The sequence below is a fragment of the Centropristis striata genome, chromosome 9 (genome assembly GCF_030273125.1).
Source record: "Centropristis striata isolate RG_2023a ecotype Rhode Island chromosome 9, C.striata_1.0, whole genome shotgun sequence".
Classification (NCBI taxonomy): Eukaryota; Metazoa; Chordata; class Actinopteri; order Perciformes; family Serranidae; genus Centropristis; species Centropristis striata.
In genome coordinates this window covers 21,889,495-22,011,390 of record NC_081525.1, presented here as the reverse complement: position 1 = coordinate 22,011,390, position 121,896 = coordinate 21,889,495, and the positions used below count along the sequence as shown (strand labels likewise).

Sequence of the window (121,896 nt, the reverse complement as noted above, 5' to 3'; positions counted from 1 at the left end):
ACTTATATTTCATAAGTATCATTTAGGGCAACATTTTTTCATAAAATTTCTTTCAAGCACACCCTGATGATGTTCCCACACCTTTATACCCCCATACACCCACCTACACTGTTGTAGGACCCACCATAGAGATGTTACTTTTTCACTTTTCCTTTTAAGATTGATCCTACTGGGATGTGGGAATCAAACTGCTTTTCTTACCTTTAGTCTACCTAATCTAAAATAGAGTTGTCAGTAGGAAACTGTATGTGGTCATGCAATTCAGTTTTAGACTAACTTCTGAGCTAATTTGATCCCAACATTTTATATGACTTTTAAGAGTTTCAAAAAAAGTACAGAACCATTTGTGGATAAAATGCTCCATTTATTTGTTTGTCAACGTATTTATTATTTACACATTTGCATCCACCTTAATCCTCCACAGACTTTATTAATTACGCTTTGTTCAAGGTAACATAACTTAAGAATATGATGACTGTGTTTTCTGTGTATTCTGACTCTGGCCTATTGTAGCTGCCAGTCCACCGAACCACCACTGAATGAACTCAAATAATAGTATGATAAACATACAGTCACAAACACACCTTTTTAAAACATAAATACTTCTTTAGACTGAGTTGTGGTTGACCAAATAGTTCTCTGAGAGTATAACTTACTGTGGTACAGTAATGTGAACAAAAAAAAACAAAAAGGATATAAATAAACAAACAGTATGCTGTCAATATATACACAGGAAATGTAAAAACTCACTGATGACTCATTCTTTGTTGCAGCACCAATGATAGGTTTCCCCTGAAGAACCTACCACATAGCAGGAAAAGCTACAAAAATATGTAGTGTATCAAAAAATGGTTCATAAATTAGAAATGACCAAATCAACATAAGTACTTAGACACATAACAAATCTTGATGTAACCGGTACATACAACACAAAGGCAAAAAAAAAAAAAAGACTAACTTGACATTAGCAACTATTCTAGAAAGCAAATGAGCAGGTAGAGGTAGAGCACCATCTGTCAAGATGTACGGGTCCGACTGGGCAGGACCGGAAACAAAATATAATGAAAACAATTTCAAATATAGCCTTTGATTGGAAAATGAAATATTTAAAGCAGTCACACATTATCCACATGCTATTGCACTCGTAAAAAAAAAACCTTTTAGTTAGACAGTGCTCCTATGTAGAGGCCTGGCACGCTCCTTCGGGTTAGGCCTCTGCTTAGGATGGTCTGGGTGTGTTTGGGGGTGAGGGGTGAGGGGGAGGTGTGAGTTTTGTGGTTTGGATAGGCTGCTGCTTAGTGAGACCCTCCCCTGTGATCAGGGACTGATACGGGTCCATATACAGCCAAAATAAGCACCATTTGACTAACAATTATCAACAAAACATACTTTATACAATTATTGATAAATATTGGTATACACTGTTCTCCTTTGGCCTTCTAGGCCGTGATGTTCCACAGAGAGTTCTTCCATGAAGGTCTGCCTTCGATTGGACATTTGTTGTTCTGACAGGTCCCGTTAACAGTTTCCAACACAACAAACTCTCACAGACACATGCTCTTTGGTAGGCAGCCATTTTTTCTAACAGCCTTGCATTTTAGTAGTTCATGTAACTATGTTATAGGACGGTGTTGGTGTCAGAGGAAGCAGACCGGACTGATTTCTAAATGCTGCTGACTATTTGGCTGTAATGTGGGAAACTCCTGTATGTCTACGATAGGTAGCTGACGACTGTCCTGAGTATGGAAGAAGAAGCGTGATTGGTGCCAGCTGCCATCTTGGATCTGAAAGAGAAAAAAAGAAACATCACTTGCCATAAAATATGAGGACAAACATTCAAAGCTTCATTTAAAAACCTGAATGGAAGCTTTGAATTTAAAAAAAAAAAGGCAAAACATTGAGACAGAATATGCTTGGAATTGTATTGCTGAGTCAATTCTCTGTCTTGCTCATTACCTTGCACTCGTCTTGTAGCACATGTGGTTCAAGTAGTGTGTCTTTCTCAAACATCTGTTTGTTCCAGCCACGAAACCGAAGTGTAGTGTTCTCTTCTGGTAAGGATGCGGTGGAGCTGAAGCTGTCTGTGGTGCCGTAGGGAGGATCATGTCGGCAGTGGAGTGTGATGCTGTGACTGGCCTCGGTACTCAGTAAATGGAGAAACTTCATTTGGACTTTCCCAACACCAAACTCCATCTGTGGTGGAAAACAGGAACAGAAGTGTGATGAGACTGTTATCATAACCACAAAACTTACAATTCAGATGTTTGAAAAAGACTGAAGCAACCTCTGACAATGTCAAAGCAAAAGACAATGTAGAGGATTGTTGTGGTTATAAAATGAATCTACAGGTGCATCTCAATACATTAGAATACTCAATACATCACAATATCATTACTACTGGAAAAGTCCATTTCCAGTAGTTCAAGTCAAATAGCCCCAACCAAGTATCAGTGCTTATAGATGGACATGCTTTTCAGAGGCCAACATTTCTATATTAAACATACTTTAAAAAGTTGGTCTTTTGTAATATTCAATTTTTTTGAGACACTGAATTTTAGGTCTTCAGTATATGTAAGCCATAACCATTATAATTAGAATAAATTAAATAAATGAAAACATGAAATGTTTCATTTTGTGTGCAATTGATCTATATAATGTGTTATTTCCACTTTTGAATTGAATTACTGACATAAATAAACTTTTCTATGATATTCTAATTTATTGAGATGCACCTGTATCTTGATGTGGAAGGCAATAGCCAGATTTCCATCCACATACACTGCAATGTTTAACCAAATTTCAAGGAAAGTCTGCAAAAGAAAGTGCATTTAAATGTTTGTTTCCATCCACTACAGTTAACCAATATCGAGAAATGGTTCAAGATATGCAGTTGATGTCACCACTCCCCATCAAAAAACCATTATAACATTGGAGAAGAAGAGGTTGCAAAAAGATGCATAAAACTTGAATTATGACACTTTGTTTTGTTTAGTGTAATAATGTGAGGAAAGTTACATCAGAGTTGTGTGGAGAAAAAAAAACATTTCTCTATATTTCAAATTTAATTTTTAAAAAACATTTCCAGGCTTTATTATACATGAATACAAAAAATTGTGTAAAAACCAGCAGATGAAAAGCACCTACTCTGAAAAAAGTACAAACCTGCGACCAGCATCCAAAACATAACCACTATGTCTTTTTATTTAGGCCTCAGTGAAGTAAACAAACATTTCATATCGCACATTGATAGATTGTTTACATATTCATGTTGTTTAGTGTTACCTTATTGGAGGCCAGTGGATGTAAGCAGGTCTGCCCTCCTGCAGTGAAGTTGCAGAAAACCTTGAAGGTATCAGAAGTACAGCCCATGTTTGGATCAATCCAGAACCAACCTGAATGTGGACAGAGGGAGCAAGACACTTATTTTATAAAAGATATGTCCAAATATCTTCCGATGCCTCAAATCCTGCCACCCCATCATTTCAGTCAGTGGCGGACTCAGACTGTTAGAAAGGCAGGGGCGAAAAAATAAAAAGGGCACATTCTGCACAACATGGGGCCCCACCAGCACGCAAAAAGTTATGATGAAATATTAGCATTAAGTTAAAAGGAGATCCAGATCAAAGTAATTACTGATATGGTACTGACAATTAAAAGTATCGAACTAAACCATCTAGGTGGGTCCGGGGGCATGCCCCCCCGGGAGAAAATTTGTACATTTTTAAGTAAAATGCATCTATTCTGTAGCCTGGCTAACACCAGACTATTCTCAAATGAGGTCTAGTCTGGCAACGAGCAATGGATTTCTCCGTAGAGGAGGTGTGGTTTACGATCCTCCAGAGCCGTTTATTGGACGCTTAGAATGTCTATCAAAAGCGTCTGTAGGTAGCTCTTAGCCAATCAGATCAGTTATACCAGATGACGTAGTAGAGCAACAGAAATGGATGTTTGTTGTGTGTGTGTCTGTGAGAGAGTGTTGTTTGCTGCTTTGCTTCTCCAGTTCTCGCTTTCTGCAAGATTATTTATTTTCACGCTTTATTCCCCCTCATGTCATTCAGCCACACACATCCACTGATTTTATGGGAAATAATCAAGCTGCTGCGGGCCTCTCGGCGGCTCCGCTGTCCGCGGTAGCGGGGCTATTAGCCGCTAGCGGCTATTAGCTATTAGCCGCTAGCGGCGCTAATAGCCCCGCTACCATAACGCCGGTGATCTCAGCGGAGCTGGCGAGAGACCTTTCGCCTTTCAACTTTCGCTCTAAACTATTTAAAACACCATCTACAGCTAAAGAGAGTTTCGCGTCTGCAGCAGCCATGTTGGATCCGGAAAACTACAAGCTTCCAAGTGCCGAGTAGTACGCGTCATCGTCTTGCCGTCCCTCCCCGCTCTGTGATTGGATCCCTAAAACAGGGCTAAGAATCCTTCCTGGTTTCCAGACTGGATGGAGGTTCGAAATTAAATTCGAGCGCGCAAGGCAGTCTGGGTATACCCAGGCTATCTATTCTGTGCACTTAGAGAGCTAAATGAGAGCAAACACCTCACATAACATTATTCACAGTTGGGTGATACCGTATTAAAGAATCTCTAGAGGGCACATCATCATAATTTATTGTATAAAGGGGCACCCTAGAGGGCAAACAGGAAACAGGAAAAATGGCACTAGAAGGGCACTAGAAGGGCACTCATTAAGGCACGTTATCAAATTTTCTTGCACTAGAGGGATCATCATCATTATTTATTATATGAAGGGGCACCCTAGAGGGCACCAAATCATTTTTTGCATGTGTAAAGGGCAGCCAATAAGGCACTTCCTCTCATTTTCACCACTCTAGAGGGCACTTTAGCGCACTTTTTTTTAACCATGGAGGCATGAGGGGGGGCAGGTACATGAGACTCTCACCATCTCCGAGCTTGTGATGACAGTCGAGCAGATCTTTACAGACGCGAGCCGGGTTCTCCCGTGTGCCCAGAGGCTGTTTGATGCTCTCAATCACACTGCTCAGGTAACGGAGAGTCTTAAGTATCTCCGTGTTCTGGTCTGGCAAGCTCATCTCTGCGTTTTGGAAACTCTGGTTAAGAACGGGAAACACAAAACAGTCAAATTCCTAAATGATAAATCATGTGAATTCTTTACAGGAACACTGAATAACAATTTGAAACTATTTTCCATGTATTCATCCGTCTGCTCAGCAGTTATCTGCCATCCATGTAACAATGAACCCCTTCACCTCATACTCAGCGTATTTGTGTCTCACCTCGGTCCTAAGGGCAGCTTGTGAGTCAGACAGATCGTAGACTGCTGAGTCATCATATATCAGCCTCTGTGGATTCAAAATCAACATATTGAGTTCATTGAAAACATAACACATTGAGTGCTCTGTTCATTATTTAACTGAAAGATTTTAATCCGTAGGGCTCTTTGCCGGTTATAGAAAACATGACAGTTTCAATACACGTCTGGTTTACAGAGAAAACTTTAATAGAATATGAATACACGTTAATACCAGAGGAAAGCAGTAAAATAAGTCTTGCATCAATAAACCCTGACATTCTTGATTTCAGTAGGGGGAAGAATAACACATTCTGCTTCGCATAAACACCACAGTTATCACATAATGTGTGTAAACAAAAAAGGCATTTGATATAGTTGTTTTTCTGGCTTCTTGGAATTGTCTGAACAGGAAAAGGTCATTCAGATAGCAGAAAGCTACACTTTATCCACGAGTTATGACAGATAAGAGATGTTTCTATCACAGTGCCAGAAAAGGCTGATCATTGATCTCCACCTCCAACACTACAGAACAAAAGTATTCGTTTTGCATGTCTTATCACTGACATGAAGGATTTATTGGCTAATCTATAATTTAGCAAATACGCAAACATAAAATGCTTGCCCTGGATCTATCACATCCTGGCTCTCCTCTGCGGTCTTTTCTCCAGTTCTCTGAAAAGTCTATTAAAGCGTTGACAGTCACAAAGCTTCAGCTTCTGGAACGAAGCAGATGTAACAGGGTTTCTTCCCACTTAAGACATATAACGGGGTAAGTATACATCTGTGCTAGCTGATCCTGTCTACCTGTCTACTTGAGTGACATGAAGCACTTACTGTTGGACCTGGAGCACCAGGAGGTCCCTAAGGTGGGAAGAAAGAAGAAGACAAAGTGAGTGACACAGTGAAATTGGAGCTCATTGTGGTTGTGGTCAGTTCACTTTCTGGTAAACCATGTCTGACACATTATACGGAGATGTTGTGATGTTTTTTGTGCAACCATATAACTGCCTTGTCTGGAGTGACCATATAATATAGAGTGAAATCAGCATGTGTAGTATGAAGCTGGAATGTGACGTTAACCCTTACTCTAGGTCCTGGAGTTCCCTGTGGTCCTTGAGGCCCCTGAAAGTTAAGAAAGAAAATCAGTGTAAACATGGCTAAAATAATGCTTTAATAATGATTTCCATTCTTCTTATTTGCACTGGCAACCTCAAGACTTTATTGTAGCAGTCCATGTGAATGCTTCTACACCCTAAATGAACATTACAAGCTGAAAGCTTTAAAAAAAAAAAGAAAAGTGAATAAAAATAAAAATAACACATATTGGGTAATTAAAGTGCAGCACCAGGGAACAACTGCAGACTCTTGATTCATTTTTCTCTGTGATGCTGTGATAAGTTTTGCTCTGGTCCAGACATCTGCCAATCTGTCAACTCTGCAGAGTTGACTGATTTGTCTGGCATTGTGACATAAAACATAAATCCCGGTGGGCCAGTGGACCATGAAAATCCATAAAGTTTCTACCCTGTCTGTCTCTGATCTGAACTGACCCTAACTGAGTGCCTGTCAGTAGAGTAAGAGCAGGGTGTTTCTGCAGACCGGAGACGTTGTAGAGGATGGGCTGACTGTCAATAAATGACTTGTTTCACTTTCAGATTAGATTCAATTTGGTCCGATAACCTCTGAAAAGGGGCTTCACGGTGGTATAGTGGCTAGCACTCTCGCCTCACAGCAAGGGTCGCTGGTTCGACTTCGGCCTTCAGCTATTCTGTGTGGAGTTTGCATGTTTTCCCCGTGTCAGCGTGGGTTCTCACCGGGTTCTCTGGCTTCCTCCGACAGTCCAAAAACATGCACTTAGGCTTAATTGGTGACACTTAATTGTCCGTAGGTGTGAATGAGAGTGTGATTATCTGTCTCTATGTGTCCTGTGATAGTCTGGCGACCTGTCCAGGGTGTACCCCGCCCCTGGTCCAATGTCAGCTGGGATCAGCTCTATCCCCCCGTTACAAGAATGCGGATTAAGTGGTTAAGTATAATGAATGAATGAACATCTGGAAAGTTTACAAGAGCTTTACAATTTAATTATCTTATCAAAATTTGACTGAGCAAAGGGCTAAACCAGAAGTTAGCTGCTTGGCCGACGGAAGTCTCTGTGAATTATTTTAAAACTACCCCCCAGCCCCCTCTTTCCCATGGAAATCGGTTAGAGTGGCGGCAATGTGAGACTGAAGATGGAAACAGTGTAACAAGTTGACAATTCTGTCTGATATCAGGCAAGTGATGAATAGCAGCAGGATTTGGACTTTGTATCATGCTACTGCCCCCTGTGGCTGCCTGTTCTATAGCAGCTACCTGGGCAGCTGTACTGAGGTGGTGTCAGCTTGCTCATGCCCATTTATGTGAGACTATGCACATATATAACCACTGTGTTCGCAGTCTGTTTGTGTGTGTGTGGTAGTGTAAATTTCAGATGCATTCAGGCTTAACTGAGAGTAATACTACAGTTTACATTAGAGTGGGAGCGGGGATATAGTAGTGAATGTGTGGATTGCACTGTGGTTTGCCATGCTAATATTTTGACAAGGCATTTCCTCAACAGTGTTTACACAAGAGGGTCTGAGAGTACTGTCAGGCCCCACAGTGAGCTGCAGGAGACACTGAAATCAGCTACTTTCATTATGACCCAGCATACTATACTTTAAACAGCCTTCGTCATCTACAGTGGGCCTTTTTTTTTCATCTACAGTCTGCTTTAAGGTGGCCCAGCAATGTTTTTTTCTGCATGGAATTTTCAACTCCGACACTTGAGTAAAGCATAATCTTGATATAATCACATGGTTTGTTAGCATGTAATCATACACATTATAAGTCATTATCACCTGATCAGTTTGATAGACTTTGTGTTTGGTAACTGGTTTGAATCAGATCTTACCATTTCGCCACTGTTTCCTTTTGGACCCCTTGATCCCTATGAAAAAGATGCATGACAACATGAAAACATATACAGCATTGTATCCCACTATGCCAGTTAATAGACTGCAAAAATATCTCTCACTAATCTCTCATTACTTCGATTGTGGCAATATCAATATTCTTCTCAGGTCTACAGAATTCACTGATCATTGTGTTTTTATTGCCTTGTCATTATACAATTATAGTTTTACACAGACAGACAGACAGACAGACAGACAGACAGACAGACACACACACACACACACACACACACACACACACACACACAGAAACCTACGGGTTTTCCCATTGGGCCCATCATTCCTTCAGGGCCAACCGGTCCAGTGAATCCCTGAAACAAACAACATGGTTGAGAATTAAAAAAAAAAAAAATTCTGAATTTAAATTATCTTAAACAGCGAGACTGCTGAAAAGGTGTTTACAATGTACCCCCATGACTGTGTGTACGCTACAGAGGAGTTGAGGAGATCTGTATATGTATTTCATAATCTTGTATTCCACTACTGGGGTTTGAATCTCAGCAGTAAAGACCGCTCTGTGGTGTGTGTAATGTTTTGATTTTTGTTAAACTTACCAGAGTGCCCATTGGGCCTTTCGGGCCAGGGAAGCCTTTAAATCCCAAATCACCGTTCGGCCCCTGTTTGAAGGAAAAATAAGTATTTTCAATCCCTGTGTTTCATTATACAGGGGCAATACTACTACTACTATAAGACTTTTATCTTCTTATGTTTTCACATACACACTAACTGTTGGTTAGCTAGTCAGTCTCTTACCATTGGCCCTGGAAAGCCCTGCAAGCCAACCATTCCCAGATCTCCAGATTCACCCTGCAAGCAGAAAGAACAATCACACAAAAAAATCAATTTCATAAGATACAGTGTGAGTGTGTGTAAGTACGTACAGTATGCAAGCTCCAGACACAGTAGAAACACAGTAAGTTGGCCTTTTAAAAATGTCAATTTCAAAAGAACTGGGCACTCACAAGGCTTTATGTCTAGATGTACAGTAGCCCCAGCCCACATTCACACACACCCCTAGAAACACACACCGTGGGGTTTGGTGATTCTACCCTATTCTGTGTCCGAGCACTGTCTATCATCCAGGGTGGCAGACACAATGTTTGTATAGCCAGTCATCCACATCCTCTAGACAGCTCTACTTTCGGGCCAGCCACTCTGACCGAGAAACTCTATTCACTAAAAAGTGTAAAGGGATCTGACCCAAGGGTCTCAATATGCTCTCTGTTTCACAAGCATCAATGGAGAAAACTAGTGGAGGGAGGGGAGAGTGAGGGACGCAGTGTTGTTTCTTTTTTCTTCTTCTTTGAAGAGTTACATAAGTGAAGTGGAGCACCACTTTTTCAGGTCTCTGGAGGGTGAAGATCTTACATAACTTGGCCTTACCAGGCGGAATGTTTCCATTCCTGGTCTCGCCCAGATAATTTGTTACTCTACTCAGGCTGGAAGAGTGTCAGACACGCACATTGACTACCCAACCCCTGGAGCTATACTTAGAGAGGGAATGTATTTAAGTTTATAAGCCCTAGGGATGGTATCAATTTAATATAAGCAGTGAAGTGACCTACACTGGGTCACATCAATAGGTAGAATGGTGCCTCTGTCATTCCCACTCTGTGCCCAGAATGCCTGTTCTTGCACTATATAACTTTGGGGAGCAGCTACAAACTACCACTAGAAGTGGTTTTGCGGCACTGACACACCACAAGCTATGTCACTGATTTTGGTGAAACTGGGTCATATTCTAATTATTTCCCTCTGATGTCCTCTGGCTGCTCTGTCTTGACTATCAGTGATTTACAGATTTTCCTCATGGACAGAAAGCTTCACTTGTCGCTAAAGTAACCACTTACTGCAGCTAACTGCAGCTAGTTAGCTGCTTTAACCAGGGCTGGGAGGCTGGAGCACTGGAGAAGTCTACACTGCTAGTACTGGGGCTTTGGACCACTGGGAGGAGGTTTTTAGGGCTGGGGCGGGGGGAAACGCTTCTGGGGAGCATCGCTGGTGTAATGCCAGAAACGTAGCCAGGTGAGCGGGCAACGGCTATAGACATTAACGTGAATCCTATTTTGGATAGGGTTTTTTGTCGCTTAAATCACAAACGCCTGTGTATACACTCACTGGTAGTCCTTTGGGTCCCAGGTCACCTTTCCTGCCCTGGTCGCCTGAAGCCCCCTCCATTCCTTTGAGTCCAGAGGCTCCCCTGTCCCCTGGCAGTCCCAGTTCTCCCTGAACCGAAAAAAGGTCAGAAATGAAAAAAAAAAGTGAGTACAACTTCAGATTTTTTTTCTCACCTTTAGAATAGTTTAGGTCAATGTTTCTTATTGTTTTCACCTTCTGACCAGGCAGTCCTCTTTCTCCAGGTGGTCCAGGAAGTCCAATCTCTCCCCTGGGACCTGGACGTCCAGCAGGTCCCTCTGGTCCCACCAAGCCTCTGTGACCCTGAATGCACACCAAAGTTGGTGTTAACATTTTCTAAAATAAAATTCAAGCTCAAATAATAAAAACACATTTTTATTAAATATAAATATAAATACAAATATATATATATATATATATATATATATATATATATATATATATATATATATATATATATATATATTGTATTCTCCTTCCCTGCCTTTGCTGGTCTTGGTTCTATTTCTTTGAACATTACAGCAGGGGAAAAGTGTGAAACCCTGCATTGTGTGTTTCTTGAACTGAAAAGTTGCTCTTAAACAGCAGACAAACTTCTCAAGCTGGAGCTTCCTTGAAAACACCAGCAGGGAAAGTTTTATTAGTCAGTGGCGGGGTATGTCAAACATTGGCCAATAAAAAAACAGCCAGTTAAGCCGTGTAATATAAAATGACAATCGATTCATTGCAGTTACTTACAGTTACAATTCTTTTGAATGTTTATTGTAATATATCCAAACACATTTCTTAATTCATTGTACAGCTGTAAACCACAGCACTGAAGTCTGCTGGTCTCTACTGGTTATAATATTTCTCGACAGTGTGCTCCTAAAGTGTACCCATAAAACTGACTGGCTGTCACTGAGTTGCTTTCTCACACCACAGACCACAGCGGTTTCCTGCTCCATCAGCAGCGTGGCGAGGCAGAAGGGAGCAAGTGATATTAGAATAACAGATTGAGTGGGTTGTCGCCTTGCCTCACATATAGCTTCTGTTCCTCGATCACTATGAGGAGAGCCCAACCTGCAGGTGCTGGGAAGCTCTTGCATGAGAAAAAGCATCAGCTTAATGAGATCAGTCAGAGACTTAATTAAGACAGACCCCTCCAACGTTGACACCACAGTCTTGGCTTTCTCAGTCTTGTATCAGAACTCCTGTACAGGATGTCCAATTTCTAGTACTGCCCAAGCATGTGCAAACAACACTACGGATGCTCACTGATACACATGCTATCATTTAACTAAGGGAAGTGAATACAAAAAAGTAACCAACAAAGTTTCCTGATGTTATCAAATGTCCGTGCTTCTTCTATTGAATGGCTGATCCAAAACTAGGAGCCTTAAGCAAAAACACCTGTCTGTTTCCTGAGTTGCTGGTGAAAGCTTGCCAGTTAGATTTCAGAGGATGACCGCTACTGCATGTCTTTCTTGTTGCTCACTGTTACACTTTCCAATAAAGCTGAAATGCTCCAAGTCATTGCTTTGAAAAAAATACCTCCCCTTTAACTGTGTGAATGCATCCAACTGGCAATGCGAATAGAAATAAATATGCAGCAGATAACGATGAAAATATTGAATGAGAAGATAATTGAAAATCATTGTGGGAAGAATGATGAACAAGGACAAACAGGATGAGGACTATTCTGCAGGGGCTCTGCAGCCTGCCAGCAGAGGCAGAGGGACGCCATATCACACTATCTTTCCCACTGTGAGGCCACGTAGTGTGAAAATAGAGTTTTCTGTGGACTTCTCCTGCTGTGACAGCCCTGGGAGAAGAGCTCTCGACTACTGAAGCAGACTGTCGGCTCAAGAAAGCCTGCTATCTAAAAAAAAAAGCTCACATTTAAGAAACGGTCTCTGTGACTAAAAACAAGCATACATTTAAAATTTACAGAATGTTTTTTTCCCCAGTTTATACAAGAGTATTTTGTGTGATTTAGGAGCTGCAGAATTATGAGTCTGCAGTTGAGAAACTGTATCAAAGTGAAAAACAATAGGGGCCAAAATTAGACTTACTAGACATTTAGGCAACAATATTATGTAAATGAAAGCCAGACCAAAAGACTTGGCTTTCTCACTGTTGGCAAAAAAGGACAAAGACATTCATGCGTGAAATCCCAATCCACTCTGGCTGCACACTTATTTGGATAAACTCGCTGCTTCGTAACCAGAAGGAGCCAACCAAATCAAACAAGGCATTTAATGATTAGTCAATCTCAGCCTTATGTCTCAGTCTTAAATCTACCGATGGTTGCAGCTAAAGGGAAATCAGTCAAATGAAATCCCTGTGCTAAGGGGACAATGTGGCACAAGTTCGCATGAATGGGAAGCAAGGTCTATATGGTGTCCCTTGACAAACTCGGTAGCAAGGTGATTAATCTGTCTGCAGCTGTATTTCACCTCTCTTGCTTGGACTGCTGTTAAATTCACACATTAGTCGTGTGCTATATTTAGTCAATCAATAGAACAATGGAGATTTACCATGCTTCTTGAGGGAATGGGGCAAAAGACAAGAGAAATCTGCAATGGCAAGGCCTTGACAAGGTAAAGATGAGGGTGTATCATTGGCTTCTTGAATTCTCATAATGCTGACCACAAGTCTGCTATAGAGATTTAGCACTAAGTACAGTAAAGGAAAGTTCAGTTATGTAAGTAAATCTTCTGACTCCTTCTGTGACCTACATCTATGGTGCTGAGCAAGGATGTTTTGAGACATAGCATATAACTGGGTTCCTGTGTACGTGAGTTTAGCCACATAGCAAGCTTTCAATTTTCAAAAGTCCATGTTTTTTTGGGTAATCATTGTTATGTCAATGGTGTTTTTCTAAGAAGGAGGAAGGGTGGTGTTTGATTTAAATGAAGATAATAGAGAAAAGGATGCCTTTCAATTACTCACTACTTTCTTCTCATTCCTTTTTACTTTTTAATAAATCCAAAAAGGTACAGAACTAAGAGCATTACTGAGAATACTGTCATTAATTACCTGTCGTCCTTTTTTCCCTGGAAATCCTTGTAAGCCAGTCAGTCCTGGAGGACCATCCGGCCCCGGGTAACCCATCATTCCTGTGAGTCCAGGAAAACCATTTGGCCCCTGGAAAATTCCCAACAATGGGAAATGTCACTTATAGGCATCATGTCAGTATTTTTTTTTTATCATACCAGGTTTCTGCGCCCTATTTCTTCCTCTGAAATCTCCATTCTCCAAAACATACTTGCCAGGACTATTTCCTTTTTCCAGCTCCCAGTTATAGACCGATAAAGTTTATGAATAAAAAATATTTAAAGGAAATACAATTATGTTGCTGCTTACATTCTATGGTAAACACTCCCACATTCTATCACATTCAATGGGTGACAAAAGATGTTTAAGTTACACAATCTTTATATCGCTATTGCCTTCTTTCTACTTTTTAATGCAGCAGTGGTAACTAATGTGTAAACATGCAACATGGTGTGTTGATGCCAAGCCAAATCATCATCCCACAGCTAGTCACAGTGTAAAGTGCTCTTAATTGTCATACTGCTGCTGTCTCCCTCTCAGCTATGCATTCAGTTGAGGTGATGTGATACTCACCTCGATGCCAGGAGCTCCAGTCAGCCCTCTGGCTCCCTTCTTTCCTGCTGAGCCCTGGATAAACACACACATGCAGAAAAAAACATACATGAGCATTCACAAAAACATGAAAGTTATCTCACTCGCCCCTCGAGCAGAAGTTTTAAAGACCATGTCTAATACGTGTCTTATGGAGAAGTTCAGAATTGTTTCTATACGTAAGCCCAGACAGTCCAATAAAAATACATAACTCTTAAATGTATATTTAACACCTCAAATGACATTAGGTGAAACCACATTGAGGTGTTATATGAGTGAATATATGGTGTAAAAGAACACAGGAAACCTGCTTTATTAGAAACAGCACATTCTAGAGTACACTGTCATGCTTAATAACATAAATTTATTAACTTACACTGTACATAGAATCATACACTTCCCTTTCAAACTATAATTTTGCTTTTCACATTTTCTCCTTAAAACAGTGAGTTATGTACAGTATGTACAGTTCTAGGAAGATATCCCTTAAGGGATGTTTTACCGAAGCTGTTAATTTGAAACAGAAAAACAGCAGATCCTAAACGTTTCCAGTGTTTCCGGGCAGAATTTTAAGTTTTCAGTGGTTCTACACAGATGGGTCTATATGTTGCATGACGACCTTGCTCAAACTCAGTTCAAACACAAGTCAAGCTGATTTTTTTTTTTGACAAAAATACTCCCATACTATACGGACATGGTTACATAATCACTCTTACATACAAGCTGTTTCACATGTGGAAGAAAGTCAGTGTTATCTGGTAACCTGTGAAGTCTTCACAACTAAAGTAGTCATGTAATCAGAAGCCGGTGACAAGGTTTGAGGACTCAAAAGAACTTGATGTGTACAGGCATGCCAATTGGTAAGGGGTGACAAAGGTGACAACAAATATTTTCAAAATCCTTACTCTTCACATCTGCACTGTGCCAGAAACCATATTAACGCCTTGTCTGTGGTTTTGTGGCTGTTACGGTGGCAGCTTTGTTTTGGGTTTTTCCACACAGCAGGTCACAGACCAAATGGTCTGGGCTCACACTGTACCAAGACTCTTGAATTGTGTGGCTCCATTTTTATTAGTGCTCCCTGCCATTGTTAGAAGTTGATGCCCAAAAATCACACGTGCATCCACAGCATCATCAACAACAAAAAAATCTAGTCTGCACAAATCACATAGGTTATATATTATGGATTCAAAAAAGGGAATTTTGCTGAAAGATTACACAGCTAGCTGCCCAAATCCAAGTGTGTTTTTTATTTAATAAAGAACAAAATAAGAAAACCTCTGGTTAACATAAGGAAAAAAGTGTAAAAAGTATTCAGGGTGGCTACGAAGCTTTCTGCTTTTCTACCACCTGGATTGAATATGAGGAGGTAAACAGATTTGTTTTCTCCTTTACTTAAATTCCACCACAGATGCAATGAAATCATCAACCACAGAAGCCATAGAGTCTTTGTACTAACATGCTCATCTGGTAACAGGTGAAAAATAAAAAATTGTGCTTTGGCCAAATTTCTGTGTTTGTTCTTTCATTCTGGCAGAAAAGGTAAGGATTTTCCTTCATCCACAGTGTTGTTTATTAAAAAGCCCAACCAAACCCAACCCTGCTGATAGGCTGATCAAGTCTATGTTAATGGCTTTGTTGACAACTATTCAGTACAGAAAGAGAAGCCTGGTATTAGAAAAAGTTCTGATGCAAAAAATGTCCATCTTATTTACAGCAGCTTATTTACATTTTCCCAGCTTTAATCCTGCATCAATTTATTTCTCATTAAATGTCAAATATATGTCCAAAAACCAGTATCTGAGTATTTTTTTTACATCAGAATCCCATAATTTCTCTTCCTGTTAAACCAAGGTAAATTGGTTTCAAATATTTGTTGACTCATCCTGCACTCAGGAGCTTTTAAATAAGTTAATCAAATCTGGGAAATACATCACAATACACAAACTAAGGATACTTTAACTTCCTTTTCACAGAGACTTTAATGACTTATCATACCTTCACTTTATGCTTGAGAGAAATGATGTACATGGATATAGTTTGATTTTCCTGCTATGCAAATTTGCATGGACTCACCGGAGCTCCAATCTCTCCTTTTGGGCCTGATTCTCCAGACAGGCCTGGTGATCCCTGAACGAAGACAGGCAAACACAAAAAACAATAATACTAAGATGTTAAATGTATCCATACTCTGTTTACACAATAACATGTTGATATAATGGCATTAAAATGGTTAAAATTTTCAGAAAAACTACATAAATGGGGATAAATTGTCAAATTCCATAACTGAATGAATGGAATTACACTTTATGTACACTGTTTCTTAATCTGAGGGTGTAATTATACTTAATGATTATGCCCTACTCTTGTGTCACCCATAGATAAAACATACTTACATATTTCACATATTTAGCCCCACTACCGGTAAGGCTCCAAGAACAGCATAATAGTCAGTATGCTGCTTTGTTTTTTCTAATACTTTCAATCTTATTACACCACTGTTAAGGCCCATAGTTAATGTGCTCCGCCATGAGCACATAATTACTGGTATAGTGATTTGAATGCACTTAAAAAAATATGTAAAAGCTTACCGGTGGCCCTTGTGGTCCAACAGCTCCACGAGATCCAATGGTACCAATATGGCCCTGCAACACATTTGTATATATAATACATTTTCCCTCTGATTCTCAATCTTTATCAGTGCTGAGATGTTTAGGAGATCTGACATATACTGTACATGTCACCCTCCCATTCTTAACTAGAGGATGAACATCAAACCCAAAGCCGTTTCTTTTGTATTTTTTTATGGGCACCATTTCCACATACAGTGAAGAAAATATGGTGAATATCAGGTGGCTCTTACTAAAGAGGATCAATAAAGTCTGCCCTCAAATGGATAACAATGAAAGCCATGTGGCCTACAGGGGTATTCAGTGTAAGTCTAGGGAATGATAACACAACTGCCAAAGTAACTATTTGTTTTTATGACTATGAACTCGGATTGGAGCTGGAAATGGGTGGAGGATTATCTCTTACAAGTCTTAGCAGAACTGCACAGTTACACAACTGTTTTTGCAACAGTATGGGTCATATTATGAAATACGGTACTTACTGACTAAAATCTACAGAGACAAATTGCATTAAAAGTACCTCTACTGTCATCCAGCATACAAGTAAGATAATAAGTCTCTCTGTATAAGAGGAATATAATCAAGGCATTGAGAGGGTCAAGCCAAATTTGACAGATTAATTTTATAGAATACAGAGATAGCAAATTAACGGTAAGAAGACATCAAAACAGTGTATGTTTATCATCAGCTAAATCAACAGTTTTTGTACTGACCTGTTCAAAATGTTGCAGTTTGAGTGCACGATTTGGCAAAAATATCGAATTGCAATTATTTTTGACTGACTATGCAATCGCAATGTGATTCAGAATATTGTAGAGAATTGTCATTTTGGGGCTTAACTCTCATTTTCATTTAGAAGTCTGTAGAGTGTGATATTGTGCCTCCTGCGATTTAGATATTGCACTGATCCATAATGTGATTTCAATCAATTTTCAATTAATTGTGCAACCCTATGTTGTAGTTATGGACCTGATTTGTAGATCCAATCACAGCCTAACATAAACACTAACTGTTCAAATAAAGCAACTGTGTGTGTACTTTGTGAGACCTTGAGAGCAAAAGAATCCTGAGCCTGAGCAGTATGAAGTGACAAAAACACCAGATTTCCGCAGCCTTAAAGCTGGGAATGTGCTAATCCTCTCCAACATGTGTGGTCTGCCCTTATAGCACCTGAGCAAAGCATTGTTCAATGGAGCCAAAAGAGTATGAACAACAATCAAGTGTGCACGCACATCAAGTGGTGACTGTGTGATATGTCTGATGTTGATTTAATGGTTTTATCTACCTGATATCCTTCATCCCCTGGCTCTCCACGCTCTCCTCGTTCTCCGGGGGGCCCCTGTGTAGACACAGATGTACAATCATGAACACACATACTGTACGTGCATGCCTTCATTTATACCCACAAAGCCTCAATTGAGTGGAGCAGCTACTTAAAAACAGAGTCTTTTCTCAGGCCAACACACATATAGATGTGACCTATGAGTCGGGATCTTTACTGGAGTCAAATGGAAAGGCCTAATTTCACCTTGAACCTTACTTTCTGCCAGTGATGGTCGGAGCTGCAGCAAGACACAGGCTCCCATTGTATTGCTTATGCTATGTACTGTCATACTGTGCCAACTTGATAATCCAATACTACTCACATGGTAGACTGCTATCTATACCTGTGTAGACAATTGTAAGGCCTGTCTCAGTGGTCACGTCTGCTGCTGGGAAATGTGTCTCAAAGTGCATAAGAGTCATGGTACTGTATAGCTGTGAGCTTTCCCAAGCGGCTAAGAGTCTTGAATAAATCCTGATCCTCTTTTGATATTAGTCTAAGAATGACTTTGTTTTTTGCAGAATCTTTGAGGTAATCTAGGGTGAGTAATGGACCCCACTGAGACTCCTGTCTAGTTTTGTATGCACATAAATTAAGTTTGTTTTAGTTACAACAATAGAACATTTGTGTTCAGTGTCCTGATGAGAAATCATTTCTCATTATGGTTAAATATAAGACCACAGACAGAGCTAAGCTTAAGCTTTACCCTGAAGTGTATAAAACCTTTGTCAAACATTTTTATCTTGTTCGTACTTAGCCTGCAATGAATAGAAAACCTCTGAGCCACACAGGTTGATAATCAGGGTCGATATGCATATGAGTTTAGGAATAGAAACACTGATAGATTATTGTCAGCCTGGAGGGTAAAAGAAAGTTTGTGTATTTGGTGCTAAAATCAGGAGCTGATCAGGATTAACTTTTACTTCCAGTGTCAATCCGGTATTTAAATGACTTGGACTAAACAGAGTGAGAAGTGTTAGAGATCAGAAAGGAGAGTTTAAAGGAAAGCAAGACCTACTGGTTCACCTAAGGGCCCTGGTAGTCCTGGGGTCTTATTGTCTTCGCCTGGATAACCCTGGAATGTAGCAAACACACACACACACACACACACACACACACACACACACACACACATACATATACGCATACAAACATAAGATTTTGCAACAACACAGTATGTTGAAGTGAACTTAAAACCCCATACACTAAAATAATATAATTTCAAGCGCTAGTCCAGGTATCATATTACCTTTTCACCTTTGGGCCCTGGTGGTCCGATGGGCCCAGGCTTGCCAGGGTGACCCTAAAAAAAAGAAAAGCTGATTAATGTAGCTTACAAAGCCGTCATACTTTTACTGGCTACGACATGTTTCTTGGAGAAACATGAGTTCCGCTGTCAGCATATTAATCAGAAGTGTTTAATATAAACACAGCTCTCTGTAGAGAAGCTCTGACATACTGTCACTTACAGATTTGGATTTTTGGCACGTACTCAGAAATCACTCAGCAACCTAAGTGTGACTGAGTCTGAGAGTCTTCATACACACCCATACACATTCATTAGAAGGGACCAGATGAACTTGAGGTGCCCTGTTCAAGTTATGCAACCTAAACCCACTGATGTTGGCATTGACCAGGCTGTGGAGTTGCCTGGAAAATGTATCTTGTAGGCTTCATTATGTTCAATTCAATCTCTTGTCTTTGTGGGTATTTATGTTTTTTTTTTTATAACTGGTATTTTGTATTCATTGGGTAATTATCATTAACAAGGAATGGGAAATGATGAGGTGCCCACCACCAGACTCAAACCCATGTCTCCAGCACATGCTCGGCTTACAGCACAAGGCTACCAAGCTCAATTGAAAACAGCTATGTTGAGTTGAGATCTTTATCTTATGTATGGAGTTCCTCAAATCTGGATTACGCTGGATAAAACTAAAAACACTACTTTTATCTCATCATGTTCTAGATTGTAGGGAAATCCCAGATTTTCTATGAAAGTTATCTAGATAACGTATTAATCCTCCTCTGCAAGATAGCCCCCCCAGTGAGTGTATAGTGTGTGCATAGTGGGATGTGCTGAGCCAAAACACAAGAGCAGTGGGGGTCTACTAAACTTTCCGGTAAGATCTGTGCTGTATGTATGTGTACATTGGCAAATGGTTCTCTTATGAACACAGATTGGAGATACTCACTGTGTATCCTGCCAGTCCTGGTTGCCCTTCTATCCCCATGACTCCAGGCTGACCCTGAAAGCAATGCAGAAAATTTACAAAAAAGTAAGACAGTGAATCAGTCTTAGCTGTGTTTGTTTTTGCCTTTTTTGTTTTGCTGGTTCGGCTATATAAAACCTTGGCCTCAAACAAACACAAATGTGAAGTGAATCCTGTGCCCAGAGTTATTTTATGATGGGGATATAAATCTTTTCTCCACAGCTATCACAACACAATCTTAGTGGTTCTGCTGAGAAGAGAGCTGCCTTTCCATGTAAAGAAGAAAAGAACTGATGCCTTCTCGTGGCTTTTCCCTGTCTTTTCTTGTTCTCTCTCTCATCCTGGAACATTTGATGTTTTGCTCTTAGAAAACAGGAATAAAAAAGTATTTCTTCTGGTGCATTAAACATAATGCACTAAATCACATGTCCTGTGTGATCCTTTGCATTAAATTGTCTGCTTCCAGCTGCACAACAACACACATTAGCTTTTCTGATAAAGTCTCCTTATCTCACTTAATAACATGATCACATGTCTTGTCCTACACATTGTTGAACGACCAAACCAACATTCACCGGGAAAATGTTTCAGTTTGCAGCCTTGACAGCTAATTAGCTGCTCAGCTGCAGCACATTCAACAGCTTGTAATGTCAAATGTCACTTCAATCTGGTAAAATGCTAGTGTGGTCTTTTCTATTCTATACAATAACAACATGCTGTCAAAACATGACATGTATGCTACAACCAAGTTTGTTTACATTTCCTCTAGTCTTCCTGCTAGAGGTCAGCCTGTCAGCTGCTGTCAATCAAACACTGACCCGCCCCTCCAGTCAGAGATGAAAAAAACCCATTTGGTAACGCTTTATATTAAGGTCCTTGTAATAACCATTAATTAACAAGTAATAAGGCCCTTGTAAGTCCTTACAAGACGCTTATTAACATTATTGTGTGTTTATAAGCTTATATAAGTGTTAATAATGGCATTACAAACACCCATGACCCACCCATTATGTCTTTGCCATGCCTTTACTAATCTTATTTTATTTGCTTATTGATATTAAAATATACTTTATTGCTCATCTATTATAAGTTAACTATAAGTTAACTATGCTTTTTGCAACTACTGGATCTAAAGTGAGAACAATGCCTTATTACTTGTTAATTAAGGTTATTAAAGACCTTATTATAAAGCGTTACCGACCATTTCTTATATTTTTCCCCCCACTTAATAAAATAAAAAAAACAATTAATACACTGACATTATTTTGACTACATAAAGGAATGACTAAACATGGACTTCCATTGTACTGAAGTCTGTACAAAGTTTCAGTCTGATTCTGAGACAGGACTAAGTGAGAGGGAAGATAGGAAGAAGGGGAACTAACTGGTGTGCCTCGAGTTCCCCTGGCACCTTTCAGCCCCGGCTCGCCTGGCTGGCCAATGTCTCCTCGTGTGCCAATCTCACCAACAAGACCTGGAGGACCTCTCTCTCCCTGGAGAGAGACAGAATATCATTGAGGGGAAACAAATAGTGCACAAATCACTGATAAAATGCCAGTTTGGAGACCATCCTTTAAAATTAAAGTAAAAAACAATAGCCAGAAGGGGGCCATTCTGTGGAACTGTCCTTCAGCAAGAAAACTGATTCATACTAGCACAAAAGGCTATTTGTCTTTAACATTACTGCTTGTTTTCTTTTCAAGTTGAATCAAGTTGTCAGAACTCCAGTCAACATCTTTACATTTGACCCAAATGATAGCTCAGGCAGCTGCAACAAGATGACCCAGTAGGTTTATGGAACCACTTGAACCCCTACAGGCCTTAAACTGTGTCCTCTTACTTCCTGCTGTTTCACCGTGGGGAAACATACTGTAGAGGAAACGAAGAGGTGGGTATGGTAGCTATACCTTCTTTCCATTCCGTCCTCTGTTCCCTTGGGGCCCCAGTTTTCCTTCTGGCCCCTGTAGCAAAACACACATTAAATTATTACCACCAACATTAAAAAAACATTCTATAATCAATTAAAAACTGAACCTGATGATTTATAAACAATTACATTGTCAGTGTGCGATTTTCTGTGCAACGGTTAACAGCTTGTAGTCCACAATGTCCAGGACTTGACCATAACGGTTGCAACAGAGACATTAACAACAATTGCTTGGCCTTTGGTTGTTATCAGTGGCATAAATACATACCTAATATTTGTTGTATTGGTGACATTTAAAATTTGCTGTTACAGTCAGAACTGGAACCCAACAACACAGCATGTGAGCTTGCCTCACGTGCTTCAGTGTGTTAACACGTGCAACTTCATTACAAAGAATGGCAACCATATTTTCAGTTTCGGCAACCAAAAGCTAATGCCGGGTTGCAACTTTGGAAACCATGTTTAAAAGTTAATGTTGAGCCCTGATGTCCTTCAGAACTTTTAACAGATTTGTCTGTTTGCACGGTTGAAACCCGGGCAATGTTGCTTTCTCACAGAGCTCTGTATATGTGCCCTGAAGCTGCTGTCTCCTTCCTGACATCCGTGACCTTTCTGCCCTTAAGCACCAATAGATAAATCTGGATGATCTGTATCTCAAACAAACAAGCACTCAGAGAAGACTTTGACTGACATCTATCAGGCAGTGGTAAACATCCCAGTCTATGACATTGTGCATTTTACTGCCGCAGTGGTAAAAAGGCTTTGTTGAAGAGAAGGCTGACCCCTACTGGGATACAAGGGCATTATTTGGTTAAGAGCACTTTTGTAATCTGCTCCTTAAATTACAGGTATTTAAAACTGAGTGTGTAATTTGTTTTGCCATCATTCCATCAAGCTTTCACATAATCAACTGTAAAAATATCTGTCTACCAAACTTGTTATATACGTAGATATAGTAGTGTGAAAGTGTGTCTTTTCTGTGTCAAACAGAATATGAATACTGGCAGTAATATCTTGTTATTGTCCAATAAGGTTGTTTTAGTACAATTATCGGTTCTGGCCGTTTAAAAAATGAAAATAAACTTACACGAAAGCCCTGTTTCCCAGGCCCTCCAGGTATTCCTAATGGCCCTGGGTCTCCTTCTATTCCTTTGTCCCCTGGCTCTCCGATTGGCCCAGGCTCACCAGGCTCACCCTGACAGAGTAACAGACACAGAGAAAGAAAGAGAGGCAGACAACCAGGGAAAATAGAGTTAAAGACTGTTCAGTTATAATTTAACAAGTTTCATATTACCAACAGAGAGAGGTCAATAGGTCAGACAACATGTGGAGCTCAGAAGCTGACAAGAGGCTTTTATTTTCATTTTCTTTATTATTCTTTTCATCCCTTTTGAATCAAGTGTGAAATTCAATTGATTGCTATTCTTAGTGTACTGTAGTAATATTCAGTTTATGACTTGTATTAACTTTTTAAAACCCTGAACTATTCTCTTTGATAACTTAAGACAAGCAGTCTACTGAAGCTCCACGTTATTGTTGTCATATGGAGGACCCTGCTAGAAACAAATCCATAACACATTTTGGCTACATTCTTGATTTTGTTAGAAAGGAGTAAAGTTAAGTCAATGTTTACCTTGGCTCCATCTTTTCCTTGAGGGCCATCTTCACCAGGGGGACCAGGACTGCCCTACAGACACAACATCATTTATAAAAAAAAACATCTCACTGTTGTAAAAAGTGACAAACTAACTGTGAGAACTGTGAAATTATTTCATAAGTGATAGCAGATTCTATGTGTATAGAATCCTGAGTAACAGATGCAGTTTCTGGAAAGAGCTGTTGCTGCTGATGTTAGCATCTCAAATCCTGGGCCAATTAAAGTGAAACCATCTGCATAGCTAGATATCACTAAAAGTACATAAGAAAATATTTTCTATCAATGTCATGCCAGACTGAAAAGCTGTGTTTCACTGCCCTCTGTGGCTCAAAGTTTCAAGGCAGTTTCACCTCTGACCGCAGACAACATCACTGATGGGTGGAGTTGGATGTGGTCAGAAGCATGCGGTGTTGCACCTTTAAACACACTGAAAAATTCTGTCACTGTGTCCTGAAAAACACCTGTACATATCTGCATCAAGGTGAAAGGTGAGGAGGCGTTACGGGACGTTAAGTAATTCTTTAAGTTCTGTGACAAATAAAAGGTACATTAAGTGGATTTTTTAAAAATGTAACTCTCAGGAGATTATTAAAAGAGGTACATCATGAAGAAATTAAATATGAACGATGAGGAGTGACTCAACTTCCTTGACTCGAGTGGCATATTTAGTCATACTATGATACTCTGTCCTTGGAACACTTGTCTTTAAGAGACTCAGATTTCTTTTGTAAACCAAAAAAAGAGACTTTGGGACAGAATGGACAGTTTTCACGCATCATCTTATTTCTTTCATTTTCCTTCATCCTTTAAGCTGAAGTAAGTCAAAAAATGCACTGTGGCTTTTATGTTTGAGCAACCTTGTTAAAGAATGTTGAATGTAATTCTGTGGACAGAACAGTAAGATGAGACTCAGGCTGTCCAAGTGCTATATATATCGTCCGTCAGACAAAAACATTCTTGCTTTCTTCAGGCCAGGGGATTAGACATCCTCATCAAAATGAGGGGGAGTAAATATACGACAGGGTTAGATTTACCCAAACACAAGGAAGGAAGGGATTAGTGGGCTGTTTGCAGTTACTCACTCTCATTCCCTCCTGTCCCTGCTCCCCTTCAGCTCCTGGAGGCCCAACATCACCCTGCAGGGACACAAAACACAACACGGGGCTGTCTGGAGGTCAAAACACACTCATATGTGTACGCACACTCCCAGACTCACACCTACCACTGATACTAGCTGAGGCCTAGTTAAACTTGACAATCAGCTGTTGTTTTGCCGAAGGCCACGGTTATGTCAAGTACAAACTGACTGGGCGAGGTCATGGCTCTAACATTGCTGCAGGGTGGTAGAGACTGAAGCTCCATGTGACAAATGTTTTGTAAGATGCAGGAGTGGAGGGATGGTTGCAAAAATCGTGGCAAGTTCGTACTGACCTTTGACCCCGGCTCTCCAATGGCACCCGGTTCGCCCTCTGCACCAGGCCCACCCTAAAAGGTTAGCAACAAAGGGCATGAGTCATGTTTAATTTGTACTGTACATACATAGCAATGTCAACTATAAAACCCAAACACCATTAATAATTAACTGATTAAACAGTAATGAATGTTTAATGAAAAGTACTTCAGGTCCTTGCTCTCCATCGGGCCCAGCCTCTCCAGAAGGTCCTTTGGGTCCCTGCAAGAAAATAAACCATCAGAAGATGACTTCAGGACACCAGTTTAATAATACAATAATATAATTACTGGATTTACTATATACAGCAAATGAGGGAATAAAACACCATTACAACACAATATACAAGTCTAGTATATGATTGCAAAACAAACACATACAGCTGAATGTTTAAGTTCGTACAGTAGGGAAATCTGAGAACTGAGAATGCCTGGAGTAAATCTGAAGACCGGCCAAAGGCAAGATGAGACCCATAACATAAACCGTGCCTCTAGTGTTGTTGGAACTTCCAACCCTAATAAATATTTGTATCTGATTGTTTGACATTCTTGATGTCCCTGAGGGGTCGGCTGATTTCCAGGAAAATCCAGAACTTGAAGTCTAACCCAAGAAGGGAAGCACAAGGTACGGTGTTTAAAGGTGCGAAGAACACACAGAGAGGAAGCAAAGACGAATCTAATTAACTCCTTCTGTTCAGAGCTTCTTAAGTGTTCATTAAAAAATTCAGACCCAGCTCGTTTAATTCTCACGAAACTTTTGAAAATAAAACAATGATTCATTATAGATTCCAGACAAAGCTTTTCGCACAACTTGTGGTTTGTTTCCTGAAACAACCACATCAAGGTAACAGACAGTGTACTTACTGGTTCACCGTGGGGACCCCTCTCCCCGGTGCTGCCTGGAATACCTGGTTTGCCCTGGAAACACATACAGTGAACAAAGTGTAGCTTCTGTCATTCATTTGTGTAATCACAGAAAACAAGCATGAAAAAGCTTGGCGTTGGCCACAGTCCTCATCTCATCATCAACATCCTCAACATCATTAGCAACAAAACCACAAACGATGATGACTGAGTCTAATATTTCAGTGCCTGCAGACATGACACAGGAACTCTTTGATGTTCTACAAATGGATTGTCTTTCCTGCAACGTCAGGTCTCTTTGTAGTCCAAACATTGTGTTGCCAAGTTTAGACAAGACACCCTAATTTGAAACAGTGTTTAGTCAAACATTGATTGAGGGCGACATTATCATTACATCGTTGTGCCAAGCATTAAAATGAACATGCCAAAGTTTGATGAGAGAACAAAGAATTCAGTAGCATTAACCAATCTCTTGCTTAACACTACAACCTCACAAACCTCACACACAGCCTCACAACCTCATGACAGTTAACACTCAAATAACTTTTGCTTCTATTCACTAAGTAGATATGACTCAAAGGAAAAAAAAATATCTCAAATGTCTCAAGCTGTGTAAATAAAGTCGAACCAACTAAACAAAAAGGGTTAATAGAGTTAGTAGAGTCACATATTTTGTGAAGAGCCAGGGGGAGCAATTGTTAAATGTTAAATGAGATAACATTCAAGATTGTATAGACACAAGGAGATTTACGGAAACTATGGATAATACAGTGCTTTGTAACAACACCCACAATCACTAACAACTGCACAAACTACAAAATTACACTCAGCACTGAACTTAATGGGCTCTGACATCACAGATAACAGGATGATTTAAGGAAAAAAACAATCACTCAGTGGTTTGTAATTATAGCAGATAGAAATGGTGAGGCATGATAGATTTTGAGGGAGATTTTATCAGACACAAGATGGCGCTATGAGTCCAGCGATGAATAAAGGAACTTCTGCCCCCCTCTACTGTATCTACTGGAGAGTAGGACACAGTGTGTTTGTCAAAGCAGTGAGGTTGATGATAGTGTGCAAGTCCTCAGCAGCTTGATTCAACATCAAGCAGCGTGTCCTTAGAAGGACAGGTCACAACTAGTCCCAAGTATGTGTTGCTGTGTCCAGATGTCTATATGTGAGAGTGAGAGCACAGGCCTGCACGTGTCTATATGTGTATTTGTGTGTCTGTTTCAGAGTAATTACAAACAACCCTGAAATGTCAAATGTTAAGCCAACACATGATTAGAGAAAGTGGAAAGCAGCTCATTTATCAGTGGAAAATAACGCAAGCCAAACAGCTCATTGAGCGTCATGAGTCCAACACCGATTAAGCATGCAGGTGAGAGGGCTTTTCTGCGACTGGGGATCATCCTTTGTAAGTCCTGCCATAAATGGATGAAACAAACTTCCATATATGAAACATCCTGTGGATATAATGGTCATCACTTGACTATTAGGCAGCCCACACGGATCTGCTTTTGAATCTGTTTTTGATCCGTTTTTGTTTGCATGTTTCTACCATCTGTGGAACATCAGTTATTTCATCCTTTCGCAGTTCAAACGCTTATAAAAACTACCATCCATCATTTTTGGGACGGTAAAAAAACTATAAAAAACAAGAGTCTGTTGTCAAAATGGTGCTTCAAAGCTGCCAAACGTCTGTCTGTTGTGTGGCACTAAAACAAGACACTATAGTCAGCGTGTGTCGTCAGCTGCTGAAAAGAAAAAAACTTCCCCTCTGCAGTTGTTAAAGTCTCTTCCAATGTGGAGCCTGACCAATACATCAGCTGGCTGATACCATAAATATGGATATGGATATCAACACACATGTCAGCAGATAACTAACATGATATTGCAGTGCATAAATGCATTCCAGTGCATAAAAACGATATGTTTCTGGACATTTAGAAACAGTTTTGCCATGATATAATTTGTCCACCAGAGAGCACTGGGTTTATTTCTTGCAATACAATGTCCTGCTCCTTACATACTGTATATTGGTCGCAATTCTTTCAATAAAAAGGTATGAAAACAGCTGATCAGTGCGCAAAGCATATAAGTGTGCTTAGGTGTAGGAACATGGAAGTGGATAGCAACAAAATCGGTGGACATATTGTAAATATAGCGTAAACTAATTTTTTAAAGGTGGGCCTTTGTTTAGGATGTTAAACTATGTTTTGTGTTAGTCCCCATCTGCAGCAATACATTAATTTGTTTGGAGCACTTCTGCTTCTCCAAACTGGGAACTTGCAGACCATCATCTACTGCAGGTATAACTTTGACTGTAGGTAAGTACCTCACACATCCCCACTTCAAAAAATCCAAACTATCCCTATAAATTCTTGAAGAAAGTTTATGGATTGGTAAAGAACTGCAACAAACTTGAGCTTCTGAGCTTTGATTACTCACAATGAAAAAACCTTACCCTCTTCCATTTTATAATGCCTTATCATATTTCTGTGGGTATTTTGGTGGAGGTAATATAAAAGCAGTGTAGCATATTACGGTAACGCTTTATAATAAGGTCCTTAATAACAATTATTTAACAAGTAAAAAGGCATTGTTCTCGCTTTCGATCCGGTAGTTGCAAAAAGCATAGTTAACTTATAGTTAACTTATAATAGATGAGCAATAAAGTATATTTTAACATCAATAAGCAAACAAAATAAGATTAATAAAGGCATGGCAAAGACATAATGGGTGGGTCATGGGTGTTTGTAATGCCATTATCAGCACTTATATAAGCTTATAAACACACAATAATGTTAATAAGCATCTTGTAAGGACTTACAAGGGCCATATTACTTGTTAATTAATGGTTATTACAAGGATCTTAATATAAAGCGTTACTCATATTACTCTGCACCGACAGTAATATAGTAAACTTATTCCTTTCAAAAGAGTGTAACTGGCCTAACACTGGTCATACGCTCTGTACCCACCATTCACTACTCAGCGGTCAAAAAGAAACTGTTTTTACATTTATACATTACAAGTGTTTTAAATACTAAATATTTTGGCAAAAATGCATTCGTCTTCAAGAATTCAAGGTAATACGCCCACACACACACAACATATGACTGAGGGGAAATACATGCACGTGTTTTGATTATGAGCCTGGAAACACAGCTCAGCTTCTTCTTTTAACTGTGGCAACTTCCTCTTGGGTGACTTTATAGGTGCGCACTCTTTAAGTCATAATTATATATCTAACAGGTGAAAGGAGGATGTGGAAATGTTTTACAAGTCTGCGTTTTCTGCTGTAGCCATAATGATGCTTCTCACAAGGTGAAGAGGATAATTAAAGCTCTGAAAAAGACATTCAGCAGTCAGCATTCAGGTAAATATTACTTACATTCTTCCCAGGAGGGCCTCTCTCTCCGGGACTGCCTGCCTTGCCCTTCAAGAGAGAAATCATTATTTGAATGATTAATGTGTTGTTTCGGTGAACCCAACTGATTCAATTTATTTTGAGTAAAACATTGGCAACATATTAATCTTCCATGTATTATGACTTGATGATTATGTGTGTGCTAGTTTTTACGATTATATGCGACTCCACACATTTCCCTGCACTTTAATTGTCTATAAATGTAATGGCTCTGACATTAACTTGTTTTATGGAAATTAATGAGTGCAGATCCATGACAGTTTTACTGATTTTGATCAGTTGGTAAATTTAAACCACTGTCACATTACATATCATTTAAAGTACAATGATAAAAATGGTAAGATTCCCTTATTGGATTAGGTTTTTGTTTGCTTTCTTGGGATAAGTGAGCAATATTGTCTCCGAGAGGCAAAAATGATGGCCAAATCGATCCTTTCATAATCCATTGTAAAATATAAACATTAATGCAACAATGACACATCAGAGCCCCGATGAAAAAATATTAGTATCACTTCTACATCAGTGATGATGGATGTAAATTACAAATATCCTTTTCCATCAACTGCATCAAACCTAAATCAATAGCAACTAAGGAGGCATCACATACAAACACACAAGCACATGTATACTTGTACATTTTTAGAAAATTGGAGATTACGTTAAAAATCTCTTTTTAAGTCATTTTTTTTACAAGGCATCTTAGGTGAATCTGACACTGAACAGCATATCACTCTGCTATTTCAGTTACATACAAAGTATATGGTCATCCTGCTAGTCCTCAGCAGACTTACAGTAGTTCAGGTTTCCTGTCTACATGCTGGCAGAGATGCATACTGTAATAACTGCACTTGGGTATAACCTGATACAGAGACGAAAAGACAAAGGCCCACTCTGCAAATAAAAACTGATTAAAGGCTCACAAAGCTTTTACAGAGGCCCAAGGGTTATACTAGATGTGGTAATGTCTTTTCCATGAGGTGAATGTGCATCTTCAAAAGGGATGTGCACGTTAGCCTAGATGCTTCAGGATGATGCCTTTTTATGATAATGATTCTTGGCTTTGGATGAACAAGAGTAAATATAAATTTACCTTGTCATTTCTTAAAAGCCCGAAGCCTTCATCCAGACATGTGTTACACATAAAACATTAACAGCATCATAACCATTCAGCAGGTACCTTTTAATAATATGGGTATAAACTTTGTAGTATGTTATTTACTCTCATTTGCTCTTCCCGTCTTTCTCTTCCACATGCTCGTATCAGACAGAAGAAAATCATAAAGGCATTACTTACTATGAATCCTGGCTCTCCTTTTCGTCCAATATCACCCCTTTCACCCTGCAAAGAAAAAGTATGACACATTTTGGAAGGTCATTAGCAAATGAAATGAACAAATATGATAAATAATTCTAAAAAATCTGCATTTTTAGGTTGAGCAGATATTTCCATCTTTATTGTATCGTTGTATTGTATCCTTTGGATCCCCATTAGTCTTCATAGAGATGAAGACTATTCTTCCTGGGGTCCACATTAAATCAAACAATTATTACACAATTACAGCATTTGCACAGATAATAACATGAAGTCATTCATCCTAACATGATTATAATGTATATTAACATGATTATAATATATATTAAGTAGTACAAGACATGATTATACTCTCCAATACTGTGGCTAATATACAGGAGAATGGATATATATTCTGCAAAAACATTATATTTTTTTAACTTCACACACACACACATGCTGATGTTTCCTACAGGGTGGTACACATGTTTACCTTGGTGCCCTCAGGGCCTGGTTCTCCCAGCGGGCCATCTGGACCCCGGGGCCCCTATGCGATAGGAACATGAGGCACCTTTGAACATCACTCAACAAACAATGAGCAGCACAAGAAAACATTTAAAGCATCAAAGCATCATGCGCATGTTTACATATATACAGAGAATGCTGAAATAGCACCAACAACAAAGTAATTAGTCTGTTTTCTTTATCTTCTTGGGGGGTTTTCCGCCCTGATGCATACCACTCCCACAAACATTCCAGGGGTTTCCAAGCATTGAAGCACCACCACACAGGTAGGCTGACAGATACAAATCTGTAAATATAACACAAGGCCCTCCCCTTCTCTCCTGTCCACTCTTTCAAGATTTTTCCGCTTTCAGTCTATCTCTTGTTTCCATCTCGTCTCCCCTCTTTTATATCTCTACCTTTGATGGCTCCCTATCAGTTCCTATTTTGTTTGAGTCTCTTGTTTTCAGTCAAACTCCCCAATCCCTCTCAGGTCACTCTGCTCCCTTTAAGCTTCTGGGCGGACAAACCCAGCTTTATCTCTCTCTGTCTTTGTTCTTTCCTATAGTTCATCTCTCTCCCCAAGCTTGGTCTAAAATAACTGAGGCATTTTGCTAAGTGACCAGAGCTACTGTTACTTGTTGTCTGTCCCTTTTAATGTTTCACTGATTGTTTTAATGAGTTGTGTGATACAATAGGTTGTGATAAATTTAACAATGTGTGCATACAGACATAAAATGCATTATTACACAACTGTCTATGGGAACAACTTCGGTGCATTTCACTGTGAGCGATCATTAAAATGGGGAAGAGGAATCAAGAGACTGATTAGATAAAAGCAAAAAAAAAAACATTATTCAGGGGAGGCACTGACTTTTTTCCCACAACGACAAAAATCTTTAGAATGAGTGCAAGTGTGAGCCAACTAGGGCAGGTGCATATCAGGTAATTCAGCTCCAGGATATGGCTTGTTCTTTTTATAGCTCAGAGGATAAAATTATGAGGATGAATGATAGGTTGCGCAGCGGTTTCCTTTTGCTTCCTTAATGCTGCATTCTGCGGTTAATCTCTTAATTAACATAACACAGTGTTGAGAAATAATCGGTAAATAAAAACAATAGCTGGCGGGGGGACATGTGACTTTGGTTCGAATAATTAGCTTTCGCAATTTTCACTCATCCATGATGGATCAAATGCCTTGACAAAGGAGATGAACTACAGATGAGGAGGAGGGAGGCTTTGAGGCTAACTATATCTTACCTCAGCGAGACAGGAAATGCAACCACACACTGACACGTGTATGGATTACAGTAAACAACACAAGCCATGGCATGTTAAGTACTACCATGTGTTTTGCTTGGCAAAATGTCCAACTGGAGGGAAACAAGTAAGCAGAGGATAAAAGGAAATCAATTATGGATGAGTGGTGAAGTGTGAGAAGTAGCTAGTAGTAGGTATCATTCATTTGGCTTGTGAGCTTTCCTCATCCATTTTCTTTTATGAGCTGAAACTGACTCTCATTTAATTGGAGTTTAGCAAACCAGTTCAGGGAACATTTAAAGCCTATTAAAGCAAAACTTTGACCCATGATGTGCTAGTGCTTGGCGTTGCAAACCTTAGAGCTCTGTACTATCACACGATACGTAAACTTCCAAAATGATTAACCTGTTGTATTTGTCCTGCTGATGTTCACCTGCTATCTATTAATTCTATACCAAACACAATCAGAGAGATTTTAGGCGTCCATGAACATAATCGGATTATTGCAATTTGCAGACCTACCAAGTTGGCATGAGACCCATTTTATTTATGTCCCATCATTTAAGGTGCTCTTGAATAAAAATGATTAAATTTTGCTTCCAAAGACAACACAAACAAGCAGTTAGATAGCTCTATTAACTGTAACCAATTTAAGGTGATCATGTCAAGATGAAATCTTCTTTGTTTGTCCCATCTGGTAGACTGTATGATTGGATGACCCTCAGTTGCTGCTAATGTGAGATCTAGGTTGAAATTGTGGAAGGCTGTAAAGAAGCCCAACCACAATTAAAATCACAAATCTAGCTTTGCGTCGTCACCTGAAGGTGTCATTCTCCTCTCAGCCACACGATGTCTCACCAGTATTACCACACCATATCCACCTTGATAACTGATTTAACCTTCGGTTTGTGGGAATGGAGCTGCGATGTGAAACAGACAACTAAGCACCAGATTAGTGAAGTTTTCAAAGGTTGTTGAGATCAAGTAAGCTCCCATACTGGTACAACTAGCGCCCCAAAGGTAAAGGCAGCTCTTACCCTCCTGCCCTTTGTCCCAGCGGTTCCTGGACTGCCCCTCTGCCCCTGTGGACCCTATGAGAAAAAAAAAGAGTCACACAAGAAGGACCGCAGGGGGGGGGGGAGAGAGAGAGAGAGAGAGAGAGAGAGAGAGAGAGAGAGAGAGAGAGAGAGAGAGAGAGAGAGAGAGAGAGGCAGTCATAGCAATTAAGGAAGGTTTTCATAGTGTTTTATAGTTATACACACTATAAAATACGGTCAGAATATTTACACAAACTAAATAGGGCAAAACCTCTCGATGAGTCTTTCAGCCCACATTAACTCTGGTGCTAATGGATGCAGGAGAACTACTGAACAATCCCCCGGTTAAGACATACTGTTTATACAGGTCTCGACTAAATCATGGAAAACAGAAAAACGGATCAAATCACCCCCTTAAATTTTATGTGTTTACAAAACCAGGAGCATGTTCATCCTACTAACTTTAAGGATCCCAGTTAATCTTGTTATTTAGGCGTTTATAATATCCAGCCAAGACACTGAGTAGAGAAGATGAGAGTCAATGCATCCAAGCTTCTCAGTCCATTAAGCACTAACGTGTTTATGACTCAATCCAAAATGCAGAGAGAGTAAACAAAAAAAAAGAAAACCTCAGAAAATGATTTTTATGATCATGAAAACAGTCACTGTTTGGTATCGAACTTACAGGTGCACCTTGCATGCCGATTTCCCCTGGACTTCCTGGCAACCCTGGATAGCCCTTACACCAAAACAGAAATAACAAACTTTATTGAAAGGAAGACAAGAAACCATGTCACTGTTTAATGACAGCTTTGTACCATCATACACATTGTTTAATCTAAGCTGCATTAGCACTTTAGGATTTTAACAATGACTTGTGTGGAGCAAAGGCACAGCAGTGCAAGATTGTGCAATAAAAAGTAATTACATCTGTAACTGGAAAGGCCTGGGACTGTTCTGTGTGTGTTTCCTATTATGTTGTCTAAGATTAGGCTCCGGACCTGAAAAAAAGACACAGCCTGGTGCTGTGGTTCTCATCACAGCACTTCCCAACACCCATCCTCTTTCTATAATAATCTATTAGAAATAACGATAAACAAAGTCAGTAAAGACAAAAGTGGCTGAGATCTGCCAGGAAACACTAATTCCAGCAAATCACTTTTAAACAGAAACAGAACCTCATGAGATGATCATTGTAATCTGTGGCTATACAGCCCAAAGACAAACTGCCACTCCTCGCTAATGTGGCTTCGTTATAGCACATAATGGTTCACACGAATCACTATAAGTCCTTACGTAAGTCACACAGCTCTCTTTTTCTCTCTTAGTCAAACATACTAGCATTGATTCAATCAACGAACTATTCAGCCAGGCAGCCACCAAATTAGTCATCCTCTCTTCCAGCCAGCCAGTCAGTCAGCCTGCTAGCCAGTCTGCCAGCCAGCTAGGTCAGGACTGGGGCCCAAAGCCACAGACATGGAGTTAATCCAAGGCCCCAGGACAGTGAGGGATGCAGGCCAGCCTCTCTCATGCAGCGGTACAGGAGACAGTGGAGACAATGCTGTACTGAACAGCAGCTTTTCTTCTCTGAGGAATTAACACTGTCAAAGTCATTTTCATGCAAACCAATTTCCACTGTAGTGTGTGGGCTAATGTTGTCAAATGAACCTGTTATTAACTTACAAATACTCAAACATTTATCAAACCCAAACTGAACATATTGTGTCGATTTGGGAAAGACAAAAAACACAAACAGTCACTTTTTTGTGCAACTGTCTCCATAGCAATTTCAAAGAGAAGATATAGATATCGTTTTAGTCTGTCCTGGGCTTGACATGGGGGTGTGTAGGGATCGTTTTCTTCAGCATTAGAGAACTCATTTAGTCCCAAGAATACATATATGTTAAAGGAGCACCATCATGAGTGGTCATTCTGTCACAAATGAGACAAATCTGTGCTGCTGGAGCCCTTCACTATCACAATAGAACTAAAAGTCATCATTGAGAATTTTAAGTTTCACAATGTTACCAAGTGTTTAAAACTACCATTGTACGACTGTTTCACAACAGTAAAAAGAATGGTCATGTATATCATTTTGGGAGTCATTGACAAACGACCTATTATGTAATTTACTATGACAAGTTGGATACACTGAGCACTGTGCAGAGGGTTTAGGACTGCAAAGAGACATCATAGATAGAGAACACCAGAGGGTATTTCAACAGATCCAAATCCAGTGTCTACAATGTCTCGTCACTGGATTTGGTAGTGATATGTAGTAGGTAGGAGTATAGGAGTATATCCCTATCGTCAGCATTACTGTGGGAAAACCAATTTGACACAGCTGAATTGTGCAAAGAATTGTATCAACAAAAGTTACAAGATCGAGGCGTCTGGAACCTTTTAGGCCAAGTGAGTCGGCTTTCATTTCCATGAAATAAACCTTGCAGCTAAGAAACGTCTGCCAAATCTTACAGCCAAAATTGCTTAGTGGTTCAGTTTTATATTCATCATCCTTAGACATTAGTTTACTGCACAGTGAATTCAAGCTCTGGTAGACTGTTGTAGCTTTGCTAATTTCTTGGCAATCTTTTTTCAATATATACACTATGTATCTTGGGTTTACCAACTCTCAGACAAGAAGCAGAGCTCTGCAGTATATCCTGAGTGACTGTACTTACCCTTGGCCCCTTTTCCCCGACTGGACCCGTTGGACCCGCTGGCCCTCGGTCGCCCTGGGGAAAAACAGTCAGACAGAAAGTGAGCTGATCATTAAACTATGACCTGAACCCCAACACAGCTTCACATATACCTTTCCTAATAAAGAACCACGAAACTGGATAACAGCTTCAGGTTAGATTGACAGCTGGTTGAGGGGAGGTTAACGCCAGCAGGAACTTTGAAACCCAGTTGGTGGTACAGTGTGTTAAACGCAAAGGTAACTCCGGGTGAGCAGTAAAGCTGCCTAGGTCTTGACTTTAACCCCTTCAACACTAGTGTCAGTGACACTTTAATCCTCCTTGAACTGTGTAACATTCATGACTGTACAAGTACACTTCCAGTTCTTGTTGCACTTCTTCAAACTGTGAGCAGAATAGTTTTAAGGCTCTGTATTGGAAAGTAAAGTCTAAACCAGAGGATGGTATTGAATTAAATATGTATATAATGTGAAAGGAATTTGTGGGCTGTCAGGGTATGGCTGGTGCTGACAGACTGAACCAGGAGAAGGATTTTGCATAAGAGGGGGTGGAGGACAAGACAGAGTCTGACAAGCAGACGGCTTCCCGTCATTTGAACATGTTCTGACACACAAGGGGCTTCTGGATAGGAAGGAAAGAGGAACAGGTTGAGAGAGGGAACAATGGAGAAAACAGACTTTTTTTTTTGAGGACTGTCAATAATCAACACCAAGGCTGCTGGTAAAAGCATTTGACTTGAGTGGGAAGGCTGCATAGCTGCTTGAAATATTTTATGTCAAGCTGAGAGGCAATTGGAGCCGAACATGGAGAAAGCCTCAGGGCCTCTCCAGATTGCATCATGAGTATTTTTACATGATTTACACCTGTGTGGTGCAATCACATGGAACATATATATATATAAATATATGCATATATATATGTTAGTCTAATGACACCTATCAGAAACAAATGAACTTTCAGGTTTCTGTCATACAGTGACAGGCCAATTTGTCAACGAGGTTATTTCAAGAGAAAGTGAGAACTTGCCATGAAATTGCTTGCTTTAGCAGGGGGCGGAGGGGTAAGAGGCAGTAACGGTGACATGGCTTTGACTATATTGTTATTGATGTGGATGTGAGAGTGTTGAGTATTTATCTAACCATGTGCCTCAAGCCACGACTGCTTAACACAGCCCAAATTACAGGGGTCTGCCACTGACGAGCAAACAGCTGATGCTGACTGACAGACTAATGATAGAGAAACACACTCCTTACCTTTTCACCTGGAACTCCCATCACCCCAGCTATCCCAATCAGGCCTGGTGGACCCTGGAGAGGAGAGGAGAGGAGAGGAGAGGAGAGGAGAGGAGAGGAGAGGAGAGGAGAGGATAAACATGCTACATAAGCAAAGACAAGGAAGACTTCAAGAGAAACCTGCAGGTTGACCACCAAAGTGCATGGCACTTCTTAATTAAATGTAATTTAATTTTAAAGTATGATTTATGCATGAAATATTTCAATCAGTTCTTCTAGTATGAAAAGCAGCTTTACATCTTGACTTTTACTAAAAATACAACTTTCTTGATTAAAAGGAATCCTTCAATATTAGGGTTCTTACAATGTGTAAGGTCAATTTATGCTTCAGTAAAAAGTAAGACAGAGAAACAATACAAGAACAGATGACACCAATTTTGGTCAGTAACCATAGCATACCATTACTGATTAAAAATACGTTTTTACAATCCATATGGAATTGATTATAAATTATTATTCAACAAACAGCTACTAAAACTACAAAGGTTGGAGCGGTGACTTTCTGAAGCTTTTGTAAATCCTGGAACTAACTTTGTTGGCTGGCATGAAGCAAGAAAACATATTTCTTGGGTATAATATCAGTGATTGGGAATTACTAGGGGCATTGCAGTAACACAGCATGGAGTAACTCAATACATATGGCACAATAAAGTCACACGAACTGCTTAGTAAAGGAGTCCTCATGGGGAAAACACCAGCTAATGTAAATATGAAAGTTATCAGAGGGGCTTAACCACTTCCAGATCAGTCGTCTGGGACAGGGCCTGTGGTTTGGACCAGTGCCAACCTCTTCGCTGGATCATCTGGAGCTCCAGACCAAGACTTATGGGTAGACATTCACACAGAATGGGCAACTGTACTTTTTGAAACTCTGTGATTGTGTTCATTTTTTATTTAAAGAGGTTAAACAAAACGTAGCATTAAAATAGGAAATATATGAAGATTGGACAATTAACCAAATAACATGCACTTACCACAAACCAAAGCCACAATAGTGCAAGTTTGCAGCACCACAACATTTGCACTAAGCCACTGGGACAGTGCAAGCTCCCACAACATCTGAACCAAACTGAATTATAGTGTTACTGTAATAATTCATAAAACTGCCCAAAAGCAGACCATGGTCTCACTTCTGGCCAACCACAAAAGCCAGCGTGGTCAGACTGCGGCTCTCTCTGACTGTAAAGGCCGATTTCAATCACTGCACTTCCTCCTTGCAGAATAATACATTCACATAGTTAAAAGGTAATAAAATTGGAAATGAATGCTGTTCTTACTGCTGTCGCATAATCATATAATGTAAATTCTTGTTATCTAGTTCTATTCCATCGTTTTTTATATCCCTCTGTCAACAAGAGGGATAGCAAGAGTGAGAGAGTGGGAGACAAAAGGAACATAACAGACTGACAAAGTGAGTGTTACAAAGTGAAAGACAAGAAACAGACCACTAAGATAAACAAAATAAGATTTTGTTCCATTTGCTACTCCGTACCTCAGCTAGAAAGACTGACAAAGTGTTATCCATGTATCATCACCTACAGAGAATTATCCTGTTGGATGCAAGTCAAACAGTTGAGGGAAGGATTAGTAGTAGAGTGTCTGTGAGGGGATGCAGCCTGCAGGCATGGGAACAGGAGCTCAAAATTGACCTCAAATCCCTTAATTGGGACATGAAGTGGGACAATGTGGTACCCGGTATCATTTAACAGAAGGAAATGGTTTTAAAGGGGTTTCCATGTGACATGGCCTTGACGTGGGAGCTTTTACAGCACTGTTTGAAGGCGATCTGGTTTCTCAGACACAGCCTGGGTTACAAAAGTACTGGTATAACCATTAACCTAACAGTTAGGGAAGAAATACAGCCCAAGTCACTTACTGTGAAGAGTTTTAAAGTTCTCCCTCACATGTCACTCTTTCTCTGCGCACCTAAGTACCCACTGAGTCAGTGACTTAAAAATCAAAGTAGAGATTGACATGTGGACTACATTTCAAAGAACACATATGGTTGCCTTTGGTAATTGAGGACTGTTACATGTTTTATTAGCTGCGGACTGGAGGGTGACTTAAAATGGAACGCTCAACAGTCAATCTAAATTGGTTAAAATACACTAGACTGTAAAAAGCTCCAGTAAAATTTCACTTGTAACTGTTTATGGGGGGCCTCATGGTGATGCAGGGGTACTTGGTGAAGACAGACGGCCAGCGACCTCCTTGCATCGACCCTGGGTTAACCTGCACAAGCCAACAACAGTCCTCCTGAGTTTCTTACTCATCTAATTTATTTGGAAATTGATGTAATGGCATTCATTAGAGCCTCCATATGTTTTAGAAGTTTTTTTCCTCTGCTCAGCCCCATGGCTCTTCCTTGGCTTCAAAGGACCCTCTACTCAGTAAGTGCTTAATCCCTCTCATATGTGCACTGCAGCAACACAGTCCAACATGGCCCGCTTGGTTGCCTCCACTATGCACAGAATGCAAATATTAACATTAAGGGGCCTCTGGGAAGGACAGACATACTTTGGATGTTCGCAGCAGTTGTGTGCTTTAACAAAGGGGAAACATGTCCCGACAATTCTCTAGAGTATTTCCTAGTCGGTATAAAGAAATAAGTGAAGCATGAAACAGAAAGACAGATATATGAAACTGTGATTTTTGCAGTTAATTTGAAACAACTCAACACAGATGTTTGGGACACTTGCAAAGCCACTTGATGGATAAGGACCAAGATCTTTTCGGAACATTTTCTTTCGGTTATTATACCTTCACAACATTCACAAAAAGTATAATTCTTGGGCAACAACAGATGTCAAACACACTTTGGCAGGCTTTGAGCCATAAACAAATGTGCAACTCAAATGAGGTGACTTCAACAGAGGCTCTCTGATTGGTGTTCCTTCTGTTCTACTGGGGTTTTCTGCCAATTTCATGATGAGAAGACTATTTGGTGGAGGGAAAGGATCCAAATTTCTCTCAACATTGAAAGTGGGTCAGGAAAATAGTCATCAGAAGATGCTCCTGTAACTTCCTCCACAGTTGGCTCACTGGAGGATTTAATTCACTTAACTGTGGAACATGTACATTAATCTTGAAGCAAACTATTAACACATTGAAGGGCAGGATCTCAAGCTATACAAAAGCTACAGCACAGACTCCACAATTACACTCTTAAATAGGGACTTAATGAGATGCTACTAATCGACAGCAGGATGGCTGTTAATTAATATCAGACCTGTTTTTTAAAAGCCGATGCAACTTACTTGTGGTCCATTTTTTCCAACATTTCCCATGTCGCCTTTTTCTCCCTGCAAGCAGAAAACATCAAACAGTGTGCTGGTTAGCTTCCTGTAATAAAAGATCTCTGTCACCATTCTGCTCTGCTACTGGCACAGGAATCAGGATATTATATGTGGAAAAAGGAACACACACAGACTGGAACTGTGAATAATTTGGTAATACTTCTCATTGAGGTTTGCCAATATGAACTCTATGATAATGACCCTGGAAGAAATCATTTTCTCTCCTAATTAAGAGCATGTTTACAACACAGTAAGACAAGGCAATAAATGGGGCACAAACATGGAAACAATGGCCTTCAGAGGTAAGCACTGGACAATCATTTAGACCCATAAAGTCTTGAAACACATGATGCCATGATCATGGCACTACATTTGTGGTGGGTACAAAAGCCAATTATAGACAATAAAAAAGGGAGAGGGCCAAGTCTGGATTGAATTGTGGTTTGCTGAAGAAAAAAACTGTCAGTTAAATAATCTAAACTGAGAGCCAAGCCATAGGACTGTCACAGGCAAATTCACAAAAGGATTGTGTGTGACAAATACAGCAAAAAGAAAAACGTGCAATTCTAAAAGCGCCTGCAAAGGGGGAAATCCACCCCTAAATGTGCTGCCAAGCAAATACTGTAGTGTCCCAGTGGTCCTCTATATCCAAGTATTTAATTTAGGTAATAAGTACATTTGGTTGCCCCCTTCTCTTGGCAAAGTTACTGTAATTTCACAAAGATCAGTGCTAATAGGCACACTGACATTTTTGGAAATTTCTTCACAGTTGGTGAGGCATTTGCAAGTCTATAATTACATTTCCAGGCTACAATAGTGTAGTGGTTAACACTTTCACAGCAAGAGGTTAGGGGGTTCCAATCAGTTGGCTCTTCTGTGTGAGTTTATAAGTTCTTCCCGTGTCAGTGTGGGTTCTCTCCCAAAGACATGCAGCTTAGGTTATACTGGTCACTCTAAATTGCCCGTAGGAGTGACTAAGAGTGTGAATGGTTGTCTGTCTCTATGGGTCTGCCCCATGATGTTCTGGGTGAGGGTGTAGCCCACCTCTCACTCAAAGTCAGCTGTAATCGCTTCCCGCCCCTGCAACCCGAGTTCGTAGAGTAGACTCACCTCTAAACCCTCTGGGCCAGGTTCGCCTATGTAGCCTTTCCTTCCAGATCTCCCCTACAAAGACAGATAGACAGACAGACAGACAGTCACACACACACACACACACACACACACACACACACACAAATGTCATGATCAAACGATAGCGGAGCTCATAATGTGTTTATCACATCTCATCCCAGCTGTTTCCTGATAAAACATCTAAGCGAATTGTTTCATTCAAACCACCTGCAGAAGTGAAAAAAACTTTGAGTGCGTGTGTCTCCTTGTGTATTTGTGTTTATGTGTGTGAACTTAGTGTTCTTACAGTGGGGCCAGCGCTGCCAGGTGGGCCGAGTGGTCCTTCATCACCCTGCAGAAACACAGTATAGTTCATCATACACAAATATTTGCAAACACAAACACACACACAAACACAAACTCATAGTCCAACAGACAAGTAAATACAGCTGGCACACCAAACAACATGAACAAATGCACACGCAGCAATGACAATTCCATTTGCATGACTTCTAACTCTCAACATTAAATGTTTCAACTTCTCACTTTCGCCCTTCACTGTACTCCCCCAGCTTCTGAAAACAAATCTATGCCACTGTCTACAGCTACATATCTACATAAATGTAATCCACTTTTGTACTCAAGTACAGCGCTGAGCAAATATTTCCAGCCCTTTGCATTCAGGTATCAAACAGATTTGTGCCTGTACTGTATCTGACAGAGGTGCTGTGATCCCATACCAGGAAAGTGTTTGACAGGAGAGTACATTGGCCAACTACACTTTTGTAAGCGGTTGCCAGGTCAATGCTCTAACACTCAGCACAATAGAAAAGTGTGTGTGTGTGTGTTGTACACCTTCCAAATGCTTCTGTTCCTTTTTTCCAGGGCTGGAAAACTTTCAGATCTGTTTTTATAAGCACCCAGTGATGAATCATGACTTCACCCAATGGAACATGCCCCGAGAGATAATGGCAGAGAAAGAAACTCCCACTAAGATCTAAGCTGTAACTATTTGAGATATGACTAGATGCTAAATGAGAAGTACTGTGTTAGTTCATCTTGCCTCAGACTAATGATCCAATGGAAATTTCTTGATGAGCCATATTTTCCACTTTTCTGTATCAGTGAGAAAAGGACAGAGAAGACATGTGGACTCAAGTTGGGTGTTGAACTGTCTCACCTGTGTTCCTTGTGGCCCCTGTGGGCCTTGAGGCCCTCTAGCACCCTGCAAACCCTGCAACACACACAGCCCAGCATGGATTCACTAAGATGAATTAAATGGATGGATGGAGAGATAGAGTGAGAGAGATGCTCTTGTACCTTCGGCCCAGGTGGACCGTTGGGCCCTGGTATTCCAATGTCCCCAGGAAATCCCTTGCAAAAACAGGAGAAACAAATTATTACTATTTCACCTGTCATGAGTCACATGACTAATTGGTTGAGTTTGATCATCCAACACATTAAATTAACTCATTGCATCTCTGTGTACATTACAGGAGGGGCAGGATTATAGTGAATTTAAAATGGCATGTATAAATCAATTCTTTACATGTTGTTGATTGCAGCTCAATGAATGCTTTCTGCATAAATCTGTATCAGACAGACGTAGGGGTGGGGCCTTTCTTGAGTGGTTTATAGAAAACTGATGTAAAGAAAGTGATGGATTGCTACTGAGCTGATACAGGCTGAATACCTTCAGGCACGCCTGCCATGACACATACGCTCATTTTGTAAAATATGGCCTAGCTGCGGCCTTTGTGACCTATGGCCATGTTGCACTGTTGTCTTTGACATTTTCCATGCTTTCCATATACTTTGAAGCATCAACAATGACTTCAATGACAAAGGGTGAGGTATTCTACACCCGAAGCACAGACCTGTCAAGGGAAATGCCAGAACGAGGACAGTAAGGAACAAAAAATGTATGTTGTTTTAGTGCAATAGATGACTTGATTGATGTCTCCATTGGTGAAAAGTCAAATTCTGTGCAGTTGGTCTGTTTGATCATATTTAATATACAAGGAGATTTTTTTAAAGTAACAATGGCAAGTGAAGGAAAGGTCATAAAATGATTGAAACAAGACATCATCCTGTTCAGTCGTTATGTTAATTGTTTTTACCCAACAACATCACCGGCAAAAGAGGAAAGGTCATGTAATCGCGACTATGTAATATATTGTGTAGTGCTAAAAGAAAGCTTGGAAAGTGTCCCAAATTTCAAAAGTTCATTATCTGGGGAGCATGAGTGTGCTCATCATTAAAATCCATTGTAATCTGCAAGATTGTCATATTTCTTCTATATAAGGAGGATAATGGAGGTGCAAGAGGAAAAGTCAGATGATCACCAAAAACCAATACAAGTCATTCTCTGTGAATCATAAACATCTATAGCATTTCCATGGTCATCTTGCCATTGTTTTCGAGACACCATGTCATTGATCAAAATGATGATCCTGCAAAATCATAATAGGAACAAACACTCTGTCAAGAAAAACTATCAAGATATCTGTCTCTAATTTAGGGCTCCAACCAATTTTCATTAGACATCAATCTGCTGAAAAATGTTCAAATTAATTGTTTGGTCTATTAACTATGAGAAAAAAGGTCAAAGGTGATGCCATCAAATGTCTCTTTGGACAGTAGGTTAAATACTTGCCAGAAGTGTAATGGATGCAAAGCTATTAGCTACTTTGCCGAGCTCAGTGTTGGAGCTCTGGCCGGTTACAAAACAAGCTGGCAGGGTCATGAAACTACAAGGTTTTACCCCACAAAACTATGTATACACTTAAGGTCACCCATTCCACCACAAAATAATGGTCCTCATACATATCAGAAAACAACTTCACTTTTATTGAAGTATAGTTTTATTGAAAAGCCAGTAAAAACAAACAGTAGTAATATTACTACGTGCTGTCATTGTATTTGTCTGTCATTGTGGCTTTTGTGTGGAATGGGTGACCTTTTAGTGTACACATAGTTTTGTGTAGTAAAACCTTTACATTTCGTGACCCTGCCAGCTTGCCAGTACTATTTTTTCCATGATTAGAACCAGCCAGAACTCCGACACTGGAGCTCAGCAAGTCAGCTAATACCTTTACATGCTCTACACTACTGGCAAGTATTTCATACAACTTAATGTCCAAAATCCTGAACTATTCCTTTAACCTGGAACCGTAACAATTATGTAGTAAAAATACATTTTTTTTTTTAACAAAAAAACAATTATCCAAATAATTGCTGATATGCATATCCTACCTCTGGTCCTGGAGGCCCAGGTGATCCTTGTGCCCCCATCTCACCAATTTTACCCTGTTTAATATAAAGAAAACATACCTTAATTATAATGTGTTCCTCATGTCACATTTAGGTTTGTATTCTGTTTACATTTCCTCATAATGAAATTGACCATGTGGATCTGTTGTTATAGCCATTTGGTATGATGCTTATTTACACTGGTGGGTGTAGAACAAACAACAAACTAAGCACTGATCATTCACAACATGATGCTGCATGTGCGCTTGTTATCAGGCATCAAGGCTCAACTCAGGTCACTCGCTCAGTCATTTAACACTTAACCCCTAATGCTAAATGGTCTAATCTCTGTCTCTCTACTTCAACGCTTTTTTGCTTAGTCTATGCCGTTTGAGCATGGTTTGCAGCTGCATTTACAAATCTATGGACAAGAAAGGTTTTTAATTTTTTTTGCTGTTGAATATTTTATTCAAAAGCAAACGAAAGCCATTCACGTAACACTGAATTGATTAAGCTCGGATAAACTTTCCCATTACATGGTAGTAAACCAAGTCTTTTTGTTCTGCTTATATTAACACTGAGTGAATGAGGTTATTCCGATCTTTCAGAAGACTGCGGTAACTTGAACGGCAACAGTTGATGCTATATAGAAACTGGGTGCTCTGGAACCAGACGGCATCTGGACTTGTTTAGAATGCACCCTGAATAGAGAAAGACATTAATTCCACTTCTTTCTACCCTTATTGAAGCTCACTGCCAGTACTAGAAGTGTTGTGTATGTGACCAAGTTGGCTTTGGTTTACAAGCTAACAAAAATAGATTCCAGACCTCATTGTGGTACACTGTGTTTACTTGGCTTTGTCTATAAAAGCTGCACAAAACCTGCATTAAAATGACATGCATGCACACACACCACACACATACACACACAAATATACAAAACACAAAAATGCACGAATAAATATACATTCAGTAATGTCTACACATGCATCCTTGGCTGCACAACACACTCACACGGACATACCGGTGGTCCTGGTTTCCCTCTTGGCCCAGTGGGACCAGGCCCTCCAGCAACACCCTGAAAAGAAAGAGACATAACACTCTGAACTGGACCTACAAAACCTTTTTGTGTATTTGTGTGTTTGGTGTCATCCATTGCCATATGAGTGCATGCCGAGATGTATGTGTGCATGCGTGTGTATGTACAAACCATTATTCACATTGGACAAGCATAGGCCTAATGTGGTGACCTCATATGATTAATGCATGAATAAACGTGCATTTATTCAAACACAATGTATTTCTGTTTTGTGGAAATGGTTTGTTTCATCTTTTGCTCATTTAGCAAAAACTAATGTTTCTCTATGCTCAGAAGGTATGCATATGTGCTTCATTTCAAATCTTGCTTTTGTGATTGAAGAAGTGATGGAAGACGTACCTTATCGCCCTGGTACCCCATCTCTCCTGGTTCGCCCATTTGTCCCACTTCACCCTGAATTTCACAGTATCATACAGAGATATAACACAACACTACTCTACCACAGTGATCACAATACGACCTTAGATAAGAGATATTCACCTGTACATACTGTATGACTAAACAGTACTAACTAACTAACAGTATGCAGCAACTCTCACAAACAAGGTAGGTTGCTACTAAAATTCAGCTTGAATATCATAAAACGATATGGCAACACAGTGGACAACCAACACACATTGTGGAGCACTATCAGTATAAAAGGGATCTTATGAGTGAGATTGTATGAGGTACTTCTTCAGTGTATTATCGATAATAGATGGCAGTCGGCACACCCCCGGTTTGAAGAAGCAGCAAAACGGATTTTAGCCACCTACAAAAATCAATCAGTGTATGCTTGATTTAGAATATGTTTACTGCTTTGCCTCATGAACAGACAGCCTTTTCAATCAGGGAACTGGTGCAGTTATCTGTGGTCTGCTCAAAGCCACCTGACTCCTTTCACAAAAACAGTCATTTTACCTTGCAGGACACAGGAGTCTCTGGTCTACCACTGCCTCGATCTAACAAATCGTTTTGATAATAATAAAACACACAAAAACAACCAATCAAGTCAGCAGTAGACCAGCTACTCATGTGTTCTGTGAGGTAAAAATTGCTGGTTTTGTGAATGGTGGTTTTGAAGAGAGCATAGATATCGGCTTGAATTCCTCCCGCAAAAACCTAAACAAGGCTATCTAAAGGCAAGGTAAAGTGTTGAAAATATCATAGTATAGCTTAAGCTTCAGCTGATTTTATTTAGATGGGCCTCTTTTTGTTGCTAAAAATAAGTTTTGCTGCTGCCCCCGTTCCACAGCAGTACGTTGCTTAGCCTCCTTGCCAATTCACCCGCCATTAATGTACGTAATACACTAACTATGAATAAGTACCTCCTACAACAAGTATGAACTATCCCTTTAACAAAGAACGACAAACATGCCCTGTCTAAAATCATGATATTGAATATTGAGTTCGTATTAGTGGTTGCGTTAACCAAATGTTAACAGGATCACTTGTAATATGTAGAATTATGTGAGCTGGGCTACTGACACATTATACACAGATACACTGCAATAATATAAATATTTAGATCACCTTATCACCTTTCAATCCAGGCAGGCCGAGTCGTCCTGCTGGGCCCTGCCACAGGGAGAGGAAAGAAGGGAGGGATATTGTTTGTAAGAAACGAGTGACTTCAATGACAGATTTCGTTGTGAAGCAGGGTTTTGCAAATGAAGTGAAGCCAGGAGGAGATGGCTGATGGATGAAAAAGCTGATATTGCGGCAAACGTTTTAAAACTTATTTTTCTTTGTCCTTATATAATTTGACATGCCAGAAAGTATATATGGTAGTTATATATTTATGATGTGAAAATACAGTTCAGATTCCAACGGTTTAATTTGATGCACTTTTGATAGTATCTTCCTAAAATTTAGAGCATTTGCAGTCGCCAATGTCTAACTTACCTGAGGTCCCACCAGACCAGGCAGTCCTCTCAATCCCTCAGGCCCTGGGTCCCCCTGTGGAAAGAAGGTACACATTGGGATTTATGTATCACAAACATACAGACACAAACTTCTGATACCATGGTTGTTGCCTGACCCTGAATTACATTTTTCACGCAATATGTTCATCAGACATCTTGAGCGGGACGTTATTTCAACATGATTTTTGTCACAACCTTACAACACAACTAAGCTGTGTTGACAGTGTATGTAGTTGTTTTGTATGGGTCTGGGATTGGCCCTGCTCACCACCGCCAGCCCACAACATCCACTCTAATTGACAGAGGCGAGGTGAGAATGGCCAGAATGTGTGGCTGGACCGAGAAAAAAAACCCTTTACAAGCAGGAAGGTGGTTGGCTGGCCACTAATGGGCTGGTTTTTATTGTGACTTTAAAAACCATGTCAGTTACGATTATGGTGTGGTGACACTGTGAGTGTATGTGTGTGTGTGTGTGTGTGTGTGTCTGTGTCTGTAATGAATGCACATACACATATGTACCATTAAAACAGACACATGCAAACACATTAAACTAAATACAGCCTCTGTACCTGTGTATAAACATATATACGCAGGCTCAATGGAGAAGGGAGTTAAGGTGAAGAGATGTCAGAATTTGTTCTAAGACAGTGAGGAGAGGATAGTATCTACTATGTCTACATAATACAAAGACTACTAGGAATGTTTAATTTGTTATCTCTATAGTTTCATTGTTGTAGACCCAATGTGATTTTTACATTCTCCAGTTGTAAAGATGAGTCGCTTATACACCGAGTATAAATGTTTGTAACATTTTAAACTTTAATTTCATATTTTGCTAAGCCTCAATAACAGTGGCTAGTCTTGAGTTTTCCTCGCTGAGCCAGCAGTAGACTACAAATCCACCCAAAAAGTCTTGGAGGAAAATAGAGAATTTAATAATACATGGACAGATTTGTTTGTTTTCACTGCCAACGCTGCTGTCTTAATGGTATGCGTAATCTGTGGTGAGAAATTAGATACAATAAAAACAGTAATATAACATTTATGTAATATGACATTTCCAGAGCAAGTACATTTTGTTTGTTGTAAAGTATCTGGCTGAGGATGAGAGAAAGAAAGCAATTCTGGAACTGCAAGAGAAAGCAGAGCAGAGCAGCGAAGGAGATGATAAGTTGTGGAAAGCTGTTCACATCTTCAGCATCTATTCTCAGACAAAAACAAAACTAAGCAAGTTCAGAAAGTTAAAGATATGGCACTCACTGCAAAGACAGTCAGAAATCCAATCTGTAATGTCAATAGGCTAATCTGACTTTGTAGGATGTGTTACCTCCAATATAATGTTTTGCGGCTCCAGAAAGTTTTTTTACTCGCAGATAATGGCTCTTTTGATAGTAAAAATTGCCAAACCCTGCTCTATCCAAACAATCAATCTGTCAGTCTGGTCAGTATGCAAAAAAAGTATAAGTAAGAGGCAAGTGAGAGCACATGGATTAATCATATGTCATCAAGGACATGTGGCTTAAACTAGGAGTCCATCTGGACCCTGTAATGCTGGTGTTTGATGCTGGGGCTCCACTGTGGTACTGCAGCAGGACAGACACAAATCACATGCGCTCTATCAAACGTGGCTTTCAACAGATAACACATGAAAAATGACATAATGAAATGAGGAGATAAGCCGAGAAAACTCCATAAGTCCAGCTGAAGTGATCTGGTACATCAACATCCCACACTGCTGTCAAGATGTAGCTGGACTGCCAGGTGGTTAGAGATCATCCAAACCACTATCTCCCAGACACACTGAAGACAAGTGATTAAAGATTTGATGAAAAACAGATTTTAGCATCCTGTATCTCTTGTTTCAACTACTTTAGCCTATGAAACACTAAATGCTGTTTTGATGTTATGCACTAAAAATAATACAAAAATGATCAAAAACTGGTTAAAGAAAAGATGTAAAGCAGCAACAGACACACATGCCCGTGTACACACTCAAACACACACACATAAAAAAGCCTATCAATTTTTCCACTACACTTGTTTTTCATTCTGGCTGTGAAAGAGTGTCTGTCTGCATCACATTTTGTTGAGTCACACACTGGCAAAGACATCAATTGCATACCAGAACGAACACTTGCTGCTATGTTTCTGCTCTCCTTTCTGATTACTTAACTAAAGTTCTAACTTTTAAATGAGCGAGCACAACTGGAGCCACAAGGGCGTGATCGACACTGGGAAAATGAGTTTTAGATGTCAAATCAAAGTTCTTTGTGAGAGCTATCCTGTTTCAAAATCACTCAGCTGGAAAGTTGACTAAATATGAATTACATCAAAGACGGGATTAAGGAGGTGTAAGTATTTTGGCTCTCTTGTATGATTACTCAAAAGTACTTACAGGAAATAATTTGTTCATATGAAGACAAGTACGCACTACATCAGCTTTAATTATTAATAATTCATTTCTTCTAATTAACTCTTTTGTTTTTGGGAGGTGTTCGGTCATTTTTGTTGATTAAATAAAATAGTAGTTTGTTAGTAGAACTAGGAGTTGCAGTTTTTAACAAAAATAATAACATTTTGAAGCATTTTGGAGTTTTTCAATATTGAGTTACAGTATAATATATATATATATATATATATATATATATTTATTTATTTAATACATATTAATAAAAACTTTATCAATGGCACATTTAAAAAATACTGTTGAAAAAGTGATACACAGAAAAGCAATAACAGAAAGTTAAACAGTGCGGTGCAACAGAATTAGGGTAAAATTAAGAAGACAAAGACACAAAAACAGTGGAAAGAAGACAAATGAAACACTTAAGACATCAGGGGGGGAAAAAACACAAAAAAAGTAAATAAAAGAGTATAGAGGCAATATATTTTGTTTTTGTTAATTTAGAGCGTGTGTGTGTGTGTGTGTGTGTGTGTGTGTGTGTGCGCGCGCACATGGTTGGTGTGTTGGGTCTGAGACGTGGAGGGAACTCTCTCTCTCTAGTTAATCTGGAGTGACAATGATTTGCTTTTGTAAATGTTACTACCAAGTTTAACAGCGACATGCAGTGCCATGACCCATTACATAAGCTGGGTCATATTAGTCTGCAACTCTGAAATGACACACTAAATAAAACTGAAATATCACATGTAGCGGAGAATTCAGCTATGTTTACTTCAAAGCTGTGGTATTCTCTATACTGTGATTGCTCTGCATGTGTAACCTCATCTGTGATTATTCCCTTGCTTATGTCAAAAACTAAATAAAGATGTGTGTCTGCATGTTTCATGTCTGTAGTTAAGATGACTTACAGCCAGTAACTGAGGTGAAGGTGAAGGAAACCCCATCCTTCCAGATGTGTCTAGTGCACACTGAGTGACCTCTCAAGAACCCTCATAAATCCCCACGCTATGAGGACAGACACCCAGTGGAAATGAAGCTTGAAATGATGGCACAGGGATGGTGCCTTTTGTATGTTTTTTCTGACATGAACAGGGGGATATTTTAGAGCCTCTCTGAACTCAGACTTTTCAACTGTTGTACATTCTGCAGTAAAAAGAAAGCATGCTCTCTAATCGGACTGTGAAAGTCTAGATTATGTCTCACTGATTTAATAAGATGGAGCCTCCCAAGTGGTTGTGCTTTTAACCCTTTGGCACTGAGACACTGGAGTTTTTTTAAATCTCCAATATATTACCATTGGATGTGCACCGCTCATACTGCATGTCAAATCTCCATGTTTATACATTTACATTTACATTTAGTCATTTAGCAGACGCTTTTATCCAAAGCGACTTACAGGAAGAGTAAAAGCAAACAATCAAGGTATAGTGCAATAAGAGCTATTAGTGTATCAATAAGTGCTAGTGACAATTCTTTGAGGAGTAGAATTATCATATGGTGCTAGGAGAGAAGATGCTCTCTGAAGAGCTGGGTCTTCAGGAGTTTTTCAAAGGTAGAGAGGGACGCCCCTGCTCTGGTTGGAACTGGTAGTGTGTTCCACCAGCGGGGAACAAGAAATGCAAAGAGTCTGGATTGCCTTGGACCAACGGGGGGCAGAGCCAGGCGCGTTCATTGGAAGAGCGCAACAGTCGTGAGGTAGCATATGTCTGAATCAGGGCCTTCAGGTAGGTAGGAGCAGTACCGGAGACAACTTTGTAGGCCAGTGTTAGAGATTTGAATTTGAATTTATAGTAGAGATTTGAATTTGAATTTATAGTACCTTCACTGTATCCAACTATGAACAACTATGGTCAGAGTGCATGTCAATTTCTATACATGCAGGAAAAAGTTTATGTTTAGATGTTGAGGATGCATGACATGCAGCCAAAACATTTAACTCTGAATCCCGCCCTACGGTCTCCATGGATAACTTAGATTTCAGTGGTGGCTTTCATCAACAGTAAGATACGCTGCCGCAATGACAAACAAGGACTACAGCAACTCTAGATTCATGATGTCAAAGAGGACAACATGAAAATTCACATTCATCCCTGCTGGAGAAACACAGCACATCCAATCAACATCAATCCTCCAAACCCCAATCTAACCACGAGAGACTGACAAGTAGAAAGAAAGATGACAGATAAACAATCTTGGAAACAAGGAGAGACAGATGTAGAACTGTGAACAAAGTGCCTATTAGCCTTGGGAAAAGTAACACATTAATAAAAATGATAAAATTGCAAAACTGATACTCACCCTCAGACCAGGAAAGCCGCTGATGCCGACCCCACCAACAGGCCCCTGTGAAACATCACAGCAACATCCTAAGTACACAGGACAGGACACTTACAGTATCACACATTCCTCATTCCTAAGGCTACATTGGAAACACTCTAAGTGTTACTTTATGTTTTCATGTGCAAACAAGTGAGATGACAAAGCATCCCAGCATATCCATGTCTGTTTCCAAAATAAATTAACCAAGGCTGCACAGTAATTTGTATAATTGACCACCGATTACTATTAATCCTCCTGCACACTCTCAAACTGAATATTAGAGACCTATTGATAAGGGTTCACACCATAATAGGCCAATTATCTTTCCATCCTTTGTGATGCCAAATTGTTATTTTTCTTATTTTTTAATTAATTTAGACAGAAGTGGTCACAAAAAAGGCATAACATACACAAAAAACTAAAACTAAAAGACTGAATGACTATCAACAGGCCAGTATTGTGCACCTGTACACACTGTGACTGATGGAAGAGGACAGGTAACACGCAGGGGTACCCAGACTTTAAAGATGAAGGAGAGAAAGATGAAATAACAAGCAAAGGTAAATTAAAAATGAGGGATACAAAAAGCAGATGGCTGAATTCACCAGGAGGCAAAGAGTTCCTACCTCATCGCCGTCAGGACCGGGAGGCCCCCTCTCTCCCGCATCACCCACCACACCCTACAGGGGAAGTAAATCCATGCTCAATTTAAGAAGGCCAGGGCAACCCCTGCCTATTTTACCCTTCACTTGACAGTACATAGACTAGCACTTTCATACAGGGGAATAAACAGTGGTGCATTTAGCTTCATCTACTTTCTTGCTGATTATATACTTTATTTCTTTGTTTTCTGTTATCCAGGGCAACTAACCTTTACTTTATACGTATCATTTAAAATGCATTTTACCCAAGTGGTTGATCAAGATCAAATTTGTATTGACATGGCTTGAAAATAATGCTTATTTAATGAAGCAAGATAAGCCAGTGTATTGGAGAGCTTGTGGACGGGCTTACAACAGCCCTGAGGCCACAGACTTTGATCCAGCTAGCCAGACATCACTTAGTGTTCCAGAAAAAAACCCTTTGGATGAAACAGACACTGGGCTGACTGCCCGCTTGGCAACTCCAACAGAGAAGCTAAGGCTTGTTTTTAAAACATTAACTTTTCACAGTGTGAGGGCCCAGCCTTGACATTCCATTTGTCTCTATCTTAATCTCAAATTTTTTCAATGCCACCCGGGAACAAACTTGGCATTGCAGGGCATATGCCAAAATACATGCCATAAAGCATTTATAATGTGATCTGCCACACCTTGTTAAATCTTCGACATTAGTTATTCCGCTCTTTTTCTCTCTCTGCACTGTTTTACCAGTGGCCCTCACGTTCCTCCTGCTTTGGCACTTTTAAAACAGATGCAAGATGCAGGTGCAACAATTAACTGTGAAGTACTGATTTTTTTAAGAGGACATACTGTTTACATTATCAGACAGATATTATTGCATTTTTACAATCTCCCCAATTTTCCAAACGAGACAACACATAAACTATGACTGCACTGTGTCTGCAAGCAACTGTGAGCTATGGCAGGAATTAAATGAAATTATTACATGTCTTCCTTTGGGGCCAGGTTTTCCAACAGGACCAGGAATGCCCTAGAAAAAGAGAAACAAGAGGATAAGTAACTCAAATCTGACACATGACACTGTGCTGCTCAAAGGGAACTAATCAAAATTAAGAGATTTTTACAAGTTACAGAAAAGTGAAATGTATTTTTCATTCATATATCTGAATAGAATGTTGGAAACCCACCCTCCTCTACTATAATGAAAATTTAATTGAAATTGAGAGATTCTTAACATGGTTTACTGTGAGACAGAATTCAAAAAATGTTTTGTCACACTGAAATAATAGCTCCCTTGGTACAAACAAAGCTGATGTGCAGAAAGCCACAACAGAGGAATGGAGATCAGGATTTCCCAAGTATAAAGGGGAGGAGTGATGTCATTCATGCATGGCCTAAATGGAAAATATCAATTTTCCTCACCTTTTTTTCTGTAACTTAATCATTTTAAAGCCAAATATGACAGATATAAAGAACTGCTGCCAGGCACACTTTACTTTTACCCAATATCTTACAAAAAGGACAGAAAAATGAATAAATTACTAAATAACACCTTCTGACATACATCTGTAAATAGTAAGTAGCTCAACATATCAAATATTCAAAGCGCTAAAACAAAATATCTCATGAAAGCTTGCATCTATCAAACCTCTGTCAGGGAGGTAATAAGTATCAGACAAGGGAGGGGAAAACAAATGCAGTGGGAAGGCATGCCTAGAAATAAATGTGGATAGCACTGGGAATGAAAAATGTGTCCAAGCACACAGGAATAGAGATAAAAAGATCTTGACATTATGGGCTTTTAACAAACATCACTCACTTTCTCCCCCTCTGGTCCTGGTGGCCCAGCAACCCCAGGAGGTCCAATGAAACCCTGGAAATCAGCAATATTTCATATCAAAATATTTTCTGAACATTTCAGCAACACATCTTTCAGCATAGTGGTACAGTAGCTCAACACAATACATACTTTTTAGAATAAACATAAGCATAAGAATAAGCATACACCGATTACAGAACTTGCCCACACGTCATCTTTTTTTTGGTATTGTTTTGATGTTTATTTTTTGTTTCAATAAAAATAAAACCCATTTAATTCCTATTCATGTATCAGTGCCCATGGTGTAAAAGGGGGCTCATATTCTTATGGTAGGTCCTTTCTATATATATTCTCTGGATATCTGTGACGCTGAGGTATCCTGTAGGAAATTCTGTAGGAATATTTGGTGCAACTGGTCAGTCTGCTTGAGTCACTCTGTCCATACAAACTCTCTTCACATTCTTTGTTCAAGTGTCCTGTTGAGATTAATTGCATACAAGCAAAAATTAAATGCATTTCCTCTCCCAAAAACAATTTGCAAAATGATTTATTATATTTTAAATCCAGCATTGTCGAAATCTATGTTTACTTTCTAGCTGTCTTCTTCCCTGCACTTGCTTGCACTTTGCTGCATATCTTGTTGTGTTACCATTACCTGTCAATCATTGTGATCATGTGAAACCATTGTGGATCACGTCACTGGCATGCATGTTTGTGTGTCGTCAATTCTGCTCATCATTTCTAAATGTACCCTGAAATACACTGGCTGTACTGTCATTCTGGACATGAAGACTACGTTATTTCCAGGCAGAAATACCTTGGCTCGATTCGAGTATTTATGTCAGTTCGCATAGGATGTAGTCAGTATGTATGAGTATTTTGTGCAAGACGGTCTGGTTTTTTTTTACTTAGACACTCATTTTCACATCTTATCAGCCTACTGCCTGTCTCCGAGGCTCTTTTCACACTGCCTGCCTGTCTGACATATTAATCCCAGCTATCCTCTTTCTCTGGGCTGCAATGCTCCACTTAAGTCCCATCTCTCACTAGCTAGTTTCACCCCCTTCCGTCTGCTCTCACATTTTTTCACATCTGTTTGTATTCCATCCTCTTTCTTCTTCTGTCAACCTGTATTGGGGCATTCCTCCTTGCTGAGGAATGAACCATAGTAAGATGAACCAGTCAGCCTTTATGGACACAACCCAGAGCCCGGACCAGCCCCCACAAGCAGTCTCACATCCGACAGTACGTCAGAAATACAACTCAGATTCTAAGCAGTCTCTCTGGAGCATGGCTGTGGGTCTGACACCGTCCTAATCCTTTCAGGAAATGAAGTGTTCAATCCAGCGCTGCTAAGGAAAAGAGAGCAGAATGAGAGCGAAGAGCTACTTATACTTACTCGGACACCTTTAGGCCCTGGGTTACCTTGTGGCCCAGCTGGACCCTGCAAAATGGAAAGACTCAGGTGAGGTGGACCTATTGTAACAGTACATGCATGATTAGTGATTTCACACGATGAGGGAAACAGACACATTAGACTCTGAATGGCCTGATAAGAGAAATACAGCAAGCTTGACTGACAGACAGCTAAAAGTAAACATGTTTTAAGTTGCAATTTATATTTTCTTCGACCACTCTGCTGGCAGTGCACACAGTTTAGGTCCTCATACTTCACAGACATCAGGAACTCAATTGCATTAATTCATGCATTTTATTGTCATCTACTTCTTTCAGTAAATTGTAGTGGAAATAGCAGTTGTTTAATGCATAATTCCAAATCCTAAATGGGTAAGAAACATGCATAGGAAATTATCATTATTATCATTGATGTGCATTTTTTTGTAGAGTTCTTGGTCGAGAAACGAAAAATATAAGAGGATCAATGGAGGAACTGGAAGCATATTTTTGTATTTTTCACTGCACCTGCCTGCCAGGGTAACCTGCAGCCCCGGCTTCCCCAGGAGGTCCTGGTATGCCCTTCAGCAGAGAGAGAGAGAGAGAGAGAGAGAGAGAGAGAGAGAGAGAGAGAGAGAGAGAGAATGAATGAACGGTGAATAGGGAGATTAGATGGATGGATAAAGTGAAAGAGGAGACACACAGACTTCTACCAGCATTGCCAACCGAGGAATAAAACGAGCACTGTTCAAGCTGGACAGCCTGCACCAAGACAACGCTGTCTATTAACTGTAACTTTCTGCGCCCTCCCATCCACCCCTCCTCACTGGCTCACCCTACTGCTTTTTCAGCCCACTGTAAAAATTACACTTTGCACCTTAAACGTGCAGCTGATGCTCAATGCTCCAAACAATCATAGGTTGCTGTAACCCAAAGGTCTGCACAGGTGCAATCAGTGACGTGTGTATGTTGTTATTCCTAAAATTTCTATGCTTAGCCTTTAAATGAGGAAGGGATGAGAGTCTGCGTAATAGTACTTACAACTGCTGAGATTAGTAAAGTAAAACGATTTCTCTTGCCCCCCCAAACACACACACACACACACACACACACTAAATTAACAACAACAAATTGTATTACCCATATACCCTTGTTTTTCCCCTGATTACTTAAGAGTTTCATTTGTCCTCTTTCCACTGTTTTTGTGTCTTTGTGTCTTCTTAATTTCACTTCTTAACTTCATACAGATGTGTATGTGGGGGAGGGAGGGGTGGGTTTTGTCATTTTTATTGTCTGTTTTTATTCTTATTTTTTGTAAAGCACTTTGTGTTGCATTTTTATGTATTTGTTCCACCGCACTGTTTAACTTTCTGTTATTGCATTGCCTTTTGCTTTCTTTTCTTGCTTGGTTTTGTCTGTCAAAGCACTTTGTCAAGAGTATTTTTTAAATGTGCCATATAGATAAAGTTATTCTAAAAATATATACATTGCTCAAAAAAAATAAAGGGAACACTAAAAATAACACATCCTATTCTGAATGAATGAAATATTCTAATTAAATACTTTGTTCTTTATAAAGTTGAATGTGCTGACAACAAAATCATGGAAATCAAATTTATTAACCCATGGAGGTCTGGATTTGGAGTCACACTCAAAACTAAAGTGGAGAAACACACTACAGGCTGATCCAACTTTGATGTAATGTCCTTAAAACAAGTCAGAATGAGGCTCAGTTGTGTGTGTGGCCTCCATGTGCCTGTATGACCTCCCTACAACGCCTGGGCATGCTCCTGATGAGGTGGCGGTGGTGCAACATGGCGTTGGTGGATGGAGCGATACATGATGTCCCAGATGTGCTCAGTTGGATTCAGGTCTGGGGAACGTGCGGGCCGTCCATAGCATCAATGCCTTCGTCTTGCAGGAACTGCTGACACACTCCAGCCACATGAGGTCTAGCATTGTCTTGTATTAGGAACCCAGGGCCAACCGCACCAGCATATGGTCTCACAATGGGTCTGAGGATCTCATCGGTACCTAATGGCAGTCAGGCTACCTCTGGTGAGCACATGGAGGGCTGTGCGGCCCCCCAAAGAAATACCACCCCACACCATTACTGACCCACTGCCAAACCGGTCATGCTGGAGGATGTTGCAGGCAGCAGGACGTTCTCCATGGCATCTCCAGACTCTGTCACGTCTGTCACATGTGCTCACTGTGAACCTGCTTTCATCTGTGAAGAGCACAGGGCGCCAGTGGCCAATTTGCCAATCTTGGTGCTCAGTGCTTGGGCTGTAAGCACAACCCCCACCTGTGGACGTCGGGCCCTCATACAACCCCCATTGAGTCTGTTTCTGACTGTTTGAGCAGACACATGCACACTTGTGGCCTGCTGGAGGTCATTTTGCTCTGGCAGTGCTCCTCCTGTTCCTCCTTGCACAAAGGTGGAGGTAGCGGTCCTGCTGCTGGGTTGCTGCCCTCCTACGGCCTCCTCCACGTCTCCTGATGTACTGGCCTGTCTCCTGGTAGTGCCTCCATGCTCTGGACACTACAGTGACAGACACAGCAGACCTTCTTGCCACAGCTCGCATTGATGTGCCATCCTGGATGAGCTGCACCACCTGAGCCACTTGTGTGGGTTGTAGACTCCGTCTCATGCTACCACTAGAGTGAAAGCACCGCCAGCATTCAAAAGTGACCAAAACATCAGCCAGAAAGCTCTCATAGGAAGTGAGAAGTGGTCTGTGGTCACCACCTGCAGAACCACTCCTTTATTGGGGGTGTCTTGCTAATTTCCTATAATTTCCACCTGTTTCCTATTCCATTTGCACAACAGCATGTGAAATTGATTGTCAATCATACTGCTTCTTAAGTGGACAGTTTGATTTCACAGAAGTGTGATTGACTTGGAGTTACATTGTGTTGTTTAAGTGTTCCCTTTATTTTTTTGCGCAGTGTATATTATACTGTAACTTGATATTGAAAAACTCCAAAATGCTGCAAAATGTTAGTTTTTTTGTTAAAAACTGTACTACTAACAAACTACTATTTTATTAAATTAACAATAATGGCCGAACACCTCCCAAAAACAAAACAGTTAATTAGAAGAAATGAATTATTAATAATTAAAGCAGATGTAGTGCGTACTTGTCTTTATATGAACAAATTATTGCCTGTAAGTACTTTTAAGTAACCATACAAGACTTCACAACTTACTTGTTCTCCTGGCAGTCCGGCTGGTCCTGCATAACCTTTAGGACCCTTGAAAATGGAATAAAACAAATGTATTTTCAGTATGTATCACCCAAAAACATCATTAACATCAACAAGATAACATTTTTATAACCATGCTAGCAGATCTATGAGACTGTACTTAAGTTACAGTCATGCTTTAAGCTTCCTTAGTCATCATTTTAACATGCTCAAACTTACAATTGTAACATGCTGATGCTTTGCAGGTATAATATATAAGATGTTGTTAAACACAAAATACAGCTGAGGCTGATGGGTATTTCATTAGTTTGCAGTAATTGGTCATAAATCTAAGTAATGGTTGACATTTCAGACCTGATGCTGACCAAACGCAAAAGATAAACTTACGTTCATCCCCTACACTTTAATTAGGTGTATTTGTTGCATGCATCCAACACCGATTGTGCACCTGAGGCATGCTGGGAGATGAGGAGAAGTCAGGATCTACTTTCCAGCACCCATAATGTTTTTCATAAAACTCGGAAGTTCTCAGGTTGCGGTTTAATGATCTCTGAACTCGGATGGTCTGATTTAGGGCTTGCAGGCTAATACTGATTGCAGATTCCTATGCATCCAAGACTGACATTTAAAATGAGTTTGATGATCAGTGTTAAAATCCACATGGTTTGTACTTCCTGTTATTGTTGGGCAGGAAGAAGATAGAGAGCATTGACAAAGACAAAGTAAGTAATCCCGTTTGTCCAGTGGAGTCGGTCTATGACCTATTCTGGGTTCTGACCAATAGATAGAAAATGTCTCTTTTGCAAAATACAGTGTGGATGAAATTTAAAAGAAAACAGACAGAATGAATACATAAAAACTGTCTCTAACATAAATAGTAGTTGGCTCAATTTAATCCACAGCACGTTTTGTTGTGCTTCAGCCAAATTCCACATTTAGTTAAACAAGCACTTCTACTTTAAAAACTAAGCAGGATTTATGGTTCGTTAAATCTGGGGTTTTCTTCTCTTAAGCCACTTTATTCTTCCCTTTGATTTGATTATCAACAACAGATGTTAACAGCTCCAAAAAACAAGGTCAGGGACAGGTCATTATCTTTTGGGGGCAGCAAGCCCTTCTTGCATGGTACCATTGACTCTGTTGTGTGCTTCCTGTGACACATGAACCTTCACACTCAATAAAAGGCCCACTTGGGGGTAAAGAGCATAGGCCCAGAGCCAGTCATTTCCTCTGGAAATACTTGACGGGGCACAGTTCATGTGCAGGGTATATTAGGTTCAGCTACTGCAAACACTGGGGTGGCCTCCTGGGAGGCAAGGTGAAGGCCAGCTATGTGGAGACCAGACTCAGAGCTTCAATAAGAGACTACCTGGACAACTGTGTAGATGGAGCCATGTGGGCAGCAGGGCAACCCTATGTAGCAGATCAAGTCTGTTCCGTAAAGGCCACAACATCAACTCCAGCAACATCTATGCCGATCACAGCAACAGCAATGTATCATAAAACAATAATGTAAACTCACTGGGGCATATAATCAAGTCTGAGTTTACAGTTAGAGGGCAAGAGTGTGCTTGTGTATATGTGCACACAGTACACATGGGGAGAATGCCAGTGTCCTTCACGTTATTGATAGCTGCATCCATGAAGTTCTCCTTTAGGCATGACAATTGTTGACCTGAGAAGGCATGCGATATTGTGCGTGTCATTGACCCCCTGACCCTAAGCAGGCTGCCTTTCCTCTTTTGGAAGACCTTTGACTTTGACCTCAAAGCCTGTCAGGTTTAAGCAAGGCAGCATCACATCCTAAAAGCCAGCTCTGATGCCTTGGGAGAAAGGGTACAACAACACAGAGGCAGAGGTATGGAAAGACAGTGATGAAGAAAACACAATTTGAGGTAGATAGATGAAGTAAGAAAGAAAGACTAGCAAGGAAATGTATACATTAAAGACGAAGATATTATATATGTTTATTTCAATTGAGATAAAGATAGACAGAAAGACTGCAGACAGGCAGAGAGCAGGGTGGGCTATAGGCTGTCTCTGACAGGGTAACCTAATACTGACCACATTAAGAGGCCTCTGCTTACCTCTGTGGCTAACACTTGGGGAGAACACGGTAGGAACACTGATATGTGTGTGTGTGTGTGTGTGTGTGTGTGTGTGCACTTATGCAAAAGTGTGTGTTGCATGTGTATTTGTATACATGCTCTTAACCCCTTAGCTTTACTCTTAAACCAACTTTTAACTTGTATGATCTGATAATATGTGGGCCTTCTTTTATCTCATCATAAAAATGATTTAAAGACAGCAGTAAAGTGCTGTGTTAAAAGTAAAATATAAGCAGAAATCTATTAGATCTCTTGGAAATCTGACCTACTTGGACACATCATACGAAAATAGTTTCTGACAGTAAGTCTTATAAACTTTCTTCTATCTTCATCATAAGCTGATGGTTTAATAACAAATAGTTTGATGAACGTAATCTTACTGGTGGACCTGGAAATCCATCCGGCCCAGGCAGACCTGGTGGACCTCTGTCCCCCTGTTAGAAGACAAGAACAAGAGAGTCTTATTAACATTAGGTTGGTTATTTTTAATAAGCCAGCTGTTGCTTCCAAAAGCAACAGCTGGCAAAGGTATAAAAACAAAACAAAGGTATATTCATTTGAATCATTAATGAACACTGAATAAAACTTTATTTTATAGCACGAAATCTCAGATGACTAATGAAACATAAGGAAATGTTTCAAAAGACGATTCATTATGATCACTGAATAAAATAAATCTGATATTTTTCTTAAGCAGAGGAAAGTGGTGGCTTTTCCACAGGCAAGTGAGATAGACAATTAAAAAGTAATTTTGCATGCAAAGATTCAAGTGCTAACAACTTCTACAAATGAGACTTGTTCTAAAGAGTGATGAGAGGTAGGCAATTATTTTTGGGGATGACTTCAAGATGAAGTTGGATAAATATTGTGTGGATAGGCACTATACATTTGGTTTTAAGTGAAATTAAACTATCCCAGAGAGGCTCTGATGAGAGAAATTATGGCAGATTTTCTTAGGGGATTTCTATGAGCAAGCATTAAAACTTGAAGGGAGAAAGACACTTCTGGAGCTTAATTAGTTCATGACTTTTAGCAGAGCTGCTCAGGAAAGTCATTACTGTGATGATGTCTGGAAGAAAATGAGACAAGGATGGAGAGAGAGTGGAAAGTAAAAGAGACCAGCTGTGTTGACGCCACACAAACAATAATAGAATGAGTCAGAAATGCAAAAAAAAGGCGTTTAGAGGATGTTGCTGAATTATCAAAAAAATGTATTAGATGAATTTCAAAAAATGTTTTCATCTCCACAAATTAGAGAGCGTTAAATCATTAGTGACTCAACATACACAGCTTTGTTCATTTTAGACCATCATGCTGTTGTGATCAGAAGCAACATTTAAGGATCCTTTTTAAAGTACTGACAAATAAAATCAAGAGCACAGAAAAAACTGTCAGTTAGGAGACACCAAGTGTCTAAATGGGGACTGGTGTGAAAACTGGAAGCATAAGCCGAGTACCAGCTCAGGTAAAATGTCTCAATACAAGTATTGCCACTGCAGGGAGTAAAACTTTTGTGAGAAATAAGAGAGCCCGAGAGGAAGACAAAAATGAGACAAATGGCAGATTTCTTACCTTCTCTCCTGGTGGAGCCTGGCCTGGAGACAGCCCGGGGTCTCCCTTTGAACCCTAGAATAAAAACAGGGTCACAGCGTAAGGGGCATCTAAACAACTGTACTATCACTCTTTGGCAGCACCAGTTTTCACAAATTATGATTATTTAAAACAAAATCTAACAATTTTCTTCATCAACGACATAGCCAGCATTAGAGCTTGTTTTTTTTAAATTAGAAAAAACATCATACTTGACACTTTAAAAGTTGTGTCACTAGTGACACAAAAGAACAGAAATAAAAACGGGTATGAATAGTAAGAAAACACATCAATCAGTCTTCTTTGATTGGTCAACATGTGGTGTGAACATGTGATGAGGTGTAGCTTGTATTGCTGCATACGAAGAGTATTATCCAACATTTTCAGCTTGTTTAAGTCTGATGTGTTAAGCTATTGTTTGACACCTTAGATCCGTACATTCTCTTCAAGAGATTTTGAGCATCATGTTTCCGTAGTTTTGACTGACAGCCAATGATGCATAGAAAAACTTGGGGGTGGGACAGCAGAAGTTCTACCACAGCATAAAACCAGTTTTCCTTTTTGTTGGAGGAAAAAAGGCAGCAGTGCTTGAAGCACATTGAAAGGCCCTGTTAAATCTTGCAAAAGCATATCGTCATAACCTTTCAGAGTGAGCTTAAAACACATGTCAACTAAGCTCAGCATCAGGGACTATCCTCTGAATTCATCCTAACCAAACACATTTTAACAGGAGATGTTTTCCCAAACTGAGACAAAGAGTCTCTCAATCTCTATTTCGCCTCCACAAAGGGGCTGGGGGTGTGAGGATGACTCACCAACAGGACACTATGGGCTGTGTGAATGTGGGTGTACAGGCTGAAGGAACAGAGAGCAAACAGGTGGCCACATATTTCAAAATAACCAATCGGACTCCCTCAGCCAAACGTGTAAAGTGTCTCAGCAAGGTCAGGGGTGAGAGAGAACAAGTCCATCTATCTCCCTGTGCTCTTTGACTAATCAAGGAAGAAAACAGAACATTCCTCTCTTCATGTGTGTGTGTGGGGTGAGGTAGACAAAAGGCTGCATTCGTAAATCAAGTCTGAAGCTCTACATTAAAATGAGAGCACTGCTGTTTGAAGAGTAAAAAATAAATATTGGTGCCACAATATAGGCTGAAACGCCAACAAAATGTCTGTTTCTAGCTAAAACTATTAGATTTCAGCATAGCTTATGATAATTTTAGCACTCTATGTCTACCAGAAAGGATAAGTTGCTGTTTGCAAGATAATGTTAGCAAGCCAATGTTAGCTATATGTTAACAAGATAATGTTAGCAAACTAATGTTAGCAAGCTAATGTTAGCGATATGATAGCAAGCTAATGTTAGCTATATGATAGCAAGCTAATGTTAGCTGTATGTTAGCAAGCTTATGCACTTAATACTGCATAGCTTTCTGAATTATTCACATTCTACTTCAACATGAGCTAAATATCAAATAATTTAGCTTAACTTACAGAAATGTAGTTAAAACTGATGCTGAAAAAATGACTTAGTGACAAAATGGATTGCATACGTAAGTTAAGCTGTTAACGAGTCTGCATCACAGTTTTCCTCATTGTAACTGCTGATGTCTCCTGTCTGTATACGTCTGTATCGACTATTGTCCTCTAAAAAGTTTAGTTTTTCAGTTCCTCAGCTTGTAAAAACATATTAATCGGTTCTTCACCCTGTTGGCAATGTATTTCACCACACAGCAGCTGTTAGACATGTTTCTGTTACTTGCTGACAGACATAATTATCAAGGAGGTTCTTTCTTTCAAGAAAAAGTGAATGGAGAGAGATGGACAGAGGGGGTTCCCACACTGACTGCATGGTGTATGCAGCCACTCTGTGGAAACCAGTCGGGACCACAGACACCACAACCATCTGCATGGAGCTGCCCACATCCTTGCTCTGTTGTAACGATGTACCCTTTACATCTGGTCTCATGTGAAAAGATCAAAAGAGATCTCTTTATTTTTCTCTTGATATGAAGTCAGTGTCATGGCTAATGGGCTGGGACCAGCAGGATTACGTCCTGTGGTGGAAACCCGGGTTACAATGATCTAGGCTATGTGGTATGACATTTAGGCTAACAACCAGCCTTTGGTCTTACGCTGTTACAATACACTGCCTCATTATTGTCACTCCTGCCTACATCTGGCTGTGTCTGGTTTAATCCCACTTGCACACGCTCTGAGCAGCAGAGTCCCTTAGGGGAACAACATGCCATTCTCTGTTATAATTGAAGCCATTTGATAAGAACTTCAACTACGGCAGAGTAGACTTGAGCATAAGATTTACTTTGCAATAATGTTTGGCAGGCCAAGTAACATGAGCTGCAGAACTCTCCTGATGAGGTCTAAAACTGACTTGAGCTGAGCCTCCGATGCAAATTCAAGAAAGAATCAGGCACATTCAACATGATGCGAAAACTAAATCTAAGTTGATGAACTGATTGTAACAAATACAGGCAATTGTGGCATCACACTCTGTACCACCTGACCCCTTTGGTCCTCACCACCTCTGATTCTGATTCTGATGTGCAGGCAGGCAATAATGACTATAAACAGAACCTCATGTTTTGCCTACCTAAAGGAGGAGATGGCTCTTGGTTACAAAATGACAAAAACAGACAATTTGATCACAAAGGAGTCAAAGAGTTTCCATCAACTAAGATACAATGTTCTTTGATTTCCCGTAGTAATGACACTGCCATCTCACGCTCTTGGTTCTGTTTCCTGCATGTGATTGGCAGGCCAGTATGTACAATGACAGTTCACTTCCTCAGGCAGAAGAGAGAGCTCATGCTTGTCATCCCCTTCTTTGAAATCTTAATTGTACCATACAATAATGACTCCTAAATCCAACCAACCATGCCATTATAAACAGTGGTGCTATCACATTTATCACCACTTCTTAGATGTGAAATTATAGGTTATGAAAATACATTACTTTGAAGACCACAATATACAATCAACCATCTGGTTGAAGCCCTAAGTGTTCTTTGTGCCTGACATTGTGTTCATTTTCTTGAATTTCATAACAAAATCCTGTGTCTCAGCAGAGTGCATGACCATGGAATTTTCCATGCCTTGGAACATGCAGTATTGCAAACACATGTACAATTGTTTTTATTTTTTTTAGAAATGAAATACAACCTTAAATTTTAGTCTCATTTATCATGTCTGAAATGATCACGTTAGAAATTGCTACATTCTGTATGTCCAGGAATTTAATGTTCCTTTTTATCTGTCTATTATCTGTCATTTATGTGTACACGTTTGAGCAATCAGCGTGACAGCATCTTGTTTTAGGGGAAAGCAAGTGTGTATCCTCTGGTTTGTACAATGCCAAGTCTTCGTTTTCTCTCCTTTTAGTTTAATTTCACAACTGTGACTTACATTATTTCAAAGCAAATTAAGATCAACAAGTTGTTTCTCCCTTAAGTATAATGAATTACATATCGTATATATAAAACTTACACAAGAAGTTCCACAGCAGCTGGCATGATGCCATGAAGTAAGTTATCTTTCAGAGCAGTTCACTGCACTGCTCAAGCTCTGACAGTTTATTGCTATTTTTATGTTTACCTAACATTCAGGTGAGACAGGTTATCAGTTAAGTTACATTTCAGTCAAATTAATGTCATGGTAATTACGACATCCCCCAGTCTCGAGAAATATTAGTTTGGTCTATGTCAAGCAGGTGACAGGTGAGAGGTAGCACCCACAATGGCCAAAACTCAATACAATATTGCAGATATTGTGATTAAGGGGGAGAAGGAGTGGCTCCCTGGTAAGACTTTTCCCTTCAAATGACTGACATACCAAAGTTGACTGTTGACAATTCAAGCAGACATTACAGTCACTTGTATTGGCATTAGCTGTTTGCAATATGCTTTGCAATGACACAACGTTTACGCACCCATGCAAACGGCATCTGCTGCTGCAGCTCCCTCCACGCCTCAACCTCCTCCTTATCTGGTACTTCATATCATTGAATTAACTCAGATTTAATGTCGATGTAAAAGTTGATTAAGGAGGATAAGCTCTCTGTTCAGAATCCTTGTAATTAATTGAGATTATCCTCAATGGCGGTGCCTTTTCTGCAAAATCTAACCATGGGAGAAGGCAACTCACCTTGGGCCCAGGTGGTCCGGGCTGTCCTGGGCTTCCATGTGGACCAGTGGGACCCTGGAACAGATGCAGACAGTCAGAGAAAGAGCACATTAAATGACTGTGTAAGGAAAACTCAGTATTTAGAATGATTTGTGATGCAGCTAAATTTCCTGCAGGTATATGAGCTAAAGCGAGATAAAATGATGTAAATAGTGTCTCTTGGATCAGTCAATACTAAAGTTATTGTTTTAATCATATTTCACATAAGGAAGCACCTTCTGGCGCGACCAATCACGGAAGCTCCTCTACCACCATGTCTGTCAGGACACAGACCAATCATGTGAATTCCTTGAACATCACAAGTATGCAATGAATGCACCACCACACTTATGCCTACAACTAGATGTGCACGTTCATATGCACGTGCACACACCCTAAATACATCACATTCCTCCACATCTGTAATCCTGCTGCTTGCAGACCATGCTTTCTCTGCACTACAGCCAAGACCCAGAAAGAAGGCTTTCCTTCTATCTTTTTTTATGCTCTTTCTCAGTAATCTAAGCCTGGTTTCTAAAAGAGTATGTTTAGTAAATTTAAAAAAACAGTAAACTCTCAAAGTAATTATTTGGTTGAACATTTTGTTAAAATATGTGATAAGAAATTACAAAACATAAGCAATACTGTGTATATATTTGGCCTGCAAATAATAAATAATAAAAGGTTACAAAACAGTAATATTACATTACATGTCATTTAGCAGACGCTTTTGTCCAAAGCGACTTACAATAAGTGCATTCTACAAAAGGAAATGTAGCCCTTTCCTTTATGAAACACTAACTGTTGAGATTGTTTTGAATAAGTGAACCTCTGAAGTAAAGTTTTCTGTTTCAATGACAAATGCCCACATCAAATGGTTCAAGGGCTCATAGTCTGATAACGTTAACAATTAAAGGCAGCAAAATGAGTCTGCTGCTTTGTGCTGAGACAGCAGAGACACAACCACAGTATCACATATACCCTCAGCTTCCCACCACATAATGATTCCAAGCCTTCCTCTGTCTCCACTTTATGTCTTAGCCTATGGGGTTAAGAGTATGTTCTATATCAGCTATGTGCTTTCCAAGCCTTTTACTAGAAGACATGTTGGTAACGCTTTATATTAAGGTCCTTGTAATAACCATTAATCAACAAGTAATAAGGCCCTTGTAAGTCCTTACAAGATGCTTATTAACATTATTGTGTGTTTATAAGCTTATATAAGTGTTAATAATGGCATTACAAACACCCATGACCCACCCATTATGTCTTTGCCATGCCTTTATTAATCTTATTTTGTTTGCTTATTGATATTAAAATATACTTTATTGCTCATCTATTATAAGTTAACTATAGGTTAACTATGCTTTTTGCAACTACCGGATCTAAAGCGAGAACAATGCCTTATTACTTGTTAATTTATGGTTATTAAGGACCTTATTATAAAGCGTTACCGACATGTTTAACTGTCTGCCACCTCTCTCTGTATTTCTGTGTATCTGGCCTCTAGTCTGCCTGTTGTGCTCTCTGTTTGAATAGAGAGAAAAAAATCACTAAAACATTCAGACCAAATTAAGCCCAGCCCTCTTATTCATTTTAATGTAGCCTATCTGAACAGTTGTTTCAATTCAACGTGACGTCATCTGACAAAATGCAGAACCAGCCAGTCAAATAAATGCAAATACACATTACTGGTGTATTACTTTGTAACACCATATTTCTACTGTTGCTATCGACAAAAGATAAATTGTTGCTGCTTTCCAGTATTCTAAACTCCTTTGTGGGTAATACAAAACATTGTGCAGTGTTCTGTTACTCCAATTTTCTTGATCATCTTTCATTGTCTCACTGGTACCTTAACCAACCCGTCCAATGCAACCTGTTGTCCTGTTTTAACAAAAAAATAAACAGCTGATGCACACAAACATTTACTGACCCAACTGTTTTTCATTATTCGTACTTCTGAGAGTCATTTGATGAACCTGCTGGTTCAAAAGCAGGTGCTCAAAGCTGTCTCAAGGTAATCAAGCATTACGTTAATTTTATTGCATGTTATTTTCCGTAAACACTGGCATACTGGAGATCTTTACATTCCCGAAGTTAAATTAGCCAAAAGATGTTGAGTAGCACTTCTGCAAAGACAAAAGTGAACTATTTATACACCTTCCCTCTAACACATACCACATCCATTTAGTAAAATGTGTCTTGTTCTGTTTAAAGATGCCTCCAGGGCCTGTGGCATAATCGCAGCATTGCATCATGACAGACTTGGCAGTTGCATACAGTGTAGTCTCGAGATCAGAGTGGAAATGCAGCTTGCTGCTGGTTGCAGCTGGTTTCATCTGGAACAGTTTGGTCACTCAACCTTTGTGCTCCTAAGGTGTGGACAAGTAAACAACATTGCCTGCATCCACAAAGTGAACTAATTGTCACGAGCCTTTACAAAGAACGTTTGTTTCTGAGTTTAATCACAATAACCAAAAAACATGTCTCTCAGTGCCTCATTTGCAGCTGGATTGTGTTGGTAAATACTCGCAGATCACATGTGGCCAGTGCCTGCTGACTGCCATAACAAAAGATGAAAAGAACAAAGTCAATGAATGTGTTAGTGCTGTTGATTAGAAAGTTTAGTGCCTTAAAGGCCAATAAACCTGACCAAAAAGCTCTTTATAGGAACTTTCAGTGATCAAACCTCAACACTTTCTGTTCTATCGTGTGTCCCTTGTAGAGCGGCCAGCTTCTCAAAAAATGACACACGAGTAATCTAAACAAAACAGCACTTTTTGTACACAGTTGTCTTTTGTTCCCATCTGTTTTTCTTTTAAGACCTTCCATAAGGTATTTATATTCCCGTTATTTGGGATCAGTCTACCAACTAAAATTCTCGGCACAGATACACAGACCACACTGTATAAAGGAGTTTTCTACTGCGTGAAAAGAGACACAAAAAAAAATCTGGTCATTTTCAAACATCCTCTATTTTTAATTATTCTTAATTGTATGCTACTATCCCATACAGTGAGATGGTCAGAATGTACCTTCTATTCAATAGATAACAATTACTTTACAGCATGTTGCCTTTGTAACATCACCTTTATGCAGGTAACTCACCCGAGAACCTCTTTTTCCTGGAGGACCAGGTAAACCAGGGGGACCAGGAGGACCCTAAATCAGAGAGACCGAGGGACAGGGAGAGAAGGAAGGGAATGTTGTAGAGAGACGGGGGAGAGAGGGAGGGAAAAGAGAGATAGAGTATGTTAATGGCAAGCAATAACATGCAGTTCACTGTCCAGGCCTCTGCGATGATGAGTATGTGCTATATTTATGTAAGAGCTATGAAGTTCAAAGACAGGAGCCAAGTGTTTTCAACTAAAAGCTCTATTAGGAATCTCTGAGCAGAAGGGTCAAGTTACATTCTCAAGATGAGACTGACACCACCAGCCTTTGGTCAGCCTGTGGGATTAACATAATCCTTGGTCATGGAAAAACATAGCATGAAACATATGGAACAACCACTTGTTATGTACTGGTAGATGTAAAATGAAAAGTGAAATAAAAAAACACATATTGAAGAGTTAAACCACACTGAGTCCAACGTTTCTTTGTAGATGTTAAATAGATCACAAAACTCACTTTCACAGTTTTGAGTCACTGATTGGATCACTGAAAAACCTTAAATTTTGTAAAAACATCCAACACTATACAGCCTGCACATGTGATTTATCGGTAACTGCTTAAGTGACTTGTTTACTTGTTGCAAGAAATGAGTATGCAAGATTCTTCATCCCCCTCTGCTCTCACGACTGCTGCGAGTACAGCCTGGCAAGCTCTCATGGCATTACAGGGATGTTTGCTACTAAATTTGAGATTGCAGACTGCCGGGCACATACAAGTCAGCAGTGATACACTTCAAACAACCATTAATACACTGTAATAAATTATTCTGTAGTCATTTCATTTTACTTGATATATTTGATAAAATGTATTAAATATAAATGCATCCTTGATTTTGAGGCAGTTGTTTAAGTAACTTTAATATAAAAATGTTTGAGATAGAATCTACTTATTTTGATCACATTAAATATAATCTTTATGTGTATGTAATTCTAAATCAAGAGAATTCTGAATGAATCCAACACAATAGATTTAGTCCGTTTTCAATTGACAGGCACTTCCTGTTAAGTTGTTATTCACTCAACTTGTAACATAGTTAGATTTAATTAATAATATTGCGTGCAATCTGTTGCCTCAATTTTATTGAGTAGCTATTGTTTATCTTTTTTTACAGTGTACAGGCGTGTGTGTCGATTAGCGAAGCAAGATAAAAACAGGCTGGAAGGACAGTCTTTCTTCACACAGCGTTCAGGGAGCCTCCCACTGCAGATTCAGACTGGGCCAAAGTAATAACAAATGTGTTTATCTCTGCATAGTACCATCTTGAAACGTCATATGATCAAAGTGTTTTAACCTTGCTACGGTTCTTATTGTGGTGGGGTGGATCTGTACAGATAAGCTATGGTCTATTAATCCGCTATTTTTTTTGTGTGTTTTGCTAGAAAAAATATTATAGTTTTCAAATATATACAGTTTTTAAATCTAAACCTCATAAAGATGTATTTTATTCAGTAATATTTAATTATCAACCAGCCTTAATAACTTCAATGGACTGTCACAATACTAGAAAATTGGTAGTCCAATGCAGATACCAGTACCAGTGAAACGCATCCTGCTATTCAATACAGAATAATGCAAAAATACTTGACTGTTAGTCATTAGACTACTGTAACACTTTCCCATGTAAATGACTCATTCGATAGTTTTGCAGTAGTTGACAGCCAAAGTTTAGTTGATAAGAAATAAACCAAAAAAAATAGTAACGCCTAAAAGTACTCTGTACCACTTCGGTACCACTTTGTAGAAGGCATTAACTACCACGCTAAATTGAGGTGTAAATTGTAAATTGTAAATTGTACATGTAATTTGAGGTGTCAATTGAGTGAGAAATATTTTGATTATCTCACCTATCTTTGGAACCAAACAAGACTGAGACTGATTTGATCTGTTGTGATGTGTACTCCTTATATTGTGTTTTCATATTGAAAGGCGCAAGACTAAAGTCTTTATTTTTATTTTACCACTGCCTTCGGGGGTAAAGAAGCTTTTTGTATTGGATATTCTATGTGTGACTCGTGCTGCTTATTATTATGTCTAACTGCTCCTTAAAATGCTCTGCTATGTCAGTCTGGCATGTTATCTGCAGCGGAAGTAGATAACTGATTGACTTGGTCTTCTCCAACATAAGTTATTAAGAAATAATGTAAGTCTATCATACATGACATAATGACATTAACCAGACGGAACACTGGTGTAAACAACAGTCATGTGAGGTCACTGAAATATGTTAGAATTGCTAAAGGAGAGTTTGAATAAATGTATGAAGTTACTATCAAAAATAGCAGGACAAATCATTTCATTCGGAAAATTGAGAGTATCTTTTAGGTCAGGAGTATTTTTCTCACTCGAAAGGAAATATATTACATATAACACACAAACAGCAATTTCCATTTCTGGATAACATTAAGGAGTCAGCAGGAAATCCCCTTCTGGTCAAGAAAGGTATTTGTTCTCCAGGCTGTTCTTCTACTCCCCAGTGTCATCTCCCCAAAAACAACAACCCCTCTATAAGGTATGATGTTATTCACACTTGTTGATGAAAACAGACAATGTAGGTTACTATTTTATTTACGATTCTGAACTGTTGCTATAGCAAGAGTATAATGGGGTGCTCTGGAGCATCCGTATCCCCCAGCAGAGCAGTAGATGGGCATAGAGGGAGACATGAATGAAGAAACAGCTGTTTGTTCCTCAAGACTCCCACACACAGACACATGGAAACTGTGAGCAAACCACCGCCTTCGCCACAACAACAGGGCCTAAAGAAACTGAAGAACTCATGCAGGAAAATGATAATATTCACATGCTTCATCTGTGCTGACACGGGTCCAATCTTTCCCAATGGAGCCAATTCAAGAAGTGAAATGTCTGTAATGTTGAAGGCTAGAATGAATCATCCTTTGAACTTGTTGCATTGAGTGACATTAACATGAGCTTAATAGCCACTGAATTGTTACCCAACCCAATGTGTCCAATAAGCAGCTGCTGTAGGTAGCTTAATAACAGACTTTGTAACCGAGATATTCCCAAGAGGGGAAATGCATTAAGGACATGATGACTGACTGAAGTCCACAGTTCCACTCTTCTTCTGAGCTGTTCATATTTACTCTGGAGCATTGCAACAAATAATTTCACAAACAAACAAAAAAAAAGAAGAGCCCCATGGTTGCTCCATCTGGGGATTCCCACGCATTGGGCTTGAGAGAAAAAAATTATTTTCCATCTGGTATAAACGGATTAACTAGGCTCCCGTTTTCATCCGACACATGACACTCTACCCTTATCTGACTGCAAAACTGTACTGCCGCTAATGATGTAAACCAGCTTTTTACAAATTCAAATTAAGAGGCAATGACAGCCACTGACATAAGTTGACCGTGCAATCAAAACATACCTGTATCTAAGTATCCAAGACATATAAATGTTTTATATAAGTGTGACCCAATGGAGGGGCCTGTGGCTTAGACCAGTGATTCCCAAGCGGGGGGGCCCGACCCACCCAGAGGGGCGCCAAATATCCACGGGGGGTCGCAAAGCCCTCTTGATTTTAAGCTGTGTAATACATCTAATGGGTTAAATATATACATATACACCTATAAATTTGAAAAAAGTCAATCTACAAGCTCACAACACATGGCAGGTTTGAATGTCTGCTTTTTTCAAAAGTAAGTAATTTAGCATATAAGTGTAAATTTAACCTCTTAAAACCGAAAATCCACACAAACTTGGTGTCCCGTGAAAGCAGAAACTATGCTGACTACAAAGATATGTGTCACATCACTGTGCGGCGAAAACTCGGCGAGCTAGCCCCCAAAGAGGTGGGGGGGTCCGCCAAAGTTTACAATGGTAAAAATGTGGGTCCCTCAAGAAAAAGGTTGGGAATCACTGGCTTAGAAGATATCATGCTCACAATACTGTAGTACAGTGCAGACCTACTCTGAGATGTAAAGATAAGTTGCAACAACTCAGTGCTGGCAGAGCTGTGTCACACCTGCAGGCATTTTATAGGTGAGCTATGGAAACTAGATGAGTCAAGACATCTTACATCATTACACTTCAAAGATTAAACAGATCAGATAGAAAGACCCAACATACCTCATTCATGGAAACATAAGCAATACCTGTAAAGCCAAGCTATAAAAGCATGTTCAGTGGCAAAGCTATCCTGACAGCCAGCTTACATCATAAGGCTGGATGGACAGCTATTTTTTTCGCCAGGGTATACCTCCAACTTCCAGATGAGTTATCCTCTCTAACGTAAGTAGCTGGCAGTATTTCACGAAGAGAATGACGTGTTATTTTAACAACTTGTAGATACATGACAAAAAAGCAGTGCTTGGACATGCCATCACCTCTAAATGAGTACACCGCCCTGCCAAAATATTTTTTCACATATCCTGTGTGTATGTAACAAAGCCAAATTTTACATAGCATTTTAAGTGTGATGGTCATAAATTAACTTTGATTGCAGTGTATTGTATAATTTCCTTAAGAATGTTCAGCAATGCACTGACTTGTATCTCAACTCTTTGAATACTGTTCCAAAAACACTCATAGCTCTACTTGGCATTCATAAATACAGTCACTTACCGGAGAACCTGGCTCTCCTTTGGGGCCACGGAAACCATCTTCGTAGTCATAGAAATAGTCCGTATCCTCATATCCATAATCGTATCCTCCCATGTCTACATCATCATAGCTGCCATCCAGATCGTGCTGTTCTGAGGTGTCCACTTGATTCTCCCGGTACAAAGTGGTGCCATTAGCTCTCAGATGAGTCTCCAGGAGCTGGTGAGTCTGCTGAGCCCCAGAGTGAGAGTCCCTGGAGCTGGTGATGGAGTTGTTCCTGAGTCCTTCCTTCACTCGACTTTGCCTGACTGGGGAAATCAGGCCTGGGGTGGCATCTGGAGTCTGCAGGCTCCCGGAGCTGCTCTCTCCCTCTGTGCTGTTTTCAGAGTGATCAGTGTCCCCCTGGGGACTACCCCCTTCCGCCAACACATTTTTGGTAGTGGTAATAGTTGTGCGATAGGAGAGATCCAGAACTGCTCTTCCACTCGGGGTAGGTAAGGTGAGGCTGTCGGGCTGAAGCGAGGATGTGATTGAGTGGGCAAGGGGATCCAATATGGAAACGTGGCTCTGATCCCCAGGATGAGATTGTGCTGATGGGCTAAGTGTTGGATACTGTGTGACCAAACTATCTGGGGACACTCTGAAAGCTGCTGTTGCTTTTATGGGAGAATGATGGGTAGCTGCTACTCCAACGAGGGATGTTGTAAAGGGGTTAGAAGGAGGGTCATTTGCCTCAATATCCAAACCGGGATGTGGCAAAGGCAATCGGTAAGTGTCGGCCAGCCGGCACTGTGTTTTAAGGTAGTTGCAGTAGTGCGCGGCAGCTTGGGCTGAGGGATAGATATCTAGTTGGCAGACTCGACCATTGAATGGTGCCGATTTAGAGTTCATCCTGCCCAGAGTAAAGAGACCCCCAGAACCCCCCAGTGTCTGGGATTTCCCCAGGGTCTGCTCCCTCTGCTGCACTGCCCCACAATCGGCAGAAAAGGACACTGAGCGTGCACGTACACCAACAGCAAAATGGTGTTGCTGCCCATCCTGCCAGTTGTAGGTGAAGTAGATGGAAGCTTTCTCTGCCGTGTAAACCACCACTCTGCGTGGCAGCAGCTGAATGCCAAAACGCAACCTGTCCCTGTCATCTCTGACACTAAAAAGAAAAGCATTGTTTGCTCGCCAGGAGCTTAGGCTAACCACAACAGAGAACTCCTCGCCAATCTCAGGTGGGAACAGACTTCCTGCTGGAGCCTCATAGAGGGAGGTTGAGTCGAGTAATACCCCATATCGAAATACAGGAAGATTCGAAGGTAAGGGAACAGTGGTCTGAGTAGTCAAAGGTGAGCTTGTCCTCTCGTCTTTGCTGCTTTGAGCTGTAAGCCCCAGTCGGTAGAGGATATCCACTCCTGAAGGACAGAGGAGAAAATGGTAAGGTTAACACGCAGAGGCTGGATCACAAATCAAGTAAGCTTTGGCTTAGTTTCTGAGAAGAAATTAATCAAAACAAGTTTAAACTGTTTTGGTAAAATATCTGCAGGGCTGTTTTTATTGATTTAGTGTAGACTTAAGCAGACTAGACAATACTTTATTGTAACGATAGAGGATGACAAATTCAAGGAGCTCTACCAACCCAAAGAGGCAATAATATTAGAGGAAAAGGTATAAAGACAGGTACTCATGTAAGTAACATAGGTAAGTCTATGTAAGTGAAGTTCCCGGTTCAAGACCTATGGGGGACTTTGGCTCATGACTTCTCTCACTCTCTCTCTTTGTATGTTTCCTCTTATTCCTCCTCCATGGCTGATTTTACTTTAGGAAAGACATGTCATTTCAGCAAATGCAAAAAAAATGCGGGACATTACATAATCTGTCCTCGTTCAAGTCAAATGAAAAAGTAACTGGTCAGTCTCCCCATGATACTAGTGACTACTCCCTATTCTTCTCTTGGAGTAAGTACAGAAAAGGCAGCTGTGGCCCAGATGAGTGGAGGGGACTAGAGAAGGATGGGGCCTAACTAGCATACAGAAAAACAGTCCACACAGCCTTTTTGAATCAATCTGCCACCAAAGATTCATAGGAGCAGCTTTCTTCCAAATGGTCCTGTCATTCGTTTCCCATGCCCACAGGTAATTCTTCAAAGAATGTATGGTAAGTCTACTGACAGTTGGGCACAACCAGGCAAAAGCACTCAAACAGTATTTGGAGGCAGAGAATAGACATACAACAAACACAATAGACATATCGCGAGACTGGAGATAGTTGGATCGACTGTCAGTTGGATCACCAACTGGTCAGTTATTTTAGAAGCTGACCTGATAAGTGCATCTGTGGGCACATGTGAGAGAAAGAGATGGAGAGACTGAGAAGAAATACAATGTGAATAAGTGTGTGCATCTGTGAGCATGCATCAAAGCAATATGGTGGGGAGATCTCAGGGGCAGTTTGAAATATTTTCATTGCTAATCCAGAGATGCTGCCTTCCTTTGAAACAACTCCTCCTCTGTATTTGGGTAGCCAACTTTCAAAGAAGGGTTGGTTGATTTTTTTTATCGCTGAGGAGGAGCTGAAAGCATTAACAACCAGTGACCTGCACATCCAGAGCGAAGCATTCAACTGTCTTCCTTTGTCTTCCATTATTTATTTTACCTGTTAAAAAGACCTAAAAGGCTTTTTTGAGAGCATTGTGGGTACGTTTTATATATTCTGCGGTGATTGCTGTGAAATACTGTTGCACTGATCCAACCAATTGGATTAGTGCTGATGCAGACATTTACCTTAGTGTATTTCATGAATTTGCCAGACATGCCTGATCAACATTCAATACTTACTACTATTTTGTCACTATCACAACAAAATGTTTTACGTAACAAGTTTTGTGCAGCTACAGCGTCATGTTAACTTAGACATAAACAACACCAGGTTAGAACTGGGTGATTGTAGTATCAAGATGATTGTCAGAAGAAAATATCACAATCGCTGTGATCATGTGAATCTAACATCATTTTGAGTTGACACTGATGTACAGATAGCCATGCCAAAATACTGGTTTTGAAAGGGGTTTAAGAGTGGAGAGGAGCAAAAATCAAAATACCACTACGATGCAAAGCACCATTAACCCTTTATCAGGCGAAGAACTATATTTGGTAACTTCCATGGATATCAAAATGGGGTCGAGAAAAAAGTTGCAAATTTACTAGATTAAAGTGGCAAATCTACAAGAAAAAAAGTAGCAGATTTAAGAGATTTAAAGTGGCAAATCTGTGCGAAAAAAAGTCGCAGATATACGAGATTTAAAGTGGTGAATCTGCGAGAAAAGTTGCTTTTTCCCCCACTTCTTTCTCATAAATCTGTGACTTTTTTCCATGCAGATTTGCTACTATAAATCTCTTAAGTCTGCAACTTTTTTTCTTGTAGATCTGCCACTTTAATCTAGTAAATTTGCAACTTTTTCTCAAAATATTATATATATATAATAATTATAATTATATTATAATATTTTTTATTTTGGATATCCGCTGACATTACCAAATACGGTTCATCGCCTGATAAAGGGTTAAAGAGATATCCTGTCTATGTAAACATACTGCTTGACAACGGCTTGATAACAGCATTAGTCCCATCCATGGTGCGTACTGGCTAATAGTTAATCGATAATCGCTGTTTCATGTCATGATGCCAAACAAATCAGTCAACTCGGTGGAGTGGGTGCATTCAAAGGTCTAAACCGAGACATGGTATGTGGTCGATAGCATGTCTGCTAATAAGAGTTTCTAGATCTAAGAAAAAGAGCAGCGTCACTCTTCTGTATTACTTTAAGGTTGAAGCAGCAAGTGTTCATACAACTTTAAAGCCTAGGAATATGGCTAATGCAGACATTAAGATTCCAAAAAAATTGAATAGTCATAGTCAAAAAATGCATTTTGCAGCAAGGGTATAGTATAACATACAGTATATTTTGCTCTCAGGGTAGACTACTTCTTATAGAAATACAGTTGGGGAAAGAGTACTTTTGGGAAAAAGGGGAGTCCACTGGCATTTCTATCATAGATGTGCTAAACTGTGAAGAGTGAAACAGATGTATTATTTTTCTGTTTCAGTGTTTAGGAGTTAAGTAGGTCGAGAGGAAGAAGCAGAGAGTAAAAGTGTAACGGTTCATCATTTTGGTGTGTAACGGTGTGTAACGGTTCATCATTTTGGATGATGTTTTGCAAACTTTAAAGTCCTGCAGCCCAGGTAGGGAGACTATCTATCAGCAGCTGATCTAAGCATGCACTGAGATGTCCTTGACATTTTTAGCCTGAGGTAAAGTCAGCCCAGATTCCAATTAACCTGTCTCATACGTGAAGACAAGCTGCTCTAGCACTCTGTGTGCATTCCTCCTCCACTCCTTATGATGGATTGATCCTGCTAGGAGTGGGTTCATCAACTATAGATGTGTGGGGAGAAGACAATGCAAGGTGGAATAAGGGGGGGGGCCTTGAAGTGATTTGTTTTCCTCTGTACACGTGGAGATGTAAAAAATGTATGTGAGGATTCATTGCAAGGTCAACCTTCAGTACGCATGCATACCCTATATGGGATTTCTGGCATGGGCCCAGATATATGCCACTCAAAAAAACAATAAAGCCTCTCAACAAATTCACAGAGTACAACCTTCTGATTCCAAACATATCAGAGTTTTTATATTCTTTTGACTGCATTCTTTCTTGCTTGAGTGAAGGAAAGTTCTTTCAAGGAAGCCCACCCAGAGTAATATAAATTACATTTGAACTGTCCAAAGGTTATAAAGAAACTGCCACACCTGTACTGACTCTGGCCTGGTGGGAAAAAAACTCTGCTACCTATCATTACCTCCTGCCCTTCTCACCTTCAATTCCTCTCATCCTGATTAATGTCACTATCCCCAGAATTTGCCCAGCTGTCGTACAACTTCCAATACATGCTAAGCAATTACCTGGGATTTCCTCTTCCTCTTTGTCTGACTGATTGGAGTACTTTTCCAGAGTGCTCTTCTTAGCATGTACTTCACATTATGCTTACATCTGACATATTTAGAGCCTTCTCTGATGGACCAGAGATGAGAGCACTGAGGGAAAAAAAGATGGGTGAGCGGAGAGGTAACGAAGGTTGAGAGGCTATTTAGGCTGCTTCTTTATGCATGCTGTGGCCTGGAGAGCAAGAGCAGACATGTCAAGGAGGACGGTTTAAAAACGTGAAGAACAAAAAAAGGAGCTCTTGTTTGCAGCCACTGTCCCTATACATGCTTGCCACAGTAAAAAACTGAAATAAATATACAATCACTTTTTAGTTGTTATATTCAAGTACTTTGGATCTTGTCTTGCAAAATGTTTTTTCCCTAAAAGGCATTGCACTACGGAGGATGCACCAGTCATACCTTTTCTGTCTCAGAGCCGATTCAGAAACCTTAGCTTAGGTTAAGGGCTGATACAGAGTATAAATCCATGGTTTTCTTTTCCCAATATTTCAAATCGGTATAACTCACAACACGGAACTCACTAGGACGATTATTAGATAAGATAGCTAAAGATAGATAAAAACTCACTGATATGGCTGAATAGTCAAATGTCAGAGAGTGTAGTTAATTTGTCAGGAAGAAAGATAGATGGGGGGCCTTTACTGTATATAAATGAAATAGTAATAATCTTAATGCAAATGTTTTGTTATGCATTAGGTTTCTGGTATTTACCTTGAGCTTGGTAGTCTTCTTGTCCAGAGAGTACTGCTGAGCATACTGACAGGAGCAGGATAAAGTTCCACCTAGAGGGACGCAAAAACACATACAATTAACAAATTAGCTGATTTTAAAAGGAATCTATTGAAACATAGAAATCAATGCAATGTAGATGACCAAATTAGTAACCATGCCAAGCTAATTTGGAACAATTTTGATCAAAATTCTGCGACACAGATTAGCCAATTTTACCCTTAACACTGCTCCCATAAATGCAAATGTCCATTTATTCCTTTAAGAACCAGGTTGCCAGTGCAATGGGCAAATACAGGTAACACACATTAACATCTATGACTGTGACTATCTATGACTGTTATGATCTATTAATTTAGAGTGTGTGCTTATCACTTAACAACAGTAGCACCCTTTTCCCATCCAATTACAATCCTGGTATGAGGAATTTCTATTTATTATAACAATGCATCCCAACAACCCGAGTTCGGATAAGCGGTTAAGGATAATGAATGAATGAATGAATGAATGAATGAATGAATGAATGAATGAATGAATGAATAACGATGCATGGTGGTTTTCGAGGTATGTGAAACTCTGTCAAGAGAAAAATGTTAGTGTACTACATCCTGGCTACATACTGATTATCCTATATTAAGACAGAGTGTAGTTACAGCACACAGATGAGCCAACACTCAAGTCAATCAGGATCAGCTCTCCACAAAACAATGGTCTCTTTTTAAGGTTTTGCTTCAGTCACAAGCAAGTTATGGAGAATTGTGGCAAATGTGAAAGAAACACCAAGGACTCTTTTTTTCTTTCCATTCAGTCATTAACTATTGGACATTTAGCCTTATCCTGCTGACATGAGGAGAGAGTCTCTCTAGAAAAGAAGGCACAGATGCCTGATGGCCGGATGGCCTAACACTTGACACTGGAACACAAGTGACATGTGATACCATTTATAAGTAGGCCAGTATACCAATACCAAGTGACATACCACTCAGATTAGCCACAGGCCACAAGAACAAAAGTGGCAAACCATCCCAGCCAATTCTGCTGGATCTCTTTGTAATGGGGACTTGAGGTGATGATACATAGACAATTATTTGAGACAGCGGGAACTGGAAATCATCCTGCAACAACACAAGCAGGCAAAGTAAGAATGGCCAAGAGCTCATTTTGACGATAGTTATGGCAGGAAGAAATAGGCGTGTCAGTAAGTTTAAACATGTCATTGAACCCACAGCACAATAATAAAAAGGGTCCTGGCACTGAGAGATATAAAACTAATGTAACACAGTCGTTATTAACAACATTACCTAGCTGCACCTGTGCCAAAATTTCCACCATGAAAATAGTCTGCAATCAATTAATGAAAAAACAGCTGGTAAATCTATTGCCCCTCACCACCTATGAACACAGAGACATATTGCACAGTTTTAAGGCACGAGAAGATTTGAAAGAGTTCACTCACTCACTCAAAAATGAGATGGGAGAATCAAAATACCTCAATTAGCCAGCCATAACGGTTGGTAATTGAACGTTAACTGTCGTCCTTACAAAAGTTTAGGTTAAGCTAGCAGTATCTTTAAGCTAACGGTATCGTTAGGGCACACGTTAATTATTAACCGTATCCTTATAATACAGGTTGAAGTAACGTTTCAGTAAATATCAATGTTGCATGAAAGTAAAGTTGTTAAAATCTTAGCTTTTTACAATACACTCAGGAGAGACAAACTGCTCACTCTAACAGAAGTTTGTAATTTTAAGCTAGCTAGCTAACGTTGTATTGATGTTACAAATGTTGGATTTGTACAGCGAATCCTAGAGATGAGCCGTTTGACACTGAGGCTCCGAAGCCTGTTTCACTCTTTTGAATCCGACTGATTCAAAACACTGTGTTCAGGCTTGTATCAAAGCTCTGTGATCATTTGATGATGTCTGAGGCTTCGTACATCACAACAAAGCACCTGAAGTGAGGTGACTGATTTGAATCTTTTGCGCTGCCTCATTCATTATAAGCAGATGCAAAATAATCGGTGTGCCCCCCCCCCCACCCCGCTTGATAGCGTTACAAGAGATCTTCAATTGCATAATCCCCTCATGTACACAAGCACTTCATTTTCACACTGTACCAGAAGCACAATATTCACTTTTTTCATATTGTGGCACAAGGAAGTCCTTCAGAATCATTCAAACAAAAGTACTTCTACATTGTTGAATTTGAATCTCTTCATATTATTTGTAACAACACATTTAAACATGTTTTTCATTAGTAAATTGACATTTCAAAGTGTTGTAACACTGTCATATGAGAACAATGATTCTCACAAAGAAGACACGACTGATTTTAATGCTTTTGTGTTGGAACTGGAATCAGTTGTTGCTACTCTAATAGCAGCTGACCACTAGATGTCACTGGTAGGGTCGGTCTTTGAGGCTTTGAAGCTTCAAATCTTTTTTCGATACAATCAGGAAGAAGCCTCAAAGGCTTCACAAGGCTTCATCCACCCATCTCTAGCGAATCCTCACCCTCTTCCCGAGCCTTCAAAACAGTTAAGTTGAAATGAGTCACTCACAGACTTGCAAAGCAACAGTTAAGTAGCTAAAATGACAATATATTTTTCACTAGCCAACTGTTACAGACTTCCCTTGGATAACAGGTTTCTTTTTTTTCTCTTTTTTTAAACGTATATCAAACAGCAATACAACAATGCAAAAAATAAAATAGAAGTAAATGGATAACAAGTTTCCCTGCTGCAGTAATGTTTCCCAACAACGTCAAGGTAGGGTCAAAGAACGCCTCCTGATCCCTCCGCCATGCTTATTTTACTTTGGGCAGCTAATGGGGTAGTGCCATACATCCATGGGTACTGCGCCCTACAACAACCTCTTATGGATGAGTGTTATGGCATTTATTGTCCGTTAATAGCAGATTTTAGTTTATCTTTGTCAGTTTATGGTTAAATGTGTTTTGCTAGTATGTCAGTTCTATTAACGGCTAAGGGTACTAAGTGTACAACCGTTAACCATTGCTAGTTTGTCAGACTGCGTGATGAGTGACTTAATATGTGACTAAATAAACATAAGTTTACATCAGATTTTGCATAGTTGATTGGACAAAACAAGAAATTACAGGTTAACACATTGGGCACTGAAAACTTCTGTGTATTTTTTAGTACTTTTATTCTGTAGAGTAAAATATATTGATTAATCATAAAAACTACCTAGAATTATTGATGATAAAAGTAATCCTTACTTTCAGCTTAAGTCAATATTGGTTTGAAATTGGTTGTTGGGTCTTGGAAAAGAGAATCCTGGGGGTCCCTTAAAAGGCATCTTGACTCCTCTGTTTATGAAGGCTTTCAATTTTGACAGTTTTATGTCTGGAAATATAGTGAAAAGTCATGGAGGGAGCATTTTTGTGTCATGTTTTATTGTTTCCAGACAATGATGGATTTGGTCTCAAAGGCACATTTGGTTAATAACAATTTAATGCTGAGGCATGCCTCAGCAAAGCTATGACCACAAAGAGGGAAAAGCCCCAGTTAAGATTTAGAGTGTCACGCCTGCCTTTTAAAATTATTTTTTTCAACTTGTAAAAAGCACTTCTCTGCCTCATCGATCTTCATTCCCAAAGACCTTGAAAGAGGTTCTCAACCAGGCTTTCTTCTATAAAAAGGAGATGATGATCTCCTTATATATTCTGAAAATCCACAAATTCCATATACAGGATAACATGACATACATGATCATTTGCTTCTTTTTTTTTTTTTGAAAATGTTGGAGCAGGAGAAGGAGAAGGTAAAAATCTGAAGGAAAAGCTCAACATTTTGATTGTAAAACTAACATTTACAATTTAAAGAAATATGTTCTTTACATGCTCAACTAATTTGAGAATGTATTTATTTATTACTTCAAAGACTATTAATAACACAACAAGATATAAGGATACAAGTTACTGCAGATAGTGATCTTACTCAAATCAATTTCTGGAATTTCAGTTATTTTACCCTTAATAACCCCACCTCTAGGTGGCACTGCCTACCAATGCCTACAATCAGCAAAATGTCAAAGAAATGTAAAGGAACGCAGAGGACTGTGTGCATTTACACATTGCAGTGACATTTTTTCATTTTTCAGATAAGGTTTGGCCTATAAATGATGTTAATACCAGTTTTAAATGTGCTGTAAACTGTTTTCTTTCTCCATACAATTCCTGCTCTATGTCATATAATTTATAAACATTCTACAGAAATATATATTCAGCGTGGGAAATTAATCATTTGGGATAGTAATTTCTCCTGAAACAAACATTGGGTGTAAAGTCGGATTTTCCCTCAAGAAAACACACACATGGTGGCCAGGGATTACACAGACAAAAGTGTACAACTGCCACCACATGCTTTTTTTCTTTATTCCCACAGTTATGTAGAAGATGAAAGATTTAATTTGTGCCTCTGCAGCAAAGATGGGAAAAATGCTGTGTAATCTTTGAGGGTACCGTACCTATATATGCTAAGTAACATTTACTCATATTATCAACCACAGTATGGAGCAGTCTCTATCTACAGATTATGCACCATGTTGTAGCCCATCAAACTGACTGAATATAAGTTAAATCAAATCAAGTTCATTTATACACCACATTTCATATGAAATAAGAGCAACATACTAACTGAATAATGGTTGGTTTAGAATTGTCCAGGAAATAGTTTGTCTTGCTCATGTTCTCCTATGATGACAAGTCAAATCAAATGTTAACTACCAAATTAAATCAAACCACTAAACCTTGACTGAAAAATGCAATAATACAATTTAGTTAATGTGGAAAGATGTGCATAAAACTGAAATACAACCAGATTCTTAAAGCAGTCCAAGTCACTGACATGTCATCTCTTTTCTCCTACAACTATAACACAGAACATACTTTGCAGAGAATTCATCATGTGCAACTTCAAAGCATACTCTGTACATTCAATCACATCGACAGCCCTGTACATAGTAACAGCTGCTGACACAACTTGGAGTGGCTTCTGGCAATAGTGTGATGACTTTTAACACAGTGTGGTGGTCGTACAACAGACAGAAGGAGACAGTAGTATTGCTATTTTAATAAGCAGTTATGTAAGAGTGCTATCAATCACAGGCTGTTGTCACACCTTAAATCTTCAGGGATTATTATGCTACAAACAGCATGGTATCTGTCTCACAAACATCTCTCCTTCATCAGGCGTTTGAGAACCAGATTAACCCAGCAAAGAGACTATCCGTGTTTGTGTGGCCCTGTTTGACAGAAAGCCACAGACAGGCAGTCATGTTTGTTTTCCCAGAGCAATGCAGCCCTTGCAGACTGGAGCAAAACAAAGAGAAACAGATGCATACAGAGGGAAAAAAGTGAGAGAAAGAGAGAAAGAAGGGGAAGGAGAGAAAAAAGATTGAGTGTAAGTAGAAACACTATGAGCTGAGCCTGTCACCTGTTCCCCATCGAGAAACTGGTGCGACATTCCACTGCCGGGAACACAGACATATCCCCAAAGCAGGAAGAAGCAATAGAAGAAAACGAGGGGGGAATATATGATTACAATCCTTCATCTGTTGAGAGAGGATGAAACTGACATTTATAAAGCCAATGAGTAGCTGGTTCTGCTTAAAAGTTGGCAGGGTTTAAAAGTAGAGCAAAAGGGGAAAAATACTAAATATAACACTTAACATTCCCTTTTGGAGTGTCAAGTGGGGCCATCTGATGCTGATTCAGACAGTCGGTCACACAGTCTCCATGTTCAGGGCTATTTAAGGCATCCCTGAGGTTCTCCCACCAAACAGACTCAGGTCATCGCCTCAGCACATCTACAGTGGGGTAAGGACTTTAATCCTAGCATTTGTCATCCTTCTCCGTCAGCATCACTTGGTGAACTTAACATTCTTTAAGATTTGTATTTATTCATAATGCAACCTGGAATTAACTAAGGTCCCCTATAGGTATGGGTGTTTGGAAGAAACCTGCCAACTCCAGCATCTATAACATTAAAGTTCAATTAATCGATTAATCGTACACACATAGGCAAAATAAAAGATATATATAAACAGTACTATTCAAAAGCCTGTTTTAATATGGATGTTTTTATTTTGAACGGACGAAAAGAGACTTCCTGCCGATGGTAAAACTAACTCAAGTGAGATTAAATTGTAAAGAAAACGTCAAGGAGTTCAGTGTTTTATGTTTAAACCCCCAAAGAGGCATGATGTTAGATTTCACAGTAATCTTGCATAATTAAGTGTGTCTTGTGTTTAAATGAGTTTTGGAGAAAATTAAACCTAGTAACTCATGCTAGCAAGGTTTGATACAGTAATTAAATTAATACTCATGTATTATTTCTGTGTGTTTCAGTTTTATAATTTCAGTTTGCAAACTGTAGCTTTATCCAACTTAATTCTCAGCTCATTGGCTTATTCACGTGCGGCCGTAGAACTGAATGCTCGGCCGTGTTTCAGTTCAGTGAGTACTGATACGCAGTCATAGATAGAATTAAAATAAAAAAATACAAAGATTGATTAAAAATCCACATAATAAGGGGGCAACCAGAGGGAGGCACTATAACGATCATTGCATGTTTTTGTGACCTCCCACAAAAAACGGTCGCTGGTCACTATAGCGCCTCCCTCTGGTTGGTCGGGGCGCCTGATGGGAGGGAGAGGAACCGGTGGGAATAACGTGGTCCTCCCACGCACTACGTCCTCCCGGGGAATCTCCCCCCGTCAAGAAGCGGTCTGCTAACTCCTCATGTCATGGAGGAAGCATGAGTCCAGTTCAGGGCTCTTCCCAGACTGACAGGGAAGAGGTGGCGCCCAGGATCATGATATAGGCAACTGGTTGATAAATAAATGGGTTACTAAATCGTGGGATAAAAGTTTAGAAAAAATTCCACGTGATCGACCAAATTCTTAAGGACCATTAATCGATCATCGATCAATTATTCCCATCCCCAGTCCCCTACTTGCTACATGCGGAGCCACAAGTTTTGTCGTTTCTTTATTAAATCCTGAGGTAAATCCCTGTCTAGGTGACAGCACACTATGACATGCTTTCCAGCCCTCACAGTTAATGGAAAAGACCGCTGAAAGCAAGACAAAGCTCCCCAAACACTGCTCTGTTGACTAAGGGAAATACCACTATGTGGGGAGTGGGTGTCATGTCAAGACTATAAATAATCACAACTTAAAACTCCCCTCTGCAATGAATCATTCCAGCAGTAACAGATCTTGCCTTTCTCCCCTCAAAATTAGCTTGGATCCCTAACAATGCTTCATTCAACTGAGGAAACGGGCCGAGAGGCAAATGGAGAGGTAGAGTGCTCGATCTGGCTTGGCAAGTACAGCAATGTCACTTAAGTTGTGTTTACAGTCCTCATAAGGCAAAGGGAAACACTTTTCTTACTGTCAGGATGTGTCTGTCAGGGGTGACTTTGTGAGCAGTGGCATTCACAGTACACTGTTTACATGTCGAATTTGGGAGGCCACTTACCAAACCCATTAGTATCAACAAAGCATGCAAAGCTGTTAATCCACCCAAACAACTCTAAAATGTTTAACTTCTCGAGGGTATAAACAAAAAGAAAGGGGCACCAGTAAAATTGCTGTTGATCTGTATTTGTGGTAAAAAAAATAAAATAAAAAAAATTAAATCGTGTACAACAGCAGCTTCTTTACTTTGCCTTTGGTGGAAAAGGTTTTCTGATTTGTAAGGATACATGTTCGACCATCTAAATAAACCCGATGGGAGTCACCTTACTGACCCGTCACATTTCACCCTTTCTGTTGACTTTGAAGAGACTGTTTCTGCCTTCAGAGTATCACAACAGTAGCTGTCTTTAGAAGTGCTCCACATAGAGTCATTATGCAGAAAATTGAGGTTTATAGAGCTTGACCTTGGAGCATTAGTTTAACCTCCACGGTTATATGCCCCCATGGCAATTTTCTTTTTCAAATGGAGTGGAATTCAAAACAGAGTGAGTGCAATAATAACTCTGACACATAAAATGACACAATGCTCCAAGGTGCTAAGGTTTATAACAGATCCGGATGGCAAATTATCAGCTGAAAATGGAAAATTTACTGCTAATAAATTTATACATTTCAATTAGTTAGCATAGCTGTCCCCCAACCCCTTTCCCTTTCTTTATTAAGCACAGTCAAAATGTCACACGTCAGCACATGTCAAAGCCAAGGTAGCGGTACATTACTAGAAAGAAGAGTCAGAACTTCTTTGTTTCTGTTGTTTTAACAATAATATTCTTAGTTAGATTTGGTAAGGTCAGAGCAATGAAATATTTAATCATATCTTTGCTCTCTCCATCTTAACCTTTCTTACCCCCAGGTGTGCATAAACTACAGGTTCTGAACTTATTTTTAATATGCAGGAATTTGAAATTGTTGGTTGTCTGATTGGTATCGGCCATGAAAAGCACGTCATCCCTACAATACATTCAATTACATCCATCTTTTCAGTAGATCTCTACTGGTAAGAGCCAACATCACACACACACACACACACACACACACACACACACATTGTTCACATGCAAAGACCAAGCGGATATTTCCCTCAATGGAAACATCTGAGTTTCTTGCTAATCAGGTGTTCTGTTCCTGCATGCTTCGCTTCTCAATCTCAACCAAAACATTCCTGGACAAGAGCAGGGAACTGATGCGCAGCCAATATCTGTTCCTACTGGCCGTGTTTCAGCTTTAGCACCTGTATCCTGATCATAATTACTTCATTATGGAAGCACTAAGTGGGCTTGTCTGCTTCTCATGTCTTAAACGGCCGCAAGCGAAAATCAGCAGGTCAAAAAGTTTCCAACTTTTCAATTGCCCGCTTTATGTTCTCTCAGATACATTTCCAAACTACCCCAAGCAACTCATGAATTAAGCTAAATATAATTTTCTGAGACCGGTATGTCATGTCCGGATGCTTCTTAATTGACGAAGAGCAGAGCGTGGTGCATGTTTGTGCTCCCTCAGTCAAGAGTCAAGAGGTCACTGCAGACCAGAGTAAAGATTGACTTAGTCCACAAGTCAGCGAGCAGACAAAGGGCTGTGAGTAAACTTCCACTGGCCTTTAATAGTTTGCCCTTTTCCTGTTGTGGGGGGACCTGCAGATGTTAGGAGGGTTAAATAGACTCACTCACACAGACAGGCCAAAATCCCTACAGGCACTGATGTGGAGAAGGTGAGTATACTGTGGCAACAAGATGGACAGGTTATTCCGGTTTCTCCTGAAGTCATCAACGCTTTTCTCTTTTTAAGATTTAGTCTGTTTCACAGAGACACTTTAATGCTTTTTTAAAAACTTGGTGAACTGCTCTTTTAAGCTTCATGTTATACCACCCTGTAGGATTCAACTGAGCTTATTTTACTTATTTTCCCAAAAATTACAGACTCTTTGGCTTAAAATACATAGAAAACAAAACAAAAGATGGGAGGTCATATAAAGGGTAATTACAGTGAGTGTGATGATAGGCCCATGGTGACCTTCAGTATCTGTACTCCATGTAATGACAATGTTACATACCCTAGTATCTTTACAGTAGACTTCTCAGTCCAGTCAAAGAAGAAGAGTGTGTATACTGATGAATACAGCATCAGTACTTTTAGTAAATGTTAGGGCATGGTCAGACATGAGCGAAATGAACATTGTTGAATATTCGCCTCCTGTTCACTTCTATTCTATAAAAGCTAAGGAGCAAATCTAAATGTCCTGTAGAGTTTAACTTCTGTGAACTTTGATGGCGGTTATCACCTCAGTCACTCACCTACATTTGCAAATGTGTGACTTTACACTTATCCCTTATTATCAAAAAGGTTCCCTGCTTAGTTTTCATTGACGATTTCAAGAAAAACAGACCGCATATCCAACAACTTAGCAACACAATGAACCAATCCATCATTAAAGGGACAGTTAATACTGAAACCAAAGAGATGTCTGCCTTCCCTTTAATATAAAATAACTAAATGGCACTTCCTCTATGGTGCTCAAAGCTCCCCCTTTAAATAACTTGGAAAAACTCACCAGTAAGGTCTCTTTCTAGGAATTATGACCAAGTTACTCAAGATATTCCCATACCTTGTTGTGAGCAGTTCGATGTAGGAACTTTTTTCTTGAAACCAAGCTACATCCCCAAACTGTATCATCATGGATACGGAAGTGTGCATCTACTGCTAGAGCACCTAGCACCACTGGGTTAGCTAACCTTACAGCTCAGCCGTTAAAATGTACCTCTTGCATGAACCTCTCGTCCATTACACTTCGGATACGGTTAGCAGGTGTAGTTTGGTAGAGAAAAAAAACGACTCAAAACAAAGATTATTATCTCGAGTAACTGTGTCATGAGTTATGGAAAGAGACAATGTTGGTGAGTTTTTCAAACATATATTTTTGGCACTTAGAGCACCATGAGCCACGTGCCATCTAGTTCCATTATATTTAAGAGAAATAAGACATCTCTACAGCAGAACTTGCCAACACTCTCGACCTAGACCAATAAATAGTTGAGAAATGTGTTTGGGGGTGAACTGTCCCTCTAAAGCACAGGTGCACCACACAGTAGATGAATCAATCAAATTGAATGTCATTGTGAACTAACCACTGTGTCAGTACACCCGGCAAACACAAACTCCACCTCATTAAGACATCATTCATTAGACCGCCTACTCCAGTTTAAGCTTTTCTTCCCTTCCTGAAAAACTTGCATCATCAACTTATTATGGGAACCAGGCACCGATGAGGAGACAGCATGCTCTCAGGCTAGTCTACAGTACGTGAATAGCTGTGAGTCTCTGCAGCTATACACTCCAACCAACGCCAGCAATGGAGCAGCAATTCTTGCAACAGTGGGTGATTGTCTGGAGCTCAGGAGCCAGTTAACCACTGATGCATACACACTAACTCTCCCAGTGCATTCAAAGGAGGCCACACTTGTTCTCAGTCAACCCACTTCTCCCATAAGGCTCTCATTTTCACTCTCAAGGATATCAGGTCCACTTTGTTTTCCTTCGAGCAAACACTGTTAGCAGAGAACAACAGAATGCACTGTAAGCGTAGCTCTTTTTAGATCTTATCTAAAAGAGATTCATAATAGAGTGCAGACAACTTGGACTCACTTCTGATAGAAGAAAATACATTTCCTGTTGAGTAGCCTATGGAGGCGTGCACATTTCTGTAGCTCCCCAGTCCTGGCTGAATGTAACAGGACAACAAAACCTGCATGCAGGATGTCAATAATAAACACTTCCATGAGGAATGTTTAGGTTTAAAGGCACTAAATAGATTTTTTTTTCATTTAAAGCTAAAAGACTTTGACAGAGTTTGATTATGTTAGATCTCGAGTCCTTGATGGTGTCTCTTATGCTTACATATCATCATACAGTGCAACAAGGATTTATCACAAACATGCTGAATAAGCATCTCTGCTTCCAAGCCATCCTCAGTGTTTATTTCTCAGCGTATCAAAGCTATGTGAGTGTAAGATAAATAAAAAGAAGGGTGTTCTGCAGTGGGACACATGGTGGTCAGATTATAATGTAGGAAATCCCAGGTTGCATGTTCATGTGGTGAGTTCAAAGCCAAGACTTGTGCAAGTAGTAGGCCTACTGCTAGATGTCAGCTACATTTAACAGGATCAGCCAAGAACAAAAAAAAGTTCAAAGTAAATATTTGTTATAAGTCCACACATGCAGTTGTACTACAGCTTGTATGATTATTGTGCAGAATTAAGAATGAAAAGTCAACAGAAACAATGGGATCTAATTGGGAAAAAAAATCCAAAACCAATGATCTCAATATTAAACTGCATTTATCGTATTGACCAGATGAAAATATTCTTCTTTCAGTCACGTTTTGGTTGCAAACACTTATAGCTGCAGGAATTTTAAGCCAATTGGCGCCCAGTCAGGAACAGACAGTTGCCATTTTATATGAAGATTTGTTTTCGGAGCACTTTCAAAGGTAGTCTAACATCTGCATAGCATTAAAAACCAAATGCACACTTACGTTGCTGCCGCGGAAACGTGTCCACTCCTTGTCCGTTGAGCTCCTAAATGCATTTGTATGCATTTGTCCAGGCAGCAGAGATCTGGGTGAAAACAGAATCACACTCAAGAGGATACCTGCTCATGGGCTAACCCTTTGGTAACAGCCAAAGGAAGCGTAAAGTGGACGGATGAGTTCTGCCACCTCAGAATTTCCTCATCGTACTGCAGTCCGGAGGAGAGATCTCTCCCTCTCGTTCAAACCAGAGCTTCCCAGATCCTTTGCGCTCTGCGGCGCGCAGTGATAAGGCTATTTCTATCCAAAGTGGAGACGCGCAACAGTTGTATAGAAAAGTTGGCTTGGAGAGCGCTGCAGCAGGGTTGACTCGACTGCTGTGTGGGATACAGAGAGTCAGAGCTCGAGTGAGTGGTCTCAAACACAACAGCAGATCCAGCTCTGTGCGTCTTTACCCCCAGGCAGTGATTTCTGCTATGTGCCTTGACTTGCACTGATGCAAGGGGACCCGTCTTCACCCCAACACAACTCCTACCAGCTGGTGGTGTTGGATTTCACCAGTTACAGGCTCGTGACATCACGGATAGGCTTTTGGCTTGTGTTAATCAATGCCCTTTGTTTACTTTGACTACTGTATTAACCCAAAGCAGGTACAATATTTATATACTCTGCAGGGTAAAAAGCATTCCACTTGTAGAAATCTGCCTAAACTTGCCTGCTTAGACACATGCACTCAGCCACACACTGTAGAGTACACACCCGGACTGAAATAATGCCAGAGAAAAATAGAAGAGATCAGCTGGTGCAGACTCATGTTGTTTGCTGACAAGCAAATCTGCCAGGTGCTGCAGCTCAAGGCACTGTTGTTTTGGCCCTAATGGCATGTGTTAACCAGCATTAGGGAAGTCATATCAGAACCCATTTACAACTCTTTATTTTGGTATTACACAGACATATCCCTAAAAGTGCACCCTTATCTAAGAGCTTATTTTCTTAGCAGAAGAGTAGGAGTTGGTGTACCCATTTTGCTCTGAAGATTAAACAGTCAAAGCTGAATATCATATCCATAACAAGTAAGTGAGAATTTATTGGTCATCATCCTCCAGCATTAAAAATTATGCAACAGTATGTGCAAATTGCAGGCCAGAGGCATGTGGTGGTGTTGTATATAAAACAACCCAATTGCATCCTGGTATTTATTTTACTTGGCCTGCATCCACAATAATTGCACTTTCATGTAGGGCCTCAAATTAACTGCATTTCTACTCACATAAAATTAAATGAAGCAGTTATGTTACAGACCAGCGTGTGACATAATACTGAGCAGGTCTGAGATATGAAGTGTGAAGGTGGTTTAACGGGTTAGGTAGCATGCTGTGTAGTTTGAGGGGTTTTGATTGTGCATCAGCTCCAGCTTCTGCATTGTGTTTAGTCCTGTGATTTACACAAACACAGATTTATTAGGTGCATAAACTTGAGTAGTGTTTATCTTAAAACATTTTTGCTCTGGCAGTGATTATAGTTGGAAATAACCCTTCTTTGTTTCTGTGTAACCATGCACTGCTGTGTTTCCTCTTGAAAATGACACCGTTTCTTTTCTTTATCTCTCCCATCAATTTTTCCAAACAAACAGCCTCTAACCCGCTTCCACCTTTCCCGATCAAGGTTAACCCATTAACCCAGAACAAACAGAGCTCTGTGGGTCCCTGGGCGCTCCCTCCCCACACACCCCCAGCATCCTCCTCCAGACGTCCGCAGCCTCCCTCAGCTCTGCCTGGATGGAGAGGGAGTCCATATGGTTTGCAGTTTAGGGAACTGGGGGGATGCTACTAGGAGACAGACCAGTTCCTGCCTCTAATCCCAGACGGAGCACACAGCATTTCTTAACCTGAAAACAGCAGTTACAGTGAACATTCACATTGCCCAAACAAGGAGTGATAAAAGAGAGGTCAAAGTGACATGGAAACTTGAAGTGAGCCTGCCAGCCACTATAAACAACGAGGTTAATGAAGAGCATTCATTTTGCGGTGCCTGCAAACAAGCTACAGAGGTCTGTGTGTGTCTGCAGCAGTGGGTCAAACTCTCTTCCCCCTCTTCATCAAAGACAGTTTTCTCCGAGGAGGAAGCACTTTGCACTGGATGCACTCTCTCTTTCTCTCTCTTTCCTCGCTGGCTTTGCCATCAGCTAGCATCTTGGGACAGCAATGCTTCAACCAGATGTTTTCTTCCACTTCCAGGAAACCAAAATGTTGAGATGCTGGTTCTCTGACAAGACCGTGAATCAACATCATGAACAAATGAATTACATGATCACTTTGTAGCAAAGCCCTCTTACTGCCATTAGAGATTTAAATAATATCTCTAGTAGTAGTTTGCTGACTGGTATACACTTGGGAAAGTTTGAATCCAGATGTGTCATACTGATAAAACCTTGATAAAATAATTGATTTAGAGCCTCCCATGCTACAAAAAAGCTTTTAAAAGGTTTTCACTATATGATACCATAAAATTACTTCAGCCAAGTATGCGTGCAGATTTACAGCAAACTTTTCAAGATGAATTTTCTCTTTTTTTCCCACATGTCCAGATGTGTACTAATCAGTCCATTGTGCACTGAGCACCAGAATGTTAGGCCCAAAGAGTGACTGGTGTCCGATAATCAGAATCAGATCACCTCTCTTTTTCTCTCTTGAGGAATGGGCAGACACAGATGAGTGTACGCTGACCCCCTCCTAAAACATGTGGTATTCCCCTTTCTCAGTTTCATAACTGATCCAATAAGATGGCCAATAAATGTTGTAATGAAGCCAGAATTATCATGGTACTGTAGTCAATGGACCAATGTTTTCAGACAGTGACTATGGGGTTTTAGAAGTACATGAAGGCAGGGCAGGATTCTGATCAGAGCAGCATGTGGTCACAGACAAAGTCCTTCCATATGATCAAATATTACATAATGCACAGAGAGCACGTGTCCATTCTAGCGTGTCTTCTTATTGTACCAAAATTGTAAATTTAAAGGTTTTGAAGCATTGTCCAACAGACACTCTTTCTAGCATAATAAGAATACCGTTTTCTTATTCATTTTATGATGTACAATACATAAAAAGCTATATTTTGCACTTGCTGGCAGTATGTTGTGAGTCTGCACCTAATTTAGACTCGGGTGTTGCTGGCCCCAGTCCCAGGAGCTCCATGTATCCTTACCTGCACACTTGTGATTTCAGCTCCAGAGCTTCCCACTGGAAGTCCTGAATTCAAACACCATGTGCTGCTTGGAGAGCATATTGTCTTTCAGGGTTAACATTTCGTAGTACAGTAACAGCTTGTAAATGTGGGGTGTGTGGAAATTTTAAGCCTCAGAGGACCAGAGTGAAGCCAAAGTCAATGGACTGGTTAAAGAAAAAAAAAAGAAAAAAGGATGAGGAAGAGGGGAGGCTCTATGTTGGTGAAGCGTAAAACAAAATGTTGTCCTGTAACCAGCCAGTAGACTTAATGAAAATGTTTATCAAGTCTACTGTTAGTGCATTCTTCTTGACATAATGCTGCAGACACAGTTGCTTAAGTGTGCCTTATTAGGTAAACAGCTCATCAGTAAGCATCTGCCCTGAAACAGCCTGAGGGAGAGCAATAAGTTGGCATGTGTCACAGGTTGACCCTACCTGTAGACCGACTAGACACTAAGCCTGCCTCCATCTCTAATTAGCAGACATAGCCCTGTGTAATTTCTGTCCTGCATGCGTGTCACTGGCTCGTAGGGCTGTTATTTTGTCGAGAGAGTGGGCAACAGCTGGGAGAGTGCTTAACAGATGGTGGAAGACAGAACAGTCGATCGCTGCAACAATGCTCCATGTAAGAGCGTGTGTGTGTGTATGCAGTGAGGTGGTTTGCAGAGCTTTAGGGACCATGGGAACGCAGGGAGAGAGGGGCCAGGGGAGTCCAGGGTGAAGGGGGAGTTTAGGCTGAGAGGAAGTTTGGGAGTGTGCCGGGAAAGTGAAAGTCCCTCTGCGGGTCATGTAGGGTGGAGAGGAGGCACACAGGAGGAACACACACGCTGCACATGGAGGTGTTGCCTCATGTTTGGCTTTTCATTTTCATTGTGAAGCCTTGTAAGCACTCTGAACGGATTTGACAGCATTGGCTCTTGAAACAATGCCTGGTTAGTTGATGGTTCATTTGAACAGTATCCCAAAACCGATGAGGTCTTTCATGATGTCTAAACATTTTTTATATTGTTGCTTAATTGTAAGGAAATTACCAGAAAGTGATTTTTTCCCCACTTTATATTGTTTCGCTGCACCGACAGAGAGGTTTGTGTTTGATTTGTAATTAGTTTTGCACATGTCGAGTACAACGCAACCAAACCCACAAAAACAAGCCTGTCTGTCAACTTTTAAAAAACCCTGGCATTCAAATGCTGCCAAAATCCCCTCATAAATCACACACGTTTAAGATGAACTTTAAATCATCTATGTTTCCTAAACATCATCAATTAATAGAGCTTTGGAAACCAGTGCTGTGTCTGTGCTTGAATCTGACTATCCCTAATAAAAAAACAACTGCCTGGAAGGGAGAAAAAGAACAGGAAAATAAGAAATGTGCTGAGTAAGATGAAAACATTTAGCTCTTATACTGTGGATGTAATTAACGTCCCGCTCCAGCTTCCTTGCTGCTGTCTTTCTCTGGTGGCTTTAAAACCACCTGTTGTTAAATCAAACCTACATCCCAAAGTATTCTGATGGTTTTCCCGTCTTTCTCAGCCAAGAGGAGGAAGAAAATTTGTTCATCTTCCAAATGAAACAAATGCAAAGTCCAGAGGAAATTTAAAGAGCTGTGGCTCCAAAGAGAAGGGCATGCAAACTCTTAAATTTTAATTTAGGGGAGCATGCACATGTCAGTGAGAGTTTTTAACCCAGTTGTTTTTGGATATGATGGTGCACAATTCAGATAAAAGGCTGAAGCAATTGCTTTGCAAAGGATAATAAATATAACTTCTGTTTTCAGACACAGAGCAGTATATATCCAGCATGGTAACCCTGCAAACACAATGAACGACTGTGTGGTGGCAAGCAATACTGCATACTATTTCTCTGCACTGTTTTTGGATGATCATTACGGTGGCCGACAAGGGTCAAACGGACGGCAACGGCCCAATACGTCTCAGTTTGAGAAAACAGCTTCTTGTACAGAAACGATGCAAAATCACAAACTCAAACACAAGTCTAAACGAGGTACAAAACGAGGAACGTGGTGCAAATTAAAAAACGTGCTGCAAAAAACAAAGACAAATGCATCATCATCATCAAACACGCTGCAAATGGAGAAACGATCTGCAAACCGAGAAACGATCTGCAAACGAAAAACGCTGCATGCTCCAAACCTGCAGGGGGCGCCCTCAGCGTAACAGTTCAATAGAGAGACACACGGGATGGAGAGAGACAGAACAGCTGACTGAATCCCAACAGTGTATGAAGATACAGCGGGAACGGTAATGTGACTTTTACTTGATTTTATATATATGTATATATGTGTTTATATATGTTTGCATGTAGATTAGCCTGCTTGACATAAAACACCCGTTTTAATAATACATTAAAAAGCCCTCTTATGTTTGCAGATCGTTTCTCGGTTTGCAGATCGTTTCTCCATTTGTAGCACGTTTGATGATGATGATGCATTTGTCTTTGTTTTTTGCAGCACGTTTTTTAATTTGCACCATGTTCCTCGTTTTGTACCTTGTTTAGACTTGTGTTTGAGTTTGTGATTTTGCATCGTTTCTGTACTTGAAGCTGTTTTCTCAAACTGAGACGTATTGGGCCGTTGCCGTCCGTTTGACCCTTGTCGGCCACCGTAGATCATGCTGTAAAAAACAGGGTAGATTTACAAGATCTGTGTATTAGACACACAGTATATTGTACCACAAGTTGCACAACGCAGATTGCATGCACACACAATGAAACATTAGCAAAAGAAGTGTAATTAATCAATTAATCACATATTGGTGAAGAGAAGTGTTAATTCAGACAATCTGGTCCAATTTGGATGAGAATTGGCGAAGACAACTCCTCTTTGACATCATCTTCCTACAAACTCTGTCTGCTCATAGTTTGGGAGAGGAGAGGAGAGGAGAGGAGAGGAGAGGAGGGGAGGGGAAAGGAGAGGAGACAAGAGGAGAGGGGACGAGAGGAGAGGAGAGGAGAGGAGAAGCCTGATTTAGGGAGGAGGAGAAAAAAAGCCACCTTGACCTCACTTTCATCTTTGGAGCTGATCCTCTGTCTGGCGTGAATTCTCTGAGGAGCTGGCTGTGGAACAGAGAGTGGCTTTATGCTTGCTTACTACAATGTTCCTCATACAAAATCCCTTTTCATTTCTCGAGAGGGTTGAGAAAATGGCTTGAAAGGCATGTTCTCTCTTATCTTCAGTGATACCATTAGGCTGCGAGTAATTTAGGCCTGATCCCATATATTTTACATGTAAAGTGAAGCCAGCGCTGATGACGATAATCTTTATGCAGGGGATAAAGTGTTGAACAATCATGATAGAGACACAGAGTCTCAAAGAAAATCATTGTTGTGTTTTTAAACCTATGAATCTTCATGCAAGTCTCATGCATCCAAACTCTACACTCAGTTTGCTGCAGATATCCTTTTATCTCTTGTGATAAATTTTGCTTTTACTGTCACCATTAAAGAAAAGAGGCATTACATAAAACATGACGAATAATAGGTAATGTTGGGTGATTGGATTAAATCCATTGAAAGGAAAATTTAAACATCTATGAGTGGATTGATCCCACTCTCGTAATGTAATTTATGTAATTTAGTTTAACATTGGTGCATTTCACACACGACTACAACCCTGAACTTATCTTGACATTACCCAGAGGAGCTGAATGTGAGAGCGCAAATGTCCAAATCAGTTGGACGGCACAATGAACTGACTTTACCCTGCCAGATCCCTAGTACAAAGTTTGTGTAATGTCCAGTTGAGCTCATGTGTAAGTAGAGCAGGTCACTGTCCGGAAAATTCAAAGCGAGCAAGTCGCCATGTTGAGGACATTTCTATCACATGACTGGCACTTAACTGGGTTAACTGGGTTGGCCTTTATATACCTTTATAAGGTAAATTAGCCAGCTGCTGGTGGTTACTTCTCGATCACCCCTTTTTGATCAATCCGTCCTGGTTCGCAGTTGGTTCAACTTGCGAACCTTCTCAGAACCTGTTTGCTTTTCCACAGACTCGAGAGCCACGTCATAACGTCACTCTCCTGTTTGGACAAAAAATATGCCTAGTAGCTAGCTAGATGAACAGTGCTAAACTTGGCAGCTAATTATATCCCTTTTCGACCAACGTAAACCTAGTTCTTTTGTTACTGCTGGTTCACATTTGGTTCAACTCAGAACCTGTTTGTTGTTCCACAGACTCGAGAGCCACATCATTACATCACTGTATATGTCTGGAAATGTCTCCGCTCTCCGCGACTATAATAACAACAATGGTAGACAACATTGTCTCTTTACAAATGTTGCTCCTGGCTGTGTTAGCCTGACGTTGGCATCCAAACACAACATGTAGGCTACAATACATTTTTGATTCTTGTTTTGATTGCTATGGATGGCGATAAAGTTCTTAATAACACTGAACGTAAGATGTAAGTCTTTGTTGTAAGCTAACAGTTGCCCGCTAACTCTAGCCATTAGAGATTAGCCCGTATCAATCACATTACAGTTAAACAAATAAAATAAAATAAATTATATGTTTTAGTTGGTCTTGTTGGTCACGATAAACGGTAAGTAGTAAGCGGTTTGTGGTTGGTGCCGCTCTGGAACCAGTTTTCTTGGCGGAGAGCCTGTTATTTGGCTGTTGATATGCAAAGAACTGGTTGGATATTATGGAAAAGGCTCTGAACTGGAACTGCCTTGGTATAAAAGGGGTAATTGACAGTACAGGTATGAAAGATGATATCAATCTACTCATCTAATCCAAGACAGGAGAGCAAATTAGCATATTTCCCAATGTGGCAAACAACTCCTCAGTTTTGCTATCAGGAGATGGCATGAGCACATGTGTTGCCTTAGCTGACAGAGACAGCTTATTCATGCTTATTCAGCATATACTGAAATGGGTTTTACGACTCTGGGAAAGATTCCTCAGCCAAACGGTTTCTGTGACAATGTGTGAGAAACACACATTTTATAATATTTAGGAGTATTTGAAGTGCAATTTGCAGACACTAAACTAAACTTGGCTGCACTGAGATACTTGGAGAGCAGTTTGTCGAAGTAGCCGGGTCCGGTTTCAGACAGAGTAGCTGTCAGGGGAGATCATACAGGTGCTAAAGCGACCTTACTGGTATTGGGCAGCCTAGACATGGGGTTTCAGCAATATGTGTCTCCTTTCACTGTTGTGGTTAGTGTCCAACCCAGAAAAGACTTCACATCAGCTTACTGCTGTTTGTCATGGCTTTTAGAAAATGTTTTTTTGGGGGGAAGCTTAAATTACCCTTTTCACTAAAATCAAACTTTATCATGAGATAACTGGAGTTTGCAATGCCTATTTGCTGCTATATCAGATATCAGATTGAAAAAGAGAGATTAGGATGTTTTTAAAGGTGCTAAGGAGCCCTGTCGCAGACACCTGTCATACACCAGACACACCAGACTGGAGTATGGTGGCTCTGTGAAAATGAACCACCAGGTTTTTCTACAGAGTTTCCAAAACAGAACGATCCCCGGACTCTTAAGCTTTTCTTCTTTGACTTTATGAATTGATTTTTGACTCACCCTGCTTAGCTATAAAGTCAGTGTGGGTGCCAAAAAGTTCAGATAATCTCGGAAAGGAAAGCTATTTTTAAGCCAGTACATTTTCCATGAATATATATTACACATCTGCTACTCCAAATGGATTTAAACAAACACTCTGAATGTTTAAAATACTATCTGGCACAGGTTTTTATAGTGGAGTGCTCAGAGAAACACAAAAAAGAGGACACTGAAACATCCTTAAATTTTTTCTTTGACAGGGTTTCTGGCTCTTGCATATGTTTTGATGATTCATATTTCCCTTTCAGTAGTTGTGGACTGTCCCTGGCCATCTGAGTGAAAATCCAACTCTTTTTCCCCTTTAAAGCATCTTTCATTCCCTTACCTGTGCATAAAACTGCAGCCGAGCAGATTCTCCAAGAGGCCCGAGTGCATCCACTCAAAACTTCAAACGTAAACAATGAAAAACAGATTTACTATTTATTTCTTGGGAGAGCAAACACGCAAAAACAATGTGTTCTGCTGAAGATTAGAAACAACTGCACAGAAAATTGTTCCCAGTTTCATTTACAACATACATTTACTGCTGCAGGAGACGAGGACCCACTGTGATCCCTGGTTTCCACAATAACACCCCGAAGGAGGAGACGAAGATGTGAACAAGAAGCAGACAACATTCAACATCTGAGCCAAACATGGGACGACAAAGATGATAATTTGCAGAAAAATTAAAATGTGTCAAAATGAGAAGTTGGTTCTTTCAAATCAGGTAGTAGATCACTATTATCTGCAAAATATTGTAATAACTTATTTCAAACCTGCAATCAATAACTTATTTTGGCCAGTTGGGGGTAACAGCAAAAAACTGTAAACAAAACACACAAACATAAACATTTTAAATTTTATATGTTGAACAGTTGCCTGTTTGCACATCCAACAGATTTGGAATGTTTTTAAAGAGAATATCCCCCCTCAAGAAATGACCCTGTAGGTTGTTTATTCTTAGGTAGTGATGTCTTGTGGCTGAAGGAATTATAATAAGACAAAGGCAAAAGTCAGGTCATGTTGTATAAAGAACCACAAAGTCTGTGTAAGGAGCAGGTTGGGGTTGATGGACAGGTAAAAAAAACATGATTTTCATTCACAAAGCTGCAGTTAATGTCCTGTGTCAACCAAAATTAAATGTTAAGCTTAACGTACAAGGAGTCACAAATGTTACGTAACAAAAATACTTTTTTTTAACCCAGACCATGAATCTTTTCCTAAACCTAACCAAGTAGTTTTGTTTCCTAAACCAAACCGAACTGCAACTGTTTAACAACGTTAATCACATTAAAACTGTGACCATTAAGTTATGACAAGGGGAGCATTCCAGACCCCACTAAGTTTGGGCTGAGCCCTGAATGTGGCTCACATCAGGTGATAATTTTCTGTGGGTTAAGCATTTTGCGCGATACCTTTCACATACACATAAACATTTGTTCAATTGTTCTTGCAAAAATATTGATTTCCGCTGGTTTAAAGCTAAACAAAAGGTAAAAGCTTCATAGGAAAGTGTGTTTCACAGGAAATTTCCACCCAGCGTTTCTTTTACCAGCGACTCATGGGTGGCAAGGACCTTTTGTCCCCTGCATGTCAGGACTAGTTTAATCTCAGACACTTCTCTATCCATCAGCTGCCCGTGTCACTGTCTACTGTCACCGAGGCAAAAAATAGCCCCAGCCTCTCTGTCCACTGGGGCAAAGCAGTGCCACCTGTCAGCCAGGACATAGGTTAAAAAGCCAGGCTCCAGACACAGATGGACAATCACCACTACCTCATGTGTTTGCTATCAGGGCTACAGCCAGGTTTGGTGTGGCTGGCTTGCAGCAAAAGACTTCATCATCATTACCTCATATGTATAAGCTGTCCAGGCTGCCAGCAGCATTACAGTACATAGACATAAAAGAGTACAGTCTGAGGTCACTTCTTGGATTAAAAAGAATGTAAGATTACGAATTTCCTGCAGTGTGAGTTAACTGGCAGAAACAACTCCATTGATATGTTTTCTCAATGACCCTAAATCAGAGACAAACTTGAGCTAGAATCAGGTTTGGCTTTTGTTTGATTACAAATGAAATGTGTTAGTTTTAGTTAAAGTACCACTATGACAATGTTAAAATACTCCATTAATAAAAACTGTATTACTGTAAAAGTTCTGATTTGAAACCCTGTTCTTAAAAAGACGTAGATGAGTATTACCAAGATTAAAAATACGTATATGTTGGAAACCATAGAAATACTCAAGTATAGTAACTTCACTTCAGTATGAAATTCACTTACTAAATTTGATCCTACAATCTCACTATTGTTCTACTCCAACAATGAATTGATCCTTCTAAAATACATTGCCTTTTGTTTTGTTTTTGTTTTTTTAAAAACTACTAAAAACCAATAAATCTTCCAAACCATATGACCACATAATTATTTTTTTCATACCCTGAAATATAACCCTATCTTTTCTAAAATAAGCGCCCTGTGGCACGATATCAACACGACCTCATACCCAAAAGTAATAGTTGTCGTTAATAAAAACATTTTAATGTAGTGAATGAAACCGTCATAGTTTCATTTAAAATCCACTTGTTTAGGGACAAAAAGTGCATTGTTAGGTTTAGAAAAAGGTGGTTAAATCAGTAAAATGACTACTGAACTACTGAAAGTGAGCTAGTTAAGTTGGTGATGTAAAAATTGACATAGAGCATCACATAGCTATGCATGGGCTACTCCCTGATATTAAGTTATGTAACTGTCAAATAACAATGTTGACTTTTCACATGGGACACAGACACTGGTCTCCAAGATCAAAGTCCTGAATTTGTTTAATTCATTCACCAATCTGCTAACCCACAAGTATACTTTGTCGTTCTTTATACTATGTGTCCACACTTTAGCCATTACATTTTACACTCTGTAACATAACTTCTCTCACCTCCTTTATAATAACTACAGCCACTAACAGTCACCTTAAAACACATCAGTGACTCACACTGTTGCACTAGGTGACACTGGGTTTCTCTGTTACCATCAATATGATCACTGTAGTTTATTTTCAATCAATCTTGCATCCTCCGTCCTGCTGCTTTAAATACTCACTAGTGCATAAAATATGTATAAGCTGAAAATAGTCCCCAAAAACTGGACTGTTTCCTGTTTGAGTAGTGTTTGCCAAAGCACTCAGCTGTTTTCCTATATATTTAGGATATGTGTTTTTACATTTTCAGTATGACCAAATGGGCTTGAAGTTGAAAGTTATACAGTATATGCATAGTTGATAAATTATTGCATCTGTCAAAAAAACTAAATTATTATGATTACTATAATGCTCTTTTATATGACATAAGATTACTCAAGTTGTTGTGTTGATGTAACTTGAAATTGAATATGGAACATGTTTGTAGTTGTTTGATATTGACAGAAACAAAATGTTGGATTTCACATCAATATGTTTGAACACCGCTGAGATATTCATTTGTTTATAAATTGCTCATTGCTTGTGGCCCAGCAGGACACCTTTTAACATGTTTTTGATAAATAGATGTTTTGTACATGTGCCGTGGAGCTGTGATTAAAACAACATGAATATCTTGGAACATTTCCTGTTGTAAACCTGAATATAAAAGATTTATCCAAAGCAGTCTAGACAGAGATACCCCTGAGGTCATCACCATCATGACTTCCAGACTGTTTTGAGCTGACTGGCTCTGCTGGACACAGGACTTGATGGAAACCAAAACATTAAACTGGCCAAGACTGTGCTTATGTCAGCTGTGGTTACATTATGTAATAAGGTCTAAAAAGAAACTGAATAAAGTCCCCCAAAATAGATTAAATTAATCATGTTGCTACTTTAACACTGTCACTAGAATTTTTGATATGCACAAAATTTAGCGAGGACTTGTTATGAGAATCTTATAAAAACATATTTCTAAAATTTAGAAATATGTTTTTCTTCTTTTTTTTTTTTTAAGTTAGCCAACTAGTTTTGAAAAGGTCTTTCACAGGAATAGTTTAATATTTTGGGAAATACACTTATTCACTCTCTTGCTGCGAGTCAGATAAGAAGATGAATACCACTCTTATGTTTGAGGCTACATCCAAGTGGTTAGCTTAGTTTAGCTTAGCATAAGAACCAGGCAGCAACCTCTTTCACACTATATTTTCACTTCATGACAGTTTATTTTAATTTTTTGTTTAGTAAAAATGTCTTGTTCAGCATTTGATTGGACTAACAGACGCTCCAAGGAGTCGCTGTTCAGTTATCTGAGGTAAGTAACATACATTTTGTTTTTGTTTTTTTGCTAGCCAAAATGAACATCCCAGTTAATGCTCTTCCACATTCTAGATATGGTCTGCTCTCCTTATCCGAAACAAGATGACGACACAAGATGGTGACGTTGGTGAAGTTTAACGCTGAACTCGATGCTTCCAACGTGCAGTCCACAAACCAATGGGTGACATCACGGTCACTACGTCCATTTATATTTATTTATATAGTCTATGATAAGAACTTGACGCAACTAGCCTAGCTTTCTGCAAATGTAAAGTAGTTCATGACACTATCAGTACGTCTGAAGCTCACTAATTAACATGTTGACCACCAAACCGACATCAAAGAACGGTGAGCAGGATCGACTGTTGAATTGCCTCACGTCACCTGTGAACACACCTAAAAGGTCACAGCCGACAGCCAATAGCACGAATGCTCTGCGCCTGCTCGAGAGAAAGTAACTCTCCACCCAGCAGGAGGAGATAGTCTGTCTTTGTTAAAATATTTGTGTATTGGAATGATCAGATGAGATAAAGTTCAAAAATGAGGAGAGAATTTTGCTTGCTTTCCTCAATTCTGTTTCTCTTCTTGTGCACTGACTTGTTTAAGATGAGCAGCCAATCAGAATGATTTCTATCACAGACAGATTCCGCCACAGATTCAAAACGATCAAATAGCAAAAAAGCTAGTACCAATGGTATGTGACAAACGCTCACAAACAGCACACTATTGATCAATATTGGTTTCCCTTTTTCCAAGGTTGTACGCTAAGCTAAGCTATCCTGATAGTATCCTCATAGTTAATGTACAGAGAGTAGTATCAATTTTCTCATAGAAAATTCAGTGTGAAAGTGTGAGAGATGGTGTAATTCCTAAAATGTCAAACTCAGTCTAAGATTAGCAGAATTATAAAAACAGACAGACAGACAGACAGACAGACAGACAGACAGAAAGAAAGAAAGAAAGAAAGAAAGAAAGAAAAACCCCTGTCAATTCAGTCACAATCACTTCAGATCATCAAATTCAGATTTCCAATCTCATTATGGAAAAAAGGGAAACACATGAAAACATCTAAACTAACACAAACCAACATGAAGTCAGTGACAAAGCCCAAAAGTGAACTAAATGGAGAGGAAGGTCTTTGTTGATCAAGACAGTGATCGAGTTAAGATCTGTGAACAATTTCCTCCAAATGAGTCGCCTGTGGCGTCAGAAAAAAAGAAAAAAAAAACACTGGATGAAGCAGTAACAGCTATTATATGTGCCCCGCATGTTCTGTGAAGTGCCTGCTGGTGGATTTACACACTGACTGCCTTCTCCTCTGGACAACACAAAGGAAAATGAATGCTAAATTGTTGGGAATGCACCTAAATGAAACAAGATGGTTCTCTGTAAAGCTGTGATGCAAAAAAACCCTTTCTCTGACCTTTGCCAATTTTCTTATCATTTTCATTTCCTGTGTGTGCTGTGTGTCGCTGGTGGTGTTTCAGAGCTAAATAACCATACTGTCATTCCAGAGACTCCGGCTGCTTGTCCGCTAATTCCTCAGCATTTATTTACAGCATGGAGACAAGGACACTTGATCTTCCCCTTTCACAGAGCTATATCTGTATAAGCCCTGTTGTTCGCCTGGTTTTTTTCTCATACAAAAATGGCTCCACTGCCAGGACAAATAAGGCGCACATTTGTTAACGGCATTGGAGGCAAGAGTCCAGAAATGGGTAAAACAAGGCAGGAAACTGGTAAGTATCCCCATTAGGAGAAATAGATTTAATCTTTTCAGCACCTTGGCCCATTTCTCACAACAGCCCTGCTATTTATTTGTATTTAAGCCTGATCGGAGAGCAGGTAGCAAGTCTCAAGTAAGGCCTGGTTCAACAGGAAAAAGCAGATCTGTGTTGTTGAATCATTAAATCTATGTGCAATTTAATACTCACATCCAGCCCATTACATACCTGCAGTACAGTAGCTTTACTGACCTGTGAGGTTTTATGCTGTGCAGTAACACAGGTGCTGGACCATGTCTTCTGTCTGGCAGTCTGCTCTGAGTTCTTCCTGTAAATGTCCAACAGAGGGCCCCTGTGAATCTCCTGACCAAACAGAAGTGTGTGTGATTGACCTATGTCCTTTTGCAGCCATAAACCACATAATTCCCAGAAGCCCGAGCATAGAGATCTGCATTTTAAATCATGAATGGGACATAATGTGAGACGTAAAGACCTCTTTTCTTCTGACATACATAGTGGCATCTTGGATTTGCAATATTTACTAAAGATTCCAATGACCCAGTTTCACAGTAAAATTCACCAAATAGAGACCATTCAAACTACTCCTGCAGAGAGCACTGGCCATTTGTTCAAATGCCTTCAACAACCTATACTTAAGTTAACTTGTCAAGGACTTTTGTGGTCATGTGATTTTTGATTGTTCGCTCTCAAAGGCAAAATGGATAAACATTGTTAACCCTCCTGTGATGTTCAATGATGATCAATGTCATGTAAAACAATTGTATTTTGTATGTAGGTCTTTACAATGTACATAAAAAAAGCTTTAACATGCATTTAAAAAAACAAAAATTACACAAAACATGTGAATTATTCTTATTGAACCATGATCTGAGAGAGGTAAAGAACACCATTGCACTAAATATTGATTGAAATGGTTAGTATTGGAGTTATTAATGAAATATAAACAATTTTTATTGGGATTTTTTCATTTCTGACACTTCTGACCCACAAACACTATTGCTGTATTCCTGAGAAACAAGCATAATAACAAGGTTAAAGCATAGCAAAAGTAATTGTTTGCAAATCACATAAATTAATGATACACGTTTTAGTTGGTCTCTCTTAACTGCACCGAGTTGGTCTTGTTGGTCAGGTAGCCACGCCCCAGCCCATGATGTAGCGTTTGCGGTTCAAGACCAGCAAACAGTTTGTGCCGCTGTGGAACCCATTTTCCCGTCCAGGAGCCAGCTCTTTGGCAGTAGAAAACCAAAGAACAGTTCACAATTGGGCACTGGCCGGGCACCAGTCGTGAACTGCCTCCAACCTTAGTCCCAGACCGGCCCATTTGCACCCCTGTAGAGACTAATTACAGAAGCACATGAAAAGTGAATATTGGGCTTTAGTCACCTTGCCAGTTTGCGAAGATATTCACTATATTAACTTTATAAGGTTGGTGTTTTCCAAAAGTGGCCAACAAATATGAATTCATGCCAGTGTAATGGAAATACACAGTCGGCCATGAAGTTGGAATAAAATATTTTTTTAACCTCTTTTATTCTTGACAGATAAAATGTATATCTTCTCAAAACTTTATTTATCAATATCTTCCAAACATATAATGAAAATTAAAAAAAACACATTTTGTATAATTAATGTTGGAAGGCAATGACAAATATGAGCTACACTGTGCCTTTTGTGAATCAAAGCTGGCTACAGCTAGTGTCCTCTGAGAAGAAGCAAGCTGGAAGCTTTTCAGAGACAACTATAGTGAGAATTTGACGTCTAAAGGTCAGATATTTGGAGGACTACTCCTTTAAAGTCCAATAGAGCCCGCTTGAGAGGAGACTGAGAACAAGAAGAATTATACAGCTTTACATTCATGTTTCTTCTGAACAATTAGTTTTGCAAGCCTTTCTCAGATAATTTCAGAGAACATGTGATGAGAGCAACCATCATTCTTCTAACAGTTCGGGTCATCAGTAAATCTTCAGAGAATGTTGGTGTGAAAAGGTGTTCCCCTCCTTTCCATGTTGTTCTTTGCTGGGCGTTTTGCTTCAAACAGTCCAGGTCAACAGGACACCGTCTGAACATTAGACCCAGGGTCAAACAGACACCTGCTGCCAAGAGGAGCAGTCGTATAACTGACAGGCGTTAACACTCCCGTAACTACACTGCTAAGCTGTGTTAAATACGCTGCACTGCGTTAGGGTGTGGTGCTGCCCCGCTGCCCACATCCCACCGCATCAAGCCCATCTGCAGGCCTTGATTAGCAATCCCATCTTCTGCCCTCCTGCTCCTCCTCGTCCCCCCTCCTCCTCATCTCATTTCATACTAAACAAAGTCGCTGCGGGGTCCGATGGCTGGAACCCCCTCTCTCTTATCACCTCACAGTCGGAGCCACTGGCTGGGTTGATGAACTTGGCTGGAAGGAATCTGCAGGCTTCTCCACTTGACTGAGCAGAGCTAATGAGTCGGAAAATCCCACAGCCAGAGCTTCAGGGTTCACCATGGGCATCAGGGGAAACAGGTAGTTCAAGCATGGGAGGTGTGTTTCATAGAGAGCGCTTTGCAGGTCGTTGAAGAAGCAGGGCAAGCTTCTGAGGGGAAGGAGTTTGAGATGAAACGCTGCGAGGACTCCAAGGAGGAGAAGGCGTAGCAGGAGGGGGAGGAGAGTGTGACTGGATGAAGCATGGATTACCCCGCTTTGATCTGTAAACCGTGTCTGTACCAGGGAGGCTGGGGGACCTCAACTTTCAGCCAGGTGCACTCTGTCCATCACCCCGCTGCCAACCCCCCACTGAGCTGCCCCCAAGATGTGAAATGTGTCCCCAATCCCTTTTCCTACATGGCCCGTCACACAGCAGACCTACAGCAGGACAAGGACTGGCACAGGAACAGACAGGTGGAGGCGACCCCTTCAGCCGTTCTCATGCTGCCAGTTTCTGGCTGTGCGTAGAAGTAGAGGAATTATTGGTTCACATTTCTATGCGCATTTTGAGGATTCGCATGAGAAGAGCTTGATGGAACAGTTTTTACACTTGCTTGAGGTGTTTTTTGTCTTTTTCTAAATTACACCAAATGCGCCATTGGGAGATGGAAACACTTTTCCCGTATAAGTTCTGACGAAGTGAACATTAAACTCACATGACTTATCAGCTGTTTCTGCTCTGCTGGTCAAGACGAGCTATTTAAAGTTGCAAAATTGAATCAAATTCCTGAAGACTCTCGATTTAAGTTGTCCGATTAGCAACCTCTTTTTAGTTGTTTATTTTTCTCTCTACTTCTTCTACTGTTTATTGACTGATTAGCCCAAAACATTACACTGCCATCTTCTGACCAGAGTACGTTTATGCAGCTTTGTTTATTCGCTCTAAACCAGTTGATGGAAACGTCACTGATTCGCATTTTCTTTATTGCAACATTTCAGAATTTTGCTTCAAAATTCACTTCGATTTTAATGGAAACACAGCTAGTCTTTGCTGACTTGAGGATTTTGTTTATTTTGTAATTTTTCTTTCTTTATATTTGTGCTTCTACGATCAGTGGGGTATGCAGTTAAATGGCTAATTGTGTTTATTGTTTTTTTTTTTTAATTTAAACATGAATCCAGTTATGAAAAAAATGGATTAAAGATTTGTTGCTTTTTTTTTTTAGCTTAGTTAAATAGTTATTTAGTATCTGTGTTTTACATACAGTGCCTGTTAGTTATATTGTATATAAATCTGTACCCTGTACATAGGCCTTCTCTAGTATCAATGCTCTTCATACGCTGGCCCTGTGCACTCACTCTCCTTTTCCCCCCATTAAGACACCAAAGTGTGTGAAGGGACATGCTATATATTTTTCCGGTCTTTGCCAGCCTTGTGAGTAAACGGTTACTATGATCAAACAAAGAAAAGAGCAATGACTGCAGACTAAAATCAAATCTCACCTGCAATTCTTGGTTTTAACCATAGGTGCTGCAAAAGACAACACAGCATATACATGGTCGCCCATAAAGTTGTAATAAAATATATATTTTTTACCTCTTTCCATGAAGTGATTGTGACAATGTGATTTATTCTTGACAGATAATGTGTATATCTCTCAAACCTTTATTAATCAGTCTCTTCCAAACATATAACAATGAAAATGAAACTACAATTTTGTGATTGTAACTGTAAAGGAATAGCTACAGATTTTGGGCAATGAACCTAATTCTTGTGCAGAATTAGAAGAAAAGATCAGTACCTGAAAGCCAGAGGCAGCAGTTTACTGTAGTTTAGCGTGAAGACTGGAAGCACAGGGAACAGCGACCCTGGCACCTCTAAAACTCACTAATTAACACATTATAACTTGTTTTTTAATCAAGCAACAAATTGTGGTTTTGCATTGTGAATGAAACATGCACATGTTTTCCTCTCAAGCATGTATTTTGTTAAACATGTTGTGTAATAATGTATTAATTCCAAATATAGCGCTACAAATAATTGGCAAAAGCCAGAGCATAATAACCCCCAGGAAGGCTCATGACTTCTGAAGCACAGCTGTCCCCTCCTGTCAAAAGGAAAATGCCTTCCTCACATGATATTCATACACGTACAGTATTTCCTAAGATTTGACAGTTCACTTCTTACTTGAGGACATAAATTCTTTTGCCATTAGCTAGAAACAAATGAGAAAAAGCTTTGAAGTTTCCCAAAGACAGACAAGCAGCTGTTTGTCGAGAGCATGTCTCTTCTGCAGGTTTTTGCATTATTAACTTAAAAAAAGGAAAACTGTTGCAAAAGCTTCAGGCATTGTCAAATTCACTTTGATAATGTGTTGAGTAAGTACTACAGTATGACCTGCAGTGGTGGAAAGGCTACATTTTTCTGTGCTTCAGATCCTCTCTTATAGGCCGTATAGCAAAAAATATACACTACTTGGCTTTAAACTCTTAAATCCCCATCGTGCTCTCCTGTTTGTTGAGATGATTGGCGGACAGAACTGACGGGGTCATTTGAATTATGCATTCAAAAAGTAGATGTTGCTGGCCTCGGCTCAAAGCATTCTTTTGTGACATGTGCAGAACATGCAGACAGGGAGGCTTTTCCACACAGTGACCAATCTGTTTTGCAGACAGCCTTGAATCTCATCCGTCAGATCATAGAAGCACTCTTGCCTGTCTCTGTTTATTTAATGCCCCTTCAGGTCCTGTGTAAGTCTTTTTTCTTTTCTGTTAAGAACAGACAACATGGGATTTGGCAACAATTGAAGCTAATTTTGAGTAAGGACTGTCAAAAAGCAAAGATGTCAGGATTAAAGGCTATTTTTTTTTATCTAGCTTAGTTTTTAAGGAACACATTTAACACTACTTCTCAAAGAATATCTACATCTGGGAAAGAAAAAGAACCATTGCATGTTTTAGGAGAACTTGAGACCACACAATTGGACACCCACTGAGAGCTTTACAGGAAAAAATGCCCAAAAGATGTTAATATGGATGGCCACAGGCTGCAGACAGATCAGATCATTTGACAGTAAGGATTTAAAAACAGAAAGAATAGCAGCATCTTAACACAAACGCATCCAAAACAGCCACAACTTAGAATGGACAGACATTTTCTTTATGTTAACAAGACGCAAATGTAGCAAAAATGTTTCATATTTGGGCCTGGGAGGTTTAGTTGCGGTTGGGGGGGGGTTCTGCATTTTTTAAAGTAGTTAAACATTTTAACAATGAAAACCCATAATCAGAATCTGACAGTGTGGTTACCTCATACAGTAATCATTTATCATTCTGGCGTTCCATCATAAACTGTAGAGCAGTGGGGAAAAAAAGTCCTGCCACTCATAAACTCCCTGAGTACCTCTCACAAACTTGTACTTTTGTATGAATGGACTGTGTGTGTGTGTGTGTGTGTGTGTGTGTATGGGCATGTTGTGAAGGCTGCAGAGGAGAGAGAGCGGTGAAAATCAAAGCATCAGGAAGGGCATGGGGTTGAGTGTGCTATGTGTGCTTAGCCCACAGCCATCCACACTGCAGGACACCGTGGAACATGTGATGGGGATGATCACCCCCAACACCCACCCCTGCCCACACCACATCCCACCCCACTCGCCCACAAACTGTCCTTTTGACCCAGATCTCCCACACCTTCTCCCAGCAACCCCCTTGTCTCTTCTCTCCCTCCTTTTTTTCTCTCTCATTTTCTCTCTTCTTGCCACATCAGTTGGATCCCGTTCCGGCCTCCAGCCACGAGCCCCGACAGGCCGCGGTGCAAACAGAGTTAATGTAATGAGCCAAGGAATGCCACCTCTCAGGTCTGAGTGTTAAGTGACCAGAGAAAACACAGTGGTGGAGGGTATGTGTGCTTGTGTGTGTGTGGTATGAAGAGGCTGTGGGTGCATACCTATATCTGATAAAGAGAAGGAAAGGAATCAAAAGAACTGCAGAAGGGAGGAACATTAGAAGAAAAACAGCAAAAGTCTTGAAGAATGAAGATGAAATGAGGTGAATAAGCTAATTTTGCTACTGCATGTACATGCACCATGTATGAATATAAAAATGCATGTTTTAACACGAAAGTTGTCTCATGACTTCACCTGAGTCTCGTTTTTTTTCCTCTCTCGGGAAAAAAAAAGGCTAGTCATGACACCACACGTTGTTTCCACCTCAGCCATTTTCCATTTAATCGTATCACTGTTGGATTTAAATGGGGGGCGATGGAAGAAAAGATAAAAGGAGTGTTGACAGATATATATCGAGTAATGCTGGAAGAAAAGGTGAGCATGAATATTTGATTTCCACAGGTGTTGCTTTGACACTTGAGGTTAACTTATGCATGTTGCATCAGACTATAAATTAAATATGCAAGAATTTATTGAATGAAATTTTATTTTATTGCTTTTATATTTCAACTGATAGAATAAGAAAAAAACACTTATTAATGCTTCAATCTGTTAATTTCCTTTTTTTATTCATTACACACACACATAGGCCTGACATAATGCACACACAGGACGTGTAGTCGTCATGCATTCATGGAGAAATGTGGGAATAAAGTGGCTGCCACATAGTCAGCGCTCCAAACTTTTGAGGCTGCTGCTTTAGTGTCTGTTTGAGTGGCAAGGAAGCAAACTGGCACCTCTCCATCCACCAGTCCACTCTCCGTACTGTTGTCCGTGCAGGACTTGAATCAGCAACCCTACATTTCCCACGCCAAGTTCTAAGGCTGAGCTCCTGCTGCCATTACATGCCATACATGATGATCAAATTATATTAAAATTATATTAAATTCATTAAATTCTCAACACTGTTGGACAATGTCAAGGAGAATCTATTTCTGAAAAGAAATAGACAAGAGAACATGAACCCATGAACTTTGGGTAGTGGTGTCCTGAAGGTAAGAGAGGTGAGTTTGTTCAATCCCTTTACCAGCAGGATAAACTTGAATTAGGAAACAGAGAGGTCTTAGAAAAAGGTCCTTTAACTTAACTCCAGCAGAAAAGAGTGTGCCCTGGACTGCTTCAAGGCATGAGTGAGTAAGTGAGTGAGTGAGTGAGTGAGTGAGTGAGTGAGTGAGTGAGTGAGTGAGTGAGTGAATAAAGGTTCCATGGAGAATGCACTTGTTTAAATGGTCAAGCTTCTCTCTTACAAACATTACAGGTCCTATCTTGTCATTAAATTATATGCTGTAAATCAATTGTGGGTAGTTTTCATATAGATAGTGTACACTGTTGCTCATAAAGTTGGAATAAGAGATTATTTTTTACCTCTTTCCATGAAATGATAGTGACAATGTGATTTATTCTTGACAGATAAAGTGTATATCTTCTCAATGCTTTATTTACCAATGTCTTCCAAACATATCACAATGAAAATGAAACCACAATTAACAGAGGATTGTGTCTGAAAACAAAACAATTCCAACTTTATGGGCGACCTTGTACATAAAAAAAGGATCCATCTTGTGTATACAAAATCTGTATATGCACACCAGCAACTACAGCATACAATATGTAAAACAAAAAAATCTATTACACAGAAAAATATATATTCTTAATGTAAAAAGGTCAAGCATATAGCTACCTAGAAGTGAATAAGTGAAGTTAAGGTTTGACACAATGTGTTTTTATTACATCACATCATTAAATTATAGTTTATCAAGACAAATAATTACTTAGGTGTGGCTAGGTCTTCAATAAGGCAGCTCTGGAGAAAATAATAATAATAAAAAACATGTGTAGAAATGCTGGTTGACTTCTCAAAACAACCCCCAAACATAAAGATGTCAACATCCATTGAATTCAGGCAATGATCTTGACATCAGTGTGTCTGTTCTCCTCATTAACCTTCTTAAGGTCACTGTTCAACCCCCTGTGTCATCCCGCTACATCAACAGAGCTTGAGGTCAAAGGTCACCTCACTGGTATCAGCCAGAAGTTGCAGCTTATTTGGTGGTTAGACTATTGAAACCTTCTAGTTTTCATAAATAGAAGAAAATCAAGCAGTGATTAAGATTCAAGGCATTAAATGGAATTCCTTACTAGTTTATTTTACTCATCGACAACTGATCATAAAAAATGGTATGTAGACAAAAAGAAGTAACATTGGACCTTGTGCCAAAAGGTTGCTGCAACACAATACCAGAAAGATGTCCGGCCCACATTGTTATCAGTTGGTGGGAGAGAGAAAAAATGGTGAAAACTTCCATCTGGGTTTTATGAGCACATCAGCAATCCTCTATTTTCATTCTCCAGGTGTTGCTTGGCGACTTCAAAATGGACTGTGGGTTTAATTATCTAAAACGTAAACAGGAACTCTACAATCAAGATCCAAAATGGTCAGAATCACCCAAATGTGCCTTCCAGAGAGAACACACAGGTGATTCAATAAAACATGCGAGGACATAACGTCAGATAGTTGGGTATAATTTGGGGGGAAAAGCTGGCTTAATTAGTATGCATCTCTGTCTTAATTGTAGAAAAGTTAAAAGAGAGAGAGAGAGGAAAGAACATCTGCCCACTGCTGGATTTGCAAACACTGAGTAAACCACCCACTGGCGTGCTGCAGCAGCTGTGTCCTGAGCTAAGCTGATGGATAAAATAAAGACATTCAAGATATTATGAATGGCTAGATTAAACAGAGACGTGGAGAGGTGTGGCTTTTCACCTCCATGGGGAATTTCTCACATCATGGTCAGGCTCTGTGGAGATTGGAGAAAAAAAGTAAACCAAAGGGAGGGCCAATTGTACCAGTTATGGAACAGCATCCCTCCTGCTGGAAGTATCATCCTTTTTTTTTTTCTAGAAAATGTAATTCCCAAGACTATGATTAGAAAAACAACATTCATTCATCAGGAAATCTTCAGCTGAAATGGGAGGAAATAGAGTCTCATTGTGTCCTAGTAGTTTATGGAACTAGTAAGAGGACACACATTGAAAACAGGGGAATTAAAAATGGTCAGAATAATTAATTGTTACAAGAATGATTCATTATTGATACATGCGCAACAATCTGCAACACATCTGGTCTCATTTCAATTCAGGAAAGCAAGAGAAACTGTACTGGGAATAAGTGGAATTATCTCACAACATCTGTTGTTTTAAGTCATAAATCTTGAATGCTGAAGCTGTGAAGAAATAGCTTTTGTTTCTTTGTTTATTTATTTATTTATTTTCTTTAATTGCAACGCAGCTGAACGGTGAGGAGAACAAAGCCAGGGTAAAACCTCTGGAAACTTAGTTCCAAGAATTTGTTGTCACATCAATTGCCAGTTTATGAAAATGGTCCAGGATTTGTAGAAATGACTTGCATAAGACAGTGAAGGATTTCCTTTAATCATTAGCTGAAAGAGAAAAGTCACTGTTGAAAAATAGAACTAGATTTAACTTTGGAGAGAATAAATTAACTGTGTATGTTCCAAAGTCTTTCTATTCTCCCTGTCAAAAAGAAAATATCTGTGTATATTACCTGTCGGCCTTTGGCTGCTCAGACGTCACAACTTGACCCAGTGTCATGAGTTGCCAATAAACATAGTGATCAGTGTAAAAACTCCACTGGGAATAAATAGTGGTTGTAATCGCATGAAATATGTGCTGACAGTCATGCCCATCCCCACAACTTACTTAAGTGCTGATAATAACAGCAGTAGCCTACTAATCCTGCCATTGCTACTACATTTACTACACTAAGCAGGACAGCATGAAGGTGTTTAGATAAAGCAAAAGACGAACATGTTAAACAATCAATCACAACAAGGAAAGAATATGCAAATATGTTCCTGCACTTGAACTTTTCACTTCAGGATCTGTTAGGACTGGACCTCCAATAACTCTCAGTGCATTTTAACCTTCAGTGCACCTTAAACATGCAAAACAAATCATTTGAAGCATCTGTAATGTTATAATTTAGGTTGGACAGGAGGGACAAGAAGACAAGGGGAGAATGGAGAGAGAATTTGTGAGCAGTATATCCGGTAAATTTATGTTTACTTGTCTGTCCTGTGCATTTTAGTCTGTTTGACCTGTGTATGGGGGCAAAGACTGGCCCCTCTCTGTCTAGCAGACTTCAGAAGACCCCAAAACAAGCTTTTTAGACCATCTGATCTAGATCATTAGAAGAAGTGATGTGACCAGGAAGCAGTGATGGCCCCTCTGACTCCATTTGTGCTTAGAAGTAATGAGGGACAAAAATCTTGACTGGATAATTAAGTATGCAGCATAATAGATTATGCACATGTTATATAAATTCATGTTTTATAGCCAACACTTGTATTGCATTGGCCTTATAGGTGTATTTTTTTTATAAATGTGTTCTTGGAAACCAGAGTGTAACATGATCAGGCCAATGCAAAGTCTTCACTACTATTTTAGGATGGCTCATTTGTGAGACTATACTGCACTCTAGTGGTCAGTAAATGTAGCTCATTGCTGTTCTTCCATCATCTCTGATCATGCTGCCACATATGAAGGTTATAACAAAAAACTATTCTGATTTTGGCACTAAATAAATGACTGGGTTGCTACAACTATTAATTAAATCAGCCTTTTTGTATGTGCACACATTTTTACAATAGATATTTGAATGATCATAAATTGTCTATAAGTAGAGATTAGCATCTGCAGAGAATTACTGGAGTAATTAATCAAGGTGCATTTCTGGTGCCTCTATACAATTCTGAGAGATTCCAGTCCAAATATCAGATCATTTCACCCCATCTGCTCTGCCTTGGAAACTTCATTTTTATTTATTTTTTAACATCAGTACAACTTGAATAAATGCAAAGTTTGACATGGACATCTGGAGGCTATTTGGGCAACAACTGAAGCATGAGCGCACCGCCAAGTCCCACTGCCAAGTTTTGTGCAAGCACTGGTCTAAATCATAAATTCACTATTTTAGATTTACAGTTTACACTGACTAGACTCAAACAGCGTTATTGCTCAAAAGGTTTGCTCATAGAAATAATTTCTTCTGGTAATCTGGTGCAAAACAATAGACACAGTGCAAAAGTAAAGAGACACAATATAAAATAGAAAAACTACAATAAAAAAATATGAAAAATAAATGAGAAACAGGGGAAGTGTCTGTTTCCAGACAAAAAACACTATAAAATATAAATGACATGCAACCAAAGTGAAGATGGAAAAAATAAAGCACAAAACAACAAAATTTCATTAAGTCTGATGCGATAAGATAAGAATCCCAATTTCTCAGCTGACAAACCTACATAATTAACTTGATAAAATCTATAACAAATATATCATAAAATGATATGACTTAAAAAATAAACTTAAAAGATCACCTTCCTTTTATACGACGGAGTATTAGGGCCACAAGTTTAAAGTCGTAAATATTGAATTAATTACAAGATTAAAGTTGTAAATATTGAATTAATTACAAGATTAAAGTTGTAAATATTTAATAATTACATACATCCTTAAATATGTATTTAATTATTAAGTCAATAATTAATAATTATTAAATACATATTTAATGATTTATATTTGTAATTAATTAAATATCTACGACTTTAATCTCGTAATTTTTTTTCTAAATGTGTATGTTTATATTCTTAAATATATAATTTTTAAATACTATGAACTAACTGACTACTAATTAAAACTTAAAATGTGTTCTATAAATTGGCAAAAACTAAGAGACTATCAAGACATTTCAACCTAACTCAAATGTTGAAAATAAAGGTTTTTCTAAAGGTTTCCTTACATTTTTTGTTCTGCAATATGATTTTCTTTTTTAAATTATTTTGACATTTTAAACTATTTTATTTTATTATTAAAACATATTCAATGCAACTTTCATAATATAAAACCGTATCATGTAAACCTCATATAATTAATTTATTGAATTTCCTCGTTACATTTAGGGGAAAATGTTTTTTGTTTTTACTCGGCCTGCTCCTTTAATAAACTAGCTTTACGACAGTTGTCACGACATTTTTAAAACAACTTTACAACTCTTTTGGAGGCTGATTCAAAATGGAGTAGTGCTCACGGGTACGAATACAACAGAATAGCTTCATCCTCGTCTTTTATTAGTTTTTACATTAACAGGTTGTTTACTCTTTAGAGAATTAGTAACCCCCTGCAAAATGACGGAAGAAAAGAAGTCAGGCTCTCTAGGTTTCTTTTCGAGCTACGACGATTTGAGCGACAGCAGCGATGGCAGCGACTCCGACGAGGAGGGAGAGAGTCGGAAGAAGAGAGCGGGGACAGAGGCTCAGGGCAGCGGGGCTCACTCCTCCCAGCAGGGGACCAAACGGGCCGCCGGTGGAGCTCCGTTACCCAAACCCGACGAGCTGTTCGGCTCCGTGTCCAAGCCCGCTTTCCTCTACAACCCGCTGAATAAAGAGATAGACTGGGAGAGCCTCACGGTCAAAGCTCCTGAAGAGGTAAACATAAAGATAGGTAGCGATATGTAACCTTAGTAACCGTTGTACACCTCGTTTTAATAATTAATGCTGGGCTTACACCAAACGATGTTCACAGTCCCAGACTAAAAACTGAAAGTCTTTAGTAAATCAAAGAGTTTTACTTGAGTCACCGCGCGCTCCCGTCATCTCGATCGTTAAGTGTAAGGTCGTAATCTGCGCAGTTTCATATCAGTCTTTTCCTAGTCTTGGATTTGCGATCATATCAAACGTGTTTGATATTATTAGGGATGCACGATATTGGATTTTTTGCCGATATCCGATATGCCGATTTTTTGCAACTCATTTAGCCGATTACCTATACTGATATTTTTTCCCACACAACTAATTGCAGAGATCTTCATCTCTCTTCTGTAGTGGAATTAGCATACATTATTGTGGAGCATACTCTTATCACATATGTTATGTAATATTAATTCCTTGTGCAAAATAAGAAAATACTTGATGCTTAAAACTGCATACTTATTTTGGACAATTGCTTTCAAATAAAATACAAAAAGAAACATTCTACTTAAAACATGGATGATGCTCTCCCTGAGATAATCAATAACAATATTGGCCAATTTCACAATTAACATAATAAGTAAACATGTGCTTAAGGTGCAACAGAGAGGTGATGTGCAACCAATAAAAAATTCCGAACATATGACAGACATAGGCGCCGAGGTTGTGCATTTAATCAAGTAAGCAGCACCACATTATTTAATCAGTTTATTATCTTGGCGGATATCGGCGTGTTGGCCGATGTCCGATAGTTCATTTTTAAGCCA

At 39.7% G+C, this 121,896-nt stretch overlaps 2 protein-coding genes across 2 annotated transcripts in view; one reads left to right on the top strand and one right to left on the bottom strand.

The window, feature by feature from the left end:
* Positions 1-324: 324 nt before the first annotated feature.
* On the bottom strand, positions 325-94,109 carry LOC131978288 (collagen alpha-1(XXIV) chain). Its single transcript, XM_059341891.1, has 60 exons — positions 93,418-94,109; positions 81,366-81,436; positions 75,686-77,064; positions 71,033-71,086; positions 67,904-67,957; positions 63,726-63,779; positions 62,534-62,587; positions 60,049-60,093; positions 57,364-57,417; positions 56,840-56,884; positions 55,441-55,494; positions 54,607-54,651; positions 53,625-53,678; positions 52,978-53,022; positions 48,256-48,309; positions 47,884-47,928; positions 46,711-46,764; positions 46,297-46,350; positions 45,276-45,329; positions 43,341-43,394; positions 43,201-43,254; positions 42,328-42,372; positions 42,021-42,074; positions 40,872-40,916; positions 37,576-37,629; positions 36,305-36,358; positions 34,309-34,362; positions 33,624-33,677; positions 31,316-31,369; positions 30,826-30,870; positions 29,496-29,540; positions 26,096-26,149; positions 25,401-25,454; positions 25,214-25,267; positions 24,865-24,918; positions 23,759-23,812; positions 23,213-23,320; positions 22,106-22,159; positions 21,584-21,691; positions 20,181-20,234; positions 19,235-19,288; positions 19,004-19,060; positions 17,947-18,000; positions 16,623-16,676; positions 16,108-16,161; positions 14,014-14,067; positions 13,423-13,530; positions 10,597-10,704; positions 10,384-10,491; positions 9,019-9,072; positions 8,820-8,882; positions 8,523-8,576; positions 8,205-8,240; positions 6,359-6,394; positions 6,107-6,133; positions 5,256-5,321; positions 4,901-5,069; positions 3,283-3,392; positions 1,957-2,193; positions 325-1,784 (listed from the first exon to the last, which is right to left on the bottom strand). Exons 1-60 carry the CDS (start codon positions 93,468-93,470, stop codon positions 1,638-1,640), a joined length of 5,178 nt encoding a protein of 1,725 aa, XP_059197874.1. The 5' UTR covers positions 93,471-94,109; the 3' UTR covers positions 325-1,637.
* Positions 94,110-120,642: 26,533 nt separating this feature from the next.
* Positions 120,643-121,896, top strand: part of c9h1orf52 (chromosome 9 C1orf52 homolog) — a 7,269-nt gene continuing 6,015 nt past the window's right edge. Inside the window, exon 1 of the mRNA XM_059341848.1 lies at positions 120,643-121,087. Coding sequence (XP_059197831.1) covers positions 120,788-121,087 — 300 coding nt within the window. The 5' untranslated portion in view covers positions 120,643-120,787. The remainder of the gene's footprint in view (positions 121,088-121,896) is intronic.

Coding starts and splice junctions, on each gene's coding strand:
- LOC131978288 (XM_059341891.1), bottom strand. CDS start 93,470: ATGCATTTAGGAGCTCAACGGACAAGGAGTGGACACGTTTCCGCGGCA. Junction 24,919..25,213: donor TTGGAGAGCCGGGGTCAAAG/GTCAGTACGAAC, acceptor GTGTCCCTGCAG/GGTGATGTTGGGCCTCCAGG. Junction 8,241..8,522: donor TGGGCCCAATGGGAAAACCC/GTAGGTTTCTGT, acceptor TCTTTTTCATAG/GGATCAAGGGGTCCAAAAGG.